At 44.9% G+C, this 143,643-nt stretch overlaps 2 protein-coding genes and 1 long non-coding RNA gene across 3 annotated transcripts; 1 reads left to right on the top strand and 2 right to left on the bottom strand.

The window, feature by feature from the left end:
- The first annotated feature begins 37,363 nt into the window (after positions 1 to 37,363).
- On the top strand, positions 37,364 to 127,162 carry ADAM19 (ADAM metallopeptidase domain 19). Its single transcript, XM_055560638.1, has 23 exons — positions 37,364 to 37,687; positions 40,352 to 40,437; positions 45,194 to 45,264; positions 72,492 to 72,570; positions 77,982 to 78,058; positions 88,534 to 88,717; positions 89,521 to 89,586; positions 95,068 to 95,139; positions 100,159 to 100,325; positions 102,270 to 102,354; positions 103,023 to 103,162; positions 105,077 to 105,254; positions 107,033 to 107,122; positions 108,763 to 108,958; positions 110,207 to 110,315; positions 111,553 to 111,757; positions 112,739 to 112,816; positions 112,935 to 113,043; positions 114,082 to 114,226; positions 115,063 to 115,147; positions 115,439 to 115,663; positions 122,594 to 122,746; positions 123,621 to 127,162. The coding sequence occupies exons 1-23, from the start codon at positions 37,621 to 37,623 to the stop codon at positions 123,672 to 123,674; spliced, it is 2,721 nt and encodes a 906-aa protein (XP_055416613.1). The 5' UTR covers positions 37,364 to 37,620; the 3' UTR covers positions 123,675 to 127,162.
- Positions 104,040 to 107,414, bottom strand: LOC129636901 (uncharacterized). The gene is made up of 3 exons (XR_008707191.1): positions 107,154 to 107,414; positions 104,490 to 104,610; positions 104,040 to 104,132 (listed from the first exon to the last, which is right to left on the bottom strand). It is a non-coding gene; the product is annotated as an uncharacterized LOC129636901 (long non-coding RNA).
- A 2,438-nt stretch (positions 127,163 to 129,600) lies between the features above and the next one.
- Positions 129,601 to 140,374, bottom strand: NIPAL4 (NIPA like domain containing 4). Its single transcript, XM_055566817.1, has 5 exons — positions 139,916 to 140,374; positions 136,370 to 136,426; positions 134,641 to 134,731; positions 131,870 to 132,030; positions 129,601 to 130,483 (listed from the first exon to the last, which is right to left on the bottom strand). The coding sequence occupies exons 1-5, from the start codon at positions 140,190 to 140,192 to the stop codon at positions 129,855 to 129,857; spliced, it is 1,215 nt and encodes a 404-aa protein (XP_055422792.1). The 5' UTR covers positions 140,193 to 140,374; the 3' UTR covers positions 129,601 to 129,854.
- Positions 140,375 to 143,643: the final 3,269 nt, after the last annotated feature.

The following is a 143,643-nucleotide window of genomic DNA, read 5'->3' as shown; positions in this document are numbered from 1 at the left end:
GCAGTGAACATACTAAAAAGTATAAATCACTGTAATTCAGCCTCTCAGAATTAATCATAGTTCATCAGTCATTTTGGTTCATATAATTTTGCAGACTTTTCTGACATATACATAGTTACAAAAATGAGATCATAATGGAACTTAAGATGCAACCCCCTCTTTTATGTAATATGCCATAAGCATTTCCACGATACTAGATTTCCTCTACAACATGATTTTTATAAAGTTAGTATTATGAAAATTTTCAAACTATATAAAAGAGCATAAATGCTATTGTAAATTTTCTACACCTATCACTCATATTCAGTAATCACCAATTCTGTGCTTCTTATTCTCCTCTGCCATGGAGTTTTAAAAAACAAATTGCAAATATTATATTTTATCCATAAACATTTCAGTACTAAAAGATTGGGACTCTTAAAAAAAACCAACAAAATTGTTATCGTTCATTAATATCACACGCCCACAGTGTTCACCTTCTCCAGTTGTCTCATAAATGACCTTTTTAAAAAAAAAATTGTATATTTGAGGAAAGGATTCAGGATTCAAGGAAAGTCTACCCATTGCATTTGGTTCACATATATCCTAAGTCTTTTTCTCTGTATGTTCCCATTTGGTCTTTTATTTTTTTCTTGTTGGAGAATAGACTAGATTTGTGTAGAATACTTACATTCTGAATTCTCCTGATTGTATTGCCTTGCTGTCATTTAACATACTTCTCTGCCTTCTGAATTCTCTATAAATTGGTGATTAGATCTAGAGGTTTGATCAGGTTTGAACTTCTTGGTGGTGGGTTATATTTCTATAAGGAAGTGCTAATCTAGAATACATTTTTAATGGTTTACTTGTATAGGTATAATCTCTTTAACCAATCCCTTTCTACTGGAATTGAAATTATTTCTGACATGTATTGTGATTACCAACACTGAGAGTACAACAAATTATTTTCTTTGAATAGATTTCCTGTAAGTAAATTCAGTGCCAGAGCTTTAAAAGTATGATCTTGTAAAAGTTTCCATGAGGCTCTCTTTTAAGAGGCTCTCTTGGTTCCTCTTGAAATGAAGGTCCTTTCAAGGGCCTTTCAAGGACCCTATGGTCCTTGTACCCCATGTCCTCAGCCTGCTTTCTTAGAAAAAGTTCAGCCAAAGAGTAAGTTTTAATCATAGTAGTCATTTTAATGACTTTTCCATAGAAAATGCAAAAACAAAGTAAAACAGTCAAAGGAGACCAAATAATAATAGTTTAGTCATTAAGCATAATCAAGGACATTTAGTTCCTTCTTAAGTGAAAGTGAAAGTTGCTCAGTCGTGTCTGACTCTTTGAAACCCCATGGACTATATAGTCCATGGAATTCTTCAGGCCAGAATACTGGCGTGGGTGGCCTTTCCCTTCTCCAGGGGATCTTCCCAACCCAGGGATCAACCCAGGGTCTCCTGAATTGTAGGCAGATTCTTTACCAGCTGAGCCACAAGGGAAGCCCAAGGATAATGGAATGGGTAGCCTATCCCTTCTCCAGCAGATCTTCCCGACCCAGGAATTGAACTGGGGTCTCCTGCATTGCAGGTGGATTCTTTACCAACTGAGCTATCAGGGAAGCCCCAGTTCTTTCTTAAGGACTATATAATATTCTGAGCCATATCCTGTGAGCTGCCTTATAGATACTGAAACCCTCACCACATGGGAGAAGTTAACTACATTATGACCAGATTGTAACCATGACATCAGCTGTGACAGTTCTGAGAATTGGCCTCAAGGAAATGGGAACAAACAAGCCAGACAAGCTGTACTTAAAACAATCAAGATGACGCTGGTCAGACCACCAGTGACCAATTTCAAGATGACTGTCAGAGCTGACTGTACTGTTTCTACATGTAGCCTGCTTCCCTCAGTCTATAAAAGCTCTAGCCCACTGATTGTTGGGGGAATGGGACGAGTCAGCCTTTGGACAAGAGTCTGCCCACTCTCCCCCAGTTGCTGGCATCCAAAATAAAGCAAACTTTCCTCTCCACCAGCCTTGCCTCTTTATTGGCTTTTGAGCAACGAGCAGCTGGACCCCACTTTTGGTTACACTCTGACTAGGCCAAAGCACAAAAACCCCACAAAGATTGGGTCTAAGGATAAGTTCCATTCTACTGAGGTGGCTCTCACTTGGGTTTACTGTTGCCCATGCCAGTGAGCAGTACAGAGGCTACACATAGAACCAGGGCTCCATGATGGAGAATGAAGCCATTCTCTACCCCAACCCAGGCCTCCCTTCTTCTCAGGCCAGCTGCCCACACATCTCAGTCCCAGCACCTTTATCACACTGAGTGAAAAGACTCAGCATGTGGAGAGAAGGGTCTGCCAGTTCAGAGGAGTGCTCATTCCCCTGGGTCCTTTGTTAGGTTTATAATGCCTTGATTCTGGGTTCATCACTTCTTGTGACACCACAGGTACTGAACTTAGCTCTTCCCATGGGATAACTTGTTTGCCATTGGGCCTAGTCAAGGGGTCAGTGCAACAGGCAAGCTAAGTCTTCCCCACAGATTTTGTTGGGAACCAAAACATCTGAATCATTTTAGAATCTCTAAAAGCTCAGTTCTTCACCTTGTCCAGTGTGGTTTGTAGGAGAATGTAGGGGTAACCTCCACCCCACTACCAGCCTGGGAGTGTTGAACTCTTGTCATATAATTGTGTAAATCTGTACAAGGCACGGTAGGGAAGGTCAGCTTCTGACTCCCCTTGGCCTGAAAAAACAGTACAGAGCCCTGATGAAGACAGAAGCACTTCCCACTTGCAAAGGATCTTACTGAGAAAGCAAGAAGACCAAGCAGGTGACTTTAAGGAGCAGGGAGAGAGGACTTGAACAGAGGCTCTCTACTCCTGCTGCCTCCATGCTGGGTGGGACCACACCTTGTAACAAATGGACAGATGTCAGAGTAGATCTGGAATTAGGTAAAGATGCTGAATATAAATAAAAAGGGTAAAAGAGATTGCCAATTCAGGACACTGAATTCTGCTGCCTCAAGAGGAACTTTGTAACATTCCAGCCATGTTTAGCTTATCAAACCTGGATGGAGCAAAAGCCTTAGGATCCACTCACTCCATCAGAAACAAGTCTGAACAAGCCAGGCACTGTCCATCAGATACCCATGCATTTTGACAGTTCAGTTCTGACCACAAGCCAAATGTAAATTGAGAACTCCAAGTCATCCATCATGCTTTAGCCATGCGTGAAGTCAATATCCTGTCTTTGAGAAGCACACAAAAGACCGTTTGAGTAGGAAAGTCCCACCAAATCCTGCTGAAACACATAGCCCACATTTGGATCATCTTTCTGAACAGTGTCTTGATTTGGAAGGCACAGCTGTTGCTGAGATCCCTGAATACAGTATGCTGTTCTCTGTGGAAGTGAGGGTAGATTAGTGAGGTTAACTTGAGATGCACTAAAGCCCTCCAGACTGCCCCTTTCCCCAGATAGCCAGACTGCTGGCAGCCAGATGCTGGTGTTTGCCATAGTATCCATGTCTGCTAGCCAGTGGGCAAAGCTGGGTGGCAGCTGAACTTTTTGTAGGACTTTAGGAATGTCAACACCCCTCCTGGGAGTTTGGTTCCATTGAACCAAGGCACGGACAGACTCTGCTTCACGCTGGAAAGTTCTCTTAGGAATCAGCCCTCAGCACTTCTGTTTTCTAGAAGGATGATGGTTAGGAGAAGTCGCCTTCTCTGACTCAACCCCCAGAAGCATGGTTTTTAGTGACTTCCATGGAACATGAGACATGGACCAAGGACAAAACCAGAATCAGGTTTATGCTTCTAACAGCTGTAGTTTTCAAATTGTTTCACATTGAAGAAGTTCAGACAACAGCTGCAGATTTATTCCTTGTTCTTGGAATGAGAGGTGATGGGTGCAAATACAATGGAAACACAACTGCCATGACTATTTTCTATGTCTGTAAATCCCAAGTCCTGTCTTGGGTTCTGTGAAATTAGTGACCTGTTACAACCTAGCTAGACAGAATACATGGAGTTAGGTACCCCAAACCCCTATGACTTTGCAAACTCAGACTAATATTTTCTCTTAAAGATGCCCCAGGCTCTTGGAATTCTAAGAGACCTTAAAGTTATCTAGTCTATATGCAGGAATGGCATGGTCCTTCTATGTCACTCCTCATTTGTATGTCCAGACAATCGGACAGATTGCTTTATTAAGGACAAACATGTTTGAAAGGCTTTTGATACACACTGACAAATTGCTCTCCAATAAAGCTCCAAGCAGGGGACCAGCAGTATCTGTAAGACTACAGTGCAAGTTTTTTAGGACCTTCACTAATGTGAAAGTGAAAGTCGTTCAGTCATGTCCAACTCTTTGTGACCCCATGAGCTATAGCCTACCAGGCTCCTCTGACCATGGAATTCCCTAGGCCAGAATACTGGAGTGTGTAGCCATTCCCTTCTCCAGGGTATCTTCCCAACCCAGGATCAAACCCAGGTCTCCTGCATTGCAGGCAGATTCTTTACCATCTGAGCCACCAGGGAAGCCCAAGAATACAGAAGTGGGTAGCCTATCCCTTCTCCAGGGGATCTTCCCGACCCAAGAATTGAACCGGGGTCTCCTGCATTGCAGGCGGAGTCTTTACCAGCTGAGCTACCCATGAGATATCATTACTTCTGTTGTTCTTTTATTATTCTGCTGTCTTTATGTTTTGAGTATCAAAATGAGGTACAGAATTCCTAAAGGCAAAAGCACACTTTTGCAGTCCCTGTGGTAAGAGGCATACTGAACACATAATAATAATGAACCAACATTTACTGAAGGTTTACTAAGTGCCAGACATTAAGCATAGGGTTAATGTCTTAGGGTTCACAAAGACCCATTTCACTGGGAAAGCTCAGAACAGCTGAGCCACTTGCCTAATGCCACACAGGGACCAAGCTTGGGTAAGTCTGACAAGAGCCTGCATACAAACTATTTGCCATGCTGCTTCCACATAGTTACTACAAATAAATATTTGTACATAGGTTGATTAATTGGTTGTTTTCTTCTGATAGGACAGACTTGAGCAACTCAGAAGGGAGTAGCCATAAAAATGGGCCAAAAATGCAATGCTAGTTCTCCTAGTCAGTCCTGACTGGAATAGCCCCAGTGGATTTCAGCAATGTTAAGCTGAGTTTGAGGGTATGACCTGAGGTAATATTTTTATTAAGAATTTCTTATGACTGGAAACTCTAAGAAGGAAGCTTGAATTATCCCATATAAAAATATAGCCATCTAAGATCATCAGTGGCATTTCCTTTTTATAGTGTGTGGTGCTAAAAATAGCCCCAAACTCCTCAACCCATCTTTCCAGCTTTTTAAAAGAACAGTACTTATGAGGCTGTCTGAATGCTTGTGACTGGTAGGATTTATTCCATCCAGTGTTTCCTGTGGCTTGCCTGAAGAAGGTAAAGGGTTCAGAACTGATGGCTATTACAGTCTCTTTGCTGCCCAAAGAGGGGAAAAGTCTGTGAGGGGCCTCTGGCTGCCAAGTGAGAGCCAGAGAGACAGCCCTCTAAGGAAGTGAGGTGGGAATGTGAGGCCAGAGGAGGGGAGAGGCCACGAGGGCTTTTATGGAGAACTCAGAATTAAGTCAGATGATCCATCCTAGGTTCAGTGGGCTGAGAGGAAAAAACAGACCCCTTTCTCCATATGTTAATAGCTGTCCTGTGGGCAGTCCTGCTCCTGCCAGCTCAGCACTCCATGTCTGATGGGACCTGAGGAGGGACTGCAGCTTCTAGGAGTGTGAAAGGTCAAATGGAGAGCGATTTTGTAAACAAAATTAGTCCCTGAAAGTTTCTGGCCCTTGCCAGCTCCTTGTCTTCCACAGTATGTCTACCCTTCCTGCTATGGTGCCTGTGGGAAAATTCACATTTCAAGATTTCTTTAAAAAATTTCTGGAGGTATAATTTACATATTGTAATATGTGCCCATTTTAAGTGTATGTACAGATCAATAAATTTTGAGTAAAGTGTGCACCCATATGAGCTTCCCAGATGGCTCAGTGTTAAAGAATCCACCTGCCAAATAGGAGATGCAGGTTTGGTCCCTGAGTTGAGAAGTTCCCCCGGAGAAAGAAATGGCAACTCACTCCAGTATTCTTGCCTGGGAAATCCCATGGACAGAGGAGTCTGGCAGGCTATACAGTCCATAGGGTCGCCAAGAGTCGGACACGACTGAGCGACCGAACAGCAGCAGCAGCAGCGGTGCGTGCTATAACCACCACCACAGTCAAGATTTAGAACACTTCTCTAACCTCAGAAAACTCTTACGCCCCTTCCAAGCAATCCCCACCCCCCGCCCTGACCCCAGGCCATCACTGATCAACCTGCTGCTGCTGCAGCTTAGTCTTGCCTTTTTCAGAATCTCATATACATTGAACCGAAGAGAATATAGTGTTTTGCTCCCAAACTTCCTTCCCTCGGCATAAAGTTTGTGAGATTCATCAATGTTGTTGTATATATTAATAGTTCTTTGTTTGTTGCTGAGTAATATACTGTTCTATGGATGTACCATGATCTGTTTAGCCTTTGAGTTAGCCATTGTTTGATTATTTTGGATGAAGTTTCTGTGCACATTCATATAAACTTTTGTGAGTGTGTGCACTCATTTCTCTTGGGCAAATACCTAGGAGTGGAATTGCTGGGTCATAGAATAAGTATATGTTTAACTTAATAAGAAACTGCCAAACTGTTTTCTAAACTGGAATATCTGCAAGTTCCGGTGCTTCACATCCTCAACAACACTTGGTATTGTCAGTCATTTTAGAAGTCATTCTCCCTATGATTCTCAGTCGGAGTTTCATACTGAGTGAAGTAAGTCAGACAGAGAAGGAGAAATATCATATGACATTCCTTATATGTGGAATCTAAAAAGAAATGATACAAATGAACTTATTTACAAACAGAAAGAGACTCATAGACTCAGGAAATGAACTTATGGTTGGTGGGGGCGGGAGGGAAGGGATAGTTAGGGACTTTAGGAAGGTCATGTAAAAAAATAAATTTAGTCCATCTAAAATGAATAAAAAGTGGTATCTCACAGTGGTCTTAATTTGCATTTCCCTGATAACCAGTCATGTTGAACATCTTTTCCTGTGCTTGTTATCCATTCATATATCATGTTTTATAAAGAGTATATCCAAATCTTCTGTCCATTTAAAAAGATTGAGTTACCTTCTTTTTATACATTCTGGTTACAAGCCCTTTATCTGATATTTACGTTGCAAATATTTTCTTCTAGATTGTGGCTTGCTGTTTATATCTTTTAATAGTATCTTTTCTTTTAATTGGAGAAGGCAATGGCACCCCACTCCAGTACTCTTGCCTGGGGAATCCCATAGATGGAGGAACCTGGTGGGCTGCAGTCCATGGGGTCACTAAGAGTCGGACATGACTGAGTGACTTCACTTTCACTTTTCACTTTCATGCACTGGAGAAGGAAATGGCAACCCACTCCGGTGTTCTTGCCTGGAGAATCCCAGGGATGGGGGAGCCTGGTGGGCTGCCGTCTATGGGGTCTCACAGAGTTGGACACGACTGAAGTGACTTTTCTATACTATTTTTTAATAGTATCTTCTAAAAAATGCAGAAGCTTTTTTTTTTTAATGAAATCTAATTTGTCAGTTTTTTCTCCTGTGGTTTATGCTTTTGTGTCCTGTCCATTAAATCTTTGCCTCCCTCAGTTGTGAATATGTTCTGTGACTCTTCTAGTAATTTGTAGTTTTAACTTTTAATTTTGGCTGTATAACCGATTTCAAGGTAATTTTTGTATACAATGTGAGGTAAAGGTCAATATTCCCTTTTTTCATACAAATATCCAGTTGTTCCAGTACCATTAATTGAGAAGATAATTTTTCCCCCTTCCATCAAAACTCTCTTAAACACAAATGTGAATTTACTTCTAGTTCTGCTACTCACCAGCCTCATGACCTTAGAGCAAGACTTAGCCTCTCTGCGTCTCCGTTTCCTTATCTGTAAAGTGGGATAATAGTGTTTACTTCTAGGGTACTTTTTTTCCCTTCAAAGGATATATATAAATGATTTGCCCCTGATATATATATATATGTATAAATGATTTGCTTGGCTCAGTAGGTCCTAACTATGGAGTGAATACTAGTATCAATTATATATACAAAGCTGTTTCTATTTCTGAAGCACTTTTGAATATATTACTTGGTATGATCTTGTCCAATTCTTCTATTTCATCTTTTAAGACCCTGTAAATAAGACAAAGAACCGCAAGATAGTCATCTTTACACTTCATCTGTACTCAGTAGAGGATGTAGCTGTAATTTCCAGAAGGGCAGAGGCTGTGTTTGCTTTACATTCTCTCCTGGTAACTAGGCAGTGCCCAGCCACTACCACACTGAGTGATAGTATGATTTCATTTAGTGGGACAAGAATTTATCTAAGTTCTTCTTGAAATCAGTCATGTTTCCAGTCTTTTCTCTCATCTCTTTTTGCCTCTCTAGAGATCTCATGGGTTCTGAACCACCTTTGATAATCAGCCTGTGACTCCCACATCCCACCCTCCGCCTGGCTTGACTGCATCCTCCCTTGTGTTTTCAACACCCTCACATTCAATATGCCTAAAGCTGTACACATTGGCAGTATCTGAATCAAAGCTCTTTTGGTTGCAAGAAGCAGAAACTCACTCAAATTAGTTCAAATAGAAAGCAGTGTTTATTGAAAGCCTGTAGGGGGAGTCTCACACAAATGAAGGGTAGGAGGCTTACAGGAAAGCTTGCTTGACTTGAGTGACCAAGAAGAGTACCATAGAATAATAGCATTTGAAACAAAGTCAGGCCATATTTGAAGAGGTGAACATGGTATAAGAAATCTTTTCCAGAAGATGAAACAGCTTGTATAAAGTCAAGAAGATAGGAATGTGTACTTATTCTTGAATTCTGCTTGGTACTGTGGTTCCTTGGGAATCCAACTCATTTTTCCAACTGGATTCTGAATATGAACCTGATTTTGTATTTCGTTATATTGCATTAGAACAAAATGATAAAGATTATCACCACTACCACTATCATCATCATCATTACTACCACAACTATTTATCTAACACATAATGTGCCAGATACAGCACTAAATTCTTTTCTACACTTTTTTTCCTAATCCTCAGAGTGTCTTTGAAATTATTTTAAATTAATTAATTTTTTAATTGAGGATAATTGCTTTACAGGGTTTTGTTGTTTTCTGTCAAATCTCAACATGAATCAGCCATAGGTATACATATATCCTGGAGAAGGCAGTGGCACCCCACTCCAGTGCTCTTGCCTGGAAAATCCCATGGACGGAGGAGCCTGGTAGGCTGCAGTCCATGGGGTTGCTAAGAGCTGGACACGACTGAGCGACTTCACTTTCACTTTTCACTTTCATGCATTGGAGAAGGAAATGGCAACCCACTCCAGTGTTCTTGCCTGGAGAATCCCAGGGACAGGGGAGCCTGGTGGGCTGCCATCTATGGGGTCGCATAGTCGGCCACGACTGAAGTGACTTAGCAGCAGCAGCAACAACATACATATATTCCCTCCCTTTTGAACCTCCCTCCCATCTCCCTCCTCATCCCACCCCTCTAGGGTGATACAGAGCCCCTGTTTGAGTTTCCTGAGCCATACAGCAAATTCCCATTGGCTATCTATTTTACATTTAGTAACATAAGTTTCCATGTTACTCCTTCCATGCATCTCACCCTCTCCTCCCCTCTCCCCATGTCCATCAGTCTATTCTCTATGTCTGTTTCTCCACTGCTGCCTTGTAAGTAAATTCTTCAGGACCATTTTTCTAGATTCTGTATATGTGTTAGAATATGATATTTATTAAAGGCGTTTCTTTTTATGGCTGAGTAATATTCCACTGTGTATATGTACCACTACTTCTTTATCCATTCATTTGTCAATGGACATCTAGGCTGCTTCCATGTTCTAGCTATTGTAAATAGTGCTGCAATGAACAATGGGATACATGTGTCTTTTTTCAATTTTGGTTTCCTCAGGGTGTATGCCTACGAGTGGGATTGCTGGGTCATATGGTGGTTTTATTCCTAGTTTTTTAAGGAATCTCCATACTGTCTTCCATAGTGGCTGTATCAATTTACTTTCCCACCAATAGTGCAAGAGTGTTCCCTTTTCACCACACCCTCTCCAGCATTTATTGTTTGTAGACTTTTTGATGATGGCCATTCTGACTGGTGTGAGGTGATATCTCATTGTAGTTTTGATTTGCATTTCTCTAATAATGACAATGTTGAACATCTTTTCATATGTTTGTTAGCCATCTGTATGTCTTCTTTGGAGAAATGTCTGTTTAGCTCTTTTCCCCACTTTTTGATTGGGTTGTTTGTTTTTCTGGTATTGAGTTGTATGAGCTGCTTGTATATTTTGAAAATTTATCCTTTGTCAGTTTCATTTGCTATTTTCTCCCATTCTGAGGGCTGTCTTTTCACCTTGCTTATATAGTTTCCTTTGCTGTGCAAAAGCTTTTAAGTTTAATCAGGTCCCACTTATTTACTTTGGTTTTTATTTCCATTTCTGTAGGAGGTGGGTCATAGAAGATCTTGCTTTGATTTATGTCATTGAGTGTTCTGCGTATGTTTTCCTCTAAGAGTTTTATAGTTTCTGGTCTTACATTTAGGTCTTTAATCCATTTTGAGTTTGTCTCTGTGTATGATGTTAGGAAGTGTTCTAATTTTGTTCTTTTACATGTAGCTGTCCAGTTTTCCCAGCACCATTTATTGAAGAGGCTGTCTTTGCCCATTGTATATTCTTGCCTCTTTTGTAAAAAATAAGGACCCATAGGTGCATGGCTTTATTTCTGGGCTTTCTATCTTGTTCCATTGGTCTATATTTCTGTTTCTGTGCCAGTACTGTACTTTCTTGATGACTGTAGTTTTGTAGTATAATCTGAAATCAGGAAGGTTGATTCCTCCAGTTCCATTCTTCTTTCTCAAGACTGCTTTGGCTATTCGGGGTCTTTGGTGTTTCCATATGAATTAAGAAATTTTTTGTTCTAGTTCTGTGAAAAATGCCATTGGTAATTTGATAGGGATCACATTGAATCTGTAGATTGAGCTTGGTAGTATAGTCATTGTCACAATATTGATTCTTCCTACCCAGGAACATGGAATATCTCTCCATCTGTTTATGTCATCTTTAATTTCTTTCATTAGTGTCTTATAATTTTTTGTGGACACTTCTTTTTTCTCCTTAGGTAAGTTTATTCCTAGATATTTAATTCTTTTTGTTGCAATGGTGAATGGGATTGATTCCTTAATTACTCTTTCTGATTTTTCATTGTTAGTATATAGAAATGCAAATGATTTCTGTGTATTGATTTTGTATCCTGCAACTTTGCTTAATTCACTGATTAGCTAGTAATTTTCTGATACTATCTTTAGGGCTTTCTTCACTTTGACTTTTCACTTTCATGCATTGGAGAAGGAAATGGCAACCTACAGTATCATGTCATCTGCAAACAGAGCTTTACTTCTTCTTTTCTGATCTGGACTCCTTTTATTTCTTTTTCATCTCTGATTGCTGTAGCTAAGACTTAAGAACTATGTTGAATAATAGTGGTGAAAGTGGACACCCTTGTCTCCTTTGAAATTTTATAACTGAGAAATTTGAGGTAGAGAGGTATGTTCTCTAACTTGTGCAAAGTGATTACTTAAAGGGCACAGGGGAGAGACTGAAATCCAACCTCGGTCTTGTTCCCAAAGTCCTTTAATCTTGGACTTTACTTAGCTTTCAAAAGTTGTCTTAATTCTTGGCTTACTTTTTGAATGAAAAAGTTTCTATGTGATTGACATTGGAAATTCTCCTCACAGTCATATGTGCGTGTGTGCATGCTATGTCACGTCAGTCATGTCCAACTCTTTGCAACCTTATGGACAGTAGTCCGCCTGGCACCTCTGTCCATGGGATTCTTCAGGCAAGAGTATTGGAGTGGATTGCTGTGTCCTCCTCCAGGGAATCTTCCCCACCCAGGGATCGAACCTGTGTCTTACCTCTCCTGCATTGGCAGGCAGGTTCTTTACCAGTAGAACCACCTGGGAAGCCCTCTCCTAGTCATCTATAGCTATTAAACTTTTGTTAGTGCAATCCTGAAACTAATGATCTTTAATGATGACTTTGTTCATCAGGAAGGTTTTTGGCTCTTTGTAAAGGACAGAAACCCATTATTTCTTCTGACTAGCCCTTCCTAATCCTTGAACCTTGCAGGAATATTGATGCTGGGAGGAAGTAATTCTCAGCTCCCATTAGTGTTGCTAATATTTGGGAAAACTGCTCCTTTTACACTTGCTTCTTTGGCTTGGCTTTTCACTTAGAAAACTTTGGTTACAGAGAACATAAGGAAAGGGCCTTGCAAATGATACTGATCAATAAGCTTCAAGAGGCAGGGAGGATATGATAGGCTTAAGTGGTCCCTGGTGATTCTCCCTGAGCCAAATGCACTTTCAAGATATCTAAAGCAGTGACTTTAAAAACCCAGGTCCCTATTCAGTGAAAAAGACTACTTTGTACCTTTGGTGAGAGAAAATCTTCAAATCCTCTCATCTCCAGCCTCTGAATCATGGTCTCCATATGCCACTGAAATTACTCACAGTCTGTTAAAGAGGAAGTGTGGCTGTGGAGGGGGACCCTGGTTCTGGAAATTGTATGAATCATTCCAGTGTGGTGAATGGGGCACCACTGACTGTTGGCATTATATCCCAATTCTATTGTGCCCTCAGCATCCACTGCCCACTCTGGTGATCTGACATACAGTCTCATAAGCCCAACTTTTAGTTGGATGCTCACAGCAATTGTTTGCATCTGTGTAACTCTTTGTAGTTTGCAATGCATTTTGAATCACTTACTGATCCTTCCATGTATTCATTCATTCAGTAAACACATAGTAATAAGTAATATGAGCCCACCACAGGTCAAAGCATTGTGCCAGATATGGAAGCTATAGTGATGATCAAAAGAGTCTACAGTTTTGGTCACTGCCATTGTGGAGCTGATAGAGTAGTGGAGTGTTTTGCTCATTTTAAACACATTTCAGTGAAATCCAGTTGAATTGTGATGTATAGGTATTTCTTATTGTGGGTCATGGTCAAAAATGTGGAAACATACTGGTTTAGTGGAGGCTATCATAAAAGATTCCTCAAAGTATCCTCCTCACAGCCACTGGAGAGTTCATTAAGGCAGTTCAGGAGACAGAAAATATTATTACTGTTCTTGCTTATCCATCAGGTATTGTACCTTGCAAGGTAAGCAAAGGCGATCAGACACATTGGTCCTTGCCTTCAATTCTTTGGGGGCTCCCCATTATCCTCAGGATGAAGGCTCAACACCTTAGGCTGATACAGAAGCCACTTCTGGATCATCTGGTCTCTCTGACTCCCTTTACCACTATTCACATCACTCATTCCCTCCTCCTCCTCAGACACCCTTTTGACGCCAGATACCTGAGAACACCTCCTCACCTTTGGACACTCAGCTCAAGTGCCATGTTCCTCCAAGTGAAACTGATCGCTTCTTGTCTGATCTTTCACTGTCTCCTTTCTTATCCTTCTTCTTCTTCTGTTCATGGCACTCTTTTTCCTTTGGGAAGATCCCCTCTCCCCAACTCTCCATGTGGTGCTGATGACAGGCAAAGTCCATAGAGTAGACTCATGATCCTGTCCTAGAACCCCATATTCTAGATATTGCAGTTGGTCCAAGGATGGTATATAACCCAAGCAAAGCCAATCACAGCCCAAGAGCTTTTGCATCAAGATGGTTCAAATTGTGTCTCTAAATGATCATGAATGTACAGTCTCTAACTTTATATTCTCTTGTTTTTCTGCAGCTGTCTCCTCCTATCACCTATAAATTCCTCAAGGCAGGGACTTTAATTTAAATAATAGGTGTGTACACATTTGTGTATATAAAAGTAACATGTTCTCTTTGTAGGAAATTTTTTGGCATTGTCTCTGTAGAAAAATTTTAAAATGCACAAAAAGGTTGTTAAACACTTGTGGTCCTTCCTCTCTCAGAGGCAATTTAACACCATTTTTGTAATGCAAATCCCTGGTGGAGAGAACGGGGGTTTCATCCCTGGTCAGGGAACTAAGGTCCCACATGCCGAGGAACACCTAACCCTGAGCATGGCAACTGAACAACAGAACAAAGAGCCTGCATGCTGCAGTTAAGACCCAGTGCAGCCAAAATAAAACAGTTAAGCTATAATAGAACATATGATTTTATAAATAATTTTTTCACTGAGTTATATATTGTGAAAACTTTTCCATGTAATTAGCTATTCCCCACATGATTTTTATTGGTCATCTATTTTTCTGTCTAGTGGATAAAATGTATCATAATCTATTTATCAAAAATCTATTAGAAATTTGAGTGGTTTCTTCTTTTCATTATTATTTAAAAAGCTGTGTCTGATTTATGCCAGACGTGACACTGCAAAGAGTGGTATTTTCGTTAAATGAGGCTGTTCAAAGTGATATCCACATGGTGAGTGTATTAGTTACCTATTGCTATGTAACAATATTCCTGCAAATGTGTACTTTAACACATACATACTTATTTTTCTTTTTGTTTTTGACTGTGCCACATAACGTGGGATTGTAGTTCCCCAGCCAGTTCCCATACCCCTGCAGTGGAAACTCCAAGTCTTAACCACTGGACTGTCAGGAAATTCCCAACACACACTTACTGTCTTAAAGTTTTGTGGACAATACTAAGCTATGTTAAGACATAGCTTAATTAGTTCCTCTGCTTCAGGTTCTTACAAAGTTGCAATCAAGATGTTGTCTAGGGCTGCAGTCTCATCAGAGGCTCAACTGGGGAAGGATCTACAATCAAACTCATGTGGTTATTGGCAGAATTCATTTTCTTGCAGGCTGCCAAGTTCAGTTGAGTTCAGTCACTCAGTCATATCTGACTCTTTACAGCCCCATGAATCACAGCATGCCAGCCGTCCTGTCCATCACCAACTCCCAGAGTTCACTCAAACTCATGTCCATCGAGTTGGTGATGCCATCCAGCCATCTCATCCTATGTCGTCCACTTCTCCTCCTGCCCCCAATCCCTCCCAGCATTAGGGTCTTTTCCAATGAGTCAACTCTTAGCATGAGGTGACCAAAAGTATTGGAGTTTCAGCTTCAGTATCAGTCCTTCCAAAAAACACCCAGGACTGATCTCCTTTAGGATGGACTGGGACCTCCTTGCAGTCCAAGGGACTCTCAAGAGTCTTCTCCAACACCACAGTTCAAAAGCGTCAGCTCTTCGGCACTCAGCTTTCTTCACAGTCCAACTCTCACATCCATACATGACCACAGGACAAACCATAGCCTTGACTAGACAAACCTTTGTTGGCAAAGTAATGTCTCTGCTTTTTAATATGCTATCTAGGTTGGTTGTAACTTTTCTTCCAAGGAGTAAGCGTCTTTTAATTTCATGGCTGCAGTCACCATCTGCAGTAATTTTGGAGCCCAAAACAATAAAGTCTGACACTGTTTCCACTGTTTCCCCATCTATTTCCCATGAAGTGATGGGACCAGATGCCATGATCTTCGTTTTCTGAATGTTGAGCTTTAAGCCAACTTTTTCACTCTCCTCGTTTACTTTCATCAAGAGGCTTTTTAGTTCCTCTTCACTTTCTGCCACAAGGGTGGTGTCATCTGCATATCTGAGGTTATTGATATTTCTCCCGGCAATCTTGATTCCAGCTTGTGCTTCTTCCAGACCAGTGTTTCTCATGATGTACTCTGCATAGAAGTTAAATAAGCAGGGAGACAATATACAGCCTTGATGTACTCCCTTTCCTATTTGGAACCAATCTGTTGTTCCATGTCCAGTTGTAACTGTTGCTTCCTGACCTGCATATAGGTTTCTCAAGAGGCAGGTCAGGTGGTCTGGTATTCCCACCTCTTTCAGAATTTTCCACAGTTTATTGTGATCCACACAGTCAAAGGCTTTGGCATAGTCAATAAAGCAGAAATAGATGTTTTTCTGGAACTCTCTTGCTTTTTCAATGATCCAGCAGATGTTGGCAATTTGATCTCTGGTTCCTCTGCCTTTTCTAAAACCAGCTTGAACATCTGGAAGTTCACGTTCACATACTGCTGAAGTCTGGCTTGGAGAATTTTGAGCATTACTTCACTAGCGTGTGAGATGAGTGCAATTGTGCGGTCGTTTGAGCAACTGCGGACCTATTTTTTTGCTTCCTGTTGGCCTGAAGCTGCCCTCACTTCATTGCTGCATGCTTCCCTGCATGGAGTAGTTCACAAAATGGCAGCTTCCTTCTTCAAAGCCAACAAGTGAGAGAGAGAAAGAGAGGGACTCCTTTGAAGTTGAGTGTTACAATTTTAAGTACCATAATCACAGACACATAATCACATATATTTTATCACCTTTGCCATATTCTATGGTTAGAAGCAAGTCACAGGTCCATTGTACACTCATGAAGAGGCGAGTCACACAAGAACATAAGCACCAGGGTGGGAATCATGGGAATGCTCTATACTCTGCCTCAGTGAGGGTCTGAAACTTCCTTTGCCCCCCAGTTTTATTTATTTGTTTGTTTGTTTGGGGCTGCTCTGGGTCTTTGTTGCTGCATGCAGGCCTTCTCTAGTTGTGCTGAGCTGGGTCTACAGGTTGTTGTGGTGCACAGGCTTCTCACTCATGGCTTCTCTTGTTGCAGAGTATGGGCTCTAGGGCATGGGCTTCAGGGTCATGGCACAGGGGTTTGTTTAGTTGCTCTGCAGCATGTGGGATCTTCCTGGATCAGGAATAGAACCCATGTCCCCTGCATTGGCAAGCAGATTCTTAACCACTAGACCACCAGGAAAGTCCCCAAAACTTTCTTGATACATAGCACCTTTAATGTCTCAGTCATTTTTTTTAATGGCAGCCCTAGACCTATATATATATATCTAACAATTCTGTGTATTAAGTAATTAGATCCAAGCAACTTAGTAAGTATTTATATAATATACATAAATTAAAAGAAAAGATAATATTTTATTTTACTTTTAAGCAACCACAATGTTTGCTAATGGACTGTGCTCCTGTTGGGCACCGCAGACCTTATCAGGTGTTAGAATCTGATTGAAAACCATTACTCTTGTCACCTTTATGTCACAGGAACTTTGAAAAACCCAGTTTTACAAAAATATGATGTTATTGAAGAGAATATAGTACAATTCAATATTGAAACTATGAACTACTTCAACATAATAGTTTATGTGGTGCCCAATGGATGTCACTATGCTTCATTCAAAAATGAGAAATATCCCATGCCACCTGTGTGAATTTACTGTGGTTCACAAGGGTGACTTGTTACACAGCTTGAGAGCCATGGCCAAATGGAAAAAATTTCCAGGACTTCTACTTCACACTATAAGCAAAGTCAACTTCAGATAAATTGTAGATCTAAATGTAAAATAAAAAGTAAAACTTTTAGAGGAGAACATAGGACAACATTTTTCTGATCCTGGGGTAGGGATCAAAAGGTACTAACCATAAAAAGGATTGATTAATTTGGATACATTAATAGTATATTAAGAATTTCTTTTCATCAAAAGTAAGTGAAAAGACACTTTGTAAAGTGGAAGCTGGTATTTGCATTCATATATTCGACCAGGCGGAGAAGGCAATGGCAACCCACTCCAGTATTCTTGCCTGGAGAATCCCAGGGACGGCAGAGCCTGGTGGGCTGCTGTCTATGGGGTTGCACAGAGTTGGACACGACTGAAGCGACTTAGCAGCAGCAGCAGCAGCATGCGACCAGGGGGTTGTCACCAAGATGTTTATAGAACCCCTGTAAGCCAATAAGATAAAGACCAACTACTCAGTAGAAAAATGGAGAGTAGTAGACTTGAAAACATTTTAGAAAAGAGTATATCCATTAGCTAATAATCATATAAAGAAGCTTCAATCTTGTTAATCATTAGGGAAGTGAAAATCGAAACAATCGATACCACTACCAGATGACTACAGTTGTTTAAAAGGGGAAGTATCAAGTTTTATTGAGGATTTGAAAACATCCAAATTGTATTACAAAACTGGTAAGGGTGTAATACATTGCTAAAATCATTTTGCTAAAGTGTTTAGCAGTATTTGCTAAAGTGGATCATATACTCTGACCCAGCATTCAATGGCCAAACAATGTCACTCCTAAGCATATACACCAAATAAATGCAGATATACAGTGACCAAAAGAATGTTCACAACAGTCTCAGTCTGGGAACTATCCAAATGTCTATAAATTGCAGAATAGACAAATAACTTGTGGCACATCTCAGTAATGGAATATTGTACAAAATGAACAATCTATAACACACGAACAATATAATAGAATCTGACAAACACAGTGTTAAGCAAAAGAAGCCAGGGCATCCCAATAATCCCCTTCCCTCCCCTAGCTACAAACCACATCCTGTGTGATTCCATTTATATAAAGTACAAAATGAGGCAAAATCAATCTATGCTGCTGCTGCTAAATCGCTTCAGTCGTGTCCGACTCTGTGCGAACCCATAGATGGCAGCCCACTAGGCTCCTCTGTCCCTGGGATTCTCCAGGCAAGAATACTGGAGTGGATTGCCATTTCCTTCTCCAATGCATGAAAGTGAAAAGTGAAAGTGAATAAGCCCCTCATATTGCTGACTCTCAGCTTAAAGACACGCAACTGAGAGCCTTTCTCCACCATGCTGTCTACATAGTTCTCCTTTCTTATCCTCTATTTTAGCTGCTTTTGTTTACAAACCCCAATGTGTGATAACTATGTTTTATTTATTTGTGTAGTTGCTTGCTTATTGCCATTCTCCCACTGGACTCTAAGTACCATGAAGATAGACATGACATGTGTCTTGTCCACTATTATAGTCCCAGCACCTTACAGAGTGCCTGGGATGGAGAAGGCCTTTATATTAGTCAGACATTTTCTGACTTCTAACTAAGACAAGCTTAAGCAAAAAAGAAAATTTTGGTTCATGTAATTGAGAAGTTCTGGGGGAAGGTTCACCTCAGACATAGCTTGGTCCACAGGTTCAAATATTATTAGCTAGCTCCACTCCCTCCCCCACCCTCCATCTTGATTTTTCTGTCTCTTGTCACTATTTGACTTAATTTTCAGACAGGTTCTTTCCAGACATGGTAGCAAAAGGACTACCCACTTCCTCAAATTTACTTTGGTCACCATCTCAGAAGAACAGGAAGCAATTTTTGTTAGGGTTGTCAAGAGTCTTGGGAAGGATGCTTATTGGTCCAGATTAGGGCCACATACCCAACAATGAGCCAAACACAATGGGTCTGGGGATGGAGTTGTACTCCCAGGCCTTGGTTCCTTGACTGGTCTCTACAGGGGTAGATGGGCAGGAGAGGAGGCTCCACCCTACTCGAACCATAAGCAGACGTGAACAGGTGCAAGGCCACCTGGAGCTGACTTATTTGCCTGTCTCCTAGTTTAGCTTACCACTTGGTCAGCTGCAGAGACTCAACTCTCTTACTGAGTGTATGCAGTCATTAACCTAAAACCAGAATGAGACCTACAAGTAATCGAGCAATTTTCCAGTTAAGTGAGGCCAGCTGAAATTAAGTGCCTCCTTGAGCCTTGATTGCTATTTTTAATCAGGCAGTGTGTTGGCATTTCCTGAATACCTCTGCCCTTTGCAATTCATTTGGGGTTTAGGTGGATGTCTGCTCTTTATAACAAATACAGTGATGGAGTTCATATATAATGTTTTCCTCCCTTCCAATCCTCATCCTAAACTGGATCTGTTTATAGGATTTTCTTGATCAATTTAAAGATCACACTCCCACCCTTCCATTTTATCTACCTCTGTCTCCTTCAATCAGATCAACCCAAAGTTGACCGAGCTAAGTGACAAACAGGCATTTTCTCATTGGTATGCAGAGGTACCTCAGATACATAAACTCACTGGCAGCGTTAGTATTCACTGCCTTGCAGACTCATCACTTTAGACTTCCAATTTGGCTCCTCTTTCAGGATTTGTCCATGACCTTGAGGAATTCAATTCCTTCCTTCTGGACCTTGGTAGCTATCACTATAAAACTAAATAATTACCTTGTCTGCTGCACCAGGTAGTTTCTGAAAACCCTCTCCCCTGCAATCTCTGATCTTGAAATCACCTTTCCATCCTCCTTAGCAATCTGGTGATGAGAAGGTTAAGATTAAGTGTGGGGTGGCTGCAGAATCAGCCACATGATTTGTGGGTCCTTCTACAAAATGAGAATGCAGTTTCTCTTGTCCAAAAATTATTAAGAACTTCAAGATAGCAACAGCAAGGTATTAAGCCAAGTATGAGGGCCATTTGAGACTGGAGTCCTATGTAACTGCCTGGGTCATACTTCTGTGAAGTCAGCCCTGGTGTCTGAATTAATCAGAGAGGATTAACCAGCTATGCTCATGCCTGTCCTCAGAAGTGTACATTATATCTCCACCATCTTATCCTGGGATAAGAAATCAAATGCCTTTAAAATAAATGGATGATGTGACCAGGGGAGAATTTAGGCTGATTATTGCCCAACCTTCTAATTTTTGAAGGGAAGCCAGGATCACGACTTAGAAAAAAGGCTCCTGATTTTTGGGGACTGTTGTTACACAAAGTTTATTGTCTTGTACACCTTTAGAAGTAATATGTACTCATTTATACCAAATTAACAACATGAAAGATACTGATGGATGACATGTGATCACACACAGGCCCTGGGCAAAATACATATATTTTCTTGTGTATGCTCTCGGCAAGTATTGATGGATGAGGAAACCAAGGCACACAGAAACTGAATAACTTACCCAGGTTTGTACAGCTTCGAGCCAAGATTTGAACTCAAGTCTAACACCAGAGACTATGTTCTGCATTTCTACCCCATTGTGGCTGCCTGCATGACAGCGAGTCTGAACTCCTGCAGTTCCCTTATTAGCCCAGAGCCTAGCCGCTAGTGCGAACTCAGTAAAGGTTGGTTGAAGGAATGTTTTTTTTTTAGTGAAGACTTATTCACACCACTGTGCTTTTATAAATATTACTTTCTTTTCTTGAAACATTCTTCACTCACAACTACTTTGTCTACCTGGAAAATATCTACTGATTCTTCAAGATTAATCTTAAATATTATATACAGTATGAAAAGACTTAACAGAACACTCCCCTTCCTGCATCCAGTGGACAGTCTTAAACACTTTCTCCACATTTTAAAATATTTTTTATGGCATATCTCTTTGTGTATCAGTGATTATTTTTAATATAAAGAGATTTGTTCTGAAATGGAATAAAGGTTCAGGCATACAGCATGGTGTCACAATTTTTAAAGGTTATATTTCATTTATAGTTATTATAAAATAGTGGCTATATTCCCTGTGTTGTGCACTATAGCCTTATAGCTTACTTTATATATCGTAGTTTGTACCTCTTATTCCCTTACTCCTATTTTGTCCTTCCCTGTTTCCCTCTCCCCACTTTTCTCTATATTGGTTAGTCCATTTCTGCTTTTTTTTATATTCACTAGTTTAATTTTTTAGATTACACATGTAAGTGATATTATATAGGATTTTTCTTTCTCTGTCTGATTTATTTCACTAAACATATTACCCTCCAAGTCCATCCTTGTTGTTACAATGGGAAATTTTCATTATTTTTATGGCTGAGGAGAAATATAAATAACCTCAGATATGCAGATGACACCACCCTTATGGCAGAAAGTGAAGAGGAACTAAAAAGTCTCTTGATGAAGGTGAAAGTGGAGAGTGAAAAGTTGGCTTAAAGCTCAACATTCAGAAAACGAAGATCATGGCATCCGGTCCCATCACTTCATGGGAAATAGATGGGGAAACAGGGGAAACAGTGTCAGACTTTATTTTTCTTGGCTCCTAAATTACTGCAGATGGTGACTGCAGCCATGAAATTAAAAGATGCTTACTCCTTGGAAGGAAAGTTATGACCAACCTAGAGAGCATATTCAAAAGCAGAGACATTACTTTGCCAACAAAGGTTCGTCTAGTCAAGGCTATGGTTTTTCCTGTGGTCATGTATGGATGTGAGAGTTGGACTGTGAAGAAGGCTGAGCACCAAAGAATTGATGCTTTTGAACTGTGGTGTTGGAGAAGACTCTTGAGAATCCCTTGGACTGCAAGGAAATCCAACCAGTCCATTCTGAAGGAGATCAGTCCTGGGATTTCTTTGGAAGGAATGATGCTAAAGCTGAAACTCCAGTACTTTGGCCACCTCATGGGAAGAGTTGACTCATTGGAAAAGACTCTGATGCTGGGAGGGATTGGGAGCAGGAGGAGAAGGGGATGACAGAGGATGAGATGGCTGGATGGCATCACTGACTCGATGGACGTGAGTCTGAGTGAACTCCGGGAGTTGGTGATGGACAGGGAGGCCTGGCGTGCTGCAATTCATGGGGTCACAAAGAGTCGGACACGACTGAGTGACTGATCTGATCTGATCTGAGTATTCCATTGTGTGTATGTACCACATCCTCTTTATCCATTCATCTGTTGATGGACACTTAAGTTGTTTCCATATCTTGGCTATTGTAAATAGTGCTGCTATGAACACTGGGGTAGATATATCTTTTAGAATACGTGGTTTTGATTTCTTTGGATATATACCCAAGAGTGGAATTGCTGGATCATATGATAGTTCTGTTTTTAGTTTTTTAGGAGCCTCCATACTGTTTTCCACAGTGGCTTCACCAATGTACATCTCATCAACAGTAGACAATGGTTCCATTTCCTTCACATCCTCACCAATATTTGTCATTTGTGTTCTTTTTGATAATAGTTATTCTGACCAGTGTGAGTGACAGCTCATTATAATTTTCGTTTGCATTTCTCTGATGATTAACAATGCTGAGCATCTTTTCATGTACCTTTTGGCCATCTGTATGCTTCTTTGGGAAAATGTCCATTCAGGTCTTCTGACCATTTATAAATCAGGTTGTGGGTTTGTTTTTTTTTTTTTCATACCTATCAGATTTGGTGACTTTAAGTTGTAAATCTAAGGACTTGTTTGTTGTTTTGAATTCTTAAGGGATATTTTTTTCCCTCTCATTCTTTGTATACATGTTGGGCAACACCATTCTCCTTTCAGCTTCCTGGAAATTGGTGATGGGAAGGCTTGCTGATTTCTTTTTATTTATTCATTTATGGCTGTGCTGGATCTTTCTTGCTGAGCACTGTGGAGATCAGGGGCTACTCTGCATTGCGGTGCACAGGCTTCCCATTGTGGTGGCTTCTCTTGTTGCAGAGCACAGGCTCTAGACAAGCAGGCTTCAATAGCTGCGGCTCACTGGCTCTAGAGCGCCGGCTCAGTACTTGTGGTGCATGGGCTTACTTGCTCCACAGCATGTGGAATCTTCCTGAATCAGGAATTGAACCTGTGTCCCCTCCATTGGCAAATGGATTCTTAACCACTTGACCACCATGGAAGTCCCAGATTGTATTTTTGATGTTGAGTTGTATGTGATGTTGAGTTGTATGAGCGGTGCTTGTATTTTGGATATATATCCCTTATTGGCCATTTTATTTGCAAATATTTTCTCTCATTGTATAGGTTGTGTTTTCATTTGTCGATGGTTTCCTTTCCTGTGCAAAAGTTTTTAAGTTTAACTAGGTACCATTTGTTCATTTTTGTTTTTATCTCTTTTGCATTAGGAGACATATCAAAAAAAAATTAATGGTATGATTTGTGTTAAAGAGTGTTCTGTCTATTCTTAATGTTATGGTTTTGTAATGTTGATAACTATTGAGAAAAATTATCCAAAAATTGTAAATGAGGCAAAAGGATAATTACAGTTCCTTTCAGTGACATCCAAATACAGTGGCTCTCAGAAGGTGCTTCAGCATCAATATAATCTGAGAACAAAACATCAGCAACATCAGCATATGTGTGTGGGTGTGTGTGTATCTTTACTTTTCTCCTTTGCTTTTCGCTTCTTTTCTTTTTACAGCTATTTGTAGGGCCTCCTCAGACAACCATTTTGCCTTTTTGCATTTCTTTTTCTTGGGGATGGTCTTGATCCCTCTCTTCTGTACAATGTCACGAACCTCTGTCCATAGTTCATCAGGCACTCTGTCTATCAGATCTAATCTCTTGAATCTATTTTTCACTTCCACTGTATAACTGTAAGGGATTTGATTTAGGTCATACCTGAATGGTCTAGTGGTTTTCCCTACTTTCTTCAATTTAAGTCTGAATTTGGCAATAAGGAGTTCAGGATCTGAGCCACAGTCAGCTCCCGGTCTTGTTTTGGCTGACTGTATAGGGCTTCTCCATCTTTGGCTGCAAAGAATATAATCAATCTGATTTTGGTATTGACCACCTGGTGATGTCCATGTATAGAGTCTTCTCTTGTGTTGTTGGAAGAGGGTGTTTGCTATGACCAGTGTGTTCTCTTGGCAAAACTTTATTAGCCTTTATCCTGCTTCATTCTGTACTCCAAGACCTAATTTGCCTATGATTCCAGGTGTTTCTTGACTTCCTACTTTTGCATTCCAGTCCTCTAGAATGAAAAGGACATCTTTTTTGGCTGTTAGTTCTAGAAGGTCTTGTAGGTCTTCACAGAACCATTCAACTTCAGCTTCTTCAGCATTACTGGTTGGAGCATAGATTTGGATAACCATGATATTGAATGGTATGCCTTGGAAATGAACAGAAATCATTCTGTCATTTTTGAGATTGCATCCAAGTACTGCATTTTGGGCTCTTTTGCTGACTATGATGGCTACTCCATTTTTTTCTAAGGGATTCCTGCCCATAGTAGTAGATATAATGGTCATCTAAGTTAAATTCACTCATTCCAGGCCATTTTAGTTCACTGATTCCTAAAATATCGATGTTCACTCTTGTAATCTCCTGTTTGACCACTTCCAATTTGTCTTGATTCATGGACCTAACATTCCAAATAGGGAAAAGAGTATGTCAAGGCTGCATACTGTCACCCTGCTTATTTAACTTATGTGCAGAGTATATCATGAGAAACGCTGGGCTGCATGAAACACAAGCTAGAATTAAGATTGCTGGGAGAAATATCAATAACCTCAGATATGCAGATGATACCACCCTTATTGCAGAAAGCGAAGAAGAACTAAAGAGCCTCTTGATGAAAGTGAAAGAGGAGAGTGAAAAAGTTGGCTTAAAGCTCAACATTCAGAAAACTAAGATCACGGCATCTGGTCCCATCACTTCATGGGAAATAGATGGGGAAACAGTGGAAACAGTGAAAGACTATTTTTGGGGGCTCCAAAACCACTGCAGATCATGACTGCAGCCATGAAATTAAAAGACACTTACTCATTTGAAAAAAAACATATGACCAACCTAGATAGCATATTTAAAAGCAGAGACATTACTTTGCCAATAAAGGTCCATCTAGTCAAGGCTATGGTTTTTCCAGTAGTCATGTATGGATGTGAGAGTTGGACTGTAAAGAAAGCTAAGTGCCAGAGAATTGATGCTTTTGAACTATGGTGTTGGAGAAGACTCTTGAGAGTCCCTTGGACTGCAAGGAGATCCAACCAATCCCTCCTAAAGGAAATCAGTCCTGAATATTCATTGGAAGAACTGATGTTGAAGCTGAAACTCCAGTACTTTGGCCACCTGATGCAAAGAGCTGACTCATTTGAAAAGACCCTTTGATGCTGGGAAAGATTGAAGGTGGGAAGAGAAGGGGATGAGAGGAAATGAGATGGTTAGATGGCATCACCAGCTCAATGGACATGAGTTTGAGTAAACTCTGGGAGTTGGTGATGGGCAGGGAGGACTGGCGTGCTGCAGTCCATAGGGTCGCAAAGAGTCAGACATGACTAAGTGACTGAACTGACTGACTGTGTGTGTTTATACACATACATTATATATATATACATATACTTACATGTAACTGAAATGAATGAAAGCAGTGATACAAGGGAGGAGTTAGTATTACTTTGTTATTATAACGTATTCACGCTACCTATGAAGTGGTATAGTGTTATTTGAAAGTAGACCTGAATTAGCTATAAATGTGTATGGCAAACTCTAGAGCAACCAGTAAAAAAAAAAAAAAAAGATAACTGATATGCTAAGAGAGAAAATGAAATCATATCAGTTCAGTTCAGTCACTCAGTCATGTCCAACTCTTTGCGACCCCATGGACTGCAGCATGCCAGGCCTCCCTGTCCATCACCAACTCCCAAAGTTTACTCAAACTCATGTCCATTGAGCTGGTGATGCCATCCAACCATCTCATCCTCTGTCGTCTCCTTCTCCTCCCACCTTCAATCTTTCCCAGCTCAGAATCTTTTCAAATGAGTCAGTTCTTCGCATCAGGTGGCCAGAGTATTAGAGTTTCAGCTTCAGCATCAGTCCTTCCAATGACTATTCAGGACTGATTTCCTTTAGGAGGGATTGGTTGGATCTCCTTGCAGTCCAAGGGCCTCTCAAGAATCTTCTCCAACACCACAGTTCAAAAGCATTAATTCTTAAGAACTCAGCTTTCTTTATAGTCCAACTCTCACATCCATACAACTATGGATGTATGGAATCATATATTATGTTCAAATAAAACCACCAAAGGCAGAAAAAGAGTGGAAGATAAAAGTAGGAGCAATGAACAAAGGCATCAAATAGAAAACAATAGCAAATATGATAGATAATAATCCAACTTTATCTATAACCACTTTGAATGTCAATGGTATAAATGACCAATTTTAAGAAAGAGATAATTAGAATGTTTCAAAGACAAGATGTGTACAAGAAACCCACTATACATACATATATATATATATGTATGTATACACATATATAAATTAAATGGATAGAGAAAAAGATACTATTCTAACACTATCCAAAAGAAAAGAAATTGGGAGGAGCTTTATTAATGTTTAGATGGATAAGACATCAAAGCAAGGAAAGTTCATCAGCGATGAAGAAGGGGGAAGGTTATACATGAGTTGGCAAGTATAAGGAATCCGCTCTACTTTCTGTTACATTTTGTGGTGAACCTAAATCTGCTCTAAAATAATAAAAGTTGTTAATTAAAAAATCTACTTCTTTTACGTTCTAGTGAAACTTTTCTTTTAGGTTCTTGTTTCTGCCAATGCCTATTTCCTGGCTGTGTGGGCCCTACTTTGATGGAAGTGCTCCTGAGAATGGCCTGAAATCAGCCCCATTTGCAGAGAGACAAGGAGGTGAAGAAAAAAAAAAAAAGAAAAAAGGGCAGGTTGGCCAGGAATGTGAAGCTAGGATGCCCTGAACATTTGGGCATGGAAGATCCCACAGTCATCTCAGACAACTTCACCTTTTCACTCAGTTTGCTCCTTTCTCATAATACCAAAGTAGCATATACAGGCTTCCCTGATAGCTCCATTGGTAAAGAATCCTGCAGTGCAGGAGACCCTGGTTCACTACTTAGGTTGGGAAGATCTGCTAGAGAAAGGATAGGCTACCCACTCTAGTATTCTTGGGCTTCTCTAGTGGCTCAGCTGGTAAAGAATCCACCTGCAACGTGGGAGACCTGGGTTCAGTCTCTGGATTGGGAAGATCTCCTGGAGAAGGGAAAAGCTACCCACTCCAATATTCTGGCCTGGAGAATTCCATGGACTGTATAGTCCATGGGGTCACAAAGAGTTGGACACAACTGAGTGACTTTCACTTTACTTCAGTTCAGCATAGTATGTACAGATTACTATGGCTTCAGTGACTCTGAAGTTCTTCACATTTCAGTTTGAATCCAGGCTTTGTCTTCAATGCGTGAACATACTTAAGTTACCATTCTACCATCACTTCCAGCCTCAGTTGTATCATCTGTAAAGTGGGAATATTAGTAGTAACTAACATAGAGGGTTATCCTGAGGATAAAATGAATAATGCTCTGGGCATATTGTAAGCTTTGTGTAATCAATTATAACTATTTCTTATTAGGTTGAGGGCTTCTCTGGTAGCTCAGCTGGGAAAGAATCTGCCTGCAATGCAGAAGACCCCAATTCGATTCCTGGGTCAGGAAGATCCTCTGGAGAAGGGATAGGCTACCCACTCCAGCGTTCTTGGGCTCCCCTGGTGGCTCAGACAGTAAAGAATCTGCCTGCAATGTGGGAGACCTGGGTTCGAGCCCTGGGTTGGGAAGATCCCCTGGACGAGGGCATGGTAACCCACTCCAGTGTTCTTGCCTGGAGAATCCCCATGGATAGAGGGGCCTGGTGGGCTACAGTCCATAGGGTCGCAAAGAGTTGGATACAACTGAGCAACCAAGCACAGCAGAGCACACTTTAGGTTGAACCATGTTATACTGCCAATGTTTGATTCCTTATGACCTTCAAAATCAACAATACCATATGGTTTAACCTAAAATCTCTCATGGGACTGTTACAAGAACTGCATGAGATAATATAGGTACTATTCTCAGCACCATTTGAGGTGCTTAATACATGATAGTTTTTTTGGATTATTATTATTATTATTATCCACAATCCTGGAGACATTACCTGGTGTTTGGAAATCAAGAGACCCAAGTCAGACATCAAGATTAATTGGTCACTGTGTATAACTAGCCCTTTATCTGGCAGCTCCTACCTCCTCCTCTCGGTCCCCTACCTCCCCCTACCCTAATTTTTATAGTGGAGACCTTATCTTAGAAATCTTTGTTTCCCTGCTGGCTCAGATGGTAAAGCATCTGTCCGCAATGCAGGAGACCTGGGTTTGATCCCTGGGTCAGGAAGATCCCTTGGAGAAGGAAATGGCAACCCACTCCAGTACTCTTGCCTGGAAAATCCCATGGACGTAGAAGCCAGGTAGGCTACATACAGTCCATGGGGTTGCAGAGAGTCGGACATGACTGAGCGACTTCTGTCTCTCTCTCTTAGAAATCTTTGTTTTGGTCAAAGTGAAAGAAAGTGAAGTCTCTCAGTCGTGTCCGACTCTTTGTGACCCCATGGACTGTAGTCTACCAGGCTTCTTTGTCCATGGGATTTAACTGTAGTCTACCAGGCTTCTTTGTCCATGGGATTTTCCAGGCAAGAGTACTGGAGTGGGTTGCCATTTCCTTCTCCAGGGGATCTTCCTGACCCAGGGATTGAACCCAGGTCTCCTGTATTGCAGGCAGACGCTTTACCCTCTGAGCCACCAGGGAAGCCCTTGCAAAGGCCAGGCATATAGTAAATGCTGTTGGTTAAGTAAGTGATTCTGAGAACTTTATGGGTTTCCTACAGGTTAGGGGGATATTTGCATTTTCTGTGGGTAAAAACTCAAAATTAGAGATGAAAACCTTGTTTGGAGCTTTCACTGTCATGGGCCTGGGTTCAATACCTGGTTGGGAAACTAAGATCGCACAAGCAGTGAGGCTTAAAGAAAAAAAGAAGTACTAATATGTGTAACATTATGGCTGAATCTTAAATGCATTATGCTCAGTGAAAGAAGCCAGACTCCAAAGGCTACATTCTGTATGGTTCCATTTATATAACATTCTAGAAAAGGCAACACTATAGGGACATGGCTTCCCAGGTGGTGCTAGTGGTAAAGAACCCACCTGCCAATGCAGGAGACATAAGAGATGGGGGTTCGATCCTTGGGTCATGAAGATCCCCTGGAGGATGGCATGGCAACCCACTCTAGTATTCTTACCTGGAGAATCCCATGGACAGAGGAGCCTGGTTAGCTACTGTCCACAGGGTCACAAAGAGTTGGACATGACTGAAATGACTTAGCATGTATGCACATAGGGGCGTAAAACAGATCAGTGATTGCCAGGGGTTAGAAGTGACAGGAGACAGGAGTGTGATCTTGATTGTGGAAGTGGTTATTAGATTATATGCATTTGTCAAAGCTAATAGCCGTGTGTACTAAAAACAAAAAAAGGAGAATGTTAATGTATGTAAATAATACTAGAAAAAACTGAACTTTAAAAAAAAGTTAGTTGCTGGGAAATGGTTTACAAATGAAAGCTATCATAGGGCCAACATTATTTTCACATTAAGGGCCCATGAGGACAGTTCTCCCATGAGCATCTTGGAAGTTTGTCCTGAACCAGAGTAAAAGAATTATTATTACTTATTTAATTTATTGGAGAAGGGAATGGCAATCCACTCCAGTATTCTTGCCTGGAGAACTCCATGGACAGAGGAGCCTGGTGGGCTATAGTCCATGGGGTTGCAAAGAGTCAGACACGACTGAGCAACTAACACACACATTTAATTTATAATTAACTTAAACATTTATTGTCTGTCTTCCAAATGTGGATGAGAGAAGGAAAAAGTCCAGCTCCTGTTCACAGGGGACTCACAATGTAGTGGATGTGGGGTAAGAAAAAGACAATTATTAATACAGCATAACATGATAATTATCTTTTATAATAATTAAGGAATCAGTATATAATTAAATTCTTCACACATTATACAGCTAAAAGCACAAGCTAAACATTATGAATATGGTCCCCAGCCCCACATTATTAACAGTAGAATGAGAATAATTAAAATTAGCATTTGTTAACTGCTTACTGTGTGAGAGGTACTAGTCTAAGCACCATTTCAGCCTCACAAAAATTCTATCATTTAGGAACTATCATTGTTAGCATCTTTTATAGATGAGGCAACAAAGTCACAGAAAAGTTTATTTGCCTATGGTCACACAGCTGCTAAAGAAAAGAAAAGGGATTTAAGCCATGAAAGCGTAGCCACATTCTAACAATGATATTGTACTTTCACTGTAGCTCAAAGGTACAGTGACCTGGTTTACCTGGACTCCTGAAATCTGGAACTAGTGAGTCTCACTCTGCCTCAGTTTCCCTAATATCAGAGGAGAGAGTCAAGCTTGTGTAGAGAGGTCAAGTATGCAAAACTCTCTTAATAAGACACCAAGATGAACCATTATTCCTTTTGTGTTTCTTTCCTGTGTTTACCATTTATCCACCTACCCCTACTGCTAAAGTTACACGGTAAGTACATAAGTGTTGTAGAAAATAGAAGAGGCAAAACAGACAAACAAAAAATGATGAACAAAACCCCCCAAAACCAAACCAAACAAAAAACCCTTCATCCTTCCATAGTCTCACCATCCAGAGGTAATTGCCACTACCATTTTGGCACATTTCCTTCTAGTCTTTTGAAAAACTTTTTCATTTACATAGCTGAGATCAGACTTATATTTGTAATTTTGGACACTGTTTTTTTTTTTTTTCCCTTAACATCAGAGCATAAACTCTTTGCAAACACTATTCTAAGTGGCCACATAGTAACCCATCATACAAATATTCTATAATTTATTAACTGTCCCTTCACAGTTGGATATTTAGGTTGTTTCCAATATTTTCACTATTATAAATAACACTACTATTAACATTCTAGTCCATAAATCACAGATTATTTTTTTAGGCTAGTTTCCCAGAAATGTAATTACTAGGTTAAATGGCATGAATATTTTAAAGATTATGTACAGATGTAGTATTCTTTATAAATAACAAACACATTCTTTATAAATAAATGGAAAGTCTTATGGGGGGGGTCAAAAGTTGATGTGTATATGTTTGTTTCTGTATATAAGTGTGGAAGGGGGTAGATGAGAGACAGAATTGGGAAATTTCTCATTTTTTGGTCAGTGCAGAGACCACCAACTTTTCCTCTCGTGAGCTACTTCCCAATTTTCAGGTACCTAAGCTGATTAAATATTGATCAACTGAGGGTCAGGAAATGGGAGCAAATTTCAGGTATGGAGCTTGGATGCCTTTTGCAAGTAGACTGTCCATAGAATGAGTTAGACTTGATCCTTTAGCATTTTTTACCTGGCACAGCACTTTCACCACCATTATCTCAGTAACTTCTCCTAGGTCCTGAGTGAGATGGACTGGGGTGACCATTACCACTGGGCTATTTGTCAGAAACTCAGGCCCAGAAAGGAGAAGTATCCAGAAGACTTACCCAGAGTCATGGAGTTGGTTGGAGAGAGCTGGGTCTAGAATTCTAGTGTCATGTTTCTAGGGCTAGAGCCCTGGTTCTGGACTAAACTGTATCCTCCCCACCCCCATTCATAGGATGAAGCCCTAACCTCCAGTGTGACTGTATTGGAGACAGGGCCTATAACGAGGTAGTGAGGTTAAATGAGGCTATGCCTGATCGGATAGGATTAGTGTCTTCATAAGAGGAAGATTAGAGCTTCTCTCTCCGCATGCTCACACAGAGAAGAGGCCATGTGAAGATACAACAATAAGGCAACTGTCTAGGAGCCAGGAAACGAAGTCTCTCCAGAAAACAACCCTGTTAACACCTTGATCTTGGACTTCCAGCCTCTAGAACTGAGGAAATTAATTTCTGTTGTTTAAACCATCCCCGGTCAATGGTATTCAATTGTGCAAAGCCCTGAAGACTAATACAGATTTTGGTACCAAGAAGTGGGGTCCTGCAATAACAAATGCCTAAAAATGTAGAAGTGACTTTGAAACTGGGTACTAGGTAAAAGCTGGATAAGCGTTGAGGTCTGTGCTACAAACAACCTAGATTGCCTTGAAGGGGCTGTTGGTAGAAATGTGATGTTAAAGGCAATTCTGGTGAGTGTTCAGGAAGAAAGCAGAAATACTGCAAAGAAAGTGACTATCATTTTTGAGAAGACACATATTATGAAGAGACCAGTGGTAGAGCTATGAATGTTAAAGGTGATTCTGGTGAGGTCCCAGATGGAAAGGTAGGACATGTTATTGGAAACTAAATAAAGGTGATCCTTGTTATAAATTGACAGAGAACTTGGTTGAATTGTGTCCTAGTGTTTTGTGGAAAGTGACATCGTGCAGGGCCCAATGGGGCTTCTGTGTACAAGGCCTTTCTGGGACTCTATTTCTTTGATTATAGGAAACAACCTTCATTCAGCCTCATGACTTCCCCTGAGTTCCAATGGGCAGATTCAAGCAGTTGTTAGGGAAGGGAGGGGATGCCAGGGCCTTCCAGGTGGTGCTAGTGGTAAAGAACCTGCCTGCCAATGCAGGAGACATAAGAGACACTGGTTTCATCCCAGGGTCGGGAAGATACCCTGGAGGAGGGCACAGCAACCCACTCCAGTATTCTTGTCTGAAGAATCCCATGGACAGAGGAGCCTGGTGGGATATAGTCCCTGAGGTTGTAAAGAGTCAGACATGACTGATGGCTTAGCATGCACACACGGGGATGCCAGACCAGAGAGAAACAAACAGCCAAGAGCAGCCTTGGGGCAAGGTCTGTTTTCCATCAAGGTATACACACAACAATCTTTGAGCTATTTTGCATATACTGAAACCCCCTCCAGGTAGGAGAAGTTAATGGTATGCTGCCCACAAGAATATAGACCCTAGACTAGTTGGACCTGAAGGTTGATGCTGACTCCCACTTACCTCATTGCTAACCCATCAGAAGAATGTCCACAAGTTGATCACGTCCTCTTTGAACAATTATTATAATAAAACTTCTCACTATCTTCCCCAGGTTGGGACACATGGTTTTGAGGGCATTAGCTGACTGTGTCCCCTTTGCCTGGCAAAGCAATAAAGCTATCCTTTTTTCATTCACCCAAAACTCTGTCTCTGAGATTTGACTTGGCACCCATGTACAGAGAAGCTGAGCTTTCAGCAGCAAAAGTAGAAATTCCAAGTGATGAACTTGGATATTTGGCTAAGGAGATTCCTGAGCAGAAGTAGTCAAGGTGTGACCTGGTTTCTCCTTGTTGCCCACAGTGAAATACAAGAGGAGGGAGATAAACTGAAGGGAATCTAAGCAACAAGGAGCCAAAGCTTGAAGATTTGGAAAATTCTCAGCCCAACATTGCCAAAAAGGAGAACACATGTTCTAGAGAGGATACAGAGGGTAAGGCTGGACACTCGCTCTATACAGAGATGATTCAAGCCATTTATCAGCCATCTCTGCAGCTACCAGAAATAGAGATGTGCTTATGCTAGCAGAGACACTGCCAGTTTGGACCAAGGAAAACAGAGATAACACGAGGGCTTTTGAACTGCTGGGACCCATAGGACAGGCCAATACAGCTATTTGGTTGTGAGTATGTTTTGTCCTTTAAGAAAAGGGGAGAACAATCTGAAGGTGATTCAGAGAGCATCAGGACTGCCATTCTATTTATAGAGCATACAGGCCCAGAGGGCAAAGGCTATTTCTTTCTTGGTTTCAGAGTATGGGACACCCTCTTGGTTTCAGGGAGCCAGTCCTCCCCTGCTCAGTACCTCAAGGGCAGCAAGAAGGTACAGGGTGGGGCTGCTCCCCAGAGCACAGGGGGCAGGGCCACTGCCTTGGGCTGTGGGGTTGACACTAGTGCCCCAGTGGGCTGGGAAGGCAGAAATCCTGCCAGAGGATTAGTCTGGAGCTTTAAGATCTAGTGGGGACTTCCCTGGTGATGCAGTGGATAAGAATCCACCTGCCAGTGCAGGGGCACATGGGTTCGATCCCTGGTCTGGGAAGATTCCCCATGTCTCGAGGCAACAAAGTACCTGGGCCACAACTACTGAGTCCATGCTCTAGAGCCTGTGAGCCGTACCTACTGAAGCCTGTTGGTTTAGAGTCTGTGCACCAAAACAAAGAGTAGCCCCTGCTCACCACAGCTAGAGAAAGCCTGCAGGCAGCAACAAAGACCCAGTGTAATCAAAATAAATAAATTTAAATAAAAAAAATATAATGGAATCTGCCTTGCTAGGTTTTGGACTTGCCTGAGACTCCTTTCTTCTTTCTCTCTTTTGGAATGAGAAAGTCCTCCTAACCTGTATTTTGGAAGCATATAACTTGTCTGATTTCACAGGTTCACAGATGGAGAAGAATTTTTTTCTCAGGATGAATCATACCTTGAGTCACCCCATACTTGATTTAGATGATATTTAGATGAAACATTGGGCTTGGAACTGATGCTGGAATGGGTCAAATCTTTTGGTGTTGCTGGGATGGGATAAATATATTTTGCATGTATCAACTAACAATTGCCATTTCCCTCTAGATTTACTCTATAAGTAAGTCACTAGCTGGGCTTCCCCTGTGGCTCAGTGGTAACAAATCTGCCTGCAGTGCAGGAAATGCAAGTTCAATCCCTGGGTCAGGAAGATTCCCTAGAGGAGGGCACAGCAACCCACTCCAGTATTCTTGCCTGGAGAATTGCATAGATGGAGGAGCCTAGCAGGCTACAGTCCATGGGATCGCAGAGTCGGACACCACTGAAATGACTGAGCACGCATGCAGACAAGTCACTAGCCACTGCAGTAGCTGACCTTCAGCACTCCCTGAAAGGAGGTAAGGGTGGAGACCAAGAATGAGGCATTCTGTGCTCTGCGAAAAACTGGCAGAACAGGCCTTTAGAGAGATAGTTAGATATTTTTAGGAGAAGATTTTATGAGCTCAGATTCTTGCATCTCCTCATATCTACAAAAGCACTAAAATCATTAAGGTGACATTTGCTCCTCGTGACTAGCAGCAAGCATCTCTCAAAATGTGTGCTTGACTGCATGCACACCGCCCTTCCCCCCCACCTTTCCTAAAATCATATATAATTCTGACCTGCCCTTTCTTTGGAGCAGCTCTTCAGAGCTACCTGAAATGCTGTCTCCCAGGCTATAGTCCTCATTTTGTCCCAATTAAAGTTAACTCACAACTCTCATATTGTGCATTTTTTTTCAGTTGATACTTGTGAGAAGGACATGAATTTTGGGGACCACAAAATAGAATGTTACGGACTAAACTATGTCCCCAAATTCATATGTTGAAGCCCTAACCACTCAAATACTGTGTGACTGTATTTGGAGATTGAGTCTATAAAGAGGTAGTAAAAATTAAGATCATAAGAGTAGGGCTCTGTCTGATGGCATTAGTGTCCTTAAGAAGCAGAAGACAGCAGAGCTTGCTTTCTCAAAACAAGTAGAGAAGAGGTCATGTGAAGCCACAGCAAGAAGGCAGCCACCTATAAGCTGGTAAGAGAGGCCTTATATGAAACCCAACCAAGCTAACACCATAATCTCCAAAACTATAGAAAAATAACATCCTGTTTTTCAAGTCACTCAGTCTTTAGTTTTTGGTTATGGCAGCATGAACAAACTAATATATTTTATTTTATGCCCACTGGTTTCAATAGACATACCTACTAATTTTCAGGTATGCCTTTTCCTTCCCAAAACAGCATCTTGTTTTAGCTGTACAACCCTGAGTTTGAAGGAGACAGAGTGAAAGGATAGATAACAACAGATCTGAGGCTCAGACTTTGCCAGGGATCTTAGGCAACACAGGTTTTTTTTTTTTTTTTTTCTGATTATCAGTTTGTGTGTTAGTTGCACAATTGTGTCCAACTCTTTGCAACCCCATGGACTGTAGCCCACCAGTCTCCTCTCTCCATGGAATTCTCCAGGCAAGAATACTGGAGTGGGTAGCCATTCCCTTCTCTAGGGGATCTTCCTGACCCAGGGATCAAATTCCGGTCTCCTGCATTGCAGGCAGATTCTTTACCATCTGAGCCACTTGGGAACCCCCAGTTTATTCATCTGTAAAATAAGATGTGCTGTAAGAAGCTCTGGAACTATTCAGATGTGGACTTGAATCCAGCCTCAGACTTTAGCTGTGTGACTTTGAGTAAATTACTTAGCCTCTCAGGTTTGGTTTTCTCATCTCTAAACCAGGATACTGTTAGTGCTTACTTTAGGGGATTACTGGGCTAATGAAAAGATATGATGTATACAAAGTCCCTGGAAGATTTTAAAGGGCAATAAAAGGTAATTCTTCTAGATTAATTAAATAAATTGACATATGTAAAGTGCTGAGAATGGTGGCACTTAGGAAATGCTGTATCGGTCTTAGTTATTATTTTCTTCTTCTAGCAGACAGCAAACCTTCAGTAAGTGACAGTCATTATTATTATTATTTTCAAGTCTCATCTCCCTCCAATTTCCTTCAAACCCCTAAATGCTAACCACCCCAAATGCCGGTTTCCCCCAGTTTAGCCCATGGGCTTTTCCTCCCTAGTCCGTCTATCTAGGGTTTTCTGCTCCATTTCGCCTCCTCCGGAGCTCAGATCTCATCTCCTCTGGGAATCCTCTCTTCACCACCCTGCTCCTCCCAGTCAGATGGAAAGGATCCTTGATTTGTGTCCTGCTAAGAAAACAACTCCGTATAGCACTTAGTTCTCTGTGCCAGGTTAACTCTTTCGGAGCCTGCCTCCAAGAGTGGAGGCCGGTGCTGGTGAGCAGCCTTTTGAGTGACACCCAAGGCGTCTAGCCCAGCGTGGGACAGAGAAAATGGGCTGTGCAGAGAAGGGTCCAGTTTAATTCCTACAAACTCGAGCCCCCAACCCTCCTCAGGCAGCGCCCACCGTGAAGAATCGCTACCCTTCCTCGGGCTCGGAGTCTCCCTCCCTTGAACGCCGACACCTGAGCAGTTTCCCCCGCCCCTGCCCCACCCCCGCGCCAGGCTCAGGGGTCGCTCTGGCTTCCACCCAGCCTCCTCCTGCCCCTCCTCCAGCCCCGGTGGAGCTGAGGGGCGGAGCGAACGGTCAATGGCTGGGAGCGGGCTGGGAGCTGCTGGGCGACCGCGGTGGATTCCAGAAGCGCGGCGGCCTGGTTAGGGGGCTGGCATGGCCGCGTGCTGGTGAGCGCTGACTGCGCGAGGGGCCAGCTGCCACCATGCCCCGGGGCGTGGGCATCGCCCAGCTCTGCCTGCTGGTGCTCGCCCTGCCTGGATGGACCAGAAGTAAGTAGCGGAGCGGAGCGGAGGGGGGGGGGGGGTGGGTGACGGGGGCTTTGTAGGTGGGTGGACTGGGGGATCTGGGTGGACTGGGGGATCTGGGTGGACTGGGGGACCTGGGGACCCCAAGTAACAACTCGGAGCCGCGCCCCTGCTGTCTCCTAGCCCGGGAGCCCCGGCTTTGTTCCCACGTTGTGCGCCCCGGGAGGTGGTGGAGATGCGGGAGATCCAGAGCAGGCAGAAAACAGTGGGTCCCTCCCCGGCTTGCCTCCCTTTCTCTCCTTTTCCTCTGTTTTTCTGGCTTTTCCGCTGCTTTCCGAGTCTCTCCTCTTTTCTCCAGTCTTTGTGTGTGTGCCTATAAATACGTTTGGATAAAATTGGAACCATACCATATGTACGGTTTTGTGTCTTGCATATTCCACTTCACTTTATGAGCATTTCCACATCGTTACATTCTCCAACAACATGGTTTCAATGATTGTAAATTCCGCCAAGAAATTGCAAAAGTACAATTTTCAGAAAGTTAAAAACACGACTCATACAAATATAGGATGGAAGATTGGCAAAGATTGATCTGATTCTTCAGAGAGGCAGTGAATAGAATGGTAAAGCTAGTTTAAACCACTAGAGGAAAGAGGAGTGATACGGGCATTGGAGACAGTGTTGAAATCCTGTACTGGGACAGATATAAAAGTGGTCAGTGCTCCATGGGACCAAACAACCATAATTCTTAGTTATCTGTCTATTACGCTGGAGTCATTTGCATCTCTACCAGACTGAGAGTTACAGTTAACACAGATCTTCGCAGAGTATATAGCCTTTAATTACTAGTAAATAAAGGCAAACAAAGGTACATTCCCTAGATAATTCACTAATCTGTGAAAAGGCCTGCTAACCAATGGTCCAAATGTGATATTGAAAGGACATCCTACTTGCTCTTTTTGCTTTATTTCCAAGGTTTGAACAGTTTTTCTTAAGTTGTACTGTGTTTCTCTATTACTGAGCCTAACTTTCCATAATTTTTGCAATCATAAAGATCATTTCATTCCTTTAAATGTTCTATTAAATATCATAGTTCCTTTTTGTTGCAAAGAATCTAGATTTATCAGCCGCTAGAGCAGAAACTCTTTCTGATTCCCCAGTGAGTATCTGACATCTTCTAGCATAGTGTTTGGCCTGTAGTTAGGCACTCAGAAAATGTGTAAATGAATGCATTGCTTCTCATTTTTACTAATATGATAACACTAATGTAGTCTAATAACTTTTTTTTAGGATATATTTTGACTGAGAATGCATCATATCAGTAATCTGAAACAGAAGTTAATTACTCATCATTGGGCCAGTGTAATAGAACAAATATGGCCATCTTCTATGTAACTCATTATATTCTATGCGATTCATGTGGTTAGTTTAGAAAGAATAGATTTTTGGAGTCCTCACTTAGGACCTCAGAAGTTCTGTAGATGTGGCCTATTCTTACCAGAGACTAATTTACTTAGGTCTTGAGCAATTACCACTTTATTAAGATTGTCTGCAACCAGTGTTTGAAGTCTGCCCTGCCTAGAACAAGTCTGTCCGCAAACAGATTTCAGTTCACCTTTCTGGAGAAACAGGAGGCTTGTTACCTATCTCCCAGGGTTGTGCTGAGTACAGAGATCTGGGTGGTGAGAATTATTTGGAAAGTAGGAAGTGATATGCAAATGCAGCCTTGCCCTTAGGAAGTTCAGGTTAAAGCAATGATGCTTTTGTGACCGGGAAGCACTGTCACACTAACTCTCCCCATTAATGCTGTGAGGTGGGCAGGTGGGTATCATTTTACAGATGAGAAAACTGAAGCACAATGTGAATAATACCCAGGGGCTTGCCCTCCAGATATACCCAGAACCCAAACACTTCATTCCTCTCCACTGACGTCATTCTAGTCTGAGTTACCAGCAACTCTGACCAGGGCTCCCGCAAGGCTCCATCCTTGCCTTCCCGCTTCTACTCTCACCCCTGCCCCTACAGCACTTCCACCCTTTCAGTCTCCACCCAACCGTCAGAAAGGTCTTTCACAAACTGAATACAGATCATATTGCTCTGTGTCTAAACCCTCCAGTGCCTTCCAAGTCACAGGATTTATAATAAAATCCAGACACTTTCCATGCCCTCTGTGATAGCAGACCCCCTATCTGTCTTGCTGACCATATCTGCCAATTTCCCCTCTCATTTGCTCAGTTCTGGCTATTTCTAACTTCTGCTTATTCCTTAAACAGGCCAAGCTGTTTCTGCTCTTGCTGATCCTTTTTCCTGGGACACTCTTAGACCCCTAGATCTTTGCATCTTCTTTCCGGTCCCTCAAATCTCAATTAAGTGCTATCCTTGAAGATCATCCTAAAATAGGTACCCCCTCTTCAGTGTCTCTTTATTTTATGACCCTGTTGTACCATATGAGAATATTTGTGTCATCCTCTTCCCATCTCTAGAAAGTAAGCCAGTGAAGTATACACAGATCTACCACTCTATTATCAGCACCTGGCAGAGTGCCTGACCCATAGTAAGTGCCAAGAGCCTGGAATCCACAGGTCTCCTAACACCCCAATGTGGAGTCTTCCCTGTTGGCACTGCATGCCTGGCTTAGCTAGGGTACAGAGGTCTGGGATTCCAGTGATGTGTTTGCTGTATTGGCAGGAGGAAGTGGGGAAGGCAGCCCCCAGCTGCAGCATGAACTGATAATACCTCAGTGGAAGACTGCAGAAAGCCCCATAAGAGAAAAGGTAAGACTCAAAGCATCTCATTTTCACAGGCAGAAGCTGACAACTCTGTTCTGTGAGGCTTGGGGGTCACCTACTTAACTTTTCTGGAGGTGCTAATGGTTATCACCATTAGTTCTGTTTCTGGCCCACTCTGTCCTCTGTGTACTCCAGTTTTGGAAATCCTCGACGGGACTTTCCTTCACTGTGTGACAACCCACTATAACACTTCCAGATGCCAGTAGTTGAGGCAATGAAAATCCATGTTAATGCCGGCATAAGCTAAATGCAAGTATGTTTCACAAAAATCACTGACTCTCAATTGGGATTGATTAAATGTCATTAGTATTTTTTGCTCTGCATAATATGTGCTTCACTTTATTGATGAGATGATATACTTGGAGAGAAAAATGACAATCCAAACTATTTTTAAAATAAGAGGCAGGGTAGGGCTTCCCAGGTGATTCAGTGGTAAAGAATCTACTCGCCAATGCAAGGAGACGTAGGCTTGATCCCTGCGTCGGGAAGATCCCCTGGAGGAGGTAATGGTAACCCACTCCAATATTCTTGCCTGGGAAATCCCATGGACAGAGCAGCCTGAGGGGCTTCAGTCCATGGGGGTCGCAAAGAGTCGGACACGACTGAACAACTGAGCACACATGCAGGGACCTAGTACTGCCTTAAGTCTGTCTTAAAATCCAATAATCTTAAAATTCAGTAGGCTTCTTGGGCCACAACACCAGAGAATGGATAGGCCTCATCGAGGGGATTGAGAATAAGACAGAAAACATTATCCCATTCTTGCAGGAAGGACCTGTGCATCTAGGATAGTCTTTGGTTCTGGTTCTTATAGCTCAAGTGAGACAGGAAAGAACTAGAAAGGAAGATGTGATATTGGCAAAACTAATACAATTATGTAAAGTTTAAAAATAAAATAAAATTAAAAAAATAAATAAAACCCAGTCAGAAGGTAAAAAAAAAAAAAAAAAGGAAGATGTGTTTGCTGTGTGCCAATAACCAGCTATCCGACCTTTTACTTTCTGAGCGCAGTTTTCTCATTTAAAAAATAGGGCTTAGAGGGGATAAGAAGGAAGAGGACTAGAGAGGAGGGGTGCTTAATAGGAGTGCTTTGGGTTCAAATGGTCAGTGATTTATTGGGCAACATATAACAGCAAGATTAAAGTAGGAGAGAGAGGAGAGAGCAGTGTCAGGAAAGATTTCAGACTTCGAAGTCCTTGAGTCTGGAAAGGTAAATGGAGAGTAGAAATGCCCAGAATCTGTGAAATTATGGCTGGAGGAATGCAGACATGTCCAAAAAAGTGCTTCAATTTGGAGGAAACGTACAGCAAAAATATTAGGACAAATGAAAGCAAATAATATTTTATCCTAAAGATAATAAATGAATGGAGTTCATTTCATCCAAAACTAGGAGAGACTGAAAATAGCTTCAGGAAAAGTCTAGACAAATTAATGGATGGACATCCTAGGGCAGGTTATTTTTAAAAATTAAGATCTTGGATATCCCAGCCTATCCATTATTGTCCGAGGAATGGATCTGATACTTTTATAGATGCCTCTCTGTTCTCTCCAGATGTGGGATGCCGGGCATCCTCAGGAAGGGCCTGAGAAACAAAGTGGAGCTCAGATCCTGTCTTTGTTCCCAGCCATTGTCTGCCTAGGATCTGCCCAGGTCATTGTCCTTTGTAGGACTAGCCTGGCACCGTAAATATTTGTTGAACAAATGAATGAATGTCAGAGGGAGAGGAGAGGTAGGTCTCAGTCGGGCATCTTATTCTCATTCATGTAATTGCTTCATTTAGCAAATGTTAGTTGAACACTACATAGTAAATATACATATACTATGTCTTAAGGGGGATGTAGACATGTAGTGTAGATTTCCAATACCCTGTACAGCTGAAGATCTATTTAATCTGCCTCAAAAGAGAAAGGCATTTAAAACCCTGCCCTGGGGAAGTATAAACAGTGGGTCAACTCCCTTCACTTCCTAGGAAAGGTGATGTCCCCCCTTCCTAGCACAGAGTGGAGTTGCAAGAGAAAAATCTGAGTAAATCTGGACAGGGAAGTTACATGAATCTTTGTAGTGCTGTTTCATTGTTTTGGTTGAAACATCTCCTTGAAACAAGGAACATCATATTAAATATCAGTGTCTGAGCATCTTCCAGACTAGAGAGCAATAGTTTTGGATTAGCCACTTAAATATTCATACTCAGGCTGCAACTTGTGTCTCTTTGGGGGAGAAGTGACAGTGGTTTGATTTGTGTCAACTTTCCTTCTTTGTGTGTGGACTCTAGGCCACCTTCCTCTTGGAAAAGGGAATAGATACAGCTCTATTGCTGTGTGTGTTTCCTCAAGTGCCCACTTGGGACTGTGTCCCTGATGCTTAATGTGACTGGGCAGGGCCTTTGGTCCATAACTCCCCAGAGTAAAGCAACAAACCAGAAATAGGTATGGGTAGAGCTGAATCCGGGCATCAGAAAATAGAGAAGTGAATTTCTTTTTTTTTTTGAGAAGTGAATTTCATAGTGCAAGTTTTTGCATAAACATCCCTGTCGCTTCCTCTTCCCGTGTTTTTGACATGTCCCTTAAGAGAAGTGAGTAGGATAAATTTGCAAAACAAAGCAAAGGACAGGGTTGCACAAGCATCTGAGATCACAATGTTCGGACCACATTGGAGCCCTCGGTGGCACAAAAGCCTCAGGGATGCCCAGGACCCTAATGGGAAATGGGATTTGAAGCTGATAAGAAGAGAAATGTGCTTAAAAGAGGCAGGCCCCCAACCAGAGGTGGCAAAGCAGGTGACGCACTTGCTCATACATGCCAAAACTAAGTTTTGAGGCTGACCTTAAAAGGGATAGAAGCTTTCCTCTAGCAAGAGCTTCATGTGAATTAAAAGAGACTTCACGAGTTTATCAGTTCCTTGGTCCCAAATTGGAGAATGTACATCTAAAACACCCAAAGAATCGATCCTTTTAAAAATGTTTAAATACGTAAATACCCTGTTTTAATTAAATAATTTCTGCCTTTAAGAATAGTTCAGCTGTGCTAAATTGAACTTTTGTTAAAGCATGAAAGTTTATGGTGACTTGGATTTCTAATGTCTTTGAAATTTTCCACAATAATTAGATAAAAGAAGATTAAAAGTCCATTTCTGAAAATATAAAAGGCCATTTTAAAAACATGGGAAAGTGCACAAAATAAAATTAAATTGAATTATGATCTCACTGAGCTTCTCTGGTGGCTCAGTGGTAAAGAACCCAACCTGCAGGAGATGCAGGTTCAATCCCTTGGTCGGGAAGATCCCCTGGAGAAGGAAATGTCAACCCACTCCAGTATTCTTGCCTGGAAAATCCTATGGACAAAGGAGCCTGGTGGGCTACAGTCCATGGGGTTGCAGAAGAGTAGGACACGACTGAGTGACTAAATAGCAACAAATGATCTCACTAACGAGAAGCAACTATGGTAACCTTTTGGTTTATTTCTACTTTTGTCCCTTTATAAAAATATGTATGAATAAAGCATACAGTGTTATGTTTTAAACCTTTGTGCTTAATCGTTATCACGTGTACTTTCTTGATAATCTAAAAATGATTGAAAGCCATAATTTTGAATGGCTGTCTAATGTTTTGTCATATGAATGGATTATTGGTTTTTTAACCATTCTCCTACATTTGGATTATTTGGATTCTGTTTCATTAGTTATTATTGTAAGTAATGAGCATCCTTGTGTATAAACCATTGCCTGTGTTTCCATTTGTTCCCTTCAGGTAGAATCTTCTATAGGGTTTCAGGGTCTAAACATTTTTAAACTCTTGGCTCATACTGTCAGATTATTTTCTGGTCAGCAGGTATCAGTTTAAATTCTTATAGGTAGGGTGTGAGAGTGCCCATTCTATAGTATACCCTGCTGCATTGTGATTTATGTTTGTTTTTTTTTTAATCTTTGTTGCTTTGATTTTTTAAAAGATATCTTAAAAAAATACTTTTGGGTGGGGGGCAGTTACCAGTGATGCTGAACGTGTTTTTAATGCTTATTGACCATTTGTATGATAACTTATATGGTCTATTCTGGGTATCTAGCTACTTTGGCTCTTAGTAAATTTTTTGTGTAAAATGTATCTGTTGGACCTTTGAATCCTTACTTGGAGGTTCTTCCAGTTGTCTCCTCTGAGAAGATTGAGGGGTATCCAAACTGAGAGCCACTGTAAAATGAGTCCATGATGAAGAGGCTTTCCCTGGTATCTTAAGTAGCAGCCAACATGTAACAGGGGCTTCCTGTGTGCCAAGCACTATAATAAATTCTTACGTTTACTTTGTCACTTAGTCCTTATATCCCCACAAAGTTGACTATTCTGTTTTACAAATGAAGCTGAGCTGTAGGGAGGTTCAGTAGCATGTCTGATTCCACGGCTGTAGTGTTAAAACCTACACTTGATCCCAGATCTGACTCCACTCAAATTTGCCGTCCAGGATTGTGTGTTTTAGGGTTTGCCTTTACCAGGCCTGCATGCAGGCACTTACACCACATTTCGGCTTGGAGTTTCTTTCCTTTGTCTTTGAGGAGAAGGCAGATGGGGGAGGAGAAGTGGGTCCTTCTGGGACTGAAGTTATTTCATGTTTGGGCTTCAAATGCAGTTGACCCTTTCTCATTCACTTCCTGTGGCTCCATCCATGTCAGAGCTCTGGCTGGACCCTCTGCCTCCTCCCTGGGAGCCTCGGCCCCTGCTTTTCGGAACTGACATTCTTTCGTTGTTTCTTTTAGCATCCACTCAAAGCGGAGCTCAGGGTGATGGCTGAGGGGCGAGAGCTGATCCTGGACCTGGAGAAGAATGAGTAAGTGGACTTCTCCTTTGTCTAAAATGAGACAACCCACTTGTGTGTCAGCGCCGGACGCAGGTGCCACTGGCTTGGAAGGAAGTAGTTAATGAAGTGACCCAGGCTGTCGACCTGTAGTTCATTTATTGGGAGCATTTTTGCAAAGCCTGCACTTCCACCATCTCTTGACTTGCTGTGAAATTACTGGACTGTTTACCGTCTTCCTTGAATTTCCTCAAGCTGGGGAAATTTCTGGGGCCTCTTAGGGTTCACTGTCTGTGTGTGTGTGTGAGAGAGAGAGAAACAGAGAGACACGAAGGAAGGGATGGGCTGGAGGACTTGGGCAGCTGTCTTACTCGCTCCAGCACAGTGCATGGCAGGAAGTGAAGGAGATGAGAGGAAAGCAGCAGAGAGGAGAGAGGTGAGGTGGGGTGTTTGGGGATTTGACGCTCAAACCCTGACTGCTCCTTCTCTTCTGGGTCAGCTACATCTGAGCTTCTGCCAATAAGGGCATGGTCAGCAGTCTCCTGGCTTCATCGGCCTGGTTCTTCCATATGCCCGACCTCATTTGTCTTGGGTGGCTGCCTCGCTCAGGAATATTTCCACATTGATTTGCTGTCAAGCACAGTTGTATCTTGATTGATGTTATTGAGCAGGTAAATAGACATAAGGCATGGCTGCATGTGTTGCCCATTTTTTGACCAATCCCAGTCTGTTTTGGGCACTGGAGAGCTTTCCTTACTTGGCCAGGGCCCTCTGAAGGCTTCTGCTGTCTCCTCATCAACAGTCCTGCTTACATTCTGCCACACAGACCTTGCAGATAAGGCTGCATGGCTCAGCGAACTGCCTGTCTCCTCTTGGCAGCCTGTGGAGTCCCCTGGAAGCAGATGAGTAATCACACACATCACTGCCAAGAAAGGGATAGATAGGGACCTTCCCATATCCAGAAGGATGGGAATGACTGCTCAGCTTGGGTGGAAAGCAAGAATATAAATTATTCCAAATTTGGGCTTTTTGGACACTTGTGGAGGAGGATGCGTGGTGTTGGAAGTGCATTATAAGCATGACTTAAGCAGTGTGTGCAGTGCTCATCCATGTCTTTCCTCTGCCTCCAGGATGCGGTGGCCTTTAGGAAGCCAGAAAAATGGGCATCTCAGTCATTTTTGCTGCTTTCCTCCTTGGAGTGAAAGCAGACCTTTCCTTGTGCCTTCGTCCTGAAGTGAAACCGGCCCAGGAATGTGTTCTCCCTGTTCCATTTCCCTGGAATAGACCTGGCTGGCTGTGTTTGCCGAGAGTGTAGACCCTGTCTGCCTGGGGTTTCTCCTTGCATTGTCTTCCTCTGGTCTTGCAGGGAAGTCTCTCAGAGAGTGTGTTCTTAGTCTCTCTCAGGTCCTATTTCAGTTTCGTACAGTCCCAGCCCTCTAGCTCTAAACTAACGGTTTCCTATTGCTACCTCCATCTCAGCTGTCCTCTCCTGCCTCCATTTAGAGTATCTGACTCCTCAGCTTCCTCTGAGCTGCCCATGTGATGGGGTTGGTGTCATGGACAAATACTTGGGAGTTAGATTGGCCAGGCAAGGACCCTGAGACTCATCCTTCCCTCATATTTTGTAATCTTTACAAGAAGTCATAGGAAGTTAGGGCACAAAGATGCCTTGGAAAACACTGAGTGCAGCAGTCATGTGCGTCGAAGCAGAAACTTCAGCTCAGAGAAGGAAAGGAACTTGCCTAAGGCCACACAGCAAGCAAAGGGGAGAGATGAGATGAGGATCATTTGTGTCACAGAAACCCAGATTTGGCTCACTAGCTGATTAACCCGGGGACACATTGCTGGGTCTTTTGGAGTCTCAGTGTCCTTACTTATAAAATGAGGATAGTAACACCGGCCTCATAAGCGTGGCTATGAGGGCTAAATGCAGCGATGTACACAAAGTGCTTACAGAGCACACGGTAGATAATTGACTACTAGTGTGATTTCTTTTTTTTTTTTTACCATCCCATTCTGAGGTTCCAGAGGAGAGCCCGGAAATGTGGTTCAGTTGTCTGCTGCCGGGAGCAGCTCTCTTGTTTCCCAGTGATCAGCAGTGGGCTGGATATGGTTCCTGGCCTCCTCCAATTGGCAGAAGGCAGGAGATCTGACAAAAATGGCAGCAGCAGAGCCAAGCAATATGACCTCACCAGGTATCCCTAGGGAAGGCTTCCTGCTATTTTCGTCTAAACTGGGCTTTTTGTTTTTGGACATGTGTTAGCAAGCGGAACTCTAACTGCACACGACTTCCTAGTGTGTTTACTTCCCAAAGCCTTTTCATTCATGGTGCGTGCGAGCCTGGATTCAAAACAGATTGGGGGGGGCTGCGGAGGGGTTTGGAGGAGGTGCGGCTTTTCTGATTTTTAAATCTTATAAAAAAAATGGTAAACTTTTTATCATCCTGTGATATTTGAGGGGAAACTAGGCCCCGTGCTAAGGGATCCTCATGCTCTGATTCTTAATATCCTCAATTGATTCATTCATCTTCCCCATCTCGGATACATCTATAGCATTCTAGGCACCAGAGCAGGTAGTGCAGATCCAGCTGTGGATAAACTAGGTCTACCTTCTTGGAGCTTGTATTTCAGTAGGGGTGAGCAATAGATAAACAAGCAAATGGCGGCAACTGCTATGGAGGAAACAAAGAAGCGTTAGGGCTCCGAAGAGGGAGGGAGGTGATGTTTGGAATGGCAGCCAGAGCCAACCTTGGTGGTGAATTGATATTTGAGTCCAGACCTGAAGGAGCTAAGGAAGTGAGCCACATGAACAGCAGGGAGATGACGGTTCCAAGGAGCAGGAACAGCTGCTGAGTTCAAAAACGCTACTAGACTATGAAGGTTTCCCTTCCCTCTGCCTACCCCCAACCACATTCCCCCACATGTTAGATTCTCAGGCCTTCCAGGAGTGGTGGACAAGGACTCCTGGAACTGTGAGGGCAGGGAGAGGACATTGCTCATTTCTTTCTCATCATCCCGAGGTGTCTGGCCTTCTCTCATTTAATCAAAGCCCAAGTGCTAATGCGTGGCCCAAAATAGCAGTGAGCCAGCCTTTAATGGAATTCACACGTGGAGAGATTGCCAACAATGGTGAGGATGCAGGAGTGTGGGGCTTGGGCCAGGAGTGAGGATAGCAAATGGGCCTTCAGCTCAGGCAGCAGACGCCCCAAGATGCCTCAGTTTCATAGCGTGGCCGGCGGCAGCCTTTTTCTACTGTGAAGCCGCTCAGGATAAACGGCCGACATTCCCACGGGGGACACACACCCTTTCCCCTACAGATTGCAGGTGGAAAAGAGTGACATCACAAGGATAATCTGAATGTGGCTTCCATGTGGGATCCTGACCCTGCCACTTACTAACTGTATGTCCTTTTCAAGCCTCAGTTGCCTTATCTGGGATATAATATATCTGAGTTCCACACTTAGAGCCATGGGGAGGACAAAATGAGTTAGGGGCCAGCGTAGTCCCTGACTCGTACTCTGTATACCCTGTAGGAGGCAGCTGCTATTTTTTTCTTGCTTATGGTTTTTTAATTGCAAAAGCAATGCATATTCATTGTGAAACTTGTAGCAATACCAAAGTATAATGAGTAAAAGAATGGAAGCCTCCCTCCCACAGGGCCCACCATGGACCTGTTCTCTGTAAGTGAGAGCCTGCACATAGATACGCACGGGCACAGTCACACAGAAGCACAGCCAGACTGCTACTTTTGTGATGACGCAAGAGCAGAAATGAGACTGTACTGTACATATTGCTCCACACTTATCTTTACAGACTCAACTGAAGTGATGAAGGTAGTATTCTGCTCTAATAAAATATATGTTCCGTTATGTTGTTCAGTTGCTCAGTCATGTCCGACTCTGTGACCCTGTGGACTGCAGCAGTCCAGGCTTCCTGTCCTTCACAGTCTCCCAGGGTTCGCTCAAACTCATGTCCATTGAGTCAGTGATGCCATCCAACTATCCCATCCTCTGTCGCCCCCTTCTCCTCCTGCCCTCAATCTTTCCCAGCATCATTGTCTTTTCCAGTGAGTTGGCTCTTTGCATCAGATGGCCAAAGTATTGGAGCTTCAATTTCAGCATATGTTCCCTACTGCTGCTGCTGCTAAGTCGCTTCAGTCGTGTCCGACTCGGTGTGACCCCATAGACGGCAGCCCACCAGGCTCCCCTGTCCCTGGGATTCTCCAGGCAAGAACACTGGAGTGGGTTGCCATTTCCTTCTCCAATGCATGGAAGTGAAAAGTGAAAGCGAAGTCGCTCAGTCGTGTCGGACTCTTAGCGACCCCATGGACTGCAGCCCACCAGGCCCCTCCGTCCATGGGATTTTCCAGGCAAGAGTACTGGAGTGGGTTGCCATTGCCTTCTCCTAGTTTTATATTTATTCACACCTATACTGATCATTTGCAAATGTTGGTGCATAGCTGTGGTTAGCAGAACCTCACTTGTGACTGGGACTCTGTGGTACAGTGGACAGAGTACTGAGCTCAGAGACAGGTGATATAGAATTGGTCAGCAAGCCAGTTGGCCCTGCTGGGCTTCCACCTTCCCATCTGTTGTATGGGGGTTTTGTCCCAGTTAGGCTCTAAGAGCCTTTCCTGCACTACCTATTTAAGGGATACCACATAAGTGGAAAATGAAAAAGAAGTCCCTGCCTCAGGGCATTTGCTCCCCAGTTCTGGAGACATTCCTGGAAAGAGGGGGCAGTGAGATAAAGGCAAATACCCCCAAAACCACAGAAGCTGAGGATGAACTGCTAACTCAGGACCCATTGTTTAAGCAACATAAACACAAGGAAGAAAATTACAGGGAAGAAATTACAGGCTGCTATTTTCATAACCCACAATTTTGAGGCATAAATCCATAATATTTGTCTTGCGTGTAATTTCCCCCAGACACTGAGGACTGCCTCATCAATCCAGAAACCATACTGGACAACAACTTGTTTGCTGAAATCAAATGGAGTCTTTCTTCACTGTAGGCATCTGGACATCTGGATGCCTCCAGGAAGATATAGGCCCTGACTCTCTCCCTTCTCACTTTTTCCCCAAAGGAGGGCACAATGAACTGTTGAACCTGCTTGCAGGATGCTCAAGGTCACCTTCAAAAGCAGATGAGCAGCCCAACCAGTGGGCGCTGTGCCTAGAGGACCTTCAGCCACCTACTTCCCTCTGCTCATCCCTTAAACACGTTCTGGAACTGTCATCTCTTCATCAGACTTCCTCCCTTGAATCTAAATGATGCTAAGATTTAGATTTTGGCTTGGGAAAGGGAGAGATCCCTTGGTCTCACCACAGCCCTGTTAGAGAAAAAGAAACAGAGTTTGAACAAGGCTGACTTATAAGAGTGGATATTTGTTTTCTTTTGTGTATATATCTACCTCCAGACCTCAGGGGGAATAGTAATTGTCAAGGCAGAATTTAGGTATTTGGAGGTTTACTGGTTATTGTACCTACTACTACTTCTGACTTTCATCTCTCCTCGTATCTCTAACTTCTTTTCAGTCCCTCGGAGATATCTTAGGGATGGAGACTTTTTGTTATCCTGGAATTCAAGCTGCAGCCTGGAAAATGAATAGCTGTTCACTGCTAATTGAGTGATCCAGCTCCTTGACTCTTTTTCTTCAACCCTATTTGAGTTGTATTTAATACTGGAGAACCCAAGAAGGGGAGAAAGGCAGAAGAGGAGTTTTCTCAGCAATAGTTTGGGTGGGTTAGTCACCACTGCTTACCGTTGCACTTCTCTTCCAAGGAGGCCTGGTGGTAATATTAATACATAGTTGATCTGGAGCAAAACTCTGCATACCACCCAGAGCACAGACCTCTTCGCGGCTCCCTGCTTCCTTGTGGGTGAGGAATAGAGTTTAACATCTTATCTAGGATAAAGGACAGCTCTCTTTGACCTTCTCTTGTCAGGAGCTTCATTTATTGTTGGCAGAATTCAATTTCCTGGATCAAAGAGAAGCTTAAGAAAGGCTTAGGCATATCCCAGCGCTCTCAGTAAACCATGCTTCACTGAAGTGCATTTAAATGAGTCACAGACATATGGCTTACATTTCACTTAAAATACACATGGCTTAAGAAATTGGAGGATATCGTTCTTTAACCAAGTATTTGGCAGATCCAAAGTATTCAAAATGTTTTTCCAAACTCAGCACACAGCTGGGCTCCCCATTCCCTGCAGCTGAGATCCTATAATTCCGTTAGACCAGTGCTGAGGAAACCGTTAGATAGATGGGTGGGGACATCAGAATTCGCAGAGAGCTGCCTCCAAGTGGCTGAAATTTTCTTCAAATATATATATATTTTTGAAGTACCAGGAACTGAAATTAACCCTGCTGCATTGACTCTGAGGCAGTGAATGCATAAGTGGATTTAAATTCTAAGTGCTAGGTTAGGCACCTTGCCCCAGAGAGACCACATAATCCTGATTGAAATGCAGCTTCCAACTGTAGCTTTGTAGATGGAGATTGATCTCACGATTCCCATGTTGCCCAGAACCCCTGGAATTGCAGGCTGGATTGCCAGCCAATGTGATGTTGTCTTTCTACAAGCTAAATTCTCAGCCCCACCCTTTAAGCAGGGGCTCCATTATTTCTGAATCATTAGAAACATGATACTGCTTTGTTAGGGTCCACTGCGTAAACTCAGTCTCAGTAACTGGAAATGGTGATCTGCGTGGATGCAGCTAGACAGTAGCTGGAAGGGAGTATCAGGCAGCACCCACAACTGTAATAACCTAGATGTGTTGATTTTTTTTTTTTAATTTTTAACTGGAGGATAATTACTTTACAATATTGTGTTGGTTTCTGCCATACATCAAAATGAATCAGCCATAGGTATACATACATCCTCTCCTTCTTGAGCCTTCCTCCCACCTCCCACAGATGTGTTGATTCTGAAGGCAAAATGCCTAATCCATAGTAGGACAGGCTTGAGTTTTGGTGCTGGAAGGGCCCAAATTCAATCCCGGGCACTGACACTGTCTGGTTAGGTGGCCTTCAGCAAGTCACTTGTCTTCTGAATGTTGTTTCTTCTTTGGTAGTCACCATAATGCTCACTCATTAGTGAGCATTAACTGAGGGCCAGTCACTGTGCAGAGGCACTTCACGTACCATCTTATTTAATCCTCGTGGCAACCCTTTTGAGAAGGTATGAGTATTATTCACATTTTATAAATGGGGAGACTCTCAGGCGGAGCCAGGAGTCAAACTCAGGTCCGTTTGTTTCTTACTATACTTTACCTCCACATAGAAAATGAAAATAACTTCATTGTGGGTAAGGTAGGCTGAGAAATGTTCCCTACCCCCCAAAAGACCTGCATTCTAATTCCTGGAACATGAGACTATACTGCCTTATGTGGCAAAAAATAATCTTTCTAAGTGTGACTTAATGAAGGATTTTGAGAAGAGATGATTCTGGATTTTCTGGGTGGGCTGTAAATTCAGTCACTGGTATTTGTAAGAGGAAGGCACAGGGAGATGTGCTCACAGACCAAAGAGGAGAAGGCATTGTGACCACCGAGAGGGCAGTGATGCAGCCACAAGCCAGGGAATACAGGCAGCACTGGAGGGTGGGGGAGGCCAGGACTGAAACATCTCAGACTGAGTGCAGCTTTGCTAATACCTTGACTTTGCGTTCTTGACCTCCAGCACCCTGAAAGAATAACTTTCTGTTGTTAAAAAAATTTTTTTTTTCCTGGTTTCTTTTTCATCTTTTTTTCTCTTTTCTTTTTTTGGCTGGGGCAAGTGGGATCTGAGTTCCCTGACCAGGGATGGAAACTGTGCTCCCTGCAGTGGAAGCATGGAGTCTTAACCACTGGACCACCGGGGAAGTGGCTAACTTTCTATTGTCTCAAGCCACCCAGTTTCTGGTAATTTGTTACGCACCGGGCACAGGAAACAAATCCACTATGTTTGTGAGCCTTAGAGATAATGTATTACGATGTGCTTAGTATCATTACAGTGCGTAAGTAAGCTGGTTTTCAGTACGTTAACTTTCATTAATGTAAAATCATGAACAGATGTTTTCTAAAGTGTCTTGGTGATGCAAACCATTGCATATGGCCCCTGTGAGTGTTTTCAAGTAAGAGTGACAAGAGAAAAACATGTTGAGACATAGCATGTGTGGTTACAGTTTGTCAGCATTTCCTGAGTTCTGGGTCATGTTGTGTGATGCAGTCTGCCTTCAGGCAGCTTCTGGCTGAGGAATGATCGTCAGAAAGGGATAATGATATCGTCAATCATGGTAACAGCTACAAAGTAGGACATGCCTTTATAGCAGGCTCTGTTGTGCAGTCTCTACATAGTTCATCTAATTGAATCATCACAGCAACCCTGTGGGTTGTCGTTACCTGTGTTAGTCCTGTTTGGCAGATGGAGACCCTGAGGCATGGGGCAGCACGAGTTGGTCACAGTCACCTTGGTGGGAAGGGTAGAGCTAGATCTCTCTGACTCCAAGCCCAGGCTCTTAGCTGTGGCCTCAGATTGCCTCATGGATGCCCTGTCCTTACTCAGTATGCTCTTCGATGAACACTTGGTGTTCTCTGATATTCTGCCTGCCTTCTTCCCTTTCCTTCTGCCATCCCTGGTTGGATTTGGATTTCGGTGGATTGTAATGATGTAACCTCAGCATGTTAGATTCAGAGCCTGGCTCCTTGTACCTACTGGAGGTGTAAGCTTTGGCAAGTTGCTTTACCTTTGCAAGTCTCAGTTTCCTCATCCACATGATGGGGCCAATAATAGTGGCCACCTTGTCAGATGTGGTGTGTTATTCCATAATGCAGTGCTCTTCGAGGACTTACTCTGTGCATGGTGCACTGTGAGAGCCCAAGAGTCGCTATTATTTGTATTTTGCAGGATGAGAAAAACATTTAAGAATGTAGTAAGAGGGAATTCCCCTGAGGTGGTTTCCAAATGTAATTAGGAAGACGACCTTAAAGTCCATTGCCCCTGGGAGGAAACTCACTTCTGCTCCCCCGCTGTGCCCAGTTTGACCTAACTGTATCTCCAGAATACAGCTTTGAAGGGTTGTCCAGTTGGCCAAACTGTACCTCTTGTCTCTGCCTGCAGAATCTGTGCCCTCCCTAGGCGAGGCTCTGAACTGTCTGATAAGCAGGTAGAATTTGTTCACCATTTCCGGCTCTATCTCCTTCCAGGGACCTGCAGCCAGGGCTGCCTGTGTAGCCAGGAAGGATGTCCATGGTTTTCTTTTGTCTCAAGCTTATTTCTCCTGGCAGCCCTTCAGCAGGAGCACAGGGTAAAATGAATGGAAGGAAGCTGTCAACTGCCCTGTTGGCCTTAGATGGACCTTTGTCAGAGCAAAGGGAAGCTGTGTATTTGGAGGAAGTCGGGAGTTGATTCTTGAGTTTGAGGAACCCTTGACCATCAGCTGTTTACCTTAAGATAACAACGATAGCTGACATCCAATGAGTGAACATTTACCATGAGCATACTATTTTACATAGTTTTTTTTTAACCCTGTATATATTTCCATGTAAATTTATCCAAATGGGGTCATACTATAGCTTAAGTTTTATTATCTATTTAAAAAAAGTTTTTGAAATACAGCATAAGAATCATCAATTTTTTTTTTTTTAATTACAGAAGAAATTTTTGGAGTGTTTGAAACTTTGATAATAAAATTCTAGAAAAAATTACACAAGTAATAAAGTTTTGGGCTTCCCAAGTGGCTCAGTAGTAAAGAATCTGTCTACCAATGTTGGAGACTCCGGTTTGATCTCTGGGTTGGGAAGATCCCCTGGAGAAGGAAATGGCAACCCACATCCTATGGACAGAGGAGCCTGGTGGGCTACATGGGGTCACCAAAGAGTTGGAAGCGACTTAGTGACTGAACAACAAAATAAGGTTTTAAAATAAATGAGATCATACTTTATGTACCATTTGTAATTTTCTTTTTAATTATTTGGTTTCAATACCCTTCCACATTAGTTTATTTATAGACCTATTTCATTCTTCTTAATGATGACAGAGCATTCCACTGAATGGTTTCTTGCTGTTGCAAGTAATGCTGCCATAATAGTCTTATGCATAATCTTTAAACATATTTGCAAGTATTAGTGTAGGATTAATACCTCACAGTAGAACTGCAAGGTCATATAGCATATATGTCTAACATGTTTTAACTTTTGACGAATTGTGCTTCCCATTCCACAGATTCCTCCTCAAAGGCTGTACCACAGTTTGGGAGTCTATTATGGATATATTTCTATGTAAATTTATGGGATCATTTTTAATGGCTGTATGATAGTTCATTTTATGTGTATGCCATAACTAACTTTTAAAATTTCTTATGATGATTTTGGGTAAACTCTGGAAGTTGGTGATGGACAGGGAGGCCTGGTGTGCTGCAGTCCATGGGATCGCAAAGAGTCGGGCATGACTGAGCAACTAAACTGAACTGGACTGATGATGGAAGATTATCAAATGTACACAGCAGTAGAGAGAATGATATAATGAACCCCCATATACCCATTGTTCAGATTCAGTAAAAATCAAGATGCCATGATTAATTTAATCACCCATTTTGATGGGTATTCAAGCAATTTTTTCCTTTTGTTTCTCCCCCCACCCCCATTTTTACAAATAGTGCTAGAGTGGACACCTTCATGTTCTTTGAGAGGCACGTCTGGAGGATCACTTCCTAGATGTGAACCATTGGGTCACAGGGAATTTACACAGAACATGTAGGCAGATAAAGGCACTTCGCTTTTGGCTTCTGTGTAAGAAACCCACTGCCTGTGTTGAGAGAAGTTGTTTCACATGCTGTCACTAACTGGTTAGTTGCTGAGCTTGGGCAGTTGCTTTAAATCCAAACTTTGGGTTTGTTTTTGTTTTTTTTTTTTTACCAGCTTTATTGAAATGTACCTTACATACTACATCGTTGATCTGTTTAAATAAGTATGCCATTCAGTATTTGTTAGTTTATTTACAGAGTTGTGCAGCCATCATTATATTCTAATTTCTGAACATTTTCATCACTCTAAAAAGAAGTGATTAGCAGTGTTACAGGTTGAATGTGTTCCCCCAAAGTCATATGTCAGAGTCCTAACCCCTTCTACATCAGTGTCCTTATTTGGAGATAGAGTCATCGTGGATGTAATTAGTTGGAATGAGGTCATCCCGGAATAGCACCTAATCCAGTATGACTGGTATCCATATAAATAGGGGAAATTTGGACACAGACGTGCACAGAGGGAGAATGCCATGTGAAGACTAGAGTGAAGTTATGTGGCCACAAGCCAAGGAAATAGTAGAAGCTAGGAGAGAGGCCTGGAACAGATCCTTCCCCAGTCTCTTCAAAGGAGCATGGCCCTGCCAATGCCTTAATCTTATGTTTAACTTTTTAGAACTGTGAGATAATAAATTTCTATTTTTTTAAATCTCTAAGTCTGTGATACTTTGTTAAAGCAGCCTTAGCAAATGAATGTAAGCAGTTACTCCCCACGTTTCCCCAATGCCATCAGCTCTAGGCAACCACTAATCTGCTGTCACTATAGATTTGCTTACTCTGGATATTTCATATAAATGAGATTATCCAGTATTGGTTTTTTTTTTTTTTTTGGTGACTGGCTTCTTTCAACTGTGTAATGTTTTTGAGTTTTTTCCATGTTGTATAGCATGCATCTGTATCTAATCCCTTTTTATTGCTTTCTAGTATTCCTTGTATGAATGTACTACCCTGTGCTTATCCATTCATCAGTTGATGGATCTCCTGCCTTTTAAGCCAGAGCTTACTTGACTCCACTCTACAAGTTTGATTTCAGCAAATTAAAAAAAAAAAAATTGAAGTACAGTTAGTTTATAGTGTGTTAACAGCTGTTGTACTGTAAAGTGATTCTGTTATATATATTCTATTAATATTCTTTTTATTATGGTTTATCAGAGGATATTGAATACAGTTCTCTGTATTATACAGTAGGACTGTGGTGTTTATCCATTCTATATATAATAGTTCACTACTGCTAACCCCAACCTCCCACTCCATCCTTCCACCAGTCCCTCTCCTTTGGCAACCACAACTTTGTTCTTTATGTCCACAATTCTGTTTCGGCTTCATAGAGAGATTCATTTGTGTTGTATTTTAGATTCCACATGTAAGTGATATCATATGGGATTTGTCTTTCTCTTTCTTAGTTCACTAGTATGATAATCTCTAGTGGTACTCATGTTGCTGCAAATGGCTTTATTTTGTTCTTTTTTATAGTTGAGTAGTATTCTATTGTGTATATATATATACCGCATCTTTTTTTTCATGTTGTTAACACTTATTGACATACATAGTTCTTTTTAAAATTAATCTTTTAATTTTTTTTTTTACAGTATACCTTGTTGGTTATATATTTTAAATATAGCAGTGTGTGCTACATATTCTTTATCCATTCATCTATTAATGGACATTAAGTGATTCCATGTCTTGGCTGCTGTGTATGTATCTTTCTGAATTATAGTTTTGTCTGGATCTGTAACCAGGAGTGGGATTTCTGGATCATATGATAATTGTATTTTTAGTTTTCTGAGAAACCTCCATACTATTTTTCATGGTGACTGTACCAACCTTCATTTCCACCAACAGTGTAGGAGGGTTCTCTTTTCTCCACGTTCTCACCAGCATTTGTTTTTTGTAGGCTTTTTAATAATGGCCATTCCCACTGGTGTGAGATGGTACCTCATTGTAATTTTGATTTTCATTTCTCTAATAATTAGTGATGTTGAGCATCTTATCATGTGCTTTTGGCCATCTGTATGTCGTCTTTGGAGAAAAGTCTGTTTTGGTCTTCTGCTTACTTTTGAATTGGGTCGTTTGTTTTTTTGTTGTTGAGTTGTATGAGCTGTTTGAATATTTTGGAAATTAAGCCCTTGTCCATCACTTCGGTGGCAAATACATTTTTCTATTCTGTAGCTTATCTTTTTATTTTGTTTGTGATTTCCTTTGCTGTGCAAAAGCTTATAAGTTTGATTGGGTCCCACTTGTTTATTTTTACTTTTATTTCTATTACCTTGGGAGACTGACCTAAGAGAAGATTGGTATGATTTATGTCAGAGACTGTTTTGCTTATATTCTCTTCCAGGAGCTTATGGTGTCATGTCTTATGTTTAAGTCTTTAAGCCACTTTGAGTTTATTTTTGTGGGTGAGTGGATGTGTTCTAACTTCACTCATTTACTTGCTTCTGTCCAAGTTCCCCAACACTACTTGCTGAGCCTTTTTTTCCATTGTATATTCTTGCCTCCTTTGTCAAAGATTAATTGATGGTAGGTGTGCGGGTTTATTTCTGGGCTCTCTGTTCTGTTCTGTTGATCCACATATCTGGTTTTGTGCCAGTGCCATGTTGTTTTGATTACTGTATCTTGGAAGTATTGATTTCAGCAAATATTGATTGAGCACCTCTGTGTAAAGCCCTATGCTAGGTGTTCTAGGGAGTAGATGCAAAGACCATATCCTTGCCCTCCAGCTATTTACTCTCTGTGGGAGAGAATATACTCACACAGCGTAATAAGAGGCTGGTTATGGATTTATTTAATAGAGTTAAAAGTAAAGCACTGAGGGAGCCATAAGGAAGAATTTCTGGTTGGGGGCTAGAGAAAGCTTCCCTAAGGAGGGTTCCTTGGAGCTCTGTCTTGTGGGAGCAAGGAGGGGAGGCTTTGGGTGAAGGAGGGAGGAGAGATGAGTGGAAGAATGAGAAAGGAATTCAGACCGAGAAATTAATATATAAATATTTGGTCTGGATCTAGAGGAACCAAAACCGTAGTGCTAATAAACTCTTAGGAATTCAGTATTCCAGCTAGCCAAATCATTGTGTTTCAGAAGAGTGGTATATGGCAGTGGGGAAGGGGTTTCTTGCCCTTCCACAGTTGGGCTACCTGAGGATTTGAGTGACTTAGAGTTTACTTTTTTTTTTTTTTTTTTTTGGTCGTCTTATTTTTGACCTTGAGTTGGGTTCTCTCTTGCTTCTGGTAAAACCACATGGTCAGAGAGGTAGGTGTGATATTTTTAGGGAAGAGGCTTGAGGTGCAATTTAAAGCTGAGCTGTATTTCCTACACCTCGATGAGTAGAAGCTCTTTCTCCACCTCTCTCCATTGAAGGGAAATTTGGGGTGAGCTGAATGAATGGAGATGGACCTGGTGGATGGAGCCTTGGCCTGAGAGGGGCTGGTCTAAGGCAAATATAGCTTCTTCCACAACTCAGAGTGGGTGGGTGGGGGTCTCCTGAGAAGCAGGGCCTGGAGAACAGGATGCAGATTGATGTATGCCTATGCATTTGGATTTGGGGGATGTGCTTAAAGTCCCACCTTACTGACCTAATTTTTCATCAAGGATGTGCCTAGATTATTCATCCAGATTCTGTGTAAGCTGGAGGATATCTCTGCTCTTCAGCATTTGTGCTTAGGAAATGGAACATGATTATCTGGAGAAGAGTTCTCTTTCTCTATGGGAGGAGGAGGCCAGTTCTGAGGCTTCTGGACTGGTTCTGTCCTGAGATTTAATCTGATTTTAAGAAGGTAACCTTTACTCTGTCTCTATTTAGAACTCAGTGACATACACACACCTTTGGTTAATACCTTGAATACTGAATGAACAGGCTTTTGGGTACCCTGGAGCAAATTGCAGGTCTTGCTCAAACTCACCTGGAAGCAGTTATTGGGTCAGAGAATCCCTGGTTTTACTAACAAGAGTCTCCAGTGTATTGGGCTTCAGTTATGGATTACTCATTGGGAATTCTTAACTTCCTGTCTCTCTTACTTTCTCTTCCTTCATTTAACAAATACTGTGCATACCAGCTATGTGGCTGGCATTGGGCTAGGTCCTAGGTGTTCCTGGAAGAGTAACAGCAAGCAAGACACTATCTGCTATCTTGGTGCTTGCTCAGTGGAGGAGAAAGATAAGCCAATCATTATTGACCAGTGTGGGGCATGCTATGATGGGGGGAAGTAGAAGGTACTGTGGGAGCATGGGGAAGGGGACTCTACCCTGGCTCAGGGGCTGGGGAAGCCTTCGAGGAGGAAGTAAAGTAAAAGGAAGAAGTAGGGTGGTGGTAGAGGGGTGGTAGAGTTGGTTTATACAAGGGGGTGAGTTCCACCCAGGGCCAGTAGCAAGAACAAAGGCCTTTTTTGATGATGAAATTAGAAAGCAAGAGGAAGGAAATGGTCCAGGTGGGCAGGGGAGAGTCCTTGAAGGGCCTTGTAGCCTCATTAAAAGGGTTGGTGTGTATCTTGAGGGCAACAGGAAGCTGACAAAGACAATTTTAATAGCCATATAGTGACAGCATCCAAAGCATGTGAGAAAGATTACTTAGACTGAAGTTTGGAGGATGGATTGAAAGGGGCAAGACTGGCAATAGTAATCAGACCTATTCAAAAAGCTTTTTTAGAACCTGAGGGGAAGATGATGGTGATCTAATTTAGGGAAGAGGTTGCAGATACAGGCAAAAGAGGTCAAATTCCAGAGATATTTATAGGGTGGCATCATGGAGGCTGAGAGATGGCTTGAATATGAGCTGAGGAAGAGGATGGCTTCCAAGGCCAATCTGAGGTTCCTGACTTGAGAAAGTAGCAGGACAGTGGTTTGAGCCCCAGGGTTTGTCCTTAGCTGGGAGCAGAACCTTGGATAAGCCACTTCTCTTCTCAGATCTTTAGTTTTCCCATTAATTGAAGGTAATAACCCCTAGTCATCAACTTTGCAGGCTTGTGGTGGTTGGGAATCCACTGATAAAATCTATGTGAAAAGTAGCATCCTATACTCTTTCCATGACCCTAAAAGTCCTGGCAGAAGCGAAGTATGTCCTTACCCTGGTTATCTTTATAATTTGTACTCTTTGTATATAGACTTTCCCCCTTATCTACAATTCTAAGCACTTGGTCTCCCAGGAACTGCTGAGGCCTTGCTGAGGGCTTCCTTGTGGATTCTCAGATTGACTTTTGCTGGAAACAATGATATCATTGAGTGGGTGGAGCTGAGCCAGACTCCTCAGCCAGTTTAAGGAGAATTGGGGTCTTTATGACTTCTGTACTTATGGCTGTCTTCCAGACCCCTCCGTAGCGCCCATGTGCCCCACTGCCCCCTTTTCCTCCTCCTTTCACCCCTGAGGTTATGGGTTTGCAGAAAACTGGCAGCCCCCATGTTTTCTTCTCTTGCATCAGTCTCCCTGGAGAGAGATCCAGATGGGCCACGGGGTAGAATGGCTGTATTATATCAGGCGTGGTTTCTCTTTCCAAGTCCCCCTTCCCGGGAAAGGAAGGACGAGTCTTGGGAAGGGATTCCCTTGGAGAAAGACTGAAGTGCTAGAGAAAGAGGGCTCTAAGTGTTGGGAGAGATGTTAGACTCCTTGTATGCTAAAAGCTCTTTATCTGGCTTTAATGCTGGATTGGGGGCTTCGGTAAGAATGCAAAGGTTAAACTGGCCTTTCCTTTGTGTGATGACAGGAGTATGGCCGTGGAAAAGGAGACCAGCAGTGTTGAGGATGGTGAGTCCCTGACCCCTAGGCAGCTCTTCTTCTCTCTGCTTTCCACACACCCACACTCGTGCACAGGCACCCCTCCTCCAAAGCTGTAGGCAGCTTGTTAGGGGAAATTGGGAGTTGATTGCTGCTCTGGTTTGCAGTAGTTCTAGCAAGGAAGGAAGTTTTTGGCTAGCCCGACAGGTTGTAAAACAGAAACTAGGTTTCTAGGGACCAACTAGTAATATCTACCTTCTGTGTGGCCTGTTGGTGTTTTCAAAGTACTTTCACAGATGGCCTTGGAAAGAAAGAGAAATCAATTTCTGACTACCTGTTTAAGTTCTCAGCTGTAACAAAAGAGATTAGCAAGAGAAAAACAGAAGTTTATTAAAGTGTATACATGGGAGATACCCAGAGAAAAATAAGCGGCAGTTGGCAGTCAGGCTTCTGTAGCATCTTCAACAAAAGACAATAAATTTGTAGAGAAATGGTGGGAAAAAGGAAAGAGGTTTTAGGCTTCTAAAGGCAGTTAACTGTGGGAAGGTAAACATTTGGGAAGTGCACGGTAGATAAAGGCTGGTTTGTAACATTTGTTGTGTAGATTGCTCTGGTACCGTCTCCAGGCTGATGGGGCCTAAAACTGTCTCGGCTGATTAGCTTTTGTCTTTCCTGGTAGAGGACCAAGAACTGATGTCTCGTTTTTAGGCAAATGGAAGAAGGACAGGGAACTTTCCTTGTATCTGCTTCTTCTCAGTTGCCTTCAGCTCAAAATGATCCTTTCACTAAAGTTACACATCCGGGCTGCCATGATCTGCCACCCCTTCAGCCTCCTCTAATCCTCATGAGCGAGTTGCCACGTGGAGGGCAGGAAAGCAGTACTTGCCTCCTCTGCATCACCTAGCACAGTGCCTGGCACATGATTGGCCTCAGTACATATTTGTGGAATGACTGTTCCAAAGAGGCCCTGCAAGTGCATGGCCTGAGGTTCTGAAGAGGTACCAAGAGTTCAGAGCAAGTACATGATGAATTCAAGCCGGGAGGGACTTGGCCTTCCTGAGGTCATGTGCCCTGTAGTTTGTACCATATTATGCTGCTTAATAAGCATTCATTGATGAGATTTCAGGAACATCCTTCCTCTCTGCCTCCTGGCAGTGTCTGGATGGCCCAACTCTTGGATTATCTACTGCTGACGATTAGCTAACTTTATTTAGACTGATGAGTTTTGAAGCAAAATACAATTGTGTGATGTTGGTAGGTTGCTTTTGTTCTTTTTCAAATTCTACATTGGTAAGAGTAGAGGGTGGGGTGAGGGGAAGCACTGAACAGAGAGCCTGATTATATAAAGATTTTTTTTGTTGCTGTTTGAAATTTATTCACCAATCCTCCTTCTCTCCAAAAACTGCTTTATGAGCAGGGTATGAGGCAATAGAGTGAGGGAGAAGCTGAAGAAGTAAGGCTTGAAAGGACAGGGTCTAGGAAGTCATGTGGTCTCTTCTGGTGCCACCAATGGTGTGTCTCAGTTCCAATCATTTTCACCAGGTGTCACTCAACTTGAAATTCAGTGAAATGAAACCTGATTGTCCTAGTTTGTTATGACTAACTCCAGGTGACCCAGCTCAGCATGCAGCAAGAGGGGAATATTTCTCTAAATGCACATTTGGCACTGTTTTCGCAGGAAAATGGCAGAGATACTGGGCAGTCTCGGATGACACATGTCCACTGTGATCTAGGAAGACTTTCCAAGTTCAGACCTTCTTGACGTGTACATTTGCTGTGATTTGTCCTTTAGCATGCTGAAAAACACTGGGCAAGGTTTGTCAAAGTTACTGGGATATTTAATCAGAGCCTAAAAGGGATCAGGAACTCACATTTAGGGCAGGTGCATTTGTGGTCTTCACTTTTTGTTTGTTTGCTTTTATTCATGGGATGGCCTATCTACTCCCTTTTTCTAAGCATATTTTCAGAGGTCCTGTGGTCTTAGAGGTTTCTTTTCTTCTCTTGCCCCGTGTCCTATCCCCACAGTTTACTATACAGTTTAACCACTGCCTCTTGCAGTGACTCCTCCCTTTGGGTTAATCTGGTAACTGTGGTTTCACCAGAAACTGTGTGCTAAAGCAGTAGTCACTTTTTTTTTAGCTTTCTCAGAAGTGGTAAACTTCTGAGTAGTACCCCATTTCCCCGAACTCTTCTTATTCAATTCCCTAAGTGCCTGTATGGGTACTTTACAGGACGCTGCAAAACAAACTTATAAACTCTTCTTGAGTGAGCCATGCTGCAGGCCTCTTAGGTCCCTGACAGTTAAGCATCCCCACCCCAAGAGGTCAGCCCTGTTTGCACAGACAGGTTATTCATCGTGGAGGCAGCCAAGAGTGAGGCCTGAAGAGGATTAAATGAAGGCCCTGCTGGCCAAAGGAGTAAACAGTGTTCATCCAAACATCCTTCGGTCAACAACACAAAAGCCAAACACAGGACCAGGAGCTGGTCGGAAGGGTGCCAGGTCTTGTAGGAACTGGGAGAAGATGTAATGAGATGCGATCCGTGAAAAACAGTGTTGATTTAATGCATTGTTTGGATACTTCCTTAATAGGAGGAAAGGCAACATGCTTTGGCTTTACGCCAGGCTTGTGGGTGGCACCATCTTGCTTTGTGGCACTGCTTCTGGAGCTGGCCCTCTGGCAGCCACGATGCTTAACCCAAGTGAGTGATTGCAGTAGAGGAGATCTCCTACTCTTTACATCAGAAGTAACCTTTGAAGACCCCCCCTTCCTTGGTTTTCTGTTCCCTCAAAGAGAAACACCTCTGCTCAAGGAGTGCCTCTGCCTGTGGGCCCCTTATTTGGCTTTAGGTCCTTGCCTTTGGCATGTTGCTTTGTTTCCATTCCTTTGGAGTCAGAGGTGAAATGAGCACTGCTTTGGAAGTCTTGGTTCTGAGGCAGATTGAGCTCTCTCCTCCCCTTTTATTTCTTGCTCTTTGAAAACAAAAGACAACAAAACACTACTTACTGAATCTGTTATTTTGCCCCAAATATGGACACTAGCCATTATACTAGAATATCACTCTCTGCTTTTCAAAAGCTCTTCCCAATGTGTGCCTGTCCTGGGTATCACCATTTCCATTTGAGAGAAAGGGAAACTGAGGCTGGGGAGCTTGTGACGTGCTTAGTATTACCCCTCTAGTTAAAAAAATATGAATATAGAAATTTCCAAACATACCCAAAAGGAGAGAGACTAGTATTATTAAAACCTCAGAAACCCATTGTCTTGGTTTGAAAATTACCTAGTTTTACTCCATGTGCCCATAGATATGTGTGTGTGCACTCAGTCACTTAATTGTGTTCGACTCTTTGTGACCTCATGGACTGTAGCCTACCAGGCTCCTCTGTCCAGGCAAGAATACTGAAGTGGGTTGCCCTTTCCTTCTCTAGATCTTCCTAATCCAGGGATTGAACCCAGGTCTCTTGCATCTCCTGCATTGGCAGGCGAATTCTTTACCAACCGCACCACCTGGGAAGCCCATGTGCACTGCACATAGCTCAGATCAGATCAGACCAGTCACTCAGTCGTGTCCGACTCTTTGTGACCCCATGAATCACAGCACGCCAGGCCTCCCTGTCCATCACCAACTCCCGGAGTTCACTGAGGCTCACGTCCATCGAGTCAGTGATGCCATCCAGCCATCTCATCCTCTGTCGTCCCCTTCTCCTCCTGCCCCAATCCCTCCCAGCATCAGAGTCTTTTCCAATGAGTCAACTCTTCGCATGAGGTGGCCAAAGTACTGGAGTTTCAGCTTTAGCATCATTCCTTCCAAAGAAATCCCAGGGCTGATCTCCTTCAGAATGGACTGGTTGGATCTCCTTGCAGTCCAAGGGACTCTCAAGAGTCTTCTCCAACACCACAGTTCAAAAGCATCAATTCTTTGGTGCTCAGCCTTCTTCACAGTCCAACTCTCACATCCATACATGACCACAGGAAAAACCATAACCTTAACTAGTCCTGGAGAAAATGTTAGCAATGATATTTGTAGAAACAAATACTTTATACTTTGCAAAGAGTTCTTTTGCTTTTGTTCATTTTATTTAGCAGATATTCATAGATACTTTTCTAACTTTGTATAACAGTTCTATGAAGTAGAGTCTATTATTTCCCCATTTTATAGATGAAAAAACTGAGACTCAGAGAGGCTAACTGCTGCTGCTGCTGCTGCTGCTGCTAAGTTGCTTTAGTCGTGTTCGACTCTGTGCGACCCCATAGACGGCAGCCCACCAGGCTCCCCCGTCCCTAGGATTCTCCAGGCAAGAACACTGGAGTGGGTTGCCATTTCCTTCTCCAATGCATGAAAGTGAAAAAATAAAGTGAAGTCACTCAGTCGTGTCCGACTCTTCGCGACCCCATGGACTGCAGCCCACCAGGCCCCTCCGTCCATGGGATTTTCCAGGCAAGAGTACTGGAGTGGGGTGCCATCACCTTCTCCGAGAGAGGCTAACTAATTTGTCCAAATTCACAGAACTTAAAAATGTCATAGCTAGTATTTTGAATGTATTTTCTCATTTGATCCTGTCAGTGGGGCTATGAGATCATAATTATCACATTGTTTATTTGCAGTCTAGGAAACAGAGTTTAGGTGGCTTAAGTGAAAACATTTCTTTTTTTCACTAGTGAGCATTTGTCTAAGTTTTATTTATCTAATTAATGAGGGAACCAACAAAATGATAAAACTGGTTTAAAAATTGGATAGATAAGGGAAACATATATGTGTATATATACATATATATTTCAATAGTGGACAGAGAATGGTGAGATAACATTGCTAAATTACATATAAAATTGGTTAATATCCTAGGAGCAATAATATCATAACCTTGAGGGTTATCTTTTCTGTTAGGTGGAAATCCTTTGCATCGATGTTGTATCTTATTAAGTTTTTACAAGTTAACATCTACTCTTACAGGGTTTTACAAGAGCTGCCTTAATTAATTGTGAATAGTCTTTCAAAGCTACATTTCCCCCCATGGAGTCCAAAGAACCTCAGTCAGGCTTCTCAGAGTCTGCAGTTGGTCAGTGCTCTTGTATAACATTGAAAGGCACCACCGTGATCTTTTGCCTCATTTTCAGGGTTTGAAATGACAACTGGAGAGTTCAACTGGTACTGAAACCAACCCTGTCTGGGCCCTGGACTTGCCCTCTAGGTCGGGCTGGTGTCATCTTTAGATTTTGAGAGGGTGCTTTAGGAGGCTAGAAATGAGAAAAAGAATTAAGAATGTTAAAATTGGTACTCCAATGGAGTAGAATTCCCAGAGCCTGAAAAAGCATCACCTGGAAAAACTATTAAAAATTTAGATTTCTGAGTCCTTCTCTAGAAACATAAATTCCCAGTGGGGCCTGGGGTTTTATATTTTTCCACAGCATTTCCGGGTGTTGTTGTGTTACTGTGGCGAGTCCCATAATGATGGCATTAGGAATATGAGTGAGAAATGAAAGAGCCTGTGTTATCAGCACCACAGGTGGATGGGATAAGGGTGCTGCTCCCCCAGAGAGGAGAAGAGGGACCAGCACAGCTTACCTCCCAAGCACTACCAGTGTATAAGTGCCCCAGTACTCCTGAAAGAGCCAGATACGAAACAAGACCTGGGAGAAGGAGGTGTCAGTAAAAATAGCCACTGGGATGAGCAGACTAATGTTTGTTTATGCTGAGCTTGTCTGGGTAGGTTGTTTTTCAAGGTAGTTTGAAAATTGTTATCACTTTGTCTTCACTGATTTGCTTATCTGTGGTAGCAAGGTAGGGGGATTGAACTCAGGAAGATGTTTTGCAAATTTGTTTTAGTCCTGTCACTTCTCTTTCCCCAGAAGGAGTTTTAGAGAAACTTAGTTCTCTAAGTTTCTAAGAAGAAGTTTCTTAGAAGTTTCGAAGAAGCATTTGAAATTGGTCTGACAAGTCCATAGCCTTTAAGGGCTTGCCTGGTGGCTCAGTGGTAAAGAATCTGCCTGCCAAGCAGGCGATGTGAGAGTTTGATCCCTTGGTGGGGAAGATCCCCTGGAGAAGACTACCCCCTCCAGTATTCTTGCTGGGAGAATCCCATGGACAGAGGAGCCTGGCGGGCTGCAGTCCACAGGGTCGCAAAGAGTCTACACAACTTAGCGACTAAACAATAACATATAATCATTAAAGGGACAGTTCTGGATTTGAGGACTGTGAGCCTTGGAAAAGGTGAGTTATGGTCGAGTGTACAGTTTCCAGGCCACCATGCGCAATTCTGTTGTCCTTCTCTGAAGAGTGACCTTACATTTTATGTCCAGTAGTTGGAGGACAGTTTATTTTCCCAGTTGGATTTCAGAAGATGCAAAGAGTCAGGAGATTGCTTGAGGACTTTGGGGCCAGGGCAGCCAGGGTTCCTCCCAAAGTGAGCACTGTAGTGAGCCTTGGGATGGGGTGTGATTTCTGCCTGCCAATGGGCTTGTGAGCCCCGAGGGCAGGGGTGGGAGGCACTTCTTCAGAAACTGCTTTTCCATCAAAGCCAGAAAAAGGAGGGGGCGGGGTGGGAAATCTTGGATAGTCGTTCTCTCTTCCTGGACGCACATCACTCACAACTCGTTTCCTGAAAAACCTAATACACTCCAGTGGTGAGAGACGGCTTCCTGCAGATCTGCTGAGCCAGCCCCTTGTCAGAGAGGAGATGAGAACAAGATGTGGTTGGAGAAGGAACGGCTGGGCTGAGCTGGGCTGCTCAGGGGCTCTGCGGCCCCGTCTCTGAGGGGATCGTCTTTGGTGCTTAGAGCAGTGCCAAGGCACCACCTGGGCATGGGGACATAGATGGGCCTAGCTTGGGGGCACTGGGGAGCATTTAAAAGCAGGGTTTTATGAATCAGTACAATTGCACAGATGGTAGTGATGAAACATGACCCTTCCTTTTGCTTCTAGAAGGAAGGATGACCTTCCTGGCTAATATTGCAACCCCATTTGGGGAAAGGATTATTGAGAAAAAAAGCAACTGAAATAGCACTGAAGTCCTTACATGTCCATCCTCTTTATCTTGCCCTGTGCTTTGCTACCCCTTTGCTCTTCTCTGCATATATTCTCACATCTAAGAGCCAGGAGCCTCCTTTTTGTGGCATCACATGTTCTCAAAACTGCTGTCATCACCATGAAATTGTTCCTTGGACTACTGCTGACGATGTTTTCATTTTATGCTTCTGCTTTCTAATATGCTTTTTCCTCCCTTGGAGAAGGAAATGGCAACCCACTCCAGTAATCTTGCCTGGAGAATTCTATAGACAGAGGAGCCTGGCAGGCTACAGTCTATGGGGTTGCAAAGAGTCAGGCATGACTGAGCAACTATCACTCAGCTATCACTTCTAATAGAGACAGAGCAGACAGCTGCTTAAAAAGTGGTCTGGTCGAACAGACTTGGCTTTGAAACCTGCCTCTGACGCTGTGCTGTGACAGCTTGGACAAGTTACAGGTCTTGAGGTCGCAGTGTCCTCAGAGGTGTGTTGTGAAGGTGAAATGATTTCACGCTTAAATAAATACACATGAGCTATTTTGATGGCAACTTTTTGGGGTTTCTTTAGCTCAGAAAGATACAGGGTGCGATGGATGAGACAGGTGGATATTTCTGAAGTTTGCCTGCCTTAAATATATGTTGCAAACTTGTGGTCTAGGGTAGTGGTTCTGCATGAGAATCATTCAAAGAGTTATTACAACAGATGACTGGGCTCCAGTATCAGTTTCTGTGTTCTTCAGGCCATCTGGGATGAGGCCGGGCAATCTGCATTGTTTTTTTTTTTTTTGTTTGTTTTTAACAATCTGCATTTTAAACTAGTTCCTAGGTGATGCTGTTGCTGCTGATTCTGAAAAGGGCAGTTAGGTGGAAGAATTGTTTCTTGTAGACTCAGAAGACAGAATGAGGCCGGTGGGTACAGATTACAGAGAAAGGTAGCTTTTGGTTCAATGTAACAACTTTCTCTAACTACTGTATGTGGTCAGGAATAGAGTGGGTGGTCTGGAGATGTCCAGTGCAGGATGGCCATTTGGCAGATTCCTACACAAGGTAAAGGATTCATTTGTTTGTTCATTTATCCATTCATCCACTTTTTCACAGAATAAACCTACCTGGTGCTAGGAGCTGAGGAGAAGCCTTGAACAAGGCAGCCGTGTGCTCCCTGCTCTCAAGGAACACATAGTCTAGCCAGTTTGGCTTAATGATTCTTGAGGTCTCTCTCAATGCTGAGGCTCTGAGTGACAGAGGCAGAACCTCAGAACAAGAAGGTGTAGAAAGATGCTCACCCTTCTGAGGACATGTGGCTGAGAACCGACAAGAATTTGGACTCCTCTGAGGTTGTCTGGATTGCTCTCTTTTTTGGATCATCCTGGTGTTACTAGATGAACATTCCACCCCACCCCTCAACTCCCAAGATGTAGAAGAGGCTGAGGATGTGTTTCCAGGAGTACGCTTACTGTGGGAACATTCACGTCTGGCACCCGGGATGAACCATTAGATTCTGAACTCCTGACTGGCCGTCCATTATGCAGTCTGTGAAGTAGACCACAGAAATGAGCTGCAGAATGAGCTCATTGTTTTCTCGCCTCTTTCAAGTGATATACTGGGGAGTTAATGGCTGGGGGGAGTTGGAAGGAAATAGGTAAATTCCGCCAGTTTTTCTCAGTTCTTCCCATCACAATCCCTGTTGAAAGCAATTGTGATAATCACTAATGTTTCCTGAGCTCCACTCTGAGCCAGGCCTGATTTTACGTTCTTTTCATGCATTATGTCATTTTACTCTGATGACAACTCTGTTGAGCAGAAGGGTTTTTGCAGAAGAGGAAACAGAGGTTCAGAGAGGTAAAGTAACTCCCTCCTGGCTATAGAGATAGCAAATGTCAGAGCAGGGGCTGAAGCTTAGTCTCTCAGATTCCACACCATGCCCTAAGCTCTTAGCATGCTCAGTGACTACCTCCTTCACTCACTCACTCATTCATTCATTCAGTAATTAGTTAACACATCCTTCCTTTGAGTAAATGTTAAGCATTGGTATATACTGGTGAGCAAACAGCTTGGCCTCTGTCCTCCTGGGGCTTAGAGTCTATCTCCTTCAGACAAATGAGTGACTCTTCCCTTAGATCCTTGGCTGGTTAGATGTTAAGGAGAAAGAGGAAGAAAGAATCTGGCAATTTAGCTACTGACCCAAACTTGCCATGTAAATTGGAGTTTCTCTACACAAACTAGGTTTTCTGCTCTGCTTTGTTTTTACATCTCCCTGTTGGGTTTCTTTTCTTCTTGTTCAAGGCTGGATGTTGAAAGGCCTGATATCGTGCAGGAGAATATCTTTGTGGCATTTGCCTTCTGACTGTACTCTGGGGGCGGAGGGGAATCTGAGAGTCTGGAGTCCCAGAACTTAGAGCTGGAAGTGACTCTGGAGTGACCCTAGAAACCCTCTTCAGTGACCCTGTCTTGTGGGAAATGTCACCTCTTACAAAACCAGGGTGGTCCCTGAGGATTCCTTTGGCTTTCTGTGCTGGCATCAGCTTGTATTTTTTTCTTTTTTAAAAGGCAGTTTCAAATTAGATTTTCTGTTTTCAAAATAAACACATGATGATTATTTTTTTAAATCAACCAGTTTTTCAGAAATATACAGCTTACATTGTGAACATCTTCTGTAATCCCCTGAGATCACTACCACTACTGATAGGCATGTCCTTCTCCAGCTATTATCAATGCATGCCCTAGGGTATACTGCTATTACTTTTTCATTTAAAGGGATTTGAAAAGTACATACTTTCCTGAAATTTTTCTTTATCTGACTCCATTTTAAACATCTTGCCATAGTAAAAGATATAGATCCACTTAATTCTTTTTTGTTAGACTCCAGTTTTTAATGATGCCTTCCATTAAAAACCATTTTGCTTCCTGACCTCGATTTTCTTTAGATTCATTCTGCTTTTAATGTGGCTGAACTAGTTGAAGAATCCATTTGGCATTTTTAGTTCTCTTTTAACTTTCAGAGAAATTCTAAAAGCCTTATTCGGGGGTCACCTTGCCTTGGGCGAGGGATTCTTAACCTCAGCTTCTAGAGGTCTGTAACAGGAGAGAAACCAACATCCAGTTTTAGAAAGGAAAAAAAAAGAAATATTGAAAAGGCAACACATAGTACCAGGTCACAGGAAATCTGAACCATTAGGTCTCATAAAAGATGGGCACAGGAAACTTCCAGAATCCTTGTAGCAGGAACAAGGAGCAGATAAATGGCTCCCATCTGTTACGTTCTTGCGGCATTACTCCATTGGCTTGGCTTGCACAATGGGCCAAGGCTAGGTAAGATACCTTGATTGTCAATCTTAACAAAACCTGCAACAGGGAGGAGGGATTCCCTTAAAGAATGGTTGGTGTGCTGATACCAAAAGTTAGTGGATGTGCTGGGAAAATAATCAATTAAGGTATACAGTAGGGTCCATAGACCCTGGGAAATTCTGTGAGTGTGTTTGCACATGATCTTCCCAGGACCCAGAACAAATTAAGATCTAATATCACTGCTTTGGTGGTCAGCAGCATCTGGTTGTGGCTGAATTAACTGATGATCCCAGTGAACACAAAATTCATAACAAACTTCATTCTGTTTTTCTTTTTATTCCTTAAGCCCTTCCATAAGGCTGCCCTATTCCTTCTGCATGGAGATGCTTGGGGGTGGTTCTACCAGGTTCAGTTAGAATCTCTGGCTACTGTTCCCAGGAGGGTAAAGTCTATCTTCTAAGGAGGCAAATGTCTTTTTTTATTCTATTCAGGCACCTTTTTGCTCCAGCCTACACAGAAACGTGTTACACTCCAAGTGGCGACGCTCAAACCACCACCCTGAAATCCGAGGTAAGTTCAAATCAACACATTATCTCCCAGGCAGCTTCCCTGTCCCAACCCCACCCCTAGGAAGCCAGGAGAGAAGCTCAGTGGAGACAATGCCTCCTCTGAAGGAACTGATTCCCTGATTGAGATACAGGGAATGAGCAGGAAAAACAACATATGAATTTGTTGTTTCATGGATTTATAACGCTTTGCTGGCTAAAAAGGTGAAACAAACCATATTTTTAAGCTTATTGCATCTGATTAAAATTGATACAAATCACTGTATTACCCACTTTTTAACAAAAATATAAGTAAAAGAAATGATTTCCCAGTCAGGTGTTAGTTGCTTTTTCACATGGGTAAGTAAAGTTTTGTGGTCTGCTTTGTCAGTGTGAGTTTAGGATGTGAAGATTTTCTTATTTTGCTGCTATTTTCATATTGGCTATTTTTCTCCCTCAAAGTTGAATCTGGGTGTTAGTACAGAAATTTAAGGAAAAAAAAATTTTCTTTAATTCATTTATTTTTAGCTATGTTGGGTCTTAGTAGCAGCGTTCGGGCTCTCTAGTTGTGGTGCGTGGGCTTAGTTGCCGCCCGTCATGCAGTATCTTAGGCTTCCCTGGTGGCCCAGCAGTAAAGATTCCACCTGCAATGCAGGAGACAAGGGTTTGATCTCTGGTCTGGAAAGATCCCCTGGAGGAGGAAATGGCAGCCCACACCAGTATTCTTGCCTGGGAATTCCCATGGACAGAGGAACCTGGTGGGCTGCAGTCCCTGGTCTTGCAGAAGAGTGGGACATGACAATAGCAACTAAACAGCAACAACAGGTTGGATCTTAGGTCCCGGACCAGGAATCGAACCCATAGCCCCTGCATTGAAAGATGAATTCTTAACCACTGGGCCACCAGGGAAGTCCCTTGCACAAAAATTTGTCATTTAAAAGCTGGTCTTTCAGTTTTAGTCTTTTGGTTTGCTTCATCATGCCATTTGGTCACCGGTGGACATTTAAGCTCGTGAATCACACACATTTCATGATTTGCTAGCTTTTCCTAGAGGGGACCTGTTAGAATTTGTAGGATTAGAGTCAGTTCAGTTCAGTCAGTTGCTCAGTCGTGTCTGACTCGGATAAGAGTAGTGGTTCTCAATTAGGAGTGATCTTGGTTTAAGTCATTTCTTAAAAACCTTTGTTGAATATGTTGGTAACTAACATAATAAAGCAAGGAAAATATGCTTCATGATGATTTATACCAGTTTTAATCAGGTGCAAATAAACTAAAATGTTCTGTTTGTTTCTTTGACCATTTTAGCCAACAAAGGATGGGAGGCTTGGCAATGTGTGGAGATAGTTTGGGTTGTCATGACTGGGAGGTGGCTGCTTCTGTCTGGTGGGTAGGGGCCAGGGGTGTGCCAGTTACCCTCCAGGGCACAGGCATCCCTCCACAGCAGTTATCCTGTCTCAAATGTCAGTGGTGCCCAAGTTGAGAAATTCTAGATTTGAGTGATCCTTCTCAGACTCTATTCTTGCCTGGAGAATCCCATGGATAGAGGAGCCTGGCAGGCTACAGTCCATAAGGTCACAAAGAGTCGGACACGACTGTAGCGACTTAGCACTCTCAAACTCTATGCCAAAGAGCAGGGGTGAAGGAGAAGGGAAGATGGATGCAGGCAGGAGGGGCAGTGTCTTTTGCTTCTGGGATCGGGCATCATGGGCTTTCATGGGTTCAGACCTGGGAGGTGTGCTGTGTAGGCAGCACAGTGCCTCAGTGCCCCTCCAACAGCTTCCTGTGGAACCCGAGATTCCCACATGACTCTGTCTTTAAAATAGTCCTGCCAGTCTTTAGAATAGCCTAGAAGACAATGACAGCCACTGTCAGTTGTTAACAGCACAGATGAGTTGATCAGAGCACCCTTGAGTGAGGAGAGGGACCCAGGACGGTTATGTTTCGGTGGGGTCTGTGAGGTCTGAAGTAAGTAGGGACTGCGGGGCTATGTTGGATCTTTGGATGTGAGGATCAGTGCTGCCTTCTTCACTGAGACCTTCCTGGATGGGGAGGGAGTGGCCAGTGCCTGCAGCAAAGTAGCCCGTGTCCTTTCATCTCTGGGAGAACTGGCCAGCTGTGGCTCTACACCTTTGTCATGGCCCCTGGTTGAAACTTCTTCCTCCCTTCAGACTTCGGTTCTCTGTCTCCAGCGAGATGGGAGGGGACGGACAAGCCTTGGAAGCCCCTCGCCATTATGACCTCACAAAGCACCCTCCTCTGAGTTGGGCTCTTGCACTTCTGTACCCAGAGCCGAAGAATGGTTCTCAGTGCATGAGTTTGCCATGAGCTCATGCTTCCTGCTACGAAAGCCCCCTCAGGGTGGCCCCCTCAGGCCGAGAAACTGAGAAGGAATGCGATGATTTCATGGCTGTTGTGTTCATGTGCTTGTTCTTTGTGCTCTCTGGATTGGGCAGAGATGTTGTGAGGGCCTTTGACAGAGGGCAGTGAGAGAACTTCCCCTCCCTCCCAGACAGCCCCTCCTTCCCAAAGGTCTCGTTGACCAGAGCGCATCCCAGCTAAAGTAGGGGTGACTCTGTTTTCTTGTTCAGTACATCCCCTCCTCCTGGGCTCTTGCAAAGCCCCCACCCAGTCCCGGGGGCTACCAGTCAGTATTCTTATTTGGGAGCTGAATACTCAAAGAGAAATGGGAATGGAATAAACCACTTAGCTTCAGCTGACCCAAGTGTTGTAGACCACACTCTCCCGAAAAACTTGGCTGGGGGTAGTGGGAGTTCTGGGAACCTGATCCTGCTCATTGCCAGGCCGGTGGGTTCCAGCCCTGATCTAGGTCAGGTCACTGGGGGAATGGAGTGTTCCACTAGAACAAGTTGCAGACTTTGGGGTCTGAAGCCAGGGTTTTAGTCTTGGATTTAACCAGCTGTGTGGCCTGAAAAACCCTTTCAGCCTTGTTAATGTTGAGTTTCCTCATCTGAAAATTGGATATGCTAAGATACGACTCTCAGGGATATGGAAGGGTAAGATGAATCACTGATTTTTATGGGAATTTATAAGCATCTCTTCCAACACTACATTTTACAGATGCGGAAATTGAGAGGAGATGGGAAAAAGGAGCATCCCTTTTTGCTTGCTCTCAGTGAGCAGCAAGGCTTAGACCAACACCTCAGTCTGGGTCAGTGTTGGAAGATAATAGAACTTTTTTTCTTTTTTTAATATTTATTTGACTGTGCTGGGTCTTAGTTACAACATGGAAACTCTTAGTTGCAGCATGTGGGATCTAGTTCCCTGACCAGATATTGAATCCCGGCCCCCCCCACCCCCCCCACCCGGCCTTGGGAGCATGGAGTCTTAGCCACTGGATCTCCAGGGAAGTCCCAATAATAGAGCTTTGACAAACTAAGCCCATGTACTTTGCTGGGTCTGCTTTTGCTAAGATAGGCCGAGCATGGAGCCTGAAATCAGGCTGCTGGGGTTTGCATCTCCACTTTGCACTGTGGCCTTGTGAATGACTTGAAACCTCTCCAACTTTAGTTGAGAGTGAGAGTAAGAGTATCTACCTCATAATACTATGATCAGAATTAAAGGAGAAAAAAAAAATCTATGTAAGTTGTTTATCCAAGAGCAGTAGCTGGGTAGATGTTAGCTCTTGTTGTTAATAACAGTAAATGGCAGGCGTTATTATGCCACGCAGTGATGTGTGTGAAGACCCTTTATATATTTAAAGCATGCTACACTGCCGTCACACCTAGAGCTGGGTGGTACTGGAACTGGAGAATGTAGACAAATGGCTTACTTAGCTGTCTCCTGGTTCACATGCCAGCCTGCTGGGGACCAGGGAACAACCGCAGACAAGTGTGGTCCTGGTGATGGCTCACTCAGACTGTTGTTATGTGGGTGAATGCCGGACATTCCTGATTGGCCCTGCTCACAGGACGTTGGTGGGGAAAGATAAGGCTTCCGTATCTGCAACTACATAGTTTACATCCTTTTTAAGACCTTAGAACCAGACTGTGCTCTGGGGATTTTACCTTTTTTCTCTTTGCTCCAACTTATCTCTTTTGACCTATTTGGGACGAAGTTTATAGGAATGTGTCCCTTGTTATCACCCATAGGTCTGCTGAGGACAGCCCTGGTTTGTGTCTGTCTGTCTGGTTTAGCGCTTTATCACTCTCAGCAGAGTCCTGCTTTGCCTTATAAATACTCTGGCTACCCTACTTATCAAACATTCTGCTGACACCTCAAACTTTATTTCAAGCCATTCTTTATGATTTTTATCTTTGTATGACTTTTAAACTACGACTGGCTCTCACAAGACGCTAAGTCCTGTGAAACCTGGACTCTACTCACTGTTATGTCTTAGGGAGGGCCTAGCCCTGGGCCCGGCACATCGCAGTGTGTAGCCAGGAGGAATCCAGCTGGGTTGGGAAGACCAGATGGCCGTGACATATGCTCTGGTGAGAGCACAGCAGCAGACCTGCAAGTGTCCATGGACACAGGTGCAAAATCAGGTCTGGTCCAGGTGTGCAGGGGATTCAAGGGAGGCAGGGAAGATGGGTGAGAGATCAGTTTCCTAGGGCCGCTGTAGCAAAGTACTGTAAACTTGGAGGTTTAAGACAATTAGAAATGTGTTCTTTCACATCTCTGAAGGCTAGAAGTTCAAAACCAAGGCCGTGCTCTCACTGTAGTCTCTAGGGAGGGATCCTTCGTAGCCTCTTGCAGCTTCTAGTGGCTCCTGGCCATCCTTGGCACCCATTGGCTTCTAGTTTCATCACTCTAATCTCTGCCTCTACCTTCAAATGGCCTTCTTCTTGGTGTGTGTGTATCAGTGTCCTTTTCTCTTTTTATAAGGATTCTAGTCCAGTATTGCCTCATCTTGATTTAATTACATCTGCAAAGACTCTGTTCCAAGTAACGTCACATTCTGAGGTTTTGAGTAGATATGGATTTTTTTTTGTCTGTACCACATGGCCCGTGGGATCTTAGTTCCCTGATAAGGATCAAATCTGTACCCCCTGCACTGGAAATGCAGAGTGGGTAGACGTGAATTTTGGTGGGGACACAGTTCGGCTCTCACGGGGGTGGTCACAGAGGTGACTCTAGTGGTGAGGCAAGCTTTTCGGAAGCCAGTGTTTCCTGTGACCAGCATCATGTTATAGAAAGAGATCTGAGATCCTGGCTTCTCCAACCAGCAGAGAGACTTTCAGCAAATTCCTTTGCTTCTCTGAGCCTTGGCTTCTTCATCGATTCAGTGGGGGTGATGGCATCTGCCCTGTCCCTCCTCCCAGGAATATCATGAGGATCAAATAAAACAGTGGCTGGGAAAGCGCTTTACAGATCTAAGGTTACGGTAGGTGTACAGTCATCCCTGACTATCTCAGAATGCCAGCATGGCTGACTTGTCAGTGTCCTGTGGTCTGACTGCCACTCTCTCCTTACTAGGATCACTGCTTTTACCACGGGACAGTGAGGAAGGCGGAGCAGTCCAGTGTCATGCTAAGCACCTGCCGGGGAATGAGGTAAGAGGCCCTGACAGTGCAAGGGGCACCTGGCTCTCTCCCTAAGAATGGAGTGTTTAGGACAAGTGGGGCTGGCCTTGGGCAGGGACTTTGAGAAGCTGTCCATAGAGAATGTGTGCAAGCCAGCTCTGAGAAAGGCTGAGCTCGGGAGGGATAAGGGAAATGATAATCCTTCATGATGATGATAAAAATAACCCACAAATTCACTGGGATTGAGCATACTCTTTCCTGAGGAACTTGAGGTTTTATTATTATTTGGGTATGGAGAAGCCAACAGAGTAGGAGACAACTGCCATTAGAAAGATGGTTGTACTCAAGATCCCAAGAGGTTGGGGTGTGCCATGCTTGGTGGGGGGCCCAAGGGTCACTCAGGAGGCAGAGGGGGAGAAGGGAATATGGGCAAGAGTCTTTATTATGGTTTTTATGGGAAGGAACAGGCAAGGTGGGGTAAGCAGCTTAGGAATGGTAAGTTTGAATAGTTTCAATGGGATCTGGGGCATGGGGCTGTCGCTAGGTGCCTGGTACCTGGCCCTGGGGTGAACAGGCAAGGGGTTGGTGGCCCAGAGAATGAGATCCCCATTGGAACAGCACGCTGTGCTCACTGGTGAATTCTGTCTCAGGGAATTGGCTAACCCTGGGGGCAGGGGCAAGTCCCCAGATGTCAAAGCACCAAAGTACAGGACATAAAGGAAATGGTTCATACACTTGAAATTGATGAGTTTGAGCATTTATTTCCACTTCTCCTTTGCTCTTCTCCAGTAGAAGTGCTTATAAGCAGTAAAAAGGGAAATGGGCAGCTAGTGAAAAGAGCAGGAAGAGAACGGAGGAGCAAGGATAATCTTCAGGACAGGAAATGAGGTGAAAAGTTCCATCTAGGTGGCATGTTGGAAAGAGAGTGACTTCATTCTCTGAGCCAGACAACCTGGCTTTGAGCCAATAGCTGTTGACCAGCTAGGTCACTTGTAAAATGTGGGTAAGGGAAATAGACCTCTGTCGTGTTGTGAGGATTGCACATTGAGATAGCACAATAGCATAGATTGTGCTAATAGAAAGCTAACTGGCCTGTACATACGGGCACTTGGTCACCTCCCAGACCCTTGCTTCTTAGGTGAGGCCCACAGAGGTGCATCATCAACATCACCTAGGAGCTTGTTCAAATGCAGTATCTCAAGTCCCACCCAGACCTACTGGATCATATTTTTTTTTTTTTACCAGGATCCCCAAATGACTCGTGTGCAAGTTATGGTTTATACCTGAGTATGTGTGTCCCTTGAGAATATGAATTCTGTCTCAATATCTGTTTCTCTCCTCCAGCCTACCCTGGTGCTTTGCATATAGTAGGATTTATACGTCTATTGAAGTAATATCATTTATTTATACTTTTCCCACCCTCCCTTCCTTTTGGAAAAGGGATGATGATCTGAAAAACTTAATTGTCTATACTAATTGCCTCAGTTTTAATTGCCTATACTATGTAGTACCTGTACCCAGTGTGTTGGTACACTAGCTCTGTGAAAACAAAAACAGAAGAAAAGCCCTTATTTTTAGCATTTGCCAATATAGTGATAAAAATATTCCCACCATGACCAATTCAAAGCTGTCAATGTGATGTTACTAAAGGCATCATTGGGAAGATTTATACATGTTCGCTCTCATGAGCCCGAAGGAGGTGTTGCTACTGTACCCTTCCTCTCTCTTGATTGATTCAATAATTGTTTCTTTTTTTAAATTAATTTTTATTGGAGTATAGTTGATTTACAGTGTTTTGGGTTAGTTTCTGCTACACAGTAAAGTGAATCAGTTTTACATATCCACTCTTTTTTAGTTTCTTTTCCGATATAGGTTACTAGGGAGTATTGAGTAGAGTTCCCTGTGCTGTACACTAGGTACTTATTAGTCATCTATTTTATATACAGTAGTGTATATATGTCAATCCCAATCTCTCAATTTATCCCTTCCCCCACTTTTCCCCATTGGTAACCATAAGTTTGTTTTCTGCATCTGGGACTCTGTTTCTGTTTTGTAAATGAGTTCATTTGTACCATTTTTTTTTTAGATTCCTTATATAAGTGATATCATAATATTTATCTTTGACTTACTTCACTCATTATGGCAGTCTGTAGGTCCATCCTTGTTGCTGCAAATAGCATTATTTTGTTCTTTTTTATGGCTGAGTAATATTGCATTGAATATATATACCACAGCTTTTTTTATCCGTTCATCCATCGATGGACATTAATTACTCCTTTCATTCAGCAAGTTAATATTGGCTGTCTGTTCTCTGCCAGTGCCCTACACAGGTGGAGGGAAGGCAGGCATATAAAAGTAATTTCCTGAGCCCTCAGTCTCTTGTCTGTAAAGTGGGCATGGATGATAGGCATGGTGGAAAATGCTAAGTGCTAAAGCATGCAGACAGGATTATTATCATCTTGCCACAGTGAAGCCATTCTGAGACTAAAAAAAAAAAAAAAAAAAAGGCTTACATGCCAATGTGAGGCCCATCATGCTGCTGATCTCACGTGTTTGTTTATAAATCAAGCCATGTCTCCTCTGTAAGGCTTCAGGCTGAGTTGGCCGGAGGGAATTAGGCAGGAAACAAGCTTTGGCTGGGAGGCCATAACAGTGGCCCCAAATCCCCCGCTTAAGTGACCTGATTGAGCCCAGCCAACTCCCAGTGGTGTTTACAGGCCCAGCCACCACCACCTGCAGCCTGCAAGTAAACAACGTCTGTCCCAAGGAGGACGAAAGGGAACATGCAGGTGCGACTCACTTCTCTCGGCCTCTTCCTCTGTCCTCTTGGTCTGCAGCAGTGGGAACTTGGCCCAGACTCTTATAAATCACTCCCACAGCCGTGCTGACAGGGGAGAACCAAGTGAGCCATCCATGTGTTTCTGTTTTGCATGCTTACCTCTGGTGGGGTCCACCCGCCTTATTTTCCCAGCCTTCTCGCTATACACGTTCAGAAACCAGGGGTGTCTGTGGGCCTGACTGATTTAAGAGCTGGAAATGCAAGCCAGATGGCTCAATTCAGACTCTGGAGAAGGAGCAGCTGCAGCAGCAGCAGGCTTCAAACCCATGTAGCCCTCACGTTGTCCCCCCATCAAGGCTCATAAAGTGATGCTGCAATGGAAAATCTCCATAGCAATTGTGCTTCTCTCCTGGAAACAAGCACTTTGTGATTTGGAGAAAGTAGGTAGGATTTATACCAAATAGGATCCTCAGGGTGATGATCCAAATCCAGAGGAATTCAGCTGAGTTTCTAGGCTGTTGCTGGGTCCCCTCTTCTCCCCCAAGCAGTTCTTTAGTCTAATTTAACTGAAGAAGTAATACAGGATCATAGTAAAAATAAATTCAAATAATACAAAAATGTACAGTGGAAAAGGTCTCTTCCTGTTTCCTGAATCCCTCTCCCCAGAGGTAGTCATTGTTAACCACTTTCTTGTGTTTCCTTTTAGAAATACTCTTTCCAAAAAGAAACATGGATATGTGATATATAATGCTTTGTAATCTTGTTTAGGTCACTGACCCCTTTGAGATTTGAGTGGCAGCTGTGGATACTTACAAACTACACCAAAGAAAAGATGTGGCACATCATTTCTTAGGGATGTTTAGTATTCACTGGAGAAGGGCACGGCAACCCACTCTAGTATTCTTGCCTAGAGAATTCCGTGGACAGAGGAGCCTGGTGGGCTACAATCCATGGAATTGCAAAGAGTCAGACATGACTTAGTGACTGATAACAGCATAGTATCCACAGTCCCCAAGCCTGTCTTCTATGAAGGACTCATCTTCTAAATGTCCTGCAAAGCATCTTGTGTGCACAAATGCTTTACAGATTCACACAAAGTAGGAATGTTAGGAGCAGTGATTATTTGTGAGGGAATTTAGGCATTACTGGGCTGAGATGTCCTTGGCTGAACCTGTGGGATGTGGTGGACACTGTGTGTACTTGTGTGTGCCCACGTGTGTGTCCCCAGCTTACCCCGCTCACTGTCTGTCTGTCAGCAGGAGAGGTATTGATTGCAGTAAAAACATTTTTTTAACCTGAATGATCAGTCTATTTGTCAAGGAAATACTCATTAAAAATGATCATTATATAGCTAATGGGTGTGTTAAACATTCAATTAATACAAAGAGCGTAAAACTAAACAAAGTAAAAATTCTTTATCCTGTCCTGCCCTTTCAGTCAACCTCATTTCCCATCTGTAATCACTGTTGGAGGGGTATAGTGCAGTGCAAAGTGCAGTCCCTCAGTCATGTCCAACTGTTTGCGACCCCATGGACTGTAGCCCACCAGGCTCCTCCATCCATGGGATTCTCCAGGCAAGAGTTGGAGGGGTATACATAATTGAAATACATAATCGTGTATGCTAAGTCGCTTCAGTCGTGTCCGACTCTGTGTGACCCCATAGACGGCCTCCTACCAGGCTCCCCCGTCCCTGGGATTCTCCAGGCAAGAACACTGGAGTGGGTTGCCATTTCCTTCTCCAATGCAGGAAAGGGAAAAGTGAAAGTGAAGTCGCTCAGTCACGTCGGACTCTTAGCGACCTCATGGACTGCAGCCTACCAGGCTCCTCCATCCATGGGATTTTCCAGGCAAGAGTACTGGAGTGGGGTGCCATTGCCTTCTCCGAATCATGAGATATATATGATTTCTTTAATCCAAATGAGATTACCCTGTACATACCATTCTGTCCGTTTTTCCCCCCCTCAATTTAACATTATGTCTTAGACACACATAGATCAAAATCATTCTTTTAATAGTTGCATAGTATCTTATGTACTAATGCCTGGCAGGTTTAATTACATGTAAAGTTTCTCAGAGACACAGTAGATCATCTGTGGTCATCTGCTTGATGCATCGCTCAGATTATAGCAGACGTGTCCTCCGTGCTCTGGGGCCCACACTCACTGTGCTTGTACCTTATCCCAGCTCCCTGGACTCAGACTCTGTGGGGGAGAGTACGAAGCTGAGAGTGAGCACGGGAGGATGTGTGTGAACGTGTGTGTGTGATGGCTTAGAAGGAGCTCACAGTTCAGAGTCAAGAGATCTGAGTTTCAGATCTCGCCTCACACCTCTCGGCTGTGTGATCTGTTGAGTGTTTCTCTCCCTGCTTGATTTCATTTCCTTCTGGCTTTACATTGGCCAGGCTGTTGCCTCCCATGAGCCTCACTTAGCCCTCTAGATGGTGCCCATGGTGCAGAAATGGATCCTGGGTGGGGGGCTGAGGGTGGCGTCAGGGCCCCGCCCATAAGTAATGAGGCCGGACAAGGAGGCCTGGGATATGCCCCTAGCTCCTCACTCAGTGACCTTGGGCACGTTCCTGTGTCTCTGGGTTTTTGTTCCTCTTGTCTGAGAAAGGAGGGTAGACCAGACCATGAAAAGGATCCTTCAGTGTCGGAAGTTCTGCACCACAGGGAGAGTAGGCAGAGTTTTGGGAGGCGGGTCGCCTGGGAGAGAAGAAGCCAGTCTGTGCCTGTCTGCCCCTTTGCCCACCTGGCCTTCCTGCTGCAGAACAAATAAGGCAGCCACCTGTGTGTCAGGCACCGAGTAAACCCTCACAGGGCGGCGGCAGGTTGTGCCAGGTGTGGATTCTGGAGTCAGGCAGTTCCTGCTTTAAAGCCTGATGCCTTGCTTCAGATCTCTTGCATTAGTTTTCTCATCTATAAAATGGGAACAACAGTAGTGACGTCATTGGTGGGTTTACACTAGATGATGAGTGCAGCCTCCTTGAGAGCAGGCATTTTTTTTTTTTTTTTTTTTTTTATAAGCCTGCTGCATCCGCAGAGCCTAAAACTGTTCCTGGCACACATTAGGTGCACACAGCACACATGTGTTGAATGGCTACTGATAAGATGCTTTGTACCAGTCCGGTATGTAATACATGCCCAATGACTGTTAGCTGTCCTTTTAAAATACTACCCTAATGGTTAGTAAGCACTGCCTACGACTTCAGTTTTCATAGCAGCCTTGTGAGAGGGCAGTCTTGTTGAGTGCTGTGCCCCACAGCTAGCAGACAGCAGAGCCAGACTTTGAACCAGGTATGTCCCCCCTCCGAGCCCAGCCTCTCCGCTTGTGCCTTGCCACCCCCATCCCGGAGGGATCACATCACCCACGTGCCTTCTTGGCTCCCCTCAGTGCTGCCTTTGAAACTCCCTCCTTCTCACTTGCACGTACATTTTGAGGGAAGGAAAGAAGGGTGATGGAGTGATTACCTCTTAAGGAAGCTCTGGATGTGGCCTTGTAGGCTGTGTCCCCTTTAGGTTTAGCTCTGAATGGGCTAATTCTCAAGAAGCTGTTCTCAAACCTAGGTCCTGGAAGGATGCATTTGGGCGAGCCCAGCAGTCATTCAGGGGTTAAATCCACTGCCTGCCTGACCTGCCCTGTCAGGCTTCCTCTGTACAATTTCATTTGTATTAAGCTCTCAACAATGAGGAATAGGATGCAGAGCAGAGTGGAGAATTGCGTGTGAGGTCCTGGCCACCCAGCCTCCTGGGTCCCCCTCCCAAGCCCCCACCCCCATCCCCAGGCGAAGCTCTGCCAGTGCTTACATTTCACAAATTAGATCAACAGAGATGTTTAGGAGGAGAAATGACTGGGGAGTGCTCAGGGAAGGACAGTTAGCAGGGCTTGGGGGAGGTGAGAGGGGAGGCCCTTGGGAACTAGGTTCTCACAGGTCCCCCCACTCTCAAAGCTGGCTTCCCTGTGGCGTGCTGGGGCCCCTGCCTGCCTCTTCTCCACCCTGGGGAGCAGGGGGATGGCAGCTGTGACACAGGCAAGTTATGGGGGACCGCAGGAAGGAGGGGCAGAGAGCAGCTGTAGAGTCCTATTGCTCAAGGACCCTCAGGGTCGCTCTGAGCTTGTGTTTCTCCAGTGGTAATCTGCCCACTCCCTGGAACAGGATTGCTTGGAGCTCTGTGAAAAGACGGGCCCCTCCAGAGACTGGGCTCCAGGTCGGAGCTGCTGAGTGTGACTGTGCAGGGGATTGCGTGGGGCTTGCTCACAGTGCAGATGCTCAGACTGCAGAATCTGCATTTCCTAGACTGGGCCTGGACACAGGCCTCCCCTGCTCCCCCTCCCCGCGTGCTGCACAGTAGGTTCTCACTAGATATCTGTTTTATATATTATATATAATTGTGTGTCAATCCCAGTCTCCCAATTTATCCCACCGTCCCCTTTCCCCTCGTGGTGTCCATATGTTTGTTGTCTATGTCTGTGTCTCTATTTCTGCTTTGCAAATAGGGTCATCTGTACCATTTTTTTTTTAGATTCCATGTATATGTGGTAATATACAATATTTGTTTTTCTCTTTCTGACTTATTTCACTCTGTGTGACAGTCTCTAGGAGATAGACATTTTTAATACATTCTGTAGAATATTCTAATGGATAGCTCTGGGAGCTTGTATCCTGTTATCTCTGACTCATAGGTTTGGAACTCACTGGTAGAGGCAGATAGCACAGAGGTTAAGGGCGTAGGGTCTAGACTCTGCCAGACCTTAAATTTTTGGCCACACAATACCCGTGAGAGTTTGTTAATTAATCTCTCTGAGGCTCTGTTTCCTTATCTATAAAATGGGAGCCATGATGTGCTTTATAGCATTAATGTGGGAATGAAATAAGAACAATTGTATGCAGAGCCCTTGGCATATAATTGTGTGCTAAGTCACTCCTTTGTCTCTGACTCTTTGTGACCCCATGGACAGTAGAGCCCTCCTGGCTCCTCTGTCCATGAAATTCTCCAGGCAAGAATACTGGAGTGGGTAGCCATTTCCTTCTCGAGGGTATCTTCCCAACCCGGTAATCGAATCTGCAACGCCTGCATTGGCAGGGGGACTCTTTACTCCAGACTCTTTACTCTGGGAAGCCTGGCACATAATTAACTCTCCCCAAAATGGTGTCTAAAAAGGAAAAGTAGACAATGCCTCTCCCAGCTGGTGTCTTACTTCAGACAAGCGAGTTGGGTGATGGCCAGTCACACCTCAGAGGAGAGTTGCTGATTTTGTCACTGACAGCCACTCTACAGGGCTGTTGTGACAGAGGCAGTGTGAGGTCATGGTTAAGATCCCAGGACATAGAACCAGGCTGCTTAGGTTCTTCTTGTCTGTGTGACTTTGGTCAGTTAATTAACCTCTTTGAGCCGCAGTTTTCTCATTTGTAAAATGAGGATAATATGTGTAAGAATCATAGAAGTGTGTATGAATAGTAAAATAGCACAGTGCATGGTCGATAGCACAGACTCAATGATTTATAGGCAGCACGATTGCTGTTCACTCTGCACCAGAATCCTGTGTGGGCTCTGTCCTATCTGGCCTAGAGGCTTGTTCAGGCGATGCCCTGTCAGCTACCCCGGGACTTTCCACCCACTGAGTTATTTCCATAGCCACAGCAGAATGCAGACAAAGCCATCACCTGGTTTGTGGTCAGGCCCTTTGCTTCCAATGTTTGCAGCCTTTGGGGGAAACTGAGGGGTCGGGAGGGGCCTTGGTCAGCCGAGATGAGCAGATAGCTTGGGAACAGGATGCCCACAGCAGCTCTGTCCTCTGCCCTCTCCCGTCTGGACTCAGGAGCGGATGTGACCCTTGGTCTTTGCTCCATCCCCACCCCAGCTGCTCAGGGAGTACCTTAGGTGTCCCACTGGGGGCTGGCTCGGGATTGCTGTGTCAGCCTGGGCGAGGCAGCCGGAAAGTCGTCAGGCTCCCTGGCACTGGAACGAGGTCAACCAGGGATGGATTCCAGGAAGGGCTGCTGCTGACTAGGACCTGGCACTGTCTCTCGAGAGCCTCGCAGGCTCTTCCCAAAGGGCAAAACCTGGGCGGATATCTGGAGGGGTCCAGGGTGGGGATGGAAGCTGAGACAGCCTAAAAGAGGTCCTGCCAGGTCCTTTACCTTCCGAAATTTCTGGGTGGATAGAGCCTGAGGTTTTGGAGCACACAAAATGCTATGGGACTCCTGGGATTCATGGCTGGGATCTTCCTTCCCCAGGGCCCTGGTCACACTCTTCATCTTATAGTGTCAAGGATGGTAGATACCTGCCACATGGGCCTCTGCTGTCCCTTCCATTGATATTGGTGATAGTGATTGATAATAAGTCATGGCACTCTTTCTCACCGAATCCAGATAAAGGGCCCAGAAGCCTCAATGATGCAGCATTCCATGCAGCTGTGTCCAATCCATCAGGGTTAAGGGTGGGGAAAGCTTTTTGCCTTCTCTGTTACATGCTGCTGCTAAGTTGCTTCAGTCGTGTCCAACTCTGTGCGACCCCATAGACAGCAGCCCACCAGGCTCTGCCGTCCTTGGGATTCTCCAGGCAAGAACACTGGGGTGGGTTGCCACTTCCTTCTCCAAGGCATAAAAGTGAAAAGTGAAAAGTGAAAGTGAATTTGCTCAGTCGTGTCCGACTCTTCGCGACCCCATGGACTGCAGCCCACCAGGCTCCTCCATCCATGGGATTTTCCAGGCAAGAGTACTGGAGTAGGGTGCCATTGCCTTCTCCACTGTTACATGCTCTTAGTTCAGACTCTAAGCTCCATGGGGGCAGGCATCTTATCTGTCCTGTTTACTACTCCATCCTTAGCAACTAGCACAATGCCTGACATAGCAGGAAGCATTTGTGGAATGAATGTCTGTCTGTCCCCCAGTGGAATGTGAGTTACTCAAGGACAAGGATTGTGTCTAGATTACATCTAACACAGAGTAAGGACTCAATGAGTGAAAGAATATAATGAACAAATGTACATCTTTATTCTGAGTCCAAGGTTAGCATATGTAACCCAGAGGAAAAAGTAGTCACATATGCTTGGTTGTGGCCACCACCTCACCACAGAGCTGCGTTGCTGATCCAGGGAAACTGGGGCTGGTAGCTGACGACTCTAGCTTTGGCTTCCAAAAAACAAAGATACTTGTCTTTCCATTTAATTGTCCCAGGAGTCCTATGAAGTTAGAAAATTAACATTGACATTTGCATCTGGGGAAACTGAGGCACAGAGTGATTGAAGAAGTTTGTTGAAGAGCATTTGGCAATTTAATATTGGAGCTAAGATTAGAACTTGGGTCTCCTCTCCCCTAGACCAGCACTCTTCCTGTTTTCAACATACCGTCTCTTTCTCAGCCTGTAAAGTTCTGACCTGTGATTTGCTGTATGCCATGTTTGGGATTGGGAGGCTTTTTGGAATTCTAGCCCTACCATCCTTTACAAGTCTTAACTGTCCCTGTTCTAGCCCTTTTAGAACCTTTGAGTTTCTCCATGATAGGCTTTCACACCCTGAAACTGTGCACCATATCTCATGTCCACGTACGTTTCTCTGGAGAGGAGGTCCCAGTTTGCATCAGATTCTCACCAGGGAGTGCATGACCCCATAATAAGATTAACAAGCAGTGATCAAAACCAGCTGTGCCATTTTGCATATGGGGAAAACAAGGGGCTTTTCCAGGACCATAGTATTTGACCAGAGATTCTAATTCTCTTTTTGACAGAGGACTGATTATAGTGAGCAGTAACCTCAGCTATATCATCGAGCCCCTTCCTGACAGCCAGAGCCACCACCGTATTTACAGATCTGAACATCTCAAGCTGCCTCTCGGGAACTGTGGATTCGAGCCCACTACCAGGGACTGGGTCCCCCAGTTTACAAACCAGACCAAGAAGCGACCTCGCAGGGTGAGTTTCTCGGTACAAGAGTCAGCCGGGAGATAATCCCTTCTGAGCACCCTTTCCGTGGATCCAGAAGTATTTCTAAATTGAGTGGAGATGGCTAAGAAGGAGGCAATAGCTTTTCCCTTTTGTTTATTTAAAAATAGTTTTTTGGCTGCGCCACATAGCATGTGGGATCTTAGTTCCCTGACCAGGGATTGAACCTGCGCCCCCTGCATTGGAAGCGTGGAGTCTTAACCACTGGACCACCAAGGAAGTCCCAGCATTTTCCTTTTAGTCTAAGTCATTTTTGAGTGTGAGAAACCCTTGTATTTGATAGAATAACTGCTTTGGGGGAAACATTACTTCATTTAAAATACTCTAAGGTGCTGATTTCAGAAACTTTAAAATGTGAGAAAAAAAATATATGCCTCCCTTTTTGAAATAGCCACTTAACCACATGCACAAAATGCTTGTATTTATTTATACCAAAAATAGAGGTACGTGGTTTAAATATTTTTGGGAATTTGATTGTCAGCATGTTCCCTCACAGTATGCTGGCCTCTGTTCTGTCTGCACTGGACAGCCAGCTCATTATTTTTGGAGACTAAAAGGCTGCACCCGGTGTCCCAGAGCAGACTCCAGTGATAACCAAGATGGTGGGCAGGGGGTGTAGTGAGGGTGATGGTGAGACGATCATAGCTGAGTTGTCTCTGCAACCTGGTAATGAGGTTCACTGCTTATTAACTCCACCGCTTCTGAGCAGTGTTTTAAAATGAGGCCAGGTCCACCATTTCCATAGCTCTGATGTGCTTATGTCTCTTCCTTAGATGAAAAGGGAAGATTTACACTCCATGAAGTATGTGGAGCTTTACCTTGTGGCTGATTATGCAGAGGTAAGGAGGGGGGTGGGGTTTAGCATAAAAATCACTTTCTTAATCACTTCCATTCCAGCCTTCAAACTGCTTTGGGGAAATGCTGAAGTGCCAAAATGCTGAATGGGGGAAATGATGAAAAAAATGCATCTTTTTTCAGTTTGCCATGTAATTTTGACCTTAAATCTGACCAAAGGCTCTTTTTGCTATTTTAAACATAGTTGGGGAAAAAAATCAAGGAGAAGTCTGTTCAAGCTCAATACATTAATTAACACTCCTAGACCAGATCTGGGAGATCCTTAGGTTTTTGTGCTTACTCTTTGGGAGTCCATGAATTCTCTATAGAAATTAAAAAGAATTTTTTTTTTGCAAAGATAAGGAGTATATTTATCTGATTGAATACAATTTCCTGCCAATGTGTGGTCCATTTTTATAATCATGTTGGTGCCAAATGAGTACCTAAGCTGGAGTTCCCTAAATGTGGTCCCTAGCCCAGCAGTGTGAGCAGCACCCAGGGACTTGTGACCATACAGATTTGGGGGCTGCACCCAGATGTTCTCAATCCCTGGATGTGGGGTTGGGGTCTGACAATCCGTGTTTTAACAAGCCTCTGTGTGATCCTGGTGCACAGGCAAGTTTGAAGATTACTGACCTGGAGTAGCTAGCTGTTTGGCCTTTAATTCCATGTTCTTCAAGTTAGGTTCTCATGTGCCTTGGCTTCTAAAATTTAATAAACATTCATTTCCCTCACTCTTTCATTTCTTTTAGTCATTGATTTCTTGATTCTCTGTTATGTGTCAAGAACAGTGCTTAGATCCTGGAGACACAGATCTGCCCCCCACGTGGCAGAATTTACAGAAGCAGCACAAAAACTCTAGTTCCAAGTGTGATGACTGCTCATTGGAGAGGATTAGAGCACAGATAATGAGGGACCCAGCGTGGTCTTGGGAACTGGGGGAAACCTTCCTGAGGCGGTGGTGTTGAAGCTGACTCCTAAAGAGCGTGGTCAGACCCCAGGTTCGCCTAAGTTAGCCGTATTTTCCCTCATTCTCACTCTGTGTAGTAGCTCAACCACATAACTGACATATCTTTCAGGCACGGAAGGTGAGGTGAACTGATCGCTCCCTAGTTCTAACGTTGCACCTCACCTGGGGCTCCCTTTGACAGCGTTCATCAAACTCCTGTCTGTCACACTCCATCCAGATTGAATCCGTTTACCTCAGACTGGGACTCAAACCCAGACAAAATCCAGTTTGGGACTTAAACCCACATGGCTGGGACTCGAACCCAGCCAAAGCCCTGCTTGGGACTCAAACCCAGCCAAAACCCACAGTACCTGGTTTCAGGACCCAGTAAAGCTCAGGTTCTTGATGTCTCATCACAGAAAGAATTCAGTGAGAGACAAAGTGATAAATAAGAAGTGGTTTTATTCAGATGCAGAGAGAAGCACACTCTATAGACAGAGTGTGGGCCATCACAGAGGGCGAACGCTGCCCTGAAAGTTGGTGTGGTTAGTTTTTATAGGCTGGGTAATTTCATATGCTAATGAGTAGGAGGATTATTCCAACTATTTTGGGGAGCAGGTGGAGATTTCCAGGATTTGGGCCACCGCCCACCCCTTGGTCTTTTACCGGTGGAACTGTCACGTCACCTCTGGGTATGTCATTTCACTTGTTGATTAAGGTCTAGTCTTGTCTGCCATTTTGGTCCCATTTGATTCTAATCGGTTTGTGTTGTGTCCTTGGGCTATGTCATTCTTTCAGAAGTTATGCCCTGCCGCTTTACCTCCTGTTACAAGATGGGATCCTGACCAGTTCCCCAGAGGCTTATTCTCAGGTGGTTAGTCCAACAGCACAGGTCCTGGAGGCTGTATGGGGTTGGGGAGAACATTTGGCTTCAAGCTGGGGGAGCTGCCTTCCAGTGTTGGAGGCAGCAGGAGGTGGCCCTTGAGTGTCTGCTAGTTTACTGGGCAGAGAAGGAGGTGCTAGGCCCTCCAGGCTGAGGGAACATCTTGTTCTGCTTTGAGAGGAGTTTTGCTTTTTAATTGATGTTGGTATTGGTTGTTCCAGCAGCCCTTTTGTTTTCATTTCCAAAGACTGATGTGTGTGCAGGTTGGGGGAATGATGTGGGGAGCAAAAGCCAAAGGTGATTTGAAAGCCGCAGCTATGCAGTCTGGGAGGGGCTAACAGCCCTGCCCCTGACTCACAGACCTGCCCTAGTGGGAGGGTTGCTGGTTTAAAGCTGAGCTCCTCTAGGGTTGATTTAAATCAGTAGCTTTTGATTATTTTTGTTTTCCCGGTGGGACTTCCTTTTCCAATGTCTAATATAAAAGTCCACAGACTTCTCCAAGCTGAAGCAGGGGTGAGGACCCTCTTACACCTAAGGTCATCTAATATGGTGGTCTTGAACCATTTCCCCCCCCCCCCCCTATTTTTTGGCCATGCTGTGTGGCATGCGGGATCTTAGTTCCCCAGTCAGAAATCAAACTTGTGCCCCCTGCAGTGGAAACTCAGCATCTTAGCCACTGGACCAGGGATATCCTTTCTTTTTTGAGCCACAGAATCTTTGTTCAGATGACAGCTCCTGGGACCCCGATAGTTAAGCGTGTAGAAACATAGCTGCTCTAAAGCAAAGGTGTGGTGAGGCTGCCCTTTGGCCCTGCAGTCTCCCCAGAGGACTCTTGGTGCCAGGTTTTAAGATTTCAGTGGGTGTGAGTCTAGAAGCTGGATAAGTGAGGGCCGGTTAGGGATTGGGGTCTTTAGTCTCCTGACCTCCAGAGTCACAGCAAAATCCCTAGAGGAAAAGTGTCGGCCCCAGATGCCTTCAGGACTGTGGTGCCCTGGAGAACTGTCTCCTGTTCTAGAAGACAGTGCCTCCACCAGGAGCCTCGCAGGTGTTGCCACAGGCCATGATTCTTGCCACTCTGTGGATGGTGGATAGGCTCTGTGCTAACTTCCCAGGTCCCGGCTTTGGCTGATTTACGACAAGGGTGGGTGGAGGATATGAGAGCCCAGGCTGGGCCCACAGGCTCACAAATCCCTGCCCCCGTCACCTCCTCTTCCCCCACTCCCTCTCCAAGTGGCCTCATATCCTCCACAGGCAGCAATGTATTCCTGACAATGAATTAATCTGAAAGGACGGAAAGATAGGGACGGGGCGGGCTACCTTATCTGTGATTTATAACCTGGTGCTGAGACAGGCCAGGCTTCTCCTGGGCTCTGAACTCGGCATCGGGAGTAGAGACAAGGATGGCATTACCGCCTGGAGAGAGGGTTTTTAGCAGAAAAAATGATCAAGTAGCTCCCTGGGCCTAGTTTGGAGCACTTGGAATGGTTTGTCTTTTGCTTCTTTGTTTATTTGTTTTTAGAAAGGTAGAGCAGGTACTTTTTTGTTTTAAAGCTTTTTATTTTATTTTTGACTATGCAGTACAGCATGTCGGATCTTAGTTCCCCGACCAGGTATCGAACTTGTTCCCCCTGCTTTGGAAGCCCAGAGTTTTAACCACTGAACTGCCAGGGAAGTTCCCTGGGGTGGTTTTCAGCTTATTCATTCCTCAGGTAAAGCGGGAAACCTAGGCAGGGGAAGAGCAAGATGGGATGTTGTAGGAGGAGACAAGGTAGCTGTGAGAACAGGTGTGCAAGGACTTTCAAGACACAGACAGGATGTGGGCCAGCTAAAGACCAGCTGATGCACTGTGTGGTATTGTCTGTGTCCACCCAGAAAGTGTAAAGGAGAGGCACTGTTTTCTTTACATCAGAGGTCTGTGACTTATAGCCCATGGCCAGATCCAGCCCACTCCAGGGTTTTATAAGTTTTTTAAAGTTTTCCTGAAACACATCCATGCATGTATTGTCCATGATTACTTTTGAGCTGGAATGGCCGATTTGAGTACTTCTGGTAGAGACAGTATGACTGCAAAGCCTACAATATTAACAACCTGACCATTAAAAAAAAAAAAAAGTTGACTGACTCCTGCCTGAAGCTCTTCAGGACAGCATGATACTTTCCTTAAACTGTGGTGATATTATCAGGTAGCTGTTTGAAGATAGGATTAATATATTTGAAAGACAATGAAGTCTGCCTCTGATGTTCTAATGAGTATTCACTAAATGCTGCAGCACTTGCTATGCAGTGAGGCCAGTTTAGAAATGCAGTGACTCTGTAAAGAGAAGTTGCAGGATTGACACCTTGAAAAGGTCTGAGTCCCAGAGTCTTACATGGAATTTAACTGTGTAAAAAGCAGCCATGAAAATGAGTTGGTTGCCGTTCTGATGGAGGCCCAGGAGGGTCCCAAAGCAGTGGGAGGAAAGGAAACGGGTTTCTCCCTGTATCATGGCTGAGACACACCCCTATCCAGACAAATACCCAAGGCTGTCTGTTCTTTTTGTTCTTGAATATTCTTGTGGGATTTTGTGGAGGAAGGATGTGAAGGTTTGAAGTAACATATATTCATGTATATCCAGAGTAATTCAGATGGTAACACAGTAATTCTGTGTTACCACGGCAGTGTGTGGGACGTATCTATTCTTTTCAAATTTAGGCTGCAGTTGTGGCAAATCTTATCTTTATGCCATGAAGCATTCCTTCATCATTGCAGCTGAACATGATATATCCTTTTGAAGCAGGCATGATGAATGTGAGGCTACCTGTGGAAATGTGCTCCTCCTGGTACCCGTGGCAGACATTTCTGATCCAGCACAGCACTCTTTCCTGCTGAGCCCCTTGAAGCCTCAGAATCCTTCTCGCTGTGGAAGGCACTTCCAGTTGATCTGAGTGATACACCAGATGAAGCCTGTTTGCCAGGATCTTATGATCCTCATTGCTAGCAGTCATTTTGTGTCATTCACGTGGCCTCTTGTTGCAGTTATTTCTGTGCAGGTTTTTTCAGCCCATTTCAATGTCATACTCCTTAAATACAAAATCTGCCTTCGTTGTTATTTCTGATCCCCTCTGTGTTCTAACTGAAGCTCCTTTAAGGTTAGGGCCAGGACCTCACGCTTTGTGTCCTGCCCAGCACCACGTGCAGTGCCTTGCACACTGTGGGTGTTCAGCAACAGTTTGACCATGCTGACCGATTACCTGCCTGGAGACTTTGGGTGATCCCTGTGATGGGGGCTCCGTGTTGGGGTGATGACTGTGGCAAGGACTGGATTGGTCCCTCTTCTGAGCCCCAGTGGAAGTTTGCAGAAGGCCTTATAATTAGGGGGACAGGAGAACAGGGTCGACCTCACAGGCTGGAGGAAGACAGTTCAGTTCACTACACAGCTACTGCATGCCTACTGTATGCCTGACACTGAACTGTTAGCTGGAGATACCAGGATGGATGTGACTCAGGTTCTGCCTTCACCGAGCTGACACTGTGTGTCAGGGAGATATTCCTAAGGAAATGACTGCTCGCAGAAGATGGGAGAAAGTGAAGGAATTCACAGACAAGTAATGGGACGCACGAGGGGTCCTGGGAAGGATTCTGGGTTCTCATCTACTTCTGCTTGCCCCATTTAGTTTCAGAAGAACGGACTGGACCAAGATGCCACCAAACACAAGCTTATGGAGATCGCCAATTACGTTGATAAGGTGAGACCAGGTGTGTACTTGTGGGAGAGGTGCCAGCACCTTAGTGGAGCTGCCCAGCAGGAGCTGACCTGCCTCTTCCTGGAGCAGCTGCCCTGTCAGCTTCCAGGAGGCAGTAGCGATGCTGCAGGGCCTCGGTGCTCACAAGTCATCAGCTGCATGGACCTAGCCAAGTAACTTGTCTTGTTTGGGTTGTGGTTTTGTTTTTTAATTTACAAAATAGGGTTGATTTAAACCAATAGCTTTCAATTATTTGTGTTTTTCCAGTGGACTGCTTTTTCCAATGTCTAATATAAAAGTCCGAGGAAAAAGCTGAAGATAGGGCTGAGGACCCAGAGCACTGTCCTCTGACACCCTCACCCTCACCCCTGCCTTAAAATTGAGGAGTGGATTGCTTGGGGTCAATCTGTGTCATCTCCGCCTATTAAACGTTTCTAAAATTATTTGGTTTTGTCTCTTAGAAAGGCTGAGCAGAGGGTTAACTTTCCTAGGTCAGGCTCTTTTAAAACATGCTCTTAGGAAATACCCAAATTCTTTAATTTGACCAGAATAGGCTGGTCTGGGACTTGGAAATACTTTGTTTATATGAAAGAATGCAAAACGAAGTAGAAGAGGTAACCTAGAATGACAGTGACCTCTTGATAGGCAAGTAGTAAATAGTTTTTAAAAGTAGATTTTAATCATCGGGTATTGCAGGTCTCTGTGAGAATCTGATCACATTTATTATACAGTCTCAGGGCACTCAGAAAATCTCTGAAGCTTAACTCTTCGTCTGCTAGGGATTCATAGATCCCAAGTCTGAAGGGGGAATCATTTTTTTTTAATATTGGAGGATAAGGAAGAGAACTTCAATATTTTTAGGGATTTACAAGCAAATTTGGTAGTGTTCTGGAGTCATTGGATGGGAGGGTCTGTGCCCTCTATTTTTGCTTCAGATGACTCTGGAAGTGCTGGTCATTGACAGGTGAAAGTTAAACACAAACACTGGCATTTCCTGGAAGGGAGGACTCCAGGGACCCACTCCAGTCCTCTCTCTAGCCTTCAACTCCTCAACAATATCGAAATGATCCCACAACCCGAACACTCAGCATCTGGGAAAATAAGAAAAGCTGTTTCCCGGGGTAGACCCTGTTATCACCCACGTGATGTCTATTGTTCTGGAGATACTGCAGGTGGGAGACTTGGCTGGGTTTCCTTTGTGGACTCTGCAGCTGGTCTGGGTGTTAGAACTGGGGGTGCTAGTGAAAAGTGGAAGGAGAAGAGAGGCGCTAGCCAGCCCCATCGTTGTTGGAAGTCCCCAACCTTGCCTGCTGGTTTGTTTTGTGGAGCAGCCTTGGTTCTCTCATCTGCAGCTGAGGTTCGTCACCCCTGGCTGGGGTGAGGGCAGGCAAGCCCATTTCTCTCAGGCTTGCTGACCCAGCTCCTTGAACTGAACTGTTATGGAACTAAAACTGGAATGCACTGCACTCATTTGCCGAATCATGGACCCAGTCTAGAATGTTTTTCCTTCCCTATGAAAAAGCCAAGTCAAGTCCTTGAAAAGCTCCCTAGTAAAGCAAGTTTGAATTGGAATCCAAACCCTTCATTTTCTGGAATGATTGACCTGGCACAAAACAGGAAAATCACAATTTCCATTGAAATCAACTGATATTTTGCTGAATCTGGAGACCATTTACACACAATTTCCTGGGGGCAAGTTGATTCTCTGGATGGGTAGACTCTGAGGTCTAATAATCCAAGTCTTCATCCCAACTCTGCCAGCTTCCTGCTGAGAATTCAGCAAGTTACTGAACTTCTCTAAGCCTCAGTCTTTAATATGTAGAAAGTGCTTGATAAACATTGGTGCTACGATTGTTATTTTTACCAGGGGCTGTACCTGCCACTTTTGGATTGAGATGACATCTCCTGCTTACATGACCTAGGTTTAGCTGTGATGACTTCTTTTTTTAGGCCAAAGCATGAGGCGTGCAGCATCTTAGTTCGCTGACCAGGGATCGAACCCGTGCCCCCTTGCATTAACCACTGAGCCACCAGGAAAGTCCCCATGATGACTTTTTTTTTAAGTTGCTGCCTCAGTATTCTCTAGGGCTTGGCCAGTCAGGGAATTTCTGGTATCTACGCCTTCCAGTACTTAGCTTTAAAGAAAACCTTCTTCCTGCTACGTGTGTGTGAGATGAAAGATAGCGTGTAATAAAGGTTAGATGTAGCTCTAGCCTTAAGGAGCCCAAGAATCAGGTCTCATTTATAGAATTTCAGGATCTCTGGATTGCGCAAAATCATGAGGGTTATCTGGGACGTTTACAGCCTCATGCTTACAACCTGTTTGTGGTATCCTTTACAAAACCTGAGAACTTCCAGTGATGGGGAAGGAAATTTCAAGAGTAAGCACATCTCTGTGTATATATTATCATTTATACCCATTTACTTCCAAAATGAGTGGGAGACATCTTTCAGTAAAGTCATATACAATTTGGTATATCCACGGCATGGAATACTGGTCAGCAAGAAAAAAGAAGTGGCAGAATGATATAGACAGCAAGATGGACGAGACTCAGAACATGCTAAATGAAAGAAGACACACAGGACCACGTATTATATAATTCCATTTGTAGACTATATCCAGAAAAGGTAAATCTGTGGAGATAGAAAGTAGATTAGTGATTACCCTGGTCTAGGGGTGAAAATGGGCAATGATAGCAATGGACATAAGGTTTCTTGTTGGTATGATGAAAATACTCTAAAATTAAGAATACACAGCAGAACTGTACAAAAAAGATCTTCACGACCCAGATAATCACGATGGTGTGGTCACTGACCTAGAGCCAGACATCCTGGAATGTGAAGTCAAATGGGCCTTAGAAAGCATCACTATGAACAAAGCTAGTGGAGGTGATGGAATTCCAGCTGAGCTATTCCAAATCCTGAAAGATGATGCTGTGAAAGTGCTGCACTCAATATGCCAGCACATTTGGAAAACTCAGCAGTGGCCACTGGACTGGAAAAGGTCAGTTTTCATTCCAATCCCAAAGAAAGGCAATGCCAAAGAATGCTCAAACTACCACACAATTGCACTCATCTCACACGCTAGTAAAGTAATGCTCAAAATTCTCCAAGCCAGGCTTCAGCAATATGTGAACCATGAACTTCCTGATGTTCAAGCTGGTTTTAGAAAAGGCAGAGGAACCAGAGATCAAATTGCCAACATCCGCTGGATCATGGAAAAAGCAAGAGAGTTCCAGAAAAACATCTATTTCTGCTTTATTGACTATGCCAAAGCCTTTGACTGTGTGGATCACAATAAACTGTGGAAAATTCTGAAAGAGATGGGAATACCAGACCACCTGATCTGCCTCTTGAGAAATTTGTATGCAGGTCAGGAAGCAACAGTTAGAACTGGACATGGAACAACAGACTGGTTCCAAATAGGAAAAGGAGTTCGTCAAGGCTGTATATTGTCACCCTGTTTATTTAACTTATATGCAGAGTACATCATGAGAAATGCTGGACTGGAAGAAACACAAACTGGGATCAAGATTGCCGGGAGAAATATCAATAATATCAAAAATATCAAAAATATCAATCAATAAAAAAATCTCAGATATGCAGATGACACCACCCTTATGGCAGAAAGTGAAGAGGAACTAAAAAGCCTCTTGATGAAAGTGAAAGAGGAGAGTGAAAAAGTTGGCTTAAAGCTCAACATTCATAAAACGAAGATCATGGCATCCGGTCCCATCACTTCATGGGAAATAGATGGGGAAACAGTGGAAACAGTGTCAGACTTTATTTTTCTGGGCTCCAAAATCACTGCAGATGGTGACTGCAGCCATGAAATTAAAAGACGCTTACTCCTTGGAAGGAAAGTTATGACCAACCTAGATAGCATATTCAAAAGCAGAGACATTACTTTGCCAACAAAGGTTCGTCTAGTCAAGGCTATGGTTTTTCCTGTGGTCATGTATGGATGTGAGAGTTGGACTGTGAAGAAGGCTGAGCACCAAAGAATTGATGCTTTTGAACTGTGGTGTTGGAGAAGACTCTTGAGAGTCCCTTGGGCTGCAAGGAGATCCAACCAGTCCATTTTGAAGGAGATCAGCCCTGGGATTTCTTTGGAGGGAATGATGTTAAAGCTGAAACTCCAGTACTTTGGCCACCTCATGCGAAGAGTTGACTCATTGGAAAAGACTCTGATGCTGGGAGGGATTGGGAGCAGGAGGAGAAGGGGACGACAGAGGATGAGATGGCTGGATGGCATCACTGACTCGATGGACGTGAGTCTCAGTGAACTCCGGGAGTTGGTGATGGACAGGGAGGCCTGGCGTGCTGCGATTCATTGGGTCGCAAAGAGTTGGACATGACTGAGCGACTGATCGGATCTGATCTGATCACTTCACAACTTGGTAAATTTACTAAAAAATATTACCCTTAAAATGGGTGGATTCTATGATGTATAAATTATGCCTTAATAAAGTTGTTTTAAATATTCATATACAAGAAAACTTTTTAGACATATATAAAAATAAGGCCCATGAAAGGAATTGGGTGGGGTGATTGTACCGGACACATGAGTCAAGGGTACTTGTTACAGATGACAGTGAGGCTTAGCTCTTGACCAGCTTAGAAAGTTTCTTCCTATTTTAAAATGAAATGTATCTTCCTGTCTGTTCTGCCTATTAACTGAGCCCCACTGTAGGCTCATGTGTAATAGCACTGGTCCTTTCTCCACTAAGAGCCCTGTGCATGTCTGAAAGCAACTCTGTGCCCTGTCTCAGTCTTCGTTTCTCTCAGCTAAGTCACCCCAGCTCTGCTACCAGAGGTCGAGCCTCTCTCAGGATGTTGTGCCTCTCACAGGCTGTCCCTCTTCTGAGAAATCTGAAGAGCAACACCTGTTCCCTCCTCCCCTGGAGGCAGGTAGAGAAGAGAAATCTGGAATCTGAGCTCCGCGCACTTGGGCTGGGAAGGGGTTCATACTCGCGGTGGTGCCGACAGATGACACTGTGACTTTTCTGTGTGTGTTTTCAGTTTTACCGATCCTTGAATATCCGGATTGCCCTCGTGGGCTTGGAAGTGTGGACTCATGGGAACATGTGTGAAGTTTCAGAGAATCCGTACTCTACCCTCTGGTCATTTCTAAGCTGGAGGCGCAAGCTGCTCACCCGGAAGAACCATGACAATGCACAGTTAATCACGTAAATAGCCTTTTCCATGTGTGTTGCCTTGCCCTTGGCTGCAAAGCCCCTGCTCCCAGCGCGTGTGCCGTCTGTCCTTTCTCCCCAGTGTTGACAGTTGGCTGGACTAAGCTATCCTGACTCTCTGTTCCAGTACCCAAATATTCCTCAGGCATGTGCTCTGTGCCCAGTATATTCAGGAAAATACTAAAAAGCCCGAGTCATAACAATTCCAAGAAGTGTTTACAACCCAAATTAGAAAATTAGTGCCTTAGACATATTTCACTGAGTCTCTGAATCAACTGGGTGTGTATTTGGGAAGTGACTGACTGTTCGTCATGGCCGCTTTGAAACAGACTTTCTAAGGGGCTCACCCTGATCTTCATGGTGCTTTGTTTTAGTGCAGGAGTTGATCTCCCCATGCAGGCGCAGGAGAGGGGCCTCCTCAGCTTGTCCTTCATGTCATTCCCAGGGTCTCAGGGCCAACTGCGAGGTAGTCAAGTGGCAGATGATGCAGGAATAGTGTGTTTGAGGGGAGGGAGACATGGGGTATGAGAGTGGTTGTGTTGGAGTTTGTTCAATCCTAGAAAGAAAAGAACAGAAACTGATGGGGGTCATGGTGGCCCGTGACAGTCCCCCATGATGACAATCTGGTATTTATTAGTGCTGACTTCCAAAGGTATTCTGAGGAAGTTACAACAAAAAGCACATACATAATAAAGCCATTTTTTCCTGTTCCCTAAATATCTCTGAAACAACAATCATTTAAACCTTTGTTTACACTTTAAAAGAGACCGAGGAAATAGCTCTACTAAAAACCTGAGATCTTGCTTCTTGATGGCACACTTACCTAGGAAGAGTCTTTGACTACCAAAGCTTTGGCCTGATCTTTGAAAGTCTGGTGTCCTGCTTTGGGCAAGACCTAGAATCCAGTTTCCAGTATAACTTCCTCAGTGCCATGTCTGAGTTTATCAGACAATCAATAGGACTTCCTAGAGATTTGCATGTATTTTTTTTTTTTTTTGCAGATTATTTCTCTAAAGATAAATCTGCATTGAATTCAGCGAACATGTGTTAAGCACCCGCTGTGTATCTGATTCTAAGCTAAGTTCTCATGATCCCAAAATAAATAAGATAGTCTTGGCTCTCTGAGATGTCATGGACTATATAAGAAGGCAAACACAGAGATATGAAAGCATGATGTAATGAATTTCCATGTAGATCCTTTAAATAAATTTCATGGTTTGTGGCATGCACGAAAACACCGATATTTTATTCATTTCTTTGCCCCTGTGCTAGATGCAGACAGCTGAGAAAAGAGTGTATTAAACTAGGGGAATGTAGCTGGCTGTTGGCAGATTAGGGTCACAATCGCAAAACAAAGGCAGAAACAGCTCATTCTTGCACCCAGCTGCACTCTATCCCGATGGGACACATCTGTTTCCTTGGCCCCAGAGTGATTCAGGAATGAAACATCAGCTCCCACAGCTGCTGCCCTGACCGCTCCCCCCACCCCTCCCCCACCATACACATACCACAGAGCCAGGGATATGGTGGGGGACCTTGACAGCTGGCGGAAGTGGGCATGATTCACTTCAGCAGTAGAACCTGTGCCACCCTTCCCTCATCCCCACCCTCTGACCTTTTCCTCTGTAGCAGGAATGGGATGCAGCTTTGCAAGCCCTGCCCATTTCCTTCCAGGGGATGGGATTATGGCCGTACTGTGGGAAGAAGTGACCTTTTGCTTTCTTTTTCTGTTTGTCTAGAGCGGTGGGAGAATAGGTGAGAAGAATTGAGAGGTGTGGTGACCTGGGAATTGTTGTGTTGGCTTAGAGTAGCAGGACCTCTTCCCTTGGGAATGATCTGGGACTGTCAGCAGGGCCAAGGAAGGCCATGATGGCTTCTGGGCACATGGGAGCAACCCCCTCAGCCCCTACCCTAGTCACCTCTCCTTCCTTCCCGCAGGGGCATGTCCTTTCATGGCACCACCATTGGCCTGGCTCCCCTCATGGCCATGTGCTCCGTGTACCAGTCTGGAGGAGTCAACATGGTGAGTCTCAAGCCATTATTAATGCTGCAGAAAGTGGAAAATTGCCTTACAAAATAGGAGGCCATCTTCTAAAAATATTGTGTATGAAGTATTATAGGAAAAAAGGTTGGACATAAAGAAGGGAAGTTTTTTTTAAATTAAGGTATTAAGTTCTAAGAGGTGGAGGTACTAAGGGATGAATTTTCATTTACTGTCATTTATCCCCAGTTCTCAAACTCAGGAGAACCCTGAAGCAATTACATGAATCATACATCACTACATCTCTTATATGGTCCAGACCAGGGCTGACAAATTATAAGATACAGAGATAAAAATGATTTTATTTCAAGCCTCGGGTTCTGTGTATCTTTATGGAGCAAGAGCCTGTCTCAAAGTCACAGTTAGGAAATTATTGCCTTCTTTTGAAGTTCTCTCTGAGTTTGTGAGAATGTTTGTGCTATTCATTTCTGGCCTGTAAAGTAGACAGCAAGGAGGCCGCTGGGCATTTATCTGCCAACCTCTCTGTCGACCTGTGCTTACTGACAGATGCTGCAGGGTACTTAAGATCATAGACTTTAGTCCCTGAGCCTGTATGCCCAGCAGTTGTGTTATCAGTGGAGAGCTTGGCTAAGGAAAAGGCAGGGCTGCAGAGGGGAGCTGTCTTTGACCTGAACTCTCTCCCTGAGCAGGACCACTCTGAGAATGCCATCGGCGTGGCCGCCACCATGGCCCACGAGATGGGTCACAACTTCGGCATGAGCCACGATTCCGCGGATTGTTGCTCAGCCAGCGCGGCTGACGGTGGGTGCATCATGGCTGCTGCCACCGGGTGAGTCAAGCGGGAAGCTGAGGATGGGGAAGAGGGCAGAGCTCGAGAAGCCAGTGCAGACCAAGTGTTGCTCCTGGCCCAGGGAGCCTCTGTTATACTTCTTACATGGGCCTTGAAGAGAGAAGGGGAAGAAGACCAAGAAAACAAATGTTGGAAGCAGCACAGGTTTCTAGCAGAAACTTTGGTGTGGTAGAACCTGTTGTTATTGTTTAGTCCAACTCTTTGTAACCCTATGGACTGTAGCCCACCAGTCTTCTCTGTCCATGGCATTTCCCAGACAAGAATTCTGGAGTGGGTTGCCATTTCCTTCTCCAAGGGGGTCTTCCCAACCTTGGGATGGAACCTGCATCTCCTGCATTGGCAGGCAGATTCTTTACCACTAAGCCACCAGGGAAGCTGATGAAACTTGAGATTCACTTAATTTCTGCCTCGGTGGTCTTCAGCTATAAAATTGGTCTGACCATATATGTCTTTTCCACTTCACGAATTTTTGCTGAGAACCCATTTATAACAGTCACAACCCTTCATCCCTTCATGTGAAGGAAGTGTGATCAGGGCTGTCACACCTAGCCCTGGAAGCACTGATGTTGCCTCCAGAACAAGGAGAAGGAAGGACAGCAACCCCCCACCCCACAGTGACTCCTCAGGGGTTTTACAGGCTGCATTTACCACAAGGAACAGGGACAAGGCAGCTCCATCTCACTGTAGTTCTGAGGGGTCTTTAAACCAGAGCCTTTTAAAGAGAACTCTGAAGTTGCTTCAGAGGACTTACAGTCAGTGTCTGGACTCACACAGCAGAGAGCAGCAGGTTCTTCAGGGAACTGAGTCACTCTTCAGAAGGCATCATGGTGGGAGCTTGTGTTCCTCCTACGGAAAGCCACTAGGGCCAGCTCATGCTGCTCAGGGAGTGGTGTTGCTGTGTCTCTGAGAGGAGATGCAGCTTGCTTGGTGTTCCAGTGTCTTCTGCTCACTTCGTGGAAAAAGTGTCACACAAAGGATGATGTCGATATGAAAGAGACAGACAGCTCCATGGTTCGTGCTCAAATCTCTGCTCTTTGAACAAGGTTCAAGCTCACTGTTAAGTCCACCTCTTTCTCTCTCAATCTAAAAATCTTATTTGTAGACAGGTGGTTGAGAGAGTTATGTTAATTACTACAATTTGTTTTAAACTGTTCAGACAATTTAGTAATTTAACAATTTTTAGTGACAAGCTTTTTGTGACATTCCTGACAACTGAAGGAAACCCTCTGGTGTCTAACCTGTACTTGGTTTAGGTAATTGGGATCAGGATAACTCTTCCTCTGTACACCCAGATCATGGTACCTACCTGTCACCAAGGAGTGCATGACTTCTGATTCTTTTCCCCAATAGCGGGATGTAGGGCCTTTCACACTCTTGTGATACAGACCATGTGTTTGTGAGTTGGGCTGTTGAGTTTGGAGCACTGCCTGCATCGTTAGAACAGAGATCAGATCACTGGCCCAACAAAGAAATTAAACCCATAAACTTGGCCTTTTTTGGCCTGGTCTTCTGTTCTAAGAAAATCTCCATCTAATATCAGCTTCAGGAAAAGTTTGGGTTGGCTGAAATTTTATTCCGCTCTAAGGCTCAAGAGACCTATTGTAACATACTAGTTATCCTTTATTTATTGCAACTCCTTCATGGAAAGGGCTGAAATCGTTGCATCGGATTCTCAAATAAATTCTCCATGGAGAGAAAGGGAAAAAAAAAAAAAACATTATGTGGTGGTTAATACTTCTTAGTTCATAGAAAGTTAATGTACAGGTGATGTTCTTAGGGGGCAGAATGTATGTGCATGGGCCTGTGGGGGTCTGAATCCAGCTGGAATCAGCCTCATGGGCGGCAGCTTGATGCTCAGACCCCCAGCTGATTCTGCCCTGGCTCTCCTCTCAGGCACCCCTTTCCCAGAGTGTTCAACAGATGCAACAGGAGGGAGCTGGACAGGTATCTGCAGTCAGGCGGGGGGATGTGTCTCTCCAACATGCCAGACACCAGGACGCTGTATGGAGGCCGGAGATGCGGAAATGGGTACCTGGAAGATGGGGAAGAGTGTGACTGTGGGGAGGAGGAGGTAAGGTGTCATGCCATGTTAGTGGGAGGGGAAGAATTTACAGTGACTTCAAATCTCAAGGTCAAAGAGCATGTATCTGAAAATTAGTCACAGGCATTTCCTACATACACGTGGAGGTCAAAGACCCCATCACAAATAACATGTGGGGAGTAAGCCTTAAATATGGACCATTTATGTAGATTCTCCCAGTTTGAGGTTGACAGTATCTGTGTCCAAAATGCAGGGGAGTTCTCCTTGTGAGCATCTGATCTATCCAGAAACCACAGTCTTGGCCAGTGGAGCTACAGATGGCTTCCTTGGCTGTCCACAGCTGGATACATGAACTTCAACCTGGGCATTATGAGGATACTTAAAATAACAAGCTCATGCTCTTTGACCTGTAGAAGAAATGACTGAAAGGGGATGTAGGAAGTCCTGTCAAGTCTGAAAGGGGCTTCTAGGAGGAAGAAAGAGCAGAATTGGTGGTGTACAAGCCCTTTCCTTCCTTCTGATCTTCAGGATGAATATAGTAGGCATATCATAGCTCTGTCACTTCTAACAGATGCTAGCAGTTCTGCAAAAAGCAGAACTGGATAGTTTCATATCTATTTTATGAAGCATGAAAATATGAACGTTAACGTGCAGAACAGTTTGTGGGAGAATGTGTCAGTAGTCTATGCATTCAGAATAAACTCTGGGGATGAGATTGAGGGTCTGTATATGTGGGTAAAGACTATTTGCTTTTTTAATCTTCTCTATGGTTTGACTTTTTTAAAATGCCAGCACATAACTTTAATAAAACAAGAACCATTTAAAGGCTTCCCACCTGCACCAGCATGAGTTCAGAGAGATCGGCCCAGACCCTTCAGAAAGGAGAGAGTTGTGTTATCATGGAGGGCCCAGTGAGGTTAAGGGGCCCACTCCTGAGTGGGCTTGGCCAATGGCTTATATTCAGAGCAGTTTCTCCTTCAACAAATGAGTATGTGATACTAGGTCATGTGTCGGGGATAGGAAAATAAATAGGTAGGAAAAAATAGACATGGTCCCTGTCCTTATGGGGTATATAGTCCAAAGCCAGAAACACACATTGACCAAATAGCTGCAAAAATGTATAAATACAACTGTGGTAAATAGCAGGAGAGCCAATAGCATGATGCTAGGAGTGTATGTAACATGAGGGGAGCTGCCCTACTCAGGTGGGGGGGACTCGGACCCTACACTCGAAGGCGGAGGTAGGAGTTAGCAAGGGGCACGAAGAGGGGAAGGCACACTTTAGCTAGTGGGAGAGCTGCGCCTTGGGGTGGGAAGACGCCTGGTGCGCTAGAAGGGGAGGAACACAGGTCCGCCTGGATCCCAGGAAGACATGGTCTCTGGATGTTGGATTGGGGATGAGAAAAACAAATCATGACATTTCCTTATAATGTAGTACTATGCTAAAAATCACATTTTAGACGAATCCATGATTACAAGGAAAAGTGGGGGTAGTGTGTTAAGTTTAAAAGTGGTATGGTTACTGTGATTTTGTAAAATAACTATATGTTTATAAATGTGTCAGGATGCAGTTGTGTCTAAGTTGGATGTTACTGATGATTCTGCTTATGTATATTCTCTACAATATATACATACTATCTTAATGATAAAGCTATAAAGTGGTGTTTTGGGTAGAGATTTCCCAGGGAGCTGGAGTTCCAGGGGCACATGAGGTGGGATAGGGGGTAAAGGCCCCTCCTCCTGCCTTGTCTCCCATCTCCCTGCTCTGCTGCCTCGGAGGCTCACGCCCCCTCTCGCTGCCTCCCCAGGAATGCGAGAACCCCTGCTGCAATGCCGCTAACTGCACCCTGAGAGAGGGGGCCGAGTGTGCGCACGGCTCCTGCTGTCACCGCTGTAAGGTAAGGGGCCCTCCCTGCCCAGGGTTCTGACCTGACAGTCCGAGGCTCTGCAGGGGCTGATGGCCAGATTCAGCCTCAGTCCTGGGGAAGTGGTGGTGTCAAAGTTAGCCAGAAAGAGCCTTTGAACAAAGTTTCCCTTTTTCTATATTTGACGTCACTGAGTTCAGATTATCCCAGAAGGCTGTGTGGGACTCCTGGAAAGTGGGAAATTAAAAAAAAAAATGTCCAGAGAGAGTAGGCTTGATTTTATTTGGCATTCATAATATTCCTCATCACAGTTTTGATTAACATTAAGGGATTGCTTGTTAGGTGCCAGGCACAGTGCAGAGAATTTTATATGTGTCATCTCATTCAGGCCTTATAGAACACCTATGGGGTTTATGTTAATATCCTCAACTTAAGATGTAGAGACTGAGGCTCAGAGGGTATAAGTGACTTCTCCAGGGTTAAACAGTGAGGAAGGGGCTGAACCAGGTTTCTCTGACTCTGGAGCCCACATTCTTAGTATTGATTGGAAGAGCACATCATTTTTACCGCAAATGTTACTATAGGTCTGCATTCTCTTATCTATAATTCTGAAATTCAGGAAGTTCTAAAAACTGAAAAAAAAATTTTTTTTAAACTCATTTGGTGGCAAAATTGGATCTCAATTGACATAAATCAAATTATAGTCTTTTTTAAAAAATAACACTTAAAGCAAATAGTGTATTTCATTGCAAAAACATTAGTGTGTTTGATTATAAGGTATAATCCTAGGCCTTGATGCTGGGTTATGTAATATACATATGTCATGTGTATGTATATATAGAGAGATATACACATATACATATGTATGTACCTCTGTGTAATGTCTGCTTTCTCAAATCTGTGAAGTCTGGGGCCCATCTGGTCCCAGGGTTTTAGATTGGATCGTGGACTGTGCTTCCACCTAAACTCAGACTTACCAGTTGCCCAAGGTGTGCTATTTGATCAGGTTATTTCATCTGCAGAATGGGGCAAATAGCAGTATCTAGCTCATGGACATTGTGAGGATCTCATGAGATGAACACGTGCAACATACTTAGCCTGGAGCTTGACTCGATAATGTGGGTGTATTATTGCCAGAGTGCTTGTGAATTCAAAGATGCATGAATGCTAGTTTGTGTGTGAGTGTGTGTGTGTATCTGTACATATATACTAGTGGGCTTTGCTCTTCTGCCACTTACTAACCATGAAACTTTGGAGACATGCCTCAGATTTCCTCATCTATAAAACAGGGATAATTATATTACATAGGACTGTCATGAAGACTAAATGAAATATTATTTGTCCTGGGCATTTAAATAGGAGCTCCATAAAGTAGCTGTTATTACTAAAGCACTTAGTGAACTGTAAATAGTTGCATAAATATTATTTCTTACCTGATTCTTAAGACTGCTATGTAGAGCTAACATTTGTAAAACCACCTTGAAACTAAGTGTTCGATGTTTCATGTTAGATGATTTATGGTGGTTTAAGCTAATGAGGTCACGTAAAAAGTGCTCTGAAATAATGGTAAGGGATTTTCTGTTCCATGGGAGTGATGCTCATGAGCCCTTGCTGGGAGGATTGAGGACAGGTAGGAGATTGACTTTATCCCCCCTTCTTGTTCCTCGGCTCAGCTGTTGGCCCCGGGCACACTGTGCCGTGAACAGGCACGGCAGTGCGACCTCCCAGAGTTCTGCACGGGCAAGTCCCCCCAGTGCCCCACCAACTTCTACCAGATGGACGGCACCCCTTGCGAGGACGGCCAGGCCTACTGCTACAATGGCATGTGCCTCACCTACCAGGAGCAGTGCCAGCAGCTGTGGGGCCCTGGTAAGGCGCTCCCCAGGGGGCGGGTCACCCTCCTTCCACCCTGCTGCTTCCTAGCCAGCCTCCCCCTTCAGACACTCTGGATTGCTTAGGATCAGGCTTTACAAGAGCATCTCCAGATATTACCCTTTTTATCCCCTTGCCTCAAGGTAGACTTTCAGCAGGAGGCAGTACACAGTATTCTTCCTAGTTCCTTGATGCTTTAAATTCTCATAGTGAGTGAATGGATAAGAATAATCCAACAAAACAGGTGGACGATGGAGCTGTGAGCAAAGTATCAACTATGAGATGGGATTTTTTTTTCATATATCATATTGGAAAAGAATGAAAAATTAATATAAGTTGGCATGATAATACTGTAACAAGAATAATAGTAATATAGTTGTGGAGAAAACCATATTATACATGTGGGGAAACAGATGTGTACAACCCCAGTGGAAAGCAGTTTGGAGATACCAGAATTTTAAGTGTACCTGTCATTGGACCCATCCATACTACTGCTTAGGGATGTGTCCTACGTTTGTATTTGGCCAAGTAGATTTACAAGGATATTTATTACAGCACTGTTAGAGCAGTAACAACCCATAAATCCTTCAATAAATCCTATCAGTTAAGGTAATTCTGGTGCACCCAAATACATTGGGACTCCATAAGCTGAATAAAAGGACGCAGCTCTGTATGTACTAAGTAAAAAAAAAAAATGTGAATAGACTATGTGGCCATTCCTTATTGGATAGATTATCTCTAGAAGATACACAAGAATTGTATCTAGAAGGTGGAGATAAAATTATCTTTAGAAAATACACTATTAATTGATTGCTTCTCCAGGTTTTAGGGATGTGGGAACTAGAATGACTAAGTAGAAAAAACTGAAAAATGTATTTTATTCTTAAAAATCTTCTGCAGGTATTACCTTTATTTAAAAAAAAAAAAAAAAAACAACAAAACAACATAACAAACACCTGAAATGAGAAAGGGCTTCTTCATGAGAAAGAAGGCTTAGCACACACACCTCCCATAGATATAAAACCTCAATAAAGTGTAAAGAACTGATATAAAACCTTTTTTTATGAGTAGGTCTTGAGAAGGTGGGGGTGGACTAACAGATAGGGATAAAGAAAAGGCTGAATATTCCCTTCCATAAAACTTCCTTACTTCCTGATTTTGCCAGGGGCTAGTTCTGTCCTTTGGGGGCTTCTGACTTCTACTAAAGTTGGCTGGTGTGCTGATAAATGTTTCTTGCCCACCCAGGAGCCCGGCCTGCTCCTGATCTCTGCTTCGAGAAGGTGAATGTGGCAGGGGACACCTTTGGAAACTGTGGGAAGGACATGAATGGGAAACACAAGAAGTGCAACATGAGGTGATGACCATAAGGCAGACCCCATGAGATGAGGATGCCAAAGCAAGTCCTGCTCTTTCGTCACTCCCACCCACTCATCCGCTTGGTTGGCCCTAGAGCGGGCCCTTAAGTAATCTCTTGCAGGCCCTTTTGACAATGCACCATTCAGCCCTAAGGAAGTCAGAGGGAGGGTGTGGATGCAATGCTTCCTAGAAGGCTGGTCACATTTCCTTTTGGGACCTTCTTATACTAGGGCAGCCCGTCAGCCCTCTTGGGTCATTTCCGCAGGGTACTAATTATACCCTCATCTGAATAGCCTGTCATTCACCCAGTCGTTCATTCATTTCAACCATCCATCCACCTACCCACCCATCCACTATCTATTGTGGATTTACCATGTGCCAGACACTGGGCTGAGTACATGGAACTTAAGAGGATAGTGTAATAATGGAAATATGGTGGGAGCCACCCAACTCACCTTAGTGGACTGAAGTGGTTTCCCAGAGGAAGTTATGCTTAAGCTGCGATCTGGAGAAAGTATCTATTTGAACAGGATGAGGAATGGTGCTGGTACATGGTCGAGTGTCCCAGGCAGAGAAATGAATAGAGAAAAGCTGGTGGTAGGAAGAATTGATAGCAACTTGATATAGTTAAAGTATAATGTTGGGGTGCAGCGGGGTGGGGGCGGGTGTGGGGTGCGCTACTGAGAAATGAGCCTGGCTAGTTGAGCAGGGACCAGATCATGAGAAACCTTGAGTACATGGCTAGGGGAGTTTGGACTTTGGCTTGAGAGCAGTTTGGAAATTAGGCCCTTGTAGGGCAAGTCTGGAGCAGGGAGACCAGTTTCCTGGTGTCTAGGTGAGAGAGGATGGTGGTGTGAACTTGGGTTGGTATATAGGACGGAGGAGGGAGGTCAGGGATGACACCAGGCTTCTTCTGGCTGCAACACCCGGCTGCTTGGGGGTACAAAGAGCATAAGGGGTTAGGTTGCTCAGGTCAGGCAGTTCTTGCAGTAAAGGGGACTTCCCAAGGCCAGCCCTCTGGCTACATCTACTTGGGAATAAAGATATAGCATCCTATCCTTGGTCTAAGACCACACAGAGGAATTCTGGCTGAGTCCCTACAGCACACTCATTGCCTTTTGCCTCTTCCCCATACAAACCTGCTGTCCCAGTTGAGAAAGACTGAAGCTCTTTGGTGTCCCAGCTCTTCCCTGTCTCTGATTCCATCTCCTTCCCTCCTCCTCTCTTGGGCTCAGAGATGCCAAGTGTGGCAAGATCCAGTGTCAGAGTTCCGAGGCCCGGCCCCTGGAGTCTAATGCAGTGCCCATCGACACCGTCATTGTGATAAATGGAAGGCAGATCCGATGTCGGGGCACCCACGTCTATCGAGGTCCCGAGGAGGAGGGTGACATGCTGGACCCCGGCCTGGTGATGACTGGGACCAAGTGTGGCCATAACCACGTAAGTTCCTTCCTCCAGCCTCACTTAGCCTCTGGGTTGCACAGGGCAGTGATTGAAGTGGGAGTCTGGGGGAGGATGCCTGGGTTCAAATCCCAGCTTCCCCAACCTCTTTAGCCCTGTGGCTTACATTCTTTATAGAGCATTCTATTAAGAGCAAGACCCACCCCATAGAATTGTTGTATGGATTAAATGAGATAATCCCTGTAAACTGTTTAGAAGGATTGGCTATTATATCTCTTTTGTCCTCATCATTAATTATCATATGAATTATGAAATGGTCTAAACTAGGAGTCCGGAAAGCCTGGGGTGGCTATCTGAGAGTTAACTCTGAGAATAACATTGTAAAACACATCTGAAGCACTCGGTGTGGTACCTGGCACAAAGTAAACAGCTATCACCATAGTCATTATCTTTAAGTATAATGTTTAAATTAGTACATATTAATATACAATTAAGTAACATAGAACCAATATATAGTAATATAAAATGAAATCACACATATTTATTATATGGGCTTCCCAGGTGTGGCACAGTGGTAAATAAATAATCTGCTTACCAGTGCCAGGAGATTCAGGAGACTCGGGTTCAATCCATGGGTCAGGGAAATCCCCTGGAGAAGGAAATGGTAACCCAGTCCAGTATTCTTGCCTGGAGAATCCCATGGACAGATGAGCCTGGTGAGTTACAGTCCATGGAGTTGTAAAGAGTCGGACACAACTTAGCAACTAAGCACGCACGCACATTATATTATTATATTTTCTTAAAATTTAATATTTGTTGTTTTCTCCCTCATTGCAAGAGAAATAGCAGAACTTAGTTAATTGTCATCCTGTCCTTGAATTTTTAGGTTGTTTTTATCACTATAATAACCTGAAGCAGGCTGCCTTTTTGAGTCCCATTATGTTCTGAATGCAAAACCTCAGTCTCCTAATCCCAACCAGTGTCCCTTCTGTTGTGCTGACCGGTTTCTTCTCATTACAGATTTGCTTTGAGGGGCAGTGCAGGAACACCTCATTCTTTGAAATGGAAGGCTGTGCGAAGAAGTGCAACGGCCATGGGGTACGTATGCTGGGGGTTCTGGGGCTCCTCTGCGATGATGTCCATAGGGGCAGGCACTGTGGGAAGCCAGAGCTCTCTAGGGTGCTGACACCTCTTCCCTGCCCTGCCCTTGCTCCAGGTCTGCAACAACAACCAGAACTGCCACTGTTTCCGGGGCTGGGCCCCACCCTTCTGCAACACGCCGGGCCAAGGGGGCAGCATCGACAGCGGGCCCATGCCCCCCGAGAGTGAGTGGCCGGCCTGCGTGGCTCATGCCCACCTTTGTGAGGAGGGATGGGTGGCATAATGCAGAGGAATAATAAGTCAGCACTGTCATCCTGATTTTTATAGATGAGGGAACAAGAGGAGCTGAGTGGGAGGAGTGGCCCAGGCTAGCAGCCTGGTGTGGGGCCCAGCTCAGTTGCTCTTCCTCTGTCTCTGTCTCTCTCCCTTCTGTTGAGGAGCCTGTTCCTGCTTACAGAGAGATTAAGACAGACCACAGGTTATTGAATAATCCATTCTATCTGGGGGTCAGTGGTAGCAACTACCCCTTCTCAACCACTTAAAATTAATCATGAACCTAGGGCACATTATAGTGACTCAGATGCCCTTTGATGGACAAAGCTTAAAATGAGGAGCTGGAAACTCAGAAACGTATTTCAGGGATTCTAGCTCTTTGGTTTCCAAACTTTAAAAAAATAATAGCAAAAACAAATTTTTTTTTTTTTGAGCAAAATCTTTCAAGGAAGAAACCTCAATATATAAAGCAGTTAAAAGTAGTGTGTCACTGGTCTATATATATTTTGTACATTTAGATTTATAATTCATGAGAACATTGAGGCGAATTTGGTGAAACCAAATGTGAAATTATGGATTATGCTTCTAATCTTAGATCAATCTATATGTCTCAGTGTTTTGTGGTTGCTTTGTGTCCAGGAAAATCATGATTTAGGCAGAAAACAAGTGGTAAATAATAATAGAGCTGGAATAATAGAGCTCCTTACCTTATATGAAAAGGAATGCTTTTCAATTAAGCAGAAGTAGCTGGAGAAACTTTACTGTGAAGTCTCTGCCAAGCACGTTGACCTGATTATTGAAGCTAGTGATATTAGTGACTTCCCAGTGGGACATAGTATGTGTTTTTTTGTTATAGTTTTTAAGTTAAAATAAGTAATACAAGGTAAATGAAAATCAAGGATCTGAAGAGTATCTGGAACATATTATTTGAAATCCACTGCTGAAGCCAACTACTTCTAAATCTGCCACTTGGGTTCTGTTTCTGGAAGGCGCTGGTCCTGTGGTCGCCGGAGTGTTTTCAGCCATCTTTGTGCTGGTGGCCCTGATCATGATGTATCGCTGCTGTAAACAGAACAACAAACTGGGCTACCTCAAGTCCTTAGCCCTCCCTTCCAAGCTGAGGCAACAGTTCAGGTATGACGGGGTGCTGTGAAGGATTTGAGGTCTACTTGGGGGTCACAGCTTTCTGAAAGCAGTGCCTGGTTTTAGAAAAAGAAGGTGGTGGTGGTGGTGGGTCTCATTTAGTTGGAAGGCAAATGCCCAGTGCACGTCACCCTCACCCCTTCTGCTACGCTCCATGACCACAGCAAATATTACTACTTGATTTTTATTGTAAGCAAGCTTGATTGAGCCTGGTCATCACTTCAGAAGCCTTCTCAGCAGAATGCCCCCAACCAATTCAAGCTGGAATGTGAAATGAAATCTATCCTGTATCTAATGGATTTTCTCCCCATCTTGGAGCCCAGAAAGTGAGGCAATAGAGGAAAACTGACCAGCTCAAGTCAATCACAGAGGTGGCTAGACATCAACTTAAGACAGAGAGTAATTTTTGTCCTAAGTAATTCATTCCTGTGGATATTAAAGATGTATAGTCTCCAAGTCCTCTGTTATAAATCATACTTTTTCCAGAGGAGATTTTTAAATCCCAGGTCCTCCTGGAATGATGCCTGAGGGAGATTGGTTGATGGCTGGTAACATCCTTGTCTTCTTGGGGGAGAAAGGTCTTAAAAGGGTGAAGAAAAGATACTGAGGCACACTGTGCTGTATATGAGGCCAACTCTCTTTCCTTGGGAGTTTTCCACTGGCCACTGTCTCCATGCCGAGGGAGCTGGGCTTCAGGAGGGCCAATCCCACTTCCGCTAGAGCAGATTCAGGGACGACTGAGCTGCTGGCTGGCCACACCTGGGTCAGGGCGAACTCAGGCAGTGACCTTCAATGAACAACCTGTGCTTCTCCTTCCTTATTACTAGTTGTCCCTTCAGGGTGTCTCAGAACAGTGGAACAGGCCATGCCAACCCGACGTTCAAGTTGCAGACACCCCAGGGCAGGCGAAAGGTAAGGGCTTTGCACCATGAACTTTGCTACTTTGACCTTCTCTCTTAGGACTGTGCTAGATTTTTCCATAAGCATCTTTGTGGGCCCCTTGGGATTGGTAATAAATGACACTTTCTTGGCCTGAGAGATGGTCAGCTGGTTCTACCATCCCCTCATGACTTTAAAAGTTGCATCTGACCTCCGGGATCCGAGGTCTTTGTTCGTGCCAGTGGGACACCCAAGGCCACCCCCAAGTTTTTAAGTGCATTAAGGGTTCCTGTATCTCAGGCATTCCTCGTCTTATGCACATAGGTGACCAACACTCCTGAAACCCTGCGGAAGCCCTCCCAGCCTCCTCCCCGGCCCCCTCCAGACTACCTGCATAGCGTGTCACCACCTGCGCCATCGCCAGCACACCTCAGCAAGGCTGCTAGAAACTCCCCAGGGCCCAGACCATCAGTAGAGAGGAAAGAATCATCCAGGGGACCGCCCCCAAGCCGGCCAGTGCCCCCCGCCCCTAAGTGCATCCTCTCCCAGGTAAGTGGCTTCTCAGCAACCCTGGGTCAGGAGCATCACTTGTCAAGCCATCAGCCATGAGGAATGATGGAGGCTGGGAAGAGAGAGCTTGCTGAGTCCTGGGCTGGCTGCCCTTTCTGCATTCTGGTCCATATTGGGCAGAATGTGAGGTGATGAGATGGGGAAATATGCTACAGAGCACTTCCTCCCTGGTTGGCCTCTTCTTGGCAAGCCGGCACCCATCTTCCACCCCAAATGTGCATGTTCAGTCAGTGTTTCAGTTCCCCGTGGTCTTTCCCTGTCTGCTGGGCCTTTGCAAATGCTGTCCTCTGCCACATACACTTTCTTCCCTTTGCACCAACATCTCGTGTTCATTCTTAGATCCCCTGTTAAATGCTGCTTCCTCCAAAAAGCCTTCTCTGACCCCCAAGCCCAAGTTTGGTGTCCCTGCATGTCTCTCATCATAGTACTTATTCCACCACGTTGTGCCGATCAGTACCTTGCAGTAGTCGGGAGGTCTTCCTGAGGGATGTAGGGTGATGCTTTGCTCATCTGGGGGCAGGTCAAGGGGCCCGGCCTGGGAGGGGTGGGCAGGGTCTGGGCTGCCCCCCATCACTGGGGTTCTTTAGAAGCAGAGGCAGTCCTGTTTACCCGGCGTGTCTGTGCTCTGCTGGCTCCAGCTGTACCTTCCGGCAGGAGTTCCTACAGCACAGACACAGATGTTGGGTGGTGGCCAGGCGTGGTGCCTTCCGGAACCACCTGTGTTTTACCCTCAGTTGGGGTAGGGGACTTGCCCATTTTCCTCCTGGGACTGTTGTTCTTGGGCATGGTCCAGGGGGCTCAGGCTGTCCCTGTCCCTAAGGACTGTTGGCTCCAGGTCCTGGGGTCCCTGGGACGTTGCAGTGTCATGGTTCAGCAGAGCCAGGAGCAACAGGTTTGGTTCTCTGGTGATGCAAAGCTGCTGCAGTGTATGCTCCATTGCTCAGTCCTGTTTGACTCTGTGACCCCATGGACTATAATCCACCAGCCTCCTCCATCCATGGGATTTCCCAGGCAAGAACACTGGATCAGGTTGCCATTTCCTTCTCTAGGGGGATCTTCCCAGCTCAGGGATCGAACCTGCATCTCCTAAGTTTGGCAGGCAGATTCTTTACTCCTGCGCCACCTGGGAAGCCCTGCAAAACTGCTGCTCTCCTGTGTTTCTCATCTTGGGCAGGAGTGGGATAGAAAATTCCATACAGAAAGAGAAAAGAAAGACTGACAGGGAGAGAAGAAGCAAGAGAGAGGAGAGCAGAGGACAGGGAGTGTTAGGCTCCTTGGGCAACTATAACCGATACCGCAGTCTGGGGGTGGGGTGGTGCTGAAACCACAGAGACTACTTACTTCCTGACGGTTTTGGAGGCTGGAAGTCCAGCAGATTTGTTTTTTCTGCAGCAGCTCTCCTTGGCTTGCAGGTGACTGCATTCTCGTGTCCTGTGGTCTTTCCTTTGTGTGTGTGCGTCCTGATGTCTCTGTGTGTCCACAGAGACAGTCAGATTGGATTAGGGCCCACTTTAACGGCCTCATTTCAACATAATCACCTCTTTAAAGGCCATGTCTCCAGATACAGTCACATTCTGAGACACTGGGGGTTAGAGTGGTCACATGTGAGTTTTGAAGGCCACAGAAGGAGAGAGAAAGGGAATAAGAGGGGAGAAAGCAACCATGCGCAGATGAGGGTGTGAGGGGAGAACAGAGGAGGAGGGAGGGAGGGAGCAGTCCATGAGACCAGTGTTCCAGAAAATCTTGCACTGGAGGCTTGTTGAATGGAGATGGCTTCAGCCTGAGGGCAAGGTGCTGAGCAATAGGTTGGGGGAGGGGCTGGGTAGTGGACTCCAGCTGCATTGCCCTGGAGGCTGCTGGCAGGAATCCAGAGCCCAGAAAGCCCCTCAACCAGTGGCAGGTACCCCAAAATATACACCCCAAGCATGGCTTCAGGCCCAAACAGGGATTTCTCAACAGTGTTGAGGGCAGGCGGCAGGGATTCAGTCTGGGCAGACGCCCTTCCTGGGACCCGTCCGAGGACTGAGTTTCTGCTGCCCTCACTTTCTGTTTGGGGGAGCTGTCTCACAGGGTTGAAGGGGCCAGGCCAAGGGGGCGGTTTGTAAGTAGAGTAGCCAGGACTTGCACCTAGGGCTGACTCCAGACCCTCCACCACCCTGTGTGTCAGGCCCTGGGTAGGCTCTGGGGGCATCCGCACTCTCAGGTCTCAGCTCCACCACCTCCTAGCCTGGTGACTGGACCACTCTTGAGAGGTGGTAGGCAAAGCTTTGTAACCTCTTCTGCTCTCTCTGCACATGTGTGTGAACTTTTGCTTTGTACCTGGCACTGGTGAGCAAAGCAGAAGCCGTTTCTGCCTCCTGGAGCTCACAGCCTGCTGGGGAAGACACTGGTATGTGTGTAGTTACAGAAGTGGTAAGTGCTATGAAGGAGAGGTTCAGCTTGCTTACAAAGAGAGTTATCGGGGACTTGATCTAGTCTGGAAATCTGGGAAAGCGTCCCTGAAGAGGTGACATTGGAGCTGAAACCTGAGGGGTGAGCAGGAGTTAGCAGGCTGTGAGGGGCAGGAGAGGTTCTTAGACCAGGGACCTGTTGGTGGGGAAGCTTTGTGATGAAGAGAGCCCCCAGATGGAAGGAGCTTTAGAGCCCCTTTGCCTGGGGCCCAAGGAGCTATGGTAAGAAGCTGGAGAGCCAGGAGAGGCCAGACTGTGCCATGGGCCTGGATTACAAATTGGATTTGCATTCAATGGGAACAGGGGGGCAGTGGTGGGATGTGGGTGATGTGATCAGATTTGGTTTGGGATCTCTCTTTGTGCTACATTTAGGGAAGAGAGAGACACAGTGGCTAAGAGGGCCCAGAGATGTTTCTGGGGCTATTAATCTTCCTTTTTTTTTTTTAAACCTGGGTGAGGATTACGTTAGTGTGTTCATTCTGATAATTCATTTGGTTGTATATTTATGACTCATGTTTTTTATGTATATTACACTTTAATTAAAAAGTCATTTTAAAAAATGAAAGGCCTACTATGGTGGCATTTGATCAGAGGGGGATGAGGCTGAGTGCACAGACATTATCAGTTACAAGGTTTAAACTGTGTCTGGGGGAGAGGCGATGGTAGCATTGACAGGGTGAAGCCCATGAGGGGTGTATAGAAAAGAAAATAGACAGGACTTGGGGAACAGTTACTGCTGAGGGTTGGGAGGGGATAATCCCCGCCTGCACAGCTGCCCAGTGTCTGGTTTGGTTTGTGTAGCTTGACTGACAGAGGTGCTGCTGCTGAGGATGGGAGCATAGGGCCAGAGCAGTTCAGGGACTGTTTCCACCCCAGAAAAAGTGTTGGGTGAGGCCTCCGGTAGAGCCAAGCTGGGTTGAAGCAGACGTGGCCAGTGGCACGACCCTGCTCAGGGATGCCCAGTGTTGCCATGCTGATGAGGTTCCTGCCCAGATCACCTCTGTTAGCATGCATGCATGCGCGCACACACACACATACACACAAACACACACAAATTGTTCATTTTGCATAGCAAGCAGCCAAGAGAGCACAGCATTTCCCCACTGCATCCTGACATCTGCACCCAGCTGTTGCTTCCGCCAGAATGTCTCTGTCCTGGCCTCCAGGAGCCACTCTGGTTTGGCAGCTGTCTGGTCTGGAAGGGTGTGGGATCTCTCGGTCCTTAGGGGAAGGAATGGAGTGGGACAGCGTGGTTTTTTGGTCCCAAGAATCTGCTGCTTTTACTCATTTCTGCTCCCAGTTTTCTGCTGACTGAGAAGCTTCTTGCAGAAAATCTCTTATTTACTCCCACCCTCTCCCCATGCTTGCCATTTAGCCATTTTTATGCTCGCTCATGACCTCCTCAAGAAGGGGAACCATCCAGGTCAGCAGGCCCTAAAACCCTCACTTGTGGAATCAGCTTCTCTTGTACCAGCCTGGGGATCTGTGGGTGGTGGCATGGTCCAGTCTTTGCCCCTTAAAATTTGTTTTTTGATCACAGAAGAAATACAGTTATTTAAACTTTTCTGACTAGTGCAGAGTTTTATTTATTTTTTTCAACTAACTGAGCGACTGAACTGAACTGAAATGGATGTTGAGTGCTCACTGTATATGAGGCCCTGTTCAGGAAGCTTGAGCTGTATCCCTGAATCAGACAGAAAAGGACCTCTGGTCCTCTTTCTGGTCTATTGGGGAACAGAGAGAGAAAATAAAAAATAAGGGAGTATGCTGTGGTGGAATGGGGTGATATATACCAAGAAAGAAAAAGTAGATTAGGATAAAGGGGTCTGGGAATGCTGAATGAGGGGGTGCTGCAGGTTTTTAAATCTTATTCCCTTTTATTTTTATTATCTAAAAAAATTTGGCTGCCCCATGGGGCATGTCGTTCCCCAACCAGCAACTGAGCCTGCACTCCCTGCAGTGGAAGCAGAGTCTTAACCACTGAACATCCCAGCTGTTGTAGTTTGAGTCTTTATAGACTTTTCTATATATAGTATCATGTCATCTGCATATAATGACAACTTTACTTCTTCTTTTCCAATTTGGATACCTTGTATTTCTTCTTCTGATCTTGACTACTGTGGCTAGGACTTCCAATGCTATGTTGAATAGAAGTGGTGAGGGTGGGCATCCTTGTTCGGGATTGTAGTTGGAAAGGCTTTCAGCTTTTCACTGTCAAGTATTACGTTGGCTGTGGGTTTGTCATAAATACCTTTTATTATGCTGAGATATGTTCCCTCTATACCCACTTTGGTGAGTTTCTGTTCTGAATGAATGTTGAATTTTATCAAATGCTTTTTCTTCATCTATTGAGACAGTCAGTGGTTTTTGTCTTTTCTTGATGTGGTGTATCACATTAATTGATTTGCATATGTTGAACTATTGTTGTGACCGTGGGATGAATTCAGTTTGGTCATGATGTATGATCTTTTTTATGTGTTGGATTCAGTCTGTTAATATTTTGTTAAGGGCTCTTGCATCTACATTCATCAAAGATATTGGCCTGTAATTTCCTTTTTTGATGATTTTTGTCTGGTGTTGCTATCAGAGTGATGGTGGCTTCATAGAATGACTTAGGGAGTGTTCTCTTCTCTTTAATCTTCTGGAGTTGTTTGAGAAGGATTGGTGTAAGTTCTTTGTATGTTTGGTAGAATTCTCCAGTAAAGCCACTGGACCTGGACTTTTGTTTGCAGGGAGTTGTTTTTTTTATTATAGGTTGTGTCTCACTTCTAGTGACTAATCTGTTCAAAGTATCTATTTCTTCCTGATTCAGTTTTGGAGGGCTGTATGTTTCTAGAAACTTGTTCATTTCTTCTGGGTTGTCCAATTTATTGGTATAAAATTGTTCAGAGTTTTCTCTTATGATTTTTTTTTTTTTTTGTATTTCTGCAGTGTCTGTGGTTGTTTCTCCTCTTTCATTTCTTGTTTTATTTGGGTCCTCTGTCTTTTCTTCTTGGTGAGCCTGACCAGAGGTTTATTGATTTTGTTTATCCTTTCAGAAAACCAGTTCTTGGTTTTATTGATTGTTTTCTATTGTTTTTTAATCTCTGTTATTTGTTTCCTCTCCGATCTTTATTATTTCCTTCCATAAATTGACTTTAAGTTTTGTTTGTTTAAACCAAACTGCTTTTTCTAATTCTTTTAGATGGTAGGCTAGGTTGTTTGAGAGTTTTCTTGTTTTCTGAGGATGGCCTGTATCACTATGAACTTCTCTCTCAGGACTGCTTTTGCTGCATCCCATAGATTGTGTATGGTTGTGTTTTGCAGGGTGTTATAATTTTAAATAAGGTCATTGCTACTGCTATTGCTAAGTCGCTTCAGTCGTGTCCGACTCTGTGCGACCCCATAGATGGCGGCCCACCAGGCTCCCCCGTCCCTGGGATTCTCCATGCAAGAACACTGGAGTGGGTTGCCATTTCCTTCTCCAGTGCATGAAAGGGAAAAGTGAAAGTGAAGTCGCCCAGTCGTGTCCGACTCTCCGCGACCCCATGGTCTGCAGCCTACCAGGCTCCTCCATCCATGGGATTTTCCAGGCAAGAGTACTGGAGTGGGGTGCCTTGCCTTCTCCAAAATAAGGCCATTAGGGAAGGCCTTATTGAGAAGGTAGTAAAACATGAAGGTAATGTGAAAGTACAAAGGAAAGAATTGTGCCACCCACAGACAACCAATATGGAAAATATGATTTCTTCTTTTTAAAAATTTTATTTGTGCAGGTAATATACATATATATACTCTTGTTAAAAAAAAATTGAATGTTCACTTGGATGACCCCTCTCACCATGCACAGCCCACTCTTAACCTCTGACCTGTTATCAATTTGGTCTTCATCCTTTCTGACTCCCCACGTACTTTTGGATTTACATTGGTAGGGGACTGAGGGAGGGTGACTTGTTTCTCAAAACTATCCTCTGCAGCTTGTACCATGCCTTGCCATTCCTCTTGGTCATCTTTCCACCTCAGCACTTATCAGCCTACTTCATTCTTTTAAAATGCTGCGTCATATGTCACTGTGTAATTTTAGTAATTTGTTGATGAAAATTTTAATGATTTCTAATTTCTTTTGCTGTCATAAACAGTGCTTCGAGGAACATCCTTGCAGTTTCATTTCTGTGGCCCTGTGCAAATAGTTCTCTAATTGGGTAACAGGAAGTGGAATCATGTATTTAGGTCAGAGAATGATCACTTCTAAATTGAGTATGATTTCTGATTTTAATAGATACTGCCAACTTGCTCTCCAAAAAGGCTTTTTTTCCTGAGCAGGTAAACATGTACGCACACAATCTGTTTTTATAAATGGGACCATTCTTTTTAAATGGTATATACCTCTTCTCATCTGCTTTTGGCCTGTAACATACTGAGGACGTTTTCTCTTGAACGGGCGCCTCTGGCCTTTGAATGAGGCTTGTGGCTTTCTCCACAGGATCTCTCCAGGCCTCGGCCGCCGCAGAAGGCGCTCCCGGCTAACCCAGTGCCAGGCCGCAAGAACCTCCCTAGGCCGAGCGGCGCCTCCATCCTGCGGCCCCCTCCCTCCGGCCCTCCGCAGACCCGGCCCCTGGTGGCACCTGCCCCAAAGGTGAGTCTTCAGAAACCCCTGAGGTAAAAGCTGAGAGCAGAGGGATCCAGGGGGCAAAAATACGGTTGAGAAAACAGACCAGTTCATGCTTCTTGAGTAAGGCTGAACTTCCAGAACAAAAGCCAAGGACAAAAAGCTTAGCGTTTCTTGGTGCCTGAATGACTGTCCCTTAAATTGGTGATATCACCCCCTGGTGATAGAGGTGTTTTAGTTGCACATGAAAGCTGATGTTAAGGAGGCTGAGCTCTGGTACCTTCAAACCAGCTCTGCAGCTGGTGAGCTGAGTGGCCCTGAGCAAGTCACTCTTGAGTCTCCGATGCCTTATCTTGAAAGAGGTTTTAGGAAGCAGCAGTAGACAACCCCCCGCCCCCACCCCAGGTTGCTATGAAGGTCAAGGCAGTTAATTGCCATTAACTGCCAGCCTTTGGTGGGACTTCCCTGGTGGCTCAGATGGTAAAGCATCTGCCTACGCTGTGCACAATGGCCTTTCCTAATATATCTTCCTTGAAGCTGACATATTCTGTACGACCAGTCCTGGGGGTCGGGGCAGATGGGAGCCAGTGAGGAAGCTGGCTGACTGCCCTGTGTTCCCACGAGGCCCTGCAAACTCTGCAGACTGAGGCACAGCTTTGTTGAGAGGGAGGAGTAGGGATAGCTGATCAGCTGGGGTCAGGAGCGGGGTAGGGGGCGCCACCATGCCTCTCACTGGAGAGCTGATGGACAAGAAGACACGTGGACAGACTCTGTAGAAACCGTCGTTCCCAGCTGTCTGTCCCGTCTGCTCACCTGTCACAAGCAAGAGGACAGCACCCCATGTTTCCATTAATCTGCATGGATCTGACGTCTCTCTCCCTCCTCTCTTGTTTTTCCTCAGTTTCCTGAATACAGATCACAGAGGGCTGTGGGGATGACTAGCTCGAAAATCTAGACTCGTCTAAAGGGGCTTCTCCCTTCCCTTGAGGACTTTGAATACCACGGAGGAGCCGTTAGCCATGGGCTCTGGAAGAAGCATGTCTGGCCGCCTCCGAGCTCCTCCTCCCCAGCTCTCCTCCTCCCCAGCTCTCCTCCTCCTGGAACCAGCGCATCTCTGAAAATCTCCTTCTCGACTCAGTGCCTCCTCGGCCTCCTCAGGGGCCCAGAGTGACTACTACCCCACAGCATCCAAGTGTTGTTTGTGCAATATCCAGCCCCAGGTAGGAACAGGAAAGCAGAGGAGGACGAATGGCTGCTTCTCCCCCATCCACCCTCCAGCTGGGCCGTCCCCCCAGAGGTGCCAGTCCAGCTGGTGGTGGTCCGAGCTGGAGCCCAGCTGGGAAGCTGGTTTCGACCTTCAGGCCAGGACTCAGCTTGGAGAAGCCATCCATCCACGTCTGGGTACACGTGAGAGCTTTCTATTGCTTCTGTCTTCCTCCATGGTCCCAGGCTGGCTGGAGGCGGGCACTTAGCCTCCCTTTTAGCTCTGGGATCGAGGGGTCCCTCCCACTGCCCAGGGCATGGTCAAGGTCATAACTCCTGGCTCAGTGGTCACATGTGAACAAATCAAGTCTTCTCCTTACCACCCCTCACCACCCCCAAACCCCTACCTCCCCATATTCCCACGGGTCACTCTGACTCAGACAGGTACTATTTGTAGGTGTTTAGACAGCAGGGGGAGCATAGCCTGGGCCCCTCTGAGCCGTCAAGCCAAAGGTCGCCATCCGCTTGCCATGATTCTTGCTTGCTCTGTTTTCTCTTTTCTGCACTTTGCAAGTGCCTCATGCTTTTGATTTCTTTCCCTGCTTGGACCTGCCCAATGTGTGGTGCTGTGGAATGCGATTCCCCAGCAGTCCCGACTTCCTGGGACCTGGTGCTGTGACTTGCAGGTCAGGGTTCTGCCTGACGGTTGGCCCCGGGATTTCCTGGTTTCTCGAGAGTGATGACTGGCATGGCCTTGGGCCATGGCTGTGAGCTCCTAGCTTTACTGTCCATGGTTTTGTGACCTCAGCAGAGCGCAGGTCTTCCTCTCCCTGCCCTGAATCTGAGCATGGTCCTCAGGGACGGCGGCAGGTGTAGGGAAGGGAGCGGATGTCCTGGGAACCGCATCTATCCCCAGGCTGATCAGCAACGAGACAGGACTGTTGTCCTTTGAGCAGAGAGCAGACCTGTAGAGCTCCCTAGAGAAGCAGCCTTGATGGAGTCTGTGCTGGGACCAGCGAGACGATTCCTCATCCACTTCCTTGTGCTCTTTCCTCTGGTCCTGTCCTCCCCACAGGGAGGGGGGCTGTGCGGTGCTCTGCAGGCTGGGACAATTATCAGAGTCACCGGCGAGGTTCTCTGGGACTGTCTCCCATCCCAGAAAGGTGCTGGGCATCTGGGGGCTGCCCACCTCCTGCAATGAACAGATGTTTGCTCTTGAAAACCTCAGTTCAAGGAAGAGGCTTGAGTTCTCACCCCCAACCACTAGCCCAGGGCCCCATTCTAGCTCTCCATACACAATGGGTGCTTAATTGATGTTCTGGGTTTGGAGACAAGTGGGAGATTTGGGCTGTGCACCTGGTGGACTCTTGGGGTACATTTAGAAAGAGCTCAGGAAATGAAGTTCTCCTCCCTCAGGTAGTTAGGTAGTTGTGATGTTGGTGATATTCACACCTCTGTCTTGCTGACAAGGGTCCTGGTTGCGCCCCACACCCAATGTCCATCATCCTCACTTCCTGGTGGGGTCAGGGGACAGCCTTCCATTTAAGCATGCTACTCTAGATGCCCCAGGCCTCATGGCTGGGTCACAGAAAATGAAAGGCTAAAACACTTCCCCCACCAAAATCACCCTTAAGCCCAACCCCATGCCTCACCAATGATCCTGTGGTTCCGTCCAGCTTTCCTCCCCCACATCAGGAGGTGGAAGGCTCTGAGCTTTGAGCCTCTTGAATCTGAAATCCACCCTCCCTGGAACCAAACCGGAAAGAGACCTGGGTTGTTGCTTTCTTGTGTGTTTGTTTTCCATTATTTTAGTACCACCTCCATGTGATAAAAATTGTACTGTGAACTGGAAGATGGTTGAATTTTTAAAATCTGGTAAGACTTTTGGCAGCCTGTTCTATTTACTGTTTCTCTCCTGGTTCTGTTCAGGGAGGCAGGAGGCACCATTCTGGAAGGCCAGGGAGGCTGCCCGGGGGACAAGACTGGCTCCTGTGGCCCGCTTTTCCCCTCCTGTGTCCATGTGCTGCTTTGAGTTGACGAAACCCAGTATGGATTTAGGGAAGGAAGGACTACTCACAGGGATTACTGCAAGACTGGGGAAGGGAATGTTGTCAGGGGCACCGGGCAGTTGCTTTAGGAGAATGCTCGGGTGAGCTGAGTGGCTGCAAGATCTGTAAAGCATCTCACAGCTCAGAAGGAAGAGGCCTTTTATAGGAAGGAGTGAGCATGGCTGGAAAGAACCACATTCAGGGACAGACTTTGTGGTCAGCCTTTGGGGGAGGGGCTGATGCCGACTCTGGCCGAGGGCAAGTCCATGCTCAGGGTCTGATGGGGAGGAAAGGAGCTTAACTGAGGCTTGGTGGAGTGACTTAACCAGCCTTCTGTTCAGATGGAGAGTATGTAAATCTTTTTAGAAGCTAACTTAGCCTCCTACCAGTTTTTCAACCCTAGACTTGTTTTCCTTAAGAGCCTGGAAGGCATCTCTGAAATGTAAACCTCAAGGGATCTCAAGGGAGCTTGCATTGGCTCTCCTTGTCTCAGCGGGTTTTAGCCCAGGCACTGGGCTCCAGTGGTAACTGCCTACTTACCTTCGGTTCTTTTCAGCCTTGTTTACTTCTCCCTGTAAAAGAAAAGCTCCTTTCTGTCCCAGCTCTGAGAGCCTTGCAGATCTTACAGCGTCTCGTTGCAGATCTTACAGTGATGTCGTAGCCCCATCCACTATGGCCATGACCCCTCTCCATCTCTTGCTGTAATCCTTTAGAACAAAGCCTCCTCTTACCCATGTCAGAATTTGTTTTTGTTTTTTTTTTTGGCCGGGGGTATAGAAGACTCTCATGTTTTAAATCGGGGACTGGTTTTAAAGTCAGAGATTGCATTAAATGTATGTACAACAGCTCTGCAGGACACCCAAGAAAATCAAGACTATGCCAACTGGAATGGTGCCCCACCCCTCCCTAGGGAACCTGGTAAAGGAGAGGATCTGTAGAATCCACGCCAAGTGCCCCCAGAGCCACCCACCCTCTCTCACCACACACTGTGTGTACGTACGTATGTGTCTGGGATCCAGGGCAATGTGAATTTTCTTTTTATTTGGGAGATTGTTCACGGAAAACAGATCCTCTTTTCTCTCATTCACCTATTAATTGTTTACAATATTTGTATATCTATGCAAAATACTTGAATAGGCTATGGTGCCTTTTTTCCTTGTTTGTATTTAATTAAATTGTCATTTGAAATGTTGGCTGGTTTGACAGCTCGTTTGTTTGTTTTCATGTTGTATTGGCTAGCCTGGATACGATCCATCCCTGAGGACTCCTCAGAAGAGTCCCACAGGGACCATCCACCCAGCTTGTCAGACCACCGTGGAAGAACCTGAGCCACAGAGAAGCCTGGGGGTCTTTGCTTGTCTTGGCACCTGGACAAAAGCTGGTCTAGTTTAAATAGGTCTGGGGTCACTCGGGACATGAGTGATACAGACCTACCTTGAGGATTTGTGAGGGCTTAAAGTATTCATGGGAGGCTCTTAGCATTGTGATTGGTTCCTCCTAAGGGCTCAGACATTAACAAGGGATGGTAAAAACAAACCAACAAAAAAACAAGGGATGTGCAAAGTCTTCAGCGGACTGTATTCCCCAGACAACCTTTCCCTCTCTAGTGAAGGCTGGACTGCAGAAGACATTGGAGGGACAGGACCTCCTTGATAGCCACAACTCTCCAGAGATTGGGGCCTGGCCTGGCCCCCGACCCCAACCCTACCCCCCACCCCCCACCACCCCGTCCACCAGCACTAGAAGAACCATTTTAATTAGTCCATGTCCAAGGAGGGCCGAGATGTAAGCATCAAGTAAACACACTCAGAGGTCTTTATTACTGACCCCGCAGACCACACTCTCAGGGCCCTCAGATCACGGCCATTCTCAACATCCAATGGGTTGCATTGATTTTAGTTAGAGAAATCCACAGTCATTCAAAATTGGGGCTTTGGGGCTGGAGTGCGTGCAGAAAGCCAGTCTGTTCATTGGCGCTCTAAGGCCAGCAGGAGTTTGGCCTGGGCTTGGCTGTGCTGAGGGCCCGGGACACAGGCACAGGAATGGAGTTACACAGGGGGGCTCTACACCAGCTCGGGGGGCTGAGGGCCAGGACTTCCTTCTTGACAAATATACTGACTCCCTTACCTCCGTATCAATGATCCTTGAATCAACTGTCACATTCTCACTGCTGGAAAGAAGACAGGAAGGAAAACGATATTAATTCTCTCTCTCCAGCTGCTCTTGGTTTTTTGACTGCCTCCAGCCAAATGTGGGGGGACCACAGGCAGTCCCCAAAGCAGGTGGTGGTGCAGCAGTTGTGGCACACCGCCTCCCAGGGTGGGCAGCTCATCAGTGGACCGGGGACTTGGTGGCAATCTGGTCCATGGCCAGAATGACACCTGGTACCTAGCTTACACCCCCGCTTGGTCACTGAAGTTCAAAGCTGATCCCACTGGCCAAGCCTCTAAGGCTTCAGCCCAGAAGTTACCCAGAGGAGACTTCCCTAGCAGCCCAGTGGTTAAGACTTTGAGCTTCCACTGCCGAAGGGGACTTCCCTGTGGTCCAGTGGTTAAGACTCAATGCTTCCACTGCAAGGGGCATGGGTTCAATCCCTGGTCTGGGAACTAAGATCCTGCATGCTGCATTTTAAATACACACACACCCCCAGAGGTTACCTTTGCCACCTGGGTTCTTGGTCAGCCACCAGAGTAAACACAGGTTAGCCTCTGGTTTCCAGAGAGCTTGTGTCTGCTCTCTGACAAATCCTGACTCTGCTCCTCACTCTTCTCCCCATCTCCCCAAATCATATTGTGGTTTACTCCTTGAGGAAAAGGAAAGTGCATTCTACTCGACAACCAGGCTGCTTTTAAGAGTCGTGAACTGCTGTTCTCTTAGAGTGAGGCAGAATGAAACTCTGGGCTTGGCCAGCAGAGCTCGGCTGGGAGGCACCTTTTGTTGTGGTTGGTTGTGTTGTTTCAAGTTCTTGGACAACCACCTGAATGTCTCTGTGACCAGCTCCTTGGGGTGCATCTAGAGAGGGAAGGGGCCTTTCCAGGTGGTGCTAGCAGTAAAGAGCCCGCCTGCCAATGCAGGAGACATAAGAGACGTGAGTTCAACCCCTGGGTCAGGAAGATCCCCTGGAGGAGGGCACAGCAACCTACTCCAGTATTCTTGCCTGGAGAATCCCATGGACAGAGGAGCGGGCTTGCAAGAGTTGGACATGACTAAAGCAACTGAGCACAGCACAGAGGGAAGGGTTGGGGTGGGGAGGATGGAAGCAGATGCTAAGCTCCAGGCTGGCTGCTCTGGGAATGGGGCTGGTGGCAGGGTTTCCCTGAGACATCAGGCAGCTTTCACAGTAAGAAGGTCAGCTGAGGTCTTGTTTCCGTGTCCGAAAATGAGGTGGCAACAGCAACAAGACATTTGACAAGAGTTGTGTGTCTATTAGTTCCGGACGGCGGGCATGGCGAGTTGCTCTCTGGGCCCCGGGGAGCCAGGTGCACTTCAGCCTTGGACTTGGGAACAGTGAGTCAGTCTCAGGAGGGGAACTTCCTGATGACCAGCGTTTCAGGGAAGTTCCTGGCTTATGCTACATTCAATGGGTCAAATCCGATCTTCTTCCCCACAACACAGAGGAAACAAGTGGGAAGGGAGGTCCAGGGGACCTGCTGGCACCAAGTAAAGTAGTGTGTTTGGTCACTGAGGCTGTGTTTCCAGGAAGTGAAACCACCACTGCTCACTGAGTAGGGATTTTTCTCCTGGAAACAGCAATGAGGTATAAATCAAAGTCTCAAAAAAAGAGCCCATTGGTACGAGTTGTGTTGGAAGTAACCAGTTGGCTCTGAAATCAAGCCGTCAGGCTGTACCACAGGGCTCATCCTCTCACTTCTCTACTTCAGGCTTTACGAATGGGCTATAAACACTTTGGGCTTCTCTTCTGGTGATGGGGTGCTGGAGAGTTCCATGTTGTCCACCAGGACATTCTTGTCTCCAAGTCTAATGACACTGGGCTCTGGGGCAGGAGTGGCAGGTGGGTTTTTGTGCATGTGGGGCAGGCTGCTCCGGCTGATGTCCAGGTCTTTGAAAGCATGAAGCATGAATACACCCAGGATGATGGTGACAAAGCCAGAGAGGGTGCCCACGATGTCCACAGCCGACATCCTGTACCACTCCTTGAAGAGGATGATGGAGGAGGTCATCACCGTCGTGGTGAAGAACACGTAGTAGATGGGGAACACCAGGGAGGTGTTGAAGATGTCCAGCGCCCTGTTGAGGAAGTTGACCTGAGTGCTGATCGAAAGCACCAGCATGAGGGACAGGATGTAGGGGAGAGGGTGCCGTACAACCGGCAGCCCCTGGAAGAAGTTCCTAATGGTGATGCCCAGACCCTTGCTGGAGGACACGGAGAAGGCCCCGATCACAGAGCAGATGGTGATGTAGATGAGGATGTTCCTTTGTCCGTAACGTGGGGCGACGATGAAGATGAGGATGAGGCAGGACACCAGCAGAAACACAGCAAACACGATGTACCCTTTGAGGGGGAGGGAGAGAGAGGACCTGAGCTGGGAGGATGCCATCAGCATCTAGAGCTCCCCCCGCCCCATGGCAGTGGGATGTCACATTAAGAATCTGGGCTCTGGAGGACTTCCCTGGCAGTCTAGTGGTTAAGACTCTGCACCTGCAATGCAAGGAGCGTGGGTTTATCCCTGGTCGGGAAACTAAGTCTCTTCAGCTGTGTCTGACTCTGCAACCCTGTGGACCACCAGGCTCCTTGGTCCATGGGATTCTCCAGGCAAGAATACTGGAGTGGGTTACTATGCCCTCCTTCAGGGGATCTTCCTGACCCAGGGATCAAACCCACATCTTTTGCATCTCCTGCATTGGCAGACAGATTCTTTACCACTAGTTCCTCCTGGGAAGTCCTTTTATACTATGCATGCTAAGTCACTTCAGTTGTGTCTGACTCTTCCTGACCCTACCGGGCTCCTCTGTCCATGGGATTCTCAAGGCAAGAGTACTGGAGTGGGTTGCCATGCCCTCCTCCAGGGGATCTTCCCTTGCAAGGGATTGAACCCAGGTCTCTTATGTCTCCCACATTGGCAGCACGTTCTTTACCAGTAGCGCCACCTGAGAAGCTCGTCTTGGGGCACGGCCAAATAAAAAATAAGTAAAAATAAATAGAGAAATAAATCTGTGTTGTTAAAAAAGGAAATCTAGGCTCTGGAATCAAACATGGGTTCTGGTCCCAGCAGCACAATTTTTTAATAACTTGTACAAGTTATTCATTAAACCCCCAAGATCTCAGTTTCCTCTTTGTAAAATAGGAATAATAATAGGACCTTCCCTATAGGAGCTTTTTTTGTGAGATTAAATGAGATAATATACTCAATTGAATGAATGCCCCCTCCCATTCATATGTTGAAACCTAATCTCCTAATGTGAGGGTATTTGGAGGTGAGGGTTTCAAAGGTGATTAAGTTGTCAGGGTAGAGCCCTCATGAAGGGATTAGTGCCCCAGGGGACTCCAGAGAGCTCCCCTGCCCCTTCCACCAGGTGAGGACACCTGGTGGTGATGTCTATGAACAAAATCTATAGGGCTTGAACAAGGACTTGATGATGGCTTCCAGAACTGTGAAAAATGTCTATTGTTTATAAGCCACCCAGTCTATGATATTTGAACTAAGACAGTGCAAACAAAGCATTTAGAACAGTACCCATTACATAATAAACAGCATCAATACCTATCAGACTGGGACCCTGTAAACTAGCCTTAGTACCAGCCCATCAGTTTTCTTCCCCAAACTTGCTTCCTCCTCCTCCTCCTCCAGGTGGCAGCACCTGAGACGGCCATAACCCAGTCACCCCTCCCCAGGGTTCACCCCCAGCACCTCCCTGCTCAAGGGGAGCTGGAGCCTACCTGTGTCTTTCATCTTGGCAGCCAGCTCCATGATGGTGCTGATCTTCTCTTCCTCGGGGGCGTGTATCACCATCACTGTGCTGCCAGCCACGCAGATCACACAGCCCAGCTTCCCCAGGAGGTTCAGACTCTCCCCCAGGAAATACGAGGAAAAGATGGCACTGTGTGCAGAAGAGGAGAAAGGGCTCAGAGTAGCCAGGCTGGCCCCAGCATCCTGGAGAAAGGCCAGGGCAGAGCGAGGGCTCACTGCTCTCCCATGTGGGAGCTTTTTTGGACCCCTTGAAAATGTCTGAAATAGAAACTTACTTATGGGAGGGCTACAGTGTAGGCTGGAGGAATGGACAACAGCCACGTGAATTTCTTTCATTTTAGAGACGGAGAGTATCCCCAAACAGAAGAGTTGGAAGAGTCCTTCAGAGCCCTTTTGTCTAACTTCCTACCCAATGAGCACATCTTCTGTAACACTGCAAACAAATGTGAAACGCTTTCAGCTTTGGCTTGTATATCTCTTGTGGCAAACAGGTCACCCCTTCACAATGCAGATGAATCCATTGTAGGTTCATTCTATGAGGTGTTACCCAAATGTGGTAATTTCTACTTTTCCCATATCTTATTCCTTGCACCATACAGAACAAATCCATTCCGCCTTCCATTTGTATATGCCAGTGTAAACAACCATCATGCCCATCACAGGCACTGTGTCTTGAGCACTTTATCAGCATGCACCACATGTGTGATGCGCAGCTGTGTCCAACTCTGTGACCCCATGGACTGTAGCCCACCAGGCTCCTCTGTCCATGGAATTTTCCAGGCAAGAATACTAGAGTGGGCTGCCGTTTTCTACTCCAGGGGATCTTCCTGGCCCAAGGATCAAACCCATGTCTCTTGCATCTCCTGCACTGGCATTATGCTAGGAACTTTCTATTTATTACCTCACTAACGTCTTACAACGCTGAGAAGTAAAAAAAATATACTTATGCCCATTTAATAGATGAGAAAACTGAGTCCCATAGAAGCTTAAATGGTGGCAAGATCACACAACTGGTAAGAGACAAGCCAGAATTTGAGCTCAAATTCTGTCTAATTATAAAGCCTATGGTTTTTCCTTCTACATCTCACTGAGGAGAATTGTGACTTGAGTCTTTCTGGGCAAAACACCTCCAGTTCCTTGCTGTTCTTTGCTGATATGACTTTCATTCCTCCAAATGAGCTGGCAAAAGTGAGGGAAGATGGGAGGGAAATGGGACAAGACAAGTATGATCACTGGGGCGCGCTTCTGTTTCTTTACAAGGGTGGCATTATTTTAGGGTAAAAATCTGTTGGCTGCCTAAGGTCACCCAGTAAGCTTCATGAGTCCTGCTTAAAGAGATCAGGAAAGAAGGGACTATTGTCTAAGCTCCTCTAAATGTCTCCTATCTCTCCTCTAAAACTGCCAAAAGCATCTTACCTACGATGCCTTTTTACCAGCATTTGGTGGCCTTAGCAAAGGCAGGGGTCACAAAGTAAAGGGTTCCCTGCCTCTCCTAACTACCCAGGATGGGAATTTGTAAACTAACCAGATATGCAAAAGTGGTATCACAGCTACATCAGCCAACTATGCAGTGTGAGTCATGGCTCTATTTGGTTTTTGACTGTATAGATGTTGCAAGATTATCTTCAAGCTGGTAAAAAACAAAACAGGAAATTACAGGTATTGGGTGTGGTGGGGTGGCACTTACCAGGACTCCATGGTTAGGGCAACAATCAGAGCCAGCTTCAAATGGGACTCAGGACCCCCACAGAGGAGGGGTCTTGTAGCTTGGGAGGAACAGGGCAATGGGAAGCACACACGTGTAATAGCAGTTATCTTTAAAATCATCAAACATTTTCCAGGAAACATGGCCTAGTGATTAAGCATCCAGACTCTGAAATTAGACTGCCTGGGAGGGAATCCTGGCTCAGTCTCCAGGGATCTGGGTGACCTTGGCCATGATGCTTAACCTCTCTTGGCCTCAGGTCTCCCCTCCTTTCTAATTAGTAGGGATACTGCAAGGATTAAAGGTGGTGCACTGGTAAAGAATCGCCTGCAATGCAGAAGACTCGGGCTCAATACCTGGGTTGAGAAGATCGCTGGAGAAAGAATAGGCTACCCACTCCAGTATTCTTGCCTGGAAAATTCCATGGGCAGAGGAACCTGGCAGGCTACAATCCACAAGGTCACAAGAGTTGGACACGACTTACTGACTAAAGAAGAACAACAACAAAAACCCTAAACACATGTTAGCCATGGTTATTCTTCAGTGCCGATTCTGTACTATGCACTTTCTGTGCATTATCTCACTGAGGCCTTGAAGCAATGCCTTCAGGCAGGCATTATGAACATACCCACTTGGGAGATGGGAAATTGACGCTTAGAGTAGTTAAGTGACCTGCCATGTACTGTAACTACAAAGTGGCAGAGATAAGGTTAGAACTCAGGACAGTTAATCTAGGGCTTATCCTTTCAATGTGCGTGCTGCTTCTACTATGGCACCAAAACACTGGCATGAGACCTTCAGCCTGGTGGCAGGGACAGCCCTTTCCCTGGATGGGGCTTGGCCTGCCCCTTCACTGCCCAGGCGGTCGAAGGGATGCTAGAACAATGGGCAGCACACAATCCCCAGTGCAGAGCCTCTTTCCGGGAGCTGGGACTGACCCAGGTCCGACTGCAAGTAGCGATTGACCCCATATGGCAGTTTCCGACATCAACTGAAAACATGAAGGAGTCAGAGAGAGCAGGAGAGGTGACTAACCTAATGAGGATACTCAGCGCTCCCAGAGGGGTGACGACTGTGGCAGGAGCGAACGCGTAGGCCCCGAAGTTGGCAACTTCCCCAGCAGCCACTAGGAAATGAAGGGAGAGAAGAGGTCACAGTGGCTCTGACGCACCATCTCCAGCCCAAATGAATGTGGGTGGAGACAGCTTCATTCGGTGTTCACCCGTTCACAGAATCCCAGACCAGCATTCATTACAATCCCGATCCTTACGCTTTCTCCCTGCAGAATCTCATCTAAAGGTCAGGCCCAGACCATCCTGACCAAATCCTCTCATTTTAAAGATAAGGAGATGGCCTAGAGTCCAGGGTCATATGGCGCCTTCTTGTTCTAGAGGTCTCTCGGCTTCTAGCCTAAGCACGGTTAAGGGTATCTCAGACCAATGATTGGTCTGTATGATTAAAGTAAGTTCTAAAAAGTGGGGCAGCAAGGAGATCAAACCAGTCAATCCTAAAGGAAATCAACCCTGAATATTCATTGAAAGGACTGGTGCTGAAGCTGAAGCTCCAATACTTTGGCCACCTGATGCAAAGAGCCTACTCATTGGAGAAGACCGCGTTGCTGGAAAAGATTAAGGGCAAAGAGGAGAAGAAAGCAACAGGATGAGCTAGTTGGATGACATCATTGACTCAATGGACATGAATCTGAGCAAACTCTGGGAGATGGTGAGGACAGAGAAGCCTGGCATGCTGTAGTCTCTGGTGTTGTAAAGAGTCAGACATGACTTAGTGACTGAACAACAACAACTAGAAAGTGTTAATTATAAAATAAAGAAATAGCCACAGTCATCGATTTTCCAGGTACCAAATGGTCCATGGAGCTGTCTTTCCCAGAGTAGTTGTGGATAGTCTAGACAGGCAGAGGGTTAGACAGACATTCCCAAAGGGTCTACTTCTCCCCACGTGAGTTTCCAGTTTGCAGACTTCTGCCTCTCTGCTCATAGAGAATGACCTGGGTCTGCCCTTTGAAAGCAAGTGATGAATGTGATCACTCTGGCTGAGACAGGGATCAAAACCTGACTTAGGGGATTATAAACAGAAAGCTCACTACTTCTCCATCCAACCCAAAGAATTAGGGTTTGAAAGCCAGAAAGGGTGGTGGAAAGTGGGGGGAAATGTGTGAACGTGCAAGTTTGGACAAACCTTAGGTGGCAGACCAGTCACATCCTAAGTGACCCAACAACTGCTGTGGAATGGGACGGCTGAGTTAGGAGTCCTGGGCTGTGCCCTGTAGGAGTCTGGGGGACTCTGCCCGGCAGTCATAGCTCCCTGCCTTTCAGGGGAAGTTGAGACATTATACCTTTATCATTACCAGTTCTGTACAAACCTCTCTGGGGACAGATGCTTTGTGGATGAAAGACATCACTGTGGATGGAGAAAGTAACCTGAGGGGCCAGGTAAAATGTTCTACCTGCAAAGACTGTCAAGCTTTCCCCCTTAGAAATCTGGGCCTTGGATGCATATTTTGCATAATAGAGACATCTATTCCTTCTTTCATCTCTGCCTCTATCATCAATAGGGCAGTGTCCTTAGTAGCAAAGAATCCACTTACAAGGGACTTCTCTGGTGGTCCAGTGCCTAAGATGTTGAGTTCCCAAAGCAGAGAGCCTAGGTTTGACCCCTGTTTGGGGAATGAAGATTCTGTGTATGGCAACTAAGACCGGTGACAGCCAAAAAAAAAAGAGAGAGAGAGAAAGGACCTACTTACTCGTGAGAAATCCAGCCCACCACATTGAGTCCTTCAGGTAGCCATAGCCTCCATCCACTGTAGAAAGGAATGGGCACTAAGTTAGAGGTTGGCCACACTTTCCCGGGACCTTTCCTTTCCTCCTTTCCCTCCCCAGCCTCCAATGGTTCGTAGGAGGCAGCTGTGGTGCGTCCTCCAGGCTTCCTTCTGGGCCTTCTCCTGAGCAAGTGCGTCCTTTCCAAAGTTTTAAATTCCATCTGGATTCTCATGTCCCTAGTTCATGTACATCCTGATCCTTTCTTCTGAGCCCTGATGTGTATCTGGTTACTTACTCAACAATTCTTGGGTCTATCACAGGCATCTCAAACTCTGTCCTAAATGGAACTCTTGATTTTAAAATGCTCCCACCCACCAAATGAGGGCTTCCCAGGTTGCTCAATGGTAAAGAATCCACTTGCTGATGAAGGAGATGCAGGTTTGATCCTTGGGTTGGGAAGATCCCCTGGAGAAGTAAATGGCAACCCACTCCAATATTCTTGCCTGGGAAATCCCATGGACAGAGGAGCTAGGTGGGCTATAGTCCATATAGTCGCGAAAGAGTTGACAAAACTTAGTGACCAAAACAACAATAACCCGCCAAATGAAACTCAGTAAGGGGACCTCCGAGTATCTAGTTGCTTGATTCAGAAACCAGGGAATCACACTGGACCCTCCCATTACCCCATTGTCTGCATCCAATCCATCCTGTGCATTCTGTCTCCAAAAAGCATCTACACGGGTCCACTCCACTGCCACCACCCAACTCCCAGGCACTATTACTTCTGGCCTGGGAGGAGGCAAGCTCCTCCTAGGATTCCTCGAGCTCAATCCTGTCCCTTTATAATCCATTCCTTTCAGAGTAGCCAGGGGTTTTTAACAATTATGTCACTCCTCAGCTTAGAGCTGGCCAGTGGCTTATACTCTTAGGATAAAGACCAGAATTCCTAACAAGCCTGATCTTAGTTCTGACCCTGCTTACCTCTCCAAAGGCATCTCCCACCACTCTTCTTACTCTAGTCCAGCCACTCCGGCTGTCTTTGCGTTCTTCAAAAATGATGAGTTTATTTTGGCCTTAAGGGCTTTGTGTGTGTTTTTCTGTGTTCAGAATAGTCTTCTTAACAATATTTGCCTGTATCTTTACCTACTCTACAGGTCTCCACTTGACGTTGCTTTCCCTAAAATGCCCTCCCTTGGGTTTTTCTCTCATCACACTCAGTTCTTCTCTTTAGTGACACTTACTGTCTATAATTTGAATTTATCTATTTATTTTCTGGCATTTCCCCTACTAAAATGGAAGCTCCATGAAGCCAAGAATTGTGTCTGCTTTGGTCACATGATGGACTCAGAGCCTGGCACATAGTTAGCTCAAGGTTAGCAATGAGGAGGAGGAGGAGGTTAGCGATGAGGAGGAGGAGGAGGAGGATGGGTTTTAGATTGTTTTGTCTAAAACTTGAATGTGGTTTTTTTGTAAATGCCCATTTTTCTAAGATAGCCCTTAGCTTTCATCAGGTTCTTAAAGGAGTCAGAATCTCCCATAAAAGCTAAAAGCTCTGAGAGCATTTTATTGAGTTGAAATCTCAGAAGGTATTGAAATAGCAGATTGGAGAAAAAAACTCATTCCAGGAAAGCCGCCTTTCTGAATGATCAATGATACTTGCCCTGCTCTCTCTTGAGTGCAAGCAGCTGTTTTTCTGGTACTGTAGGAGGTCTCCAGCCTTTGGAACACTTGTCCGGAAGTAGAGATAGAGCAGCAAAGACTGTTGACCCCGACTTTATCCCCAAATCTCACAGCTCTCCATTTTTAGAGCACATCTGATTCTAGTCCTGGGTATCCAACTGTGTGTCAGGCCCTCCCACTTAGATCACAGTAATATTAATACTAGTGCTCAGTCTGTGCCAAGTATCTCTCTAAACACACTGCATATCTCCACAACAATCCTTTAGCCTGGACTATTCCTATCCCCAGTTTGTCAGATGAGGAAGCCGAGACACAGAAAAATGAGTTTTCTTGCCCAGGATCACATCACCAGGAACCAAGGAGCTGGTACTCAAAGAGTCTGCTTCCAAAGCTCAGTGTCCCGCAGAACATTAAATTGGACACATCCAAACCTGAACACATCATCTTCCTATAAACCTGCTCCTCCTGAATCCTTTATCTCAGAAAATAGCACCATCATCTTCTCAGTTGTCCAAATCGGAGAGTTCTGAGTCATCCTGACTCACTTTTTCACCCTCCCTTTGGAGTCACTCAGTCTTGTCCAACTCTTTGCAACCCAATGGACTGCAGCACCCCAGGCCTCCCTGTCCATCACCAACTCAAACTAATGTCCATCGAGTCAGTGATGCCATCCAACCACCTCATCCTCTGTCGTCCCCTTCTCCTCCCACCTTCAATCTTTCCCAGCATCAGGGTCTTTTCCAATGAGTAGGTTCTTCGCATCAGGTGGCCAAAGTATTTAAGTTTCAGCTTCAGCATCAGTCCTTCCAATGAATATTCAGGACTGATTTCCTTTAGGATTGACTGGCTTGATCTCCTTGCAGTCCAAGGGACTCTCAAGAGTCTTCTCCAACACCACAGTTCAAAAGCATAGATTCTTTGGGATTCAGCTTTATTTATGATCCAACTCTCACATCCATATATGACTACTTAAAACCATTTTCCCCATGATAGCACTTAACATGCTACAGAACCGTTGCTCATTGACTTGCCTATCTCTCTCACTCAACCCAATGACCCACAAGGGCACTGTGTCCCCAGGTCTAGCATGGCACCCGACACACAGTAGGGACATAATGAATGATGATTAAATGGCGATATTCTTTTACATAGGATTCCTTTTCTCAACAACTGTTTCATGGATACACATCTTATTTTCCAAACAAGCAAATCCCAGTGGACAGAGACTCAGTAATTCTTTTGTAGCCTCTAGAGGAGCTCAGATTGATAGTAAGTGAGGACACATTACTGCCTGACACTGTTATGGGCAGAAGTTTTATATTCCCATCTTTTATGGAAGTTATGCCTTGCCTACAATGACACAACCGATAAGAAATAAAGCCAGGGGACTTCTTTGGTGGTCTAGTGGCTAAGACTCCATGCTCCCAATGTAGGGAGCCTGTGTTTGATCCCTGGTCAGGGAACTAGATCCCACATGACATAGCTAAGACTTCTCATGCCACAACTAAAGATCCCGCATTCAGATCAAAGATCCCAAGTACCCCAACTAAGACCTGGTGCAGCCAAAAACAAAAAACAGAACCAGACGTGGGGTTTCTTAGTCTTGGCCCTGGGACTTTTCCCTGTCTTCACCCCAATTAACTGATCATGTAGTTCTCATGAACTACTGGATTATAAACGAGGGTCTCCTGCTGGTGGGTGAGATTCCCAATGACTGACAGAAGGCCTTTTGTGCCCATCTAGGACCAGCTCACAAGCTGCTCCAGTGGGCTCACAAATAGAGGCTCACAGGGCTGGCTGAGGGCTTGCCACCCAACACCCCATCCACACCTGCCCCCTCAGGAGCCTACCAGCCCGCGTGGCGCCCGAGGCCACCAGTCGCTGTAGGCCCTTCTTCTTGAGGATGATGCTGCTGCCGACAAGGAAGCTGGACAGGATGGCCAGCCCCAGACCGACGTAGAAGCTGTAGTTCTTCCTGAACCTCTCCTGCCAGCTGTTGGAGGTGACATTGCTGGGCACCTCAGGCTGGAGGTCACTGATGATCTGGCACAGGACTTTTTGGGAGGAGCAGTACAGGCTGATCAGGGAACCTGGGAAGAGCATGGTGAGAGAGTCAGGTGGGGACATCTGCGTGCTTTAGAAGCACTGGGACTGGCCACTGTTTCAGACTCCATGCTTCAGCTACTGCCGCATTCCATCCATATCCTGGGCTCCAAACTAAAAAGGAACAGTTAAGGTTCACCGAGTGCTTACTCCAGACAAGGGACTTTATGAACTCATCAAGTCCTTCCAACCACATGTCAGGTAAGCGCTGTATTTGATTCCCATTTCATAGATGTGGAGATGGAGGCCATGAGAGGTCAGGAACCTTGCCTAAGAACACAGGCTGTCTGACTCCAGAGCTCCAGCACCTCATCACTGAGCCAGAAAGATGCTCCCACACACAAAACAGGGTCCCCCCAGCTCTTAGGCATCACTGAATCCAACCTCCTGGCCTCCACAGGAAACATCTCCCACTCTCCAGGCACAGAGGCCTCCAACAGCTCAGGAGTACACATATTCTCCCCTTCCAGAGGCTTCTTCACTTACATATACTTAACTCCAGCCACAACAGGGAGTCCCTACAAGTAACAGGAGGGAGCGAGGCTGGAGTGCACAGCCCCTCTGAGGCCTGAAGGTGATGAAATACCAGCATCCTTGTCTATGAGAACCAACCATCCCAGGTCTTACTTCGAAGACCTCTGATGCACATGGTCAGTGGCTGGGGCCTCCTTCAGGCCTCAGAGGAATCAGGGTCCCTGCCATCCCACACAGGCTTTGTCTAGGCTCTCTTTCCAAGTCCCCGAGTCTGCAAGAGTCATCAGTTCTCATGCCCTTCAGCTAGCACACTCTTGCTGGTTCTTCTGGCCCAAACAGCAAGGACAAGAGGACAAACCTGGGCATGAGAGGCAGACCCTTAGTCAGTAGAATGAAGCTGCCCAAGTTCAAGGAATCAATACAAAACACAGGCTGAGACTCACAGGGCCCACCGCTCCAGGACTTTCCAGGAGCATCTTTGTCATGGAAATGGCACAGTGATGATGCCCAGGGTTTTACCTGAAGAAACTGGGGCCCTGACAAGCTTGGTAACCGGGGGCTACATTGGTGATAAGCAGTGAAACCAGAATTATTTCTCAAGTGCATAGAATGCCAAAGTCCATGCTCTCAGTCACTACATACCCTTCTCAAAGCAGGCGGCAAGGGGGCTGGGTTTCACTCAGCTTCTTGAAGGTTATCTTAAAATATGAACTCACTGCTAACATTTAAAAATCAGGAGATTTCCCACAAAAACTCCACTTCAGGGCTGCCTTTGCTTACCTTGCTGGGTATGCGGTCCCATAGGCAACCGCTGGCCACAGCTCAGCAGGGTTTTTGCCCCTAGATAGGACATGATCTTTGCGATTGCCCAGAGTCCATACCCAGCTCTCTTCAGTCATCATTGTTTTGTTCTCGGCCCCTTGAAGCATCTGAGTTTGTGACTTTTGGTGGAGAAGGTCTTTTTCAAACTGTGTGTCACAAAGACCCCAAGCTCCCATGCCAAGGATATAACGCTGGGCCTAGCACTTCCCCTTGGGCCAAGCTAGACCTCTGGGCCTGCACTGGAAGAGCCTCAAAGCCCAAAAGGTGAGGCAGCTTTAGCTCTGGCATACCTGGAGCACAGAGTGGCATTTTGGTGGAACAAAGGAAGGGTGATGTTGACCTTGCTTCCACAGCAGAGAAAGCATGGAATAGCAGCAGCCCATCTAACTGTCTTTCTTCTCAGCTGGGAAAATGGAGGTCCTGAGATGGGGAAGGATTTGCTTGAGTCTCACAAAAGCCTGGAGGCAGAACTGGGTCTGGAACCTAGCAGAGACACCCAGGCATCTTTTGCAGTGGGAGACCTCTCTTTCCCACACCTGTGTCACAATCCAGAGAAGAGGAGAGGAGAAACCATCTGGGTCCTTAATCAGACTTGTCCTGACTGCTCACTCCTGTTCCTCCACTTGGACAGGAGTCAAGTCCTGGGAGTTCCCTGAGCTCAGGAAAAGAGCCAGAGCTGGGAGGATGCTGGCCAAGGAAGGCAACTCCTCAGAGGAAGTCCAATCCCACCCCCACGCCCTTCCCTTGCCCTCCTGAAGGTACACCTCCAGCAGGTGGAGCCAAAGGGTGGGCTTAGCAGTTTGGGCCTGAGGCGCCCATGGAGCTTAGTGCCTCCATCAAGTCAAGTCTTCCCATAGAGGGGCAAGAAAAGGAGGGAAGGCTGAGGGCCAAAGGGAACCCAATCCTGAGGAGGATGCACCGCTGGCCAATGGATGCTGGGCCAGATGATACCTACCTCTCCCCTAGAATATGCTAGGACTGGAACGTATTTATCCCCAGGGGAAGGTGAGGCTGAAAATGGACTACATTGTTGTTCAGAAAACTAAAGACAGCCAACACCCAACAGGCCTGTTTTGAAAGCTTCACTGGAGAAGAGAAGTTAGAAAAAACACGGATATTCCACAGGCTGCAATACCATGACAGGTAGAAAAATGGAGATATGCCAGAAAATGCGGTGAGCACAGTGGTGTGAGCACAGTTTTTAGAATCCAAGAGCCCTGGTTTTATATTCCATACCCCCACAGTATTACTTTGAGCAAGCTCATTGGACTTTTCAGAGCCTCAATTTCTGTCTGTCTCTGGAATGATGACAAAGGTGGTAATATCTACCTGCTTTCTAGAGCTGTGTTAAGGATTAGTTGGGATAATGTAAGTGAAAAGCCTAGCTCAGCATCTTTCCTTTTCCTTTCCTGGGTTGTTCCTTTCCTCTTTTTCCTAAAAGGTGGATATGGGTTTGAGGGTGGTGGGGCTCTGCACCCACTCCCCTGTCTCTGGTGAGCCCCAGGGAGACAGGCCTGGGCAGGTGCTAATATCCAAAGCAACTATACATAAAAGAAAACCCAACACCCTCCCCTCAACCCTTTGGATGGACCAGCTCCAATCAATCAAGCCACGCCTCCTTCTCCCACTCCCCGCTCTTCCCCCTCTCCCCGCCCCCTGGGTCCAAAGAGGGGGAAAGTCAGCCAGAAGCCTGCTCCTTCCCTAGACGGGCCCGAGAACTAGGTGGGGTGACAAGTGCGGACCCCCAGCCCCGTTTGGGGTCCCCTGGCAGGAGAGGACGCGGAAGAAAGGAGCAGCGCAAAGGAAGGGAAGGCAAAGCGCAGGGTGCACCGGGTCCCCGCGGGTCCCCGCCGGCTCCACGCACCGTTCTCGCAGCTGCTGTTGCTGGCCGGCAGCTCCATGGGGCTCTGGGCGCTCGCACCGACTCACGGGCTGCCGGCGCCCCGGCTCCCCGGCTCCCCGGCTCCGGAGCAGGTGGCTGAGAACTGTCCCAGCGTGGCCGGCGTGAGAGGAGCCGCTGGGGTCGGGACCCGGGGGTGGGGAGAATGACGCGCCCCAGAGAGGGAGGGTCACCGGGGAGGAGCCACCCGGCCTCTTGGGCAACGCTCGAGCTGCCCGCGGAGGGGTGCATGCCCTCCTGGGGTGCGGAGGCTGCCTGGCACACTGCGAGGGATCACCA

This window comes from Bubalus kerabau, chromosome 1 (assembly GCF_029407905.1).
Source record: "Bubalus kerabau isolate K-KA32 ecotype Philippines breed swamp buffalo chromosome 1, PCC_UOA_SB_1v2, whole genome shotgun sequence".
In the NCBI taxonomy this organism is placed as follows: Eukaryota; Metazoa; Chordata; class Mammalia; order Artiodactyla; family Bovidae; genus Bubalus; species Bubalus kerabau.
The sequence above is the reverse complement of the archived record's forward strand: the minus strand, read 5'-3'. Positions and strand labels throughout refer to the sequence as shown.

What these genes read in the sequence shown, in the direction of transcription:
- NIPAL4 (XM_055566817.1), bottom strand. Translation starts at nt 140,192, where the DNA reads ATGTCCCCACCTGACTCTCTCACCATGCTCTTCCCAGGTTCCCTGATC. An exon ending in CTCGGGCGCCACGCGGGCTG is followed by an intron (nt 136,427 to 139,915) that starts GTAGGCTCCTGA and finishes TCCTTTCTACAG; the next exon opens with TGGATGGAGGCTATGGCTAC. An exon ending in GTGGGCTGGATTTCTCACGA is followed by an intron (nt 134,732 to 136,369) that starts GTAAGTAGGTCC and finishes TTCATTTCCTAG; the next exon opens with TGGCTGCTGGGGAAGTTGCC.
- ADAM19 (XM_055560638.1), top strand. Translation starts at nt 37,621, where the DNA reads ATGCCCCGGGGCGTGGGCATCGCCCAGCTCTGCCTGCTGGTGCTCGCC. An exon ending in AAAGCCCCATAAGAGAAAAG is followed by an intron (nt 40,438 to 45,193) that starts GTAAGACTCAAA and finishes TGTTTCTTTTAG; the next exon opens with CATCCACTCAAAGCGGAGCT. An exon ending in ATCATGGCTGCTGCCACCGG is followed by an intron (nt 103,163 to 105,076) that starts GTGAGTCAAGCG and finishes CTCTCCTCTCAG; the next exon opens with GCACCCCTTTCCCAGAGTGT.